The 108,643-nt window shown below is 39.2% G+C and overlaps 5 protein-coding genes across 10 annotated transcripts; 3 read left to right on the forward strand and 2 right to left on the reverse strand.

Annotated features, from left to right (window-relative positions):
- Positions 1-2,005: 2,005 nt before the first annotated feature.
- NRSN1 (neurensin 1) lies at positions 2,006-8,722 on the forward strand. Its single transcript, XM_015854779.2, has 3 exons — positions 2,006-2,202; positions 6,279-6,476; positions 7,174-8,722. Exons 2-3 carry the CDS (start codon positions 6,288-6,290, stop codon positions 7,570-7,572), a joined length of 588 nt encoding a protein of 195 aa, XP_015710265.1. The 5' UTR covers positions 2,006-2,202; positions 6,279-6,287; the 3' UTR covers positions 7,573-8,722.
- Positions 8,723-15,325: 6,603 nt separating this feature from the next.
- Positions 15,326-64,078, reverse strand: DCDC2 (doublecortin domain containing 2). Of its 4 annotated transcripts, XM_032442512.1 has the most exons (12): positions 63,014-64,078; positions 59,930-59,981; positions 48,682-48,699; positions 45,135-45,211; positions 44,887-45,018; positions 39,554-39,697; positions 38,474-38,522; positions 37,051-37,237; positions 27,338-27,438; positions 19,358-19,708; positions 18,352-18,383; positions 17,951-18,067 (listed from the first exon to the last, which is right to left on the reverse strand). In XM_032442512.1, exons 1-11 carry the CDS (start codon positions 63,304-63,306, stop codon positions 18,375-18,377), a joined length of 1,413 nt encoding a protein of 470 aa, XP_032298403.1. In that variant the 5' UTR covers positions 63,307-64,078; the 3' UTR covers positions 17,951-18,067; positions 18,352-18,374. The 4 variants fall into 4 exon arrangements, with proteins under 4 accessions (XP_032298401.1, XP_015710252.2, XP_032298402.1 ...); XM_032442510.1 differs by lacking the exon at positions 18,352-18,383 and having other exon boundaries at positions 15,326-18,067; positions 48,682-48,696; positions 63,014-64,074; XM_015854766.2 differs by lacking the exon at positions 18,352-18,383 and having other exon boundaries at positions 15,326-18,067; positions 63,014-64,074.
- Positions 64,079-65,588: 1,510 nt separating this feature from the next.
- MRS2 (magnesium transporter MRS2) lies at positions 65,589-75,681 on the forward strand. 2 transcript variants are annotated; one of them, XR_001553313.2, is made up of 12 exons: positions 65,589-65,768; positions 65,904-65,977; positions 66,459-66,495; positions 66,884-66,996; positions 67,336-67,509; positions 68,151-68,281; positions 68,961-69,077; positions 71,188-71,340; positions 72,205-72,322; positions 73,083-73,196; positions 73,438-73,620; positions 74,252-74,362. XR_001553313.2 is itself a non-coding variant. In XM_015854767.2 (11 exons), exons 1-11 carry the CDS (start codon positions 65,633-65,635, stop codon positions 74,360-74,362), a joined length of 1,278 nt encoding a protein of 425 aa, XP_015710253.1. In that variant the 5' UTR covers positions 65,593-65,632; the 3' UTR covers positions 74,363-75,681. The 2 variants fall into 2 exon arrangements, 1 of the variants encoding a protein (XP_015710253.1); XM_015854767.2 differs by lacking the exon at positions 73,438-73,620 and having other exon boundaries at positions 65,593-65,768; positions 74,252-75,681.
- Positions 75,509-97,448, reverse strand: GPLD1 (glycosylphosphatidylinositol specific phospholipase D1). Of its 2 annotated transcripts, none has more exons than XM_015854764.2 (25): positions 97,250-97,448; positions 95,273-95,328; positions 94,535-94,613; positions 93,781-93,878; positions 92,521-92,631; positions 92,201-92,249; positions 91,661-91,715; positions 90,573-90,680; positions 89,795-89,822; positions 89,506-89,645; positions 88,418-88,483; positions 86,873-86,993; positions 86,447-86,583; positions 85,159-85,345; positions 84,608-84,718; positions 83,554-83,628; positions 83,014-83,170; positions 80,540-80,681; positions 79,508-79,607; positions 79,326-79,419; positions 78,577-78,753; positions 78,087-78,247; positions 77,305-77,331; positions 77,171-77,221; positions 75,509-76,661 (listed from the first exon to the last, which is right to left on the reverse strand). In XM_015854764.2, exons 1-25 carry the CDS (start codon positions 97,344-97,346, stop codon positions 76,584-76,586), a joined length of 2,505 nt encoding a protein of 834 aa, XP_015710250.1. In that variant the 5' UTR covers positions 97,347-97,448; the 3' UTR covers positions 75,509-76,583. The 2 variants fall into 2 exon arrangements, with proteins under 2 accessions (XP_015710250.1, XP_015710251.1); XM_015854765.2 differs by lacking the exon at positions 97,250-97,448 and adding an exon at positions 96,036-96,141.
- Positions 97,449-99,386: 1,938 nt separating this feature from the next.
- On the forward strand, positions 99,387-108,039 carry ALDH5A1 (aldehyde dehydrogenase 5 family member A1). The gene is given in 11 exon segments (XM_015854768.1): positions 99,387-99,477; positions 99,480-99,793; positions 99,917-100,000; positions 100,667-100,837; positions 101,006-101,122; positions 101,403-101,546; positions 102,132-102,275; positions 103,028-103,186; positions 104,388-104,557; positions 105,043-105,101; positions 105,244-108,039. Coding segments are annotated over 11 exon segments (1,644 nt in total). The 5' UTR covers positions 99,387-99,401; the 3' UTR covers positions 105,450-108,039.
- Positions 108,040-108,643: the final 604 nt, after the last annotated feature.

The raw sequence follows: 108,643 nt of genomic DNA on the forward strand, positions 1-108,643 counted from the left end.
ATTACTTTTTCTATAGAAGAGATCTCGTTGATCTGGCATAAAGCAGCATTCAGTCTTAATAGTGATATTAACTTAGTAATATTCAGTCATAATAGTGATACTACAGGACAAACAAAAAAGAACTTTCTTCTAAGACTGGTGTTTTTCATCCACTTACAGCTTCATTGTATTTTCCTTTCCCCCCCCCCCCCCCCCCCACACACACAAAAATAATTCCCAGTTTACTGCTTTGTTAAATGCTTTGGGCTAGAGTATGCTAATACTCATTGAATAGCACACTGCTCTGGAAGTAGGTGTGCTCAGTTCAGGAATACCACTTTTGGAGTTACTCGTCATTTGAAATGAAAAAGACATACTAGCTTTCGAAGAAGACAGAGGAAACTGCCTGAATAAGCATTTTTTCCTTCAAATGTCCTCCCTTATTAGCTCTCTTTAATAGCTGTTTCTAACATCCTTTGTTTGCAATAGCCCAAATTTATTTTAATTAATAAATTTATTCTTTTTAATAACGTTATTAATTAAGGCACCACTACTTTCACATTCTTCTTCAAATGCTAAGGTGATTTTTTTACTTCAGCTAATATTACACCATTTTGCTTTAAATCACTTCCATAATTCTTGTATATTTTGGTCTGTACTTTAAATTGTATTTTAAATGACTCTTCAGAATGATGCTCCCATCATTATTTTCCCAGAGAAAGTGCATATTGCCCTTTTGTGGGAAACTTTATAGCAGCTTCACATCTAAGCATCTTGCCATGCCTTGTAGCTCATCCCTTGCCATCTTCCTTACTTCCTCAAACTTGCTTACTGGAAACCCTATCCTGATGAACAGCCAACCTGTTGATACCACCCTCAGTAAGTTTGCAGATGACACCAAGTTTTTAGAGGGTAGGAAAGCCCTACAAAGGGATCTGGATAGGCTGGATCAATGGGCTGAGGCCAATTGCATGAGCTTTAACATGACCAAGTGCCAGGTCCTGCACTTTGGCCACAACACTGTGCATCCCTACAGGCTTAGGACAGTGTGGCTAGTAAACTGCACAGAGGATCCATGGATTTTAGCTGACAGCCAGCTGAACAAGTGTAAATGAGTGCTGAGAAGACCAATGGCATCCTGGCTTGTATTGGAAATAGTGTGGCCAGCTGGACTAGGGAGGTGGTTACTCCCCTGTACTAATGCCTGGTGAGGCTGCATCTCAAGCACAGTGTTCAGTTTTGGGCCCCTCAATACAAGAAAGACATTGAGGATCTGGACTGTGTCCAGAGAAGGGCAACAAAGCAGGTGAGGGCTCCTATGAGGGGCAGCTGAGGGAACTGGGATTGTTTATTTTAGAGAAGAGGAGGCTCAGGAAAGGCCTTATCAGTTTCAATGACTGACTCAAAGGAGTTTGTAACAAGATAGGGGTCAACCTCTTCTCCTGTGTTACTAGTGATAAGGTGCAGAAGAACTTCTTTACAGTAAGGGTGATTGAGCACTGGAACAGGCTGCCCAGGGAGGTAGTGAAGTCTCCTTCTCTGGAGATATTCAAGACCCGCCTGGATGCCTACCTGTGATACCTGGTGTAGGGAACCTGCTTTGGCAGGGGGGGTGGACTCGATGATCTCTAGAGGTCCCTTCCAACCCCTACAATTCTGTGATTCTGTGAGAGGTAATGGCCTCAAGCTATGCCAGAAGAGGTTCAGGTTGGATGTTATGAAAAATTTCTTCTCAGAAAAGGGGTGAGGTATTGGAACCGGCTGCCCAGGGAGATGGTGGGTTTTACCCTCTGCCCCGGGAGCACAAAGCAGCAGCAGAGCTGACCTTCCTTCAGTGCCTGTCCCGGGCTGTGCGAGTCTTATAGCCACGCTCCCCCGCCCACCGGCACGGCGGGACTCCTCGCTGACCCCCCCAGACGGCTGGCAGGCCCCAAGATCCCCCTCACCGCGGAGCCGGGCTCTCGGCTCCCACCTCCCTCCCAACACCGCCTCGCCGCGCCGATCCCCTCAGGGGCGGAGGCGGCGGGGCCGGCCGGCCCGGCGGCGGCGGCGGCGGCGTCTCTCATTGCGCAGGCACGGTGCGAGCGGCGCTCCGGGCCGTGCTTAATACGTGGTGTTTGAGGCCGGCGCGGCGCAGAGCGGAGATGGGACCGGGCCGAGAGAGCCGCAGCTAGCGCCGCTGCGGTTGCTCAGCCGGCTGAGGGGGAGCGGCGAGAGGGACAGGTAACCCGCACGGCCCCGCGGACAACTTGGGCTCGGAGCTTCTCTCTGCGGAGCCCGCCGTCTAAGCGGGGTCCGCTCTTCGTCTCCCGGCCGGGACCGCTCCGGAGGGGCGGCTCTTGTAGAGCGGGGCCCGCTGGGCGCTGCCGCCGGTCGGGTCCTGCCGGGTGAGGGGGGTGCGGGGATGTCGGTGGGCGAGCGGGCGGTCCTCCGCCGGGCTCTGCGCGCTGCCGAGTTGTTTCGTCTCGCAGACTGAAAGTAGAAAGGAAACACCGTTAGTTTAATCCGCCGCTCTCCAGCGAGAGAGCCCCGCTCCGAGCAGCAGCCCGAGAGCGGGCCCGGCTGATGCTGGGGCAGGGCAGGGCGGGCGGGGCTGTGGGGACGGACCGTGCGGCTGATCCAGGCCCGGTCCGATGGATGGCCCGGGGCTGCGGTGTGTGCTGGTGTGCGACCTTCATATCGGTCTCCTGTCGCTAAATTGGGGGATCGAGGGTCGCGATGTGCGTGTACGTCTGGACAAGGCAGAGGCTGCGTGTCTGGGAACCCGCTGGAGTCATTGCGAATTACGTTTGCTGTTCACAGCGGTGCGGCTGTGTGATGTCAAATAGCGGTGGCTCATCTGAAATCCCTCCCGCTTTTCTCTTTAGTTTTTTTGTTGTTGATATTGGTTTTCTTCCTGTTTGTTTGTTTTTGTGGGGTTTTTGAAGCGTTTTCAGTAAGAAGTATTGCAAAGTAATTGGAGAAGTTATGGGGTAGTTTATCAAGGAGGGTGCTCATCTCTTTATCTGCCTGCTCACCGATCCGGTCTCATCTCTCAGGATCAGTGGAGAATAGTAAAGCACAAAGTAAACAGGACAGCGTTTGCCATGGAAACAAAAGTTGCTAGGGGATGAATTGCTACTACGCAGTGGCGGGCTTGGAGCTGCCACCATCTGCCCCACGTGTTCCCAGACGCTTCGGGTTTAGATGCAGAAAAAAGGTGTGAAGATAAATGGCTTCCTGTGGCCTGGATGCGCGCTCTAAGCCTATGCTTGATGTAGGTCTGCCTAGCAAGTTTCCCAACATCTCAGCATTTAGTTTCTCAGCCACGGAGGTGAGACATGCAAATAGACACCGACGCTCATGAGGATGTGGCTACTGCAGTATTTATTCATCCAATGTAAATAGCTGCAGACGTGTTTCCTCCATATTTAAGTAAAAGTGATTTTTCTCACCATGCTCTGTTCCAGTTCCTCTGCCTTGTCAGTACATAGCAAGAACCACAACATGATGTTTGCACTGCAGCCGAGAGGAGAGACCATCTCGCTGCTACAGTGAGTCATGTAGGGCTGGGAAGCCTTCTTCCCATCTCTCTAAGGGATTAGGTTTTCCAAAAGGTATGAGATCTCTTATTGTAAGTGGAAGAGTCTGAGCATAAAGAAAACATGAAGTAAAACTACAGTTCTGCATTGCTTAGGAAGAATTGATGATGTGGCTTGATCTAGTCCTTTTTAGTATTGTTTCTTTTCAATTTAAAAGGTCATACTACTTGATGCTATCGCAGGTCTTTCAACCAAAAGATCATCCTTTTGTTTTGCTTTGTATTCAGTCTTCCAAGCTCTTATTTATCATTTTGCACATTATACCTCTGACCAAAGCCACCAATTAGCATTTCAGATTGATAAAGAAGAAGAACCCGCATAATATAAGTGATTATGTGCTATGTGTTTCCTGCAGGTAATTCTTTATCAAGCCATTAGAAACACCAAACCGTCCTGTATGTCTCTTGACAAATAAACATACAGACAGTGCTGTGAGTCCAGGAGAAATATATTTGCCCAGATTTCTGTCACATTACACTGTATTTTCTTGAATTAATAGTAACAAACTGTGGTTGCTGGTTCCTTCCAGACTTTGAGAGGGGGGAAAAAGCTCTCCAATTGTCTCCTGATGGCAGCTGGAGCAAAACAGGAGAGCTTTGACTTATGCCTTATCTGGCCATACTGGGTTTGGTCCTTCCATGCCCTGATGTTACCAAATCAGCTGGACCTAGGAACGGTGCCTTCTCTCCTGTTATTGTGTGATGTCTCCTGCTATACTGGAGTACTGTATGTATAGATGATCTTGCCTCAGTTCTCCTTTAAGATGATGTTGTTCTGTTTTTGGTTCACATTTGCTTCTTTGAGAAACATATTTCTGTACTGGATAGGCAGAGCTCTCTCAGTTCTTATTCTGTAGAAGATGGCAGCTAGCTTGGTATTGAAGACTTAGTAGCAGTAAAAAAATAGAGGACTTTCTTCTTCCCTTTCTTTTTAGTCAGGAAACAAACAGCAGGAGAGACTCCCAAGGGACATTGAAAGGCCTCTTTGGCAAAAGAACAAGCAGCCTTGAAAAACAGAATAATTGCCAGAGTTTCCCTGTAAGGTTTCAGGGTATGTTCTTGCGGTGTCATGCCCTCAGCAGTGGTTGGGCAGCCTGTCTGCCAGCTGTCTGGGCAGCTTTGCGCATGTGGTAGCCTGGATGCAAAGCTGACAGCTGATGCCATGCAGGCGTAAGACCTTCCTGCAGTCCCAAGGTTTCCATGTACCTTGCCTGGCAAGAACAGTGCCCCGTGTGTGCTCCGGAGGGCAGTAGCACTGCATTGTTAGCAGGGAGCAAGCAAACCCTCAGGCTCAAAGGCATGGGGCCTCCTGTTTCTGAGGTCTTGCTTCTGAGAGAGCTTTGAAACCTCACCATGAGTCATAAAGGAGAAGCTTGCCTTTGAGATCATGAAATCTCAAGCTAAATTCATATTAAACGTACAAAGTAAATAATAGCTGAGGTTACTGCTTGCAATGAAGAGAAAACAGCAAAGCCCTCTGTCACTTGACCAAGAATGCAGCCAAATTCCATAAGTCTAGGAGATCATGGTCATACCAGCACTGGTTTCAGAACCAAGGGCTTTAGGTGACTGCCATTCCTCATTGGTACATGGTGGCTCCTGCTTAAATTGAATGCAAAAGTATATATATATATTTTTTTCTCACATAGTCAAGCATCTCATACTCTTCAAGGTCAACCATTCCTGAAAGGCAAAGGGACCTGAACCTGCAAAATTGGAAGGTCCTGGTTGCAGTGACCACATGAATCCTTCCTTCCAAGTAAAATTGCAGTGGCATTTGGATGGACCAGTTGCAACGGTGCAAAGGTTGTAAATTGAGCTGTGACACTCAGATTCAGGTATTCATTAGCAGTTCCCTTTGGGTTAGGATTTTTTGAACTCTTCAAAGAGAATCAAGTCAACTTAAATAACACTGACCTGCTGCTTGAGTTTTTTTTTATACCTGCTGGTATTACTGTAATGAATTCAGTAGCGTCACACTTGTGCAAGTTCAGATCTGGGACTTGCATAAGTAAACACAAATTTTCTGTGTTATGATAACTTCAGTGAAGTGGAAAGAGTAGGGAACATTGTCTGCTATGAAAACAGCTAATAACATTCAGTTTTTTATTAAAAGTCAGCATGAGCCTGGGCACTGAATTCTCTAAGGGAGCATCAATTTGCTGCAAATAGAGTATTTGCATTTCACCCTTTGGTGAGCAGATCAGTGGTATCGTGGCATTCCATCTTATTTTTAACTATTTATATTGAAATGCAGTTTGAATCTAGCTAGGACTTATTTTTGCCAGTGTTTCTCATGGCTGTGAATGTTATCTCAGTGCTTAGTCCTACATTTCAGCTCGGGCAAAGACATTAAAGAGCTCACTCAGCAGCTAGAATATCTGTGAGGTTGCAAACTCCACTTAACTGATAGAGCTGGAGTCTGCCTGAAAGGCAGTATGAGCCCTTGAAAGATGCTGTCTGCCTAGAAGTTTCTGTTTGTTCAGTCTCCAGAGAAACCATCACTAAGTGTGAAGGATTGGGACCAGGCATTCTGTGTATTGGAGGGATGCTTCTGCAGAAACCTTCAGGCTCCAATTCACCCAGGTTTGCTTGAGCTGAGTCACTGCTCGTTACCAAGGCTGCTTTTCTTCATGTCACCTGGAACATACGTAGCCAACTTTCCTCTCCTTACCATGTCAATTATTAGATCCACTTTGCATGAAATCTCTCATTGCAGGCAGGAAGGATGAGCTCCTATGCTGACATCTGCGGGTCCAAGCATGTGCAGGGCAGCAGCGAGGGAGGTTACCAACGCTATGGAGTTCGGTCCTACCTGCATCAGTTTTATGAGGACTGCACAGCTTCAATTTGGGAGTACGAGGATGATTTTCAGATCCAGAGATCGCCGAGCAGGTGGAGCTCTGCATTCTGGAAGGTACTGCCCATTGCTGGTTATTGGGGAGAGAAACCCTGATGGTTTTATGTCTGCATGTAACTAATGATTTTAGATATTCATCCAGAAAACCCTAATTGCTCAGTTTTCATTGTGATGACTGAATAACAGTCTTTCTTAGCACAGGACTTGTTTGTCTGTACCAAAATACACGAGCTTCCAAGGGACTTCTGGAGTTCTTGGATCCTCTGGTTTCTCTGTCACGAGGAGCTCTGTCACTGAAACATACAAGTCTTATTATGGGCAGGTTTCCCAAATTCCAAGCGTAATACTCCCATCAAGTCATTACAGATGGTCATGGTAGGTTAACGGAATAACCCAGCCTCTGTGTGACCAAGCATCAAAATAAAAGACAACAGAAACCCAAGCAACTATAAGCCCTCCATGAAGATCAGGTGAGAGAATCTGAGAGTGCCAGATTCAGGTGTGGAAGGGATCTGTGGGGATTATCTAATGCAGCCTTTCTGCTCTGATGGTAGGGCCATCCTATATGAATCAGGTTTTGTACTTACTGTTGAATTGTGCTGGAAAAATTATAAAGCCATAGCTGACAAGTTATGTTGGCTTAAGAACATGGAACTGTAACTGCAAGACACTTAGAATGTAAAGGCTCTCTAGAACCACTTAATAAATTAAACCCTAAAAGATCGTATTCACTGTTACATTTTCTGTTTTCCAGGTCGGACTCGTCTCTGGGACGGCTTTCATGCTGATTGGTTTAATGGTTCTTGTAGTGGGTTTTCTTGTGCCACCGAAAATCGAAGCTCTCGGCAAAGATGATTTTGTTGTAGTGGATACCCGTGCCATTCAGTTTAATGGGTCCCTTGATATATGCAAGCTGTCAGGAGCAATCTTGTTTTGCATTGGAGGAACCGCCATGGCAGCGTGTCTGCTGATGGCTGCTTTTGCTAAAAGTTACTCCAAAGAAGAAAAGTACCTCCAGCAAAGATTTAAGGAGAGGATAGCAGATATAAAAGCCCATGCAAACCCAGTCACAAAAGCGCCAGCACCAGGAGAATCAAAGATACCTGTCACTTTGTCCAAAGTTCAAAACGTCCAACCTTTATCTCAAACCTGACCCTTTGGTTTTGTTTCTCACTTGCAGATCACTTCACTGGAAAATATCAGCTGTTGTTGGCATATGTGCTAGTCAATTACAATATCAAATGCTCTGCTATACAAATGCACAGCTGATCGGGAAGCTGTTCCAGTATAAATTTAGGATTGGAAAAAGCGAAATTATGTTATTAGACCCGTAACCAATGTATTCAGTGTGTCCAAACATTTTAATCCATGTTGAAACAGTAAGACCTTGCAACAGAGATTGGGTATTTCGCTTACCAGATTGCATCCCTTAAAAAATAGAAGGTGCATTTATGACAGCTATGCCAGGAATACCCTCCATCCCGCTCCTTAACACTGGGATGAGTTGGTGTTCTATTTTGTTTTCTCTTTGTCTATGAAGTACTTTTACTGCCTAGTTCTGCTATCCAGGAAGCCAAGATTCTGCCCTTGTAATTTGCACTTGTCATCCTGTCACATGCTACTGTCTGTGTTGAAGTAATAATGCACAGGTAAAACATACATGGCATTGGAGTGCCCTTAGTTGGATACTGGCACACTTCCCAGTAACGTTACTTTCTGGGAAAGGCAAATGATATTTGATCCAGAGTTACAACTAGTGTGGGAGCGCTGCCACTTTTCTCTTAGTCATCGCCCTGTTAAGAAAAATACAGAATAAAGATGAGGAGTTTGTATGGGAGGAGGAGCGTCGTACTTGTGTTCCTTTGGATTGTATTGTTTGTTTCATTACATTGTATTGTTTGAAGCCCCTACAGCTTTTCAGTTGTGGCCAGGCATGGATTCCTAGGTGTGGTTTGACGTGTCCAGGCCCCGTTTTCTGTCAGGACATTAATGCCAGGTCAGATGACCTTAACATACCTAAAGACGTTTTAAAATGCTGTTTATATTTTTATAGATTATAGAAGAAGTTATGCTTATCAGATACGTTTGTGTAACTGCTTATCTGAAGACTTTGTTCTTTCCCCAGAGTCCCTTCATTATTTTCTCACCCAGGGCAATTATGTCACTGTCTTAATCTATGGATTTCAATTCAACTGTATAAAGAAAGATGTGACCTTTGTACTCTCTGACGATATGTGCCACCTTATAGTTCTGTCTATTTTTTTGAATGGATTGAATAAAACTCTAGGCCTGAGCCAATCACAGATCTTGTGAAGAGTCTCTTTCTGGTCCAACAAGTTGCTCTGGTTCAGTTAGAAAGGAGAAGCTGGTATTTGCAGCTCATCGGTCTGATAATACAGTCTGTGTTTTCAGAGTTAGGAGGGCACGAGGAATCAAAAAGCTCCTGCACAGTAACAAGTATGTTGTAATAGCTTTGCTCCTTTCCTTGATAAAACACTTTGTGGTTTGTGCCTCAGTTCAGACTTCCAAGATATAAATAAATGGGAATGTATTTGGAAGTTTCAGCTGAGTTTGCAACTATTGCTGTGGCTGACAGCAGCATCAGGAGTCAAGTTTTCTTCTGAAAGAAATGAGAACTGCCTATCTGAGCAATGCAGGTGCAGCATCCAAATGGCAGCACTGAAATGTCCAGTTAAGAGCTTGTAGCAAGCACATAAGTACATAGAACACAATGGAGCATGTTTTGGGATGCTTCTGTAATTCAGTGGCAGCTATATATGAGATGTGCAAAAGCATGTTGCACCTAATGGTTAAAAAATAAGGTTGTAATCTCAGGGGAGGAGCAGATTAAGAATAGCGTGGAAGGGGAAAAGGTGAAGAGAGCAATAAGAAGAGGAGCTGTGTATTGTTTAAATAAGAAAGCCAGCAAGAACTTGATGGAGAGGGATGAGGAGGGGTGTGGATTGCTCACAAGGTCAGGGATGTGGATTGGATTGGCTCACAAGGTCAGGATTGGAAGTCGCTGCTGCTCATTAGTTCTTCCAGGTAGATTGCTTAGCACTTTCTTCCCCAGCTGAGAGGAATTTTGTTTACTACTACTTGCTTTCATTGCTGCCAGGTTATCAGTGTGTGGGCAGCAGAGTCAAGCTGTCCTGACCTTTTCAGTGCAATTTTTAGTTTAAGATTCGTTCATGGAGATGTGACATTTTAACTTTCACAGTGAGGTTCGCTGAAGGGAGCTGAGAATGACACCTCCTGCAGATGTTATTGGGTCCTATCTCTGCACCTGCATTTTGTTAATGCAATAGTGAAAGTCTGACTGAAAATCCGTCTGGAAAAAAAACAAACATGACAGGTTTGGCTTATTTACCCCGAGTATAGGAGTACAGCTCTCCATATGCACCCCACACGTAGGTGCATGTATGCAAAATTTTATCCAGAGGACTAGTGACCTGACAGCAAACAGAGCTGCAACGAGCATTTGGTTACACTGTGCATCATTCCTGCAGAACTGAACGTGCTTTGACAGTACGAGAAAGGATGAGTCATGCATGGCATTACCCAGCCCTGGGAGAAAGAAAAACCCTCAAGGATTGTACTAATGCTTGTTGGGATAGGAAAAGGCACTGGAGATTTAGCAGCTGTGGCAAAGCTGGTAACACTGTCACGGAGAACATTGCCACATGTATTTCATCTTGTTAAACCCTTGTTTCAGTTATTTAGAGATTTTCCAGCCTTGAGAATTTGGAAGGCTGAGTCGTTCTGCAACAGAGGCTCTGTGCCACAAAGGGCTTTTCTGGAAATACTGAGCACCAGGTTATTCTGTTATTATTAACAAGTCACAGACCAGAAAGTGTAGGACTCATTAGAAACATTTTTTGGGCTTTGATTCCCTGTAATACTGTAACACCCTCAGCCTTTGGCACAGGAACTGAAGCATCAGAGGAGATGTGCTTTTTGCTGCTCCCATGGAAAATGCCAGTGATGCAGCCTCCAGCTGGGAGCAGTGAGGGACGGCCCAGCTCCCTGGAACCTTCCAGTGAGGCTGAGGACACCCTGTCCTTCATTTATCTTTTCCCTACCATTTATCTTTTCCCATCCCCCCCAAAATCACAGAGCATGTACACTAGGGCTGTCTGGGACTTTATGTACAGACAGTGGTTGCCATCACCTTTCCAAAGGATACATTAATGTATTAGTGCAAATAAAATACAGCTTGAACATCAGGGACTTTATTTCTCTCTTGTTGACCTCCCTGCTCAACAGCCTGATTGGTTTATTCACATTCACCCTATTTCTCCCACTTTTAGCCTTACATATCTTTAAATTTCAGTGAATCCCCATTTCTCCCAGCATTTTCTCTGCAATTGTAGCAAAAGAAATAGCACTTTTCAGTTTGACTGGTAATCAGTGAGTTAATTTTGATTAATGCATGCTCTCCTGCTGGTTAGGTCTGTATTCTCTATCATACTGTGCAGGTAAAGCTTCTCATCTGTTTGCTCCTCCTCCCTCCGGGCTTTCTTGACCCTTCTATTTTCAATTTGCCCAGTGAGTCACAGCCTAAGGCAGAGAAGCTGAAGCATCCTCAACTCCTGAGCTGCCTGATAAGCACATTTAGTTCCCAGTCTCTGCTGTGGCCTCAGCCTGCCATTTCCAACTATGAGCTTTCTAATCACGCACAAGTGCAAGCAAACAGCTCTTCATGAAAGCAGCAGAATGGGGAGGCTACAGCACCTTGACCAGCAGCCAGAGGAGAGAGTCTTGGCAGGCAGAGAGCAGCACAAAGCCTGCATGCTGGGGAGCCTGGTGATCAGCTCCGGAGGCTGTGAAAGCCTGTGATGACAGTGAAGACTGCAAGAAGCAAAGCTGGAGGTACTTTGCCAGTAGCCTTCTACCAAAGGGCTAAAATAAAAACATTAGCACATCCACTCACTCATTCCAACCCATCACACTGCCATTATACAACAGGCCGCTCTCTAAGCTCTCCTGGGCTAGCAATACAACATAACATGATGCTCTATACAGAAGCAACATCTGGGTTTTTTAAGTCATCCTCAGAGCACAGTATGTCCCTGAGGAGCATCATCACAAATGGGGAGACCCCTGTAGGATCCTATTTGCTGTACTTGCATTTTGTGTTCCTTGTGCGACCTTCTGATGTCCTGGCAAACAATCCACTCACACCCTTAATTTCCTCCACTCTTATCAGGACGCCAGGCAGACCACACAGTGCATGCTTCCTGTATTAGTTCACTTGATGTACATTAAGCAGGGCAAAGCTCAGCTTTGCTGTTAGATAATTTACAGAGGGACTGTTATGAAAATAAAGTCTGCATATTAACAGTAAGTCAGGCATTTCTCATGGCCACGCAAACAGAAGGGACAGCATGTAAGGAACCGGCTTTATTGTTTTGTCTAATCATTTGCAGCTGGTTTTTGAAGGTCCACTTTTTCCATCATTTACCACGTATGGGTTTTAGCAAATAAAGATGGAGGATCATTTTTAAATGCATCTAATAAGCCAGTCGATTTAATGATACACCAGATACGCCGCTCCGATAATCACTTATGCCTTCAAGCTGTTGCCTAGCTAAAAGCTGCCTCCAGCCGGAGGCCACACAGATGAGCCAGCCAAGTCCTTTCTGGAGGTCATTATTTCCCCGCCTCTGCTTTTCTACTAGCTGCAGCACTTGCTGCCCTTTCTCTCCCTGCCTCACCTAGCAACCTTGTGCCCTGACATTTCTCTCCTAAGCAACACGTGTTTGCTGACATCTTGCTCAAACTTATTCAGTTCTCACCTGACTCCTCACAAAGTGATTTCTTTTCAAACTGGAGCAAAAATGCCCTGAGACAAAATCCTTCTGCTGAGCACATCTCTGCTGTCTCCAAGAAGCGTAGATGGTCAGATTACCCTTGTACCAACCAGACAAGCTGGTGGGTGTTCTGCCCTGCTTTCTCTATAAGTGAAACAACCAAAACCAAGTGGGCTCACCTGCACCTGACCCTGCACAGCAAGCCAAAGCAAGTCAACACAAAGCAGAGCAGAGGAGGTCACTGTGACCCAGCAGTAGCTTCTTTCAGCTCTGTCCTGCAGCTGAGCTCTGAGGGCAGGTGAGTCTCCAGAAATATTCCAAAACTGCTTTAAGATCTGCACGCTTGCCCTGAGAGCCAAGACCTCCAGTTTCCCATCAGTAAGACATAACAGTCTCTTAGGCTACCTGTGACACGGTCTTTGTCCTTTGCTTTGAACATCCATTAATGGGAGGTGATTGCAGCTCATCCCCTCAAAAATCACAAAATGGACTGTGACCAGTTCATGCTCACTTTCAGGCAATCACGTAACTGTTGAAAGGGATGGATTATTTGGTCTAACTATGTCTCACCTTTAAACATGTCTATGTAAGCTGCAGTTAGATCTTTGTCCTGACAAGGCCCGTTCTCCAGGTGTCCTGCCACAGCCCTCCATCAGTAGGGGCACCCAGTGCTGCATTCTGAACCCAATCATCTTTTCTCCAGACACAAAGCATAGAAGTGTAGCCTGTGGTATAACCCTCCAGATCCCCACAGACATCCATATACCTGAAACAACCGTGCAGGCTTCTGTTTGAAGGTAGCTCCATAGTTGGCAGCCAGATCTCTCTCCACCAATGCATCATGGCACCACGTTGAGGGCTTCGCTCCTAGGGACACCTGTGTGCTGCCATGTATATCCATAGGGTTTTTCTGCAGGCAGCCCAGCATGCAGGCCTACACACACAGCGCAAGCACTGCTCAGAGCCCTCACACCCAGAACACCCAGCTGTGCATCAATGGATCTTTGTTTCGAGAAGATGCCTTGGTATGTCTAGATGCTCTCTGTAAGGGCATTGTCACCTACTTGTGTCATACCTGTGCTTACGCATTGCAAGGCCTTCAGGTCTTAGCAAAATGCAGAATCCTCAGACGTTAAATAATCTGCATCCTGCATAGCAGTATTGCATAGGTTGATGTTTGCATGCGTGGTGAGCAGTAAAGGGTTTAGAGAGGCTAAGTGGGACACATGCCAGGAAAATGAATAAATACAGTACCAATATATATGTGTTTCTAAAGGACATATTTCCTTATGGTATGAACGTTATGTGGATCTTCTTTGATGTGGGAGTGATATTCACACTTCATTTGCTGGTTGAAGTATCAGGCTTTCAGTGACAGAAGTACCCAAGAGATTTAGCTTCCCTACCTTCCTTTTTCTGTGATGTCATTTACAACCATGTGGTTCTTTAAGAAATGAACCCTTGAATCACCTTGAGCTAATCTCTGTGTTGCATGAAAAGAGAAATAGACTTCGTTCATTTCTCTTTCTTAGTGGACAGAGATACTTGTATCCAGCAGACACAAATCCCAGCCCTTGGTTTAACAAGTTAATTCCTGTTTACAGTAAGACACCAGTAAGGGAAAGCACAAAGGTTTTTCCCAGGATGTTCACTTTTCACTGACAGTCTCTAACCAAGAAATGATGTGGATTCCCATTCCCATCTATCGGAGCTGCAACAATACAAGTATCCAGCAGTCAGACTCTACCTTTTTTCCACAACCCTTAGTAGGCCTCATGTATCTTATGTTCCTTTACAAAGAGACTAAGGAGAAAACCAGAAATTACAAGTGCTGCTGTAGAGAAAAGCACTCAACTCTATATACCTACACGCTTCTTGTTAACAAAAGCACTTCGCCATTTTACCATAGAGATCTTCATTACAAGCCACCTTTACAAGTTATGCACTTGTTAAAAAACCAAAAAGGCACCTGACTGAGGTAAAGGGAGCTACCTGATGTTACTTAAAGCAGACTGCCTTTTGCAGGTGCCAGCTAAAGTTTTGCCTGCCTGTGAAGTCAGGTGCTTGAAATTGGAGTTTAGAAAAAGTAAATGCCTTTAAAATTGATTTTCCAGATAACACTTGGGTTAGGGGCTTGATTTCACCTGCTTCACTTGAATATCAGTGGGAATACAACAACAGGAATACAGAAAATGAGAATGAACAGGCGGGCAAACAATTCTTACAGAAGAATAGTACCTGAAAACCTGTGCCTTTGAAAGTTTGTTAACTACAGACATGAATTAACATGTTTTTGATGCGTAGAAATCTTTATGTATTATCAAATAGTTCTTTCAGTGTCCCTTTTGAATAATTAAGCAACTCTCCTTTTCTCAGTATTTTCAATTAATGCTTACATATTGGTGTTTTTTTTTTCTGCATGCAAGTTTATTTAGATGAGACTAAGGCAGAGAAAGGAATGCATTCTCTATTTTCACCCTTTTCTTTCAGGAAATTAATGTTATTTTGACTCTGATATGTGAGATCGCTGAAGCATTAAATAAAATTTGATGAAAACTGCATCTCTACAGGGTTTAAGTATATGCTTTAGAGCTTTGCTGAAATTAGGAATTAATACATTTATTTGTAGACTATAATAAGAGATGAATTATCAGCACGCTTTCTTCCATGGTTACAATACCATAACTACAAAATCTGACTTTTTTGAAGTTCTAGTGATAGAAGAATCCTAACGGCTGAAAAAATGGCTATGTTTGTAAATAACATCAGCCATCCAAAGCTAAAATTAAGGTCAAACTGGCCTCGATTTGAGACAAAAGCAGAAGTGCCTGTGTGCTACTTCTCATTTAATTGCTAATTTAAATTACATCAGCTAATTGTTTTTTAAAATAACGCCAAGAGAAAGAAAATACCTTAAAATAAAAATAATAATGTTGCATAGAAGCTTAAAGTAACACCATATAAGCTTAAGAAAAAGAAATATTTCTTATGTAAAACTGATTTAAGCCATCACAGCAAATTCACATACAGAAAAATATATTTAGCAAAGGCCACACATACGCTCCTCAATTAATTTCTGTTAACACCAGAACGGTTATGCATAAATTAATTTTCTCTGTACAAGAGAATCAGACACAAAGTAGATGTTTTCAGAGCTATAAGAGTGAATGATGAAATGGCTGTATCTCTCCCTAAAGTCCAGTTTGTTATTCTGTCTTTCTTACAAGACAAACAGCACAGAGGAAAACATTTTAAAGGCTGAGTAACTCTCACTGGGACTTTCATGTTCCCATGAAAGACAATTATCACATTGCAGTTCCCTATAATTTACTTTAAGTTTTTAAATAACTCTTAATGATATTCGTAGGTCTTTAAGCATCGAGGATACTGAACTTTGGCAGAAAAGGGAAGAAATGAGAGAAACAATCAGCAGACAGAAGTTGTGAATAGAAAACAGTCTCTACACAAAACTGTGCTTCCTCTAATTTTATATATGTATTTTTTTTAAGTACAACATTTTGAGGAAAAAGTTTTCCACATTAATTCTCTTTATCAGATTTGTTTGTTAGTCAATTTAGTTTTAAATTTCTGAGGATGAAGATCAATGTTAGATGCTGCTCAGGACTTTACCTACAATAAGATGACAACATGTAGAGTCTACAACATGTACAGTTTGGGTACACCGTTAACTTCAAGCCAACAACTCTTCATAGTAGTGTCAATAGAAGATCACTGTAATTTGTCTTAATTCTTAAGCATGCTGAGGACCACACTTACCACTGAGCTATTAAGCTCTAAATGAGTGAGGATGGAGTGCTAGCCATTTTCCCTTGGTGGGCTCTGCAAGAAGGTATGCTGACATAGAGCTTCTTGGTCTGGCTAGTTATGCATTGTTTGATGGCTTTTAATGCTGCTCCATATGCAATTCCACTGCAAGATTACCTATAAAAGTACCTAAAGGATTACAATGTATCGCTTTCCTCATTAGGGCTTGTAGTTATTTTATTCATACTGTTTTGGGTTTATTTTGTTGTTAGTCAGTTGGTTGTAGTTCTGCTTATCTTCAAGAATCATCTTAAAATGCATCAAATAAAAAGACCCTTGCTTAAAAGCTTGGCTAGATTAGGATCTTATTTTGAACAGAATACATAGGTAACATTCCTCTACTTTGTCAGACAGTTCAATAAAGGACATGTAAAACTCAGATATTTCACAGTTACAGCAGAGCAAACCATTCTAACCTTGTTCCTGTGTTTTTTAAGGTTATTTTAAATTCAAATTGCCTGTGCTCAGGAGCACACTCAAGGATCTCTAAGTATTTCTTCCCCATTGGAAAAGCATATTTAATAGTTGCTAGAAAAGTGCAGATATTTCTTTGAGTTTCAGTCACAATAATTTTTCTACACTTCCTTCAAACAGTGCTTCAAGTTCAATTTGTTCCTGGATGTAATTTTGGTCTTAATAGCATGAAATCAACAAAAATGACATTTAATTTCTCATTGTCATAATTTACCAGCAATAATGATAAGGAAACCCACTATATATTTTGTATAATTAATGAAGTTATGCTCATATGCTGTATTTCACGATCTACAAATAATTGCTATTTCTAACAGAGAAACTGTGAGAGTAATGGTGTTGATGTCATTAAGAGAGCTAATACTGAGGATCAATGGCTTATTTTCTAATGCAAATTAAGCCACAGCCTATCAGGAACCTGCTAACTCAAAAAGATGATAATACACTTTCAAGCATTAAGGCTATGTGAGGGATCCATAAACACAACAACAGCTGCTGAATTTTACAGTAGACTAGTAATCTTATATTAGTATGTTTCATAGTAAAATGTCTCCATTGATAACAATGATTTCATGCTAATTTCAGTCTGAATCTGGGCCTCTTCAGTTTGGGGTTCTTTTTGTTAATAAATTAGACTTCACTTGAACTGAAGTGCAATCAAACTGCTCTGCTCCATGCCTGACCTGCTGCATACCTATGCTTTATTCTTTTTTCATTATAATAACCAATCACCGCTTAGTGAACTGGTGCAGGACAACCAACAAAACCTACTGTTGTGAGTGTGAACAAGCTGCAGCATTGTAGGCTATCTTCACAATGATTAAAAGGTGCTATTTAGGAATGCAAAAATAAAAATGATACCAAATAGTATACTGAAAGCCACTATCCAGTAATATTAGGACTCATAGTACATCTTATTTCTTGTCCTTTAGGTGAGCAATGCATTCTATTTCTATCTTAAAGTTACGCCTGGAAATAAAGTACATAATATGGAATTTCAGTGGGAAAAAAACTACTTAAATTGTGTCCTTAAATGTCACAAATTATTTCTCTTTTCTCAACAAACCCACAAAGAAGTTTTGACATTTAACTTGTTCTTGACAGATGTCATTTGTATAGTTGACTGCTACTGATAACCATCCTATACCATAAAAGAGTTTATTTCTAATGTTTCTAATATTACTATACAGTAGCATTACATTTTTTCTCTCAAAATCCATCAGAAAGTTACATCTTGTGAAAATTATTAAAGGGTATTTAGTAGAGCTAAATGTTTATGTCCTATTATTCCATATGCTATTGTCATCTCAAGACTTAATGTGTGGGTACTCAATCTATCTCTCCATTTTAAGTTATGAATCACATAAAATAACATGCTTGTAAGTATTATAGTATTTACTTTCCCATTGATTTTATTTCCTTTATATCTATGCAACTGCACCATAGTCAATGCTCTGGTCCTTTTTTTTCACTTTCCTGTGGGCTAGTGATTGTCACTCTTGGATTTCTGGATGTTTTTTCATCATGAGAATCAACCTAGAAAAAAAAAGGATAGTTACTTGATGAAGTTAACAGATCTCACTTAATTTCAACTGTGTAATCATTTTGTACTAAAAATTCCACGAGGAATTCTTAACACACACACACACACACACACACACACACAAATGTTTTCTGATAGTGGTCAAATTAACATTTTTGTTTAGCATTAGATTATATGCCTTCCAAAGGAGAAAGCACTCAAATTAGAGGTTGAAAAACCCCTACATGGTCAAACATCCAGTTACCCATGTATCCTTTTAAAATGAATGTACACTCACTTTCTCCATTGACATAAATGACTTCAGCTTCTCTAAAAATAAAACAAAAAAAATCCATTACTGTGTCAAATATAGAATAAATCTGAGGCAAACAAAATAAAAATCCAACCCAATTTGTTACTCAGTTCTCCTAACTTCCTTGAGAAATGTTTCTGTATGTAATATAGGAACAGAAGAAAGCCTAATTGCAAGGAAGTGAGAAACCATTCCCAGTGACCCCAGAAATAGAGGAAGGGTCTTTTTTTCAGCAGTCTATGGGCAGAAAATATGCAGCAATTTGTTCAGCTCCTATAGGAGCTGAAAAATCAGAATGCAGGTCTTCTTAGATCTGGATTTTTTTCTATTAAGTAAAAGACTCCATTTCCTGTGTTCTGTGCATCTGACATTCAAGGCTTGGTTCTGGGCTGCATGCCTCCAACTAAGGTAACAGCATGTTACCAGCTCCACAGAATTAACAGGATATTTGATTTCAACCTGACTAAAGCACTTTGCCCTCAAGAACTTACTCATTTCCATTGTACCATCCTATTTCTTAGAAAAAGAAATGAAGCTTCAACATAGTAATAGCAAGTTCTGTTAATGAAATGCAACTTCTGTGAAAGTCAATTCAGCAAAAAATAAAAATAAATAAAAATAACAAGGCTCTGTGTCTTCATGAATACATCTTCTTGCACTGTCCTAAGGATAACATAGTGAGGAAGTGCAAAATGATTATGCTTTTCAGGAAACTGCAACATTTCTTTTTTTGAGAGCTCAGCATACTCGGGAATGTAGGATATGCCGGTTCATTGAATAGTGAGAAACATCTACTTTCTCAATTGGAGGGCATATAACGTAATTTACAATGTTACCAATCTAGGAAGAAATGACTTTTCCCACATATTCACTTCTATTACGGTCTCTCTTATCTAGAGTGAGACACCATCTAGCTGAGAAGAAGCCTAAAGCTGCAGCTGCCAAATAGAAGGAACAGTAAATTAAGACAAACAAATTGAATGATGCTTACCTGGTTCTGACTGCCAGCATAATCCTCTTCTACGTCCTCTTCATGCTGAAGATCATCATGGCTGTTCATCTGCTCCATCCCCCCACCATTTTTTTCATTTATCTTGCCATTTAAATGGGTGAGCTCCTCTTCCTCTGCCTGGTAAACATTCTCTGTTTCTTCTATTTTGTACTCATAATTCCCACTTAATTTAATCTCATCTTCTTCTCCTCTGTTACTTTTCATAACAGTTTCCCCACTGTCCTCTCCATTTACTTCTGGATGTTCTTCATTCTGTTTATGTGCTTCCTCCTCTCCTCTGTCAACTTCCTCTTCTGCATTTTCCTCTTCATCTACAGTTTCTGCTGGCCTCTGAAAGGAAAAGCAGCAATATTGTGAGGCACTTTTAAACAGAATCCTCCAAGGCAATTCTGAAACATAAAAGACATCAAAATCATGATTACTTCATTACTAGGGAGTAAGTATGCTAACGTGATCTTTATCTTCATTGAGAGAAAAATGATGCTCCTGTTGACACCTCATATTGCACTCTCATTCTACACAAACAGTGTATTAATGAAATTTAGATGCATCACACTGGGCTACACTATTTGACTGTACTAAAACAACTGGACTGAGCTGGAATTATCCCAGCAACAGATATTTTGCACCAGCTAATTCGATCTAATATTCTGGCATCTGGTACATATTTTTTTCTATGAAATAAAATACTAAAATAAAATAGTATCATTAGCCCACAAAGTGTTCTGAAGTTTTACCTACAAACCAGACAATACCATACCAACCAGTCTGGTCACAACTCATCTTCTATGCATCCACAGAAAAGCAGCAAGAGAGAGGAGATGGATAGATTGGATAGATGGATTTTGTGACAACCTGGAGAGACGCAAATGCTGTCTATTTTTTTTTGCATTTATCTTCTAGTTTCAACTTTCAAAGTTCACCTGACAACTCAGTGAACCAGTGCCCCTCCTGACAAGGTGTCTTAAGTACTTTTACCCTTTATTTTCATTCAAACTTGAGCACAAGTCCCAAGGGAATGAAATTGTATCTTCCTCCCACACTGCTTCATCAGACTAAATCTAAAGCAAGAAATCTGAGAGAAAAAGATAGATCCTCTTTTAATCAAACGTATTGGGAATTCTCCTATCATTAGCAGCTCCTTTAGGCAGGCAGGTTTATCCTACAGCATGTAAGTTCTGTCTCTTTCTCTCACTAACAGTTTTATTTCAAAAATAATTCTCTCATTATCTTTGGCATATTAGTAAGAGCCACTTCAAGAACACCAGCAATTGATTGAAGCCTTTGGATGAGACACCCTGCTTTTGCTTTGATATTCACGTAGCAATGTAAGATTATTTCACTATGCCTGTGCGAAATATTCCAACATCAAGAAGGACAAGTTATTTCACTGTAATAATCCATAGAATGAGAAATTACTAGAAATACTACATCATTGCCTGACAGTATAAATAATAGCTTCTTAAGCTCTCTGAAGGTTTCTGTATGATTTTTATTTAAGCCTTCCTAAATGTCTCTCAATATAAAACAAGCCTTGTTGATTCTGAAATGAAAAATTAAACAAGCCAGGTCTTTACAGACACTTTCAAAGAAGCTGCCAAGCAAAGGAGACTTGAGCCAACTCATAACTACCAGCACATAAGGAAAGAAAATGTAGATTTAGTCTACCCACTGATTCATCACCTGTGAGCTACTGATTTATTTTCAGTGCACAATGGAAATTAGCAGCTTTGAGCTCTGATTCAAGCAAAAGCGGGCTGGACAAATTAAATGCACCAGATACCTATATTTAAAAGCAAGCATTTTGATTAAAGACAGCTGCTTGCTATGACATTACAAATAATGGCTATATCTAATAGACTTCATCCTGTCTAAAATAGACATAGGTCTAAACTAAGTGAAACACAGAGTACTGAGCAATAGCCAGAACCCCACTGGAAGCTCATAGGCAAATTTTCAAACTGCAAAATGGACAAAAATCACAGAAGTCACATTTACAGGTAAGATCTGGAAAGGGAAATGCTTTCTTCATCTAATCTCATTTCAAGTTACACTGCATTATGGGTGTGGAAGAAATGACCTGCCTGGTCATCTAAAATACAGTATCACTCCTGTTGAACAAGAAAACCAAGATAGGTTTCAAAATGAGGATGACCACAGACCATGCATTTCAGAATGAGCTGCAGACTGAAGTCAGAACAGTTAGGAAAGAACTTAAGTCCAACCCATCCACCAAATCACACATTGCTCTTTACATAAAAAGCCTGACGCTTAGTACTGAAATCTTGCTGATCTAATAATTATGAATAATAAGTATGTTGTCTTCTCTGAGAAAGAGAAATACCTAGCGAAAGTTATTTTATTCTCATATTTATGGAGACAGAATCACAGAATCACAGAATGACCTGGGTTGGAAGGGATCTCAAGGATCATGAAGTTCCAGCCCCCCTGCCTGGCAGGGCCACCAAACTTCTGCAATTACTAGATCAGGCTGCCCAGGGCCCCATCCAACCTGGCCTTGAATTGTTTATGGTCTTATACATACATAGGGAAGAAAACAGAAAAGGGGGAAAAGATTTTTATGGTTCAAAGCTTATAAATACTGCAGATGCATTACTACCAGTTCCAGTGATTTTAGTGAACTTGAGGAAAGGAGGTAAAGAAAATATTAATAAATATGAATATCTTTTTGGAACAGGTCTCAGTTCAGGGTCCCCTGGTGTCAATAAGAACCTTTTCACTGAATCTGACAGCCTCTAGTAAACCAAACAGCTACTGCTACACAAAATGTCAATATGTTTATATCAAAGTTACTTCCAATTTTGTTCTCACAGTCAGGATAAAGCAGGATGGCCATACTGAAATCCAAACAGGTATGATGAGTCAGATACACATATCCTTACAGTAACTGTAAGACTCACTCCTAGAAGTCAGCAATGAGTTTATCATTATCATTCCACATCTTATTTTTTAGCTTCTCATAAGTCACCTTCCAAACAGCAAGAATATTCACAGTAAGAGCTTCTTCCATATGTAATGCATTGGCGGGATGGCTAAGAAAGATGTGAGGGGCTGCTCCTCTTTGCATCTGAGTCAGGCTTTGAGCCAATGTGCTTGCTCACAAGAAGTTATGCATTACATCTGGGATTCTTGTAGACATACAGGCCATTTCAAATACAGGAGGGCAGCTAGTTCTGGGTGACTGAGGCCTATGGTCCAAGTAAACAAACATGAATATCAAGTACATGTATCAACACACTGATGCACCAAACTCCAGGATCACAATAGCGAGCAAACAGCACATATAAAATTTACATTACAAGCATGCGGCCAGTTGTAGCACAAGACAACTAAATACGTACATACTGTAAGAGAGACTAAGTGTTCCCGTGTTACTTCAATGCTGTTGTTTTTTGTGTTATGGACACATGACAACTTGAACCTCACTGCATTAAATCTAGGACTGGAATAGTGTGAGGTGATTATCTGCTTATTCCTTGAGGAAATTTCCATAGAGAACTAAATGACTTACAGAAAAGGGTACTTTTTCAATGACTGTGATAGACTAACATCATTCTTCCAGCAACAAGAATTATTGATAATCAGACTTGTATTCTGCCTTATTTATGACAGCAAGAAAATAGGGAGTGCCACACTTTCTTGTACAGCTGGCTGCAACTTTTAAATGAAGAAGCCATTGCAGTCACTTATTTGAAATTACAGAATTAACTTCCTTTCACATCGTATTTTCATATTTCTAAGTATAATTCTTCACCTGCCATGGACAATCAATAAAAAGGCTAACTAAGAAAAGAATTGCATATTTTTATTCAAAGGTACAATCAATCAAAAGCATATAGAACAACTGAAGTAGTGCATCAAACTAACTGGAGCCAAATTTCACTTTATGTTTAAGTACAATTGTTCAATGATATTTTTAATCTCAGCAATACCAGAGCACTTAAAAAAGGATACGTATTCTAGTTACAATCATCATGCTATCATTCATTAGGAACTATACTACCAATTGCCATTGTCATTCAAAAGGAATAAGTTAGGAAACCTTTAGACATGGAAGCATTTGACTTCTTGTCCTCTAAGAACACTAATGCAGTCTCTCGGTAGGCTTGTACTTGATTGATACTAGAATACTAAAAAGTGCAGTATCACAAATCATTTAAGACAAAGTGTTTTATACTATTAAAGTAAAACATTATTTTCCTTTATTGAAACCATTTGGAAATATTTACTTGGCTAATAGTCACAACAGACAAACAATGAGATAGACAACAGAAAGCTTAATGGTCACAAATACCAGCATGAATACACCTCATGAATGCAGCATCAGGAATGCTCAAAGCTAATTGCACTGATCATCTCCAGAACAGATCTGCCCTTCTTCCAAGGGAGTCAAGAATGCTTTGGAACTGCACAGCATAGATTCCAAAATCAAAACATTTTGTTCCTGAACCAGGAACCAGGTTGCTAAGTGACAACAGTCCTCTTCCACATCATTTACAAAACTCAAGTACTTAAAAGCAAGCAAATGAATAGCTGAGGGTCTATCAGTCCTACATTTCACACATAACGAATGCGCTGTTGTTTCTGGGTGAAAAAAATACAATAAAGAGCCTTAAACTCCAACATCATTATGGTGCAGATACGCTACTTTAATGCTAGAAATGGAGACCTGAGTCCACAGAGTATAATTTCTCATAAGATCATAGCTCCCAAAAGTCTAACTGAAGTTAAGTGAATGAAAAACACCTATTTTTTTTCAGGACAGGTGCACAGAGAGAGAAAACTTTTATCAAAGCTCTATCAACACCAATTTTACAGTGGAATAGCACTTGCAGCCTTTCACTCCAAAAAACCCAGGCCCTCCAACAGTTGGTTTTTAATCAAGGAACATATCTTCAAGCAGTCAGTCTGTTTTAATGTTTAATCAATGCAAACTTTCACATTTTGCTTTCAGCAGGAATATGAGCATTTTGTTCTGTTCACTGAGGCAAATCTCGTGTCTCTAAAGCAAAAATGTATACCCCATAATAGAAATTGTAAATGAAAGGTGCAAATGTACTGCTACTGATGAACTGTCCCTAGAGAGAGAACACCAAAGGGAAATCCTCAATTTCACATCACTTCACAGCCCAGGAAATTAAGAATAATGAGTGGCATCAGGAATCAGTATACACATTTGGAATAATAGAAAGCAAATGTATAGTGAAAGAACCCGAAGTGTGAACATCTACAACAGCCCCCGAAGTCAGGGCTCATTAGACAAACTTAACGTTCAGTGATTTTTACAAATACACACAGAAAGAGAGTGGGAGGTTGGACGATGAGTCTAGAGGTGAAAATAGAATCAAAACAAAAACAGTTCAGATTCATTCAACATCACTTAGATCTTAATGGTTAGATTCACATCCCCCAAGGCAAAAAAGACTGGCACAGCAGCATGCCTGAATTCTTTGAAGGGATCATGCACTGGACAACTTTGTATCTCATTACTCACATATTTACAGCACCTCCAGAGGGCTTATTATTAGAGACCACATGGAAACTGATAAATCAATGGAAACTTCCAGCGTTGTTTCAATACTACTGCTACTAAATGCTGCTTCTGTATTTCACAACTTACGTAAATAAAGAAAAAGTAGTAGTTTGATCCAAAACTACATTAATTGGAAAAGTTTCTCTCAAAGAAAGCTACTTTGAGTATATCTATATTATGAACAGCAAACTCAAAGCAGCATATTTAATCAGCATTTTAAATACAAAACTTCTATTGTTTCCTCCCTCCTCACCAAATGTTGCGGTAGAACTACACTGATCCCTTACTATTTCCACAGTTGGTTTCAGAGTCTGTCATCAGTCTCCATGGATGCTGCTACCAGGATGTAAATAGCCAACCTAGAATGAGTTTGTATGTTAAAAGGTGAAACTATCCACTTTTTAATTCAGGGGCTGAAGTCTTGTACAGAGCACAGAACAGAAGGATGCGGTTTGGGTTTAGGCAAAAGATTCTTTTTTTTCCTCTCTTTGATGCTCAATTACAACTGTCAGCTTGTCTGGAACACAGCAACTCCTTCTAATGCATTCACAACTGGCAAACAGCCTTTCACAGAACAGGACATAAGCAGGTGTCTAGCCAGTCTTACACTGACTTTAGTTAATGGCTAATCTGGCATTTGTTCAACCACGTACTTTAAATGGCAAGATAGAGAAGGTGCATAGGAGAAAAAACACAACAACTAAGCTCTCTTTTCACCACCTAATTTATGTGGGGGATGGAAATGATAGCGTATCAGAACTGTCAGCATTGCAGTGAAAACTGGCATGTAAATATTTATGCATTAAGCAAGATAGTAGTGCCCTGGCTGACTGTCCTTTTCCATACTTCTAGCACATAACAAAAACTGCAGTCCAGATGAGAAAAAGCTATAAATCTTTTATATCACAGAGATGAAAAAATTTAAAGTGTTAATTAATAAGAACATGAACTTGCAAAGTGCTAAATGTTTTTAAAGGCTGAGTAATCACAGTTGTCGGGGGATAAAGACTACTCGATGTAATTAAGAAGGACCTGGCTTCTTGCCAGATTACCTTGGAAACATGAAGTTTTAAATCGTGAAATAAACTGTGACCTGAATTCTCAAACAATTGGGGAGCTTTGTTTTGCTTTTCTGAAAATAAATATATTTTAAAAAAACCACCAAACTCACCAAATTATTAATAGCATACATGCCTGAATTTTGCTTTTTTACCTCACATATGCACACTTCCTTGCAGAAGCAGCTCAGATAGCAAAAAATCAGCCAGTAGCAACTCAAAAATATTTCCATCTGTGGACTACACATGGGCCTCAGCAAATCTCCAGCACGGCAAGAATAACGGCACCAGGTATTGGCGACTGTGTGAATACAGCTGCTCTCACCAAATACAGAAGTGGCAGTGCACTATCAGCTGCTTTCCTCTCTCTAGTAACGGTCACCATTCTGTAGCTGTGGCAAACAGTCAAGAGCAGCTGCAGAGAGGACAGAGTTCTTACTCGTTCAATAGTATCCCTTTGGAGAAGTTCGGTTTTCATCTTGAATTTTGTAAGAATCACAGTCAACCTAAAATCTGATACCTAACAACCCAATGTACACTATCAAAAGTTTCATGCTACCCCCAAGGAAAGTTTTATGCACTTTCTGAGGCTGATGAACAGGCTAATTATTTCCTAATTTGATTATTGCACAGTCAGGACTAGGGCACAATGTACTAAGAAACATAAGAAATACAGATGGAGGTGACAGGAGATATGTTCACCCCCACTTTCAGTACTATAGGTACAACCCAACGCAACCTAATTATCACAGCACCTCATAAGGACGACCACGATTAACAGGGGTGATGTCCCAGTGGTGTTTAGCATACAACCCTCTGAAGTCTAGGCAGGTATTCTTTGTGAAAAGAGAGATCCAGCATTCCTTGTGTCAGGAACCAGAACAGTCTTGATGAAAAATCTTTCTAATTAAATGCCTGATTATTTCAAGAGAAGACTGTGCTGGTAGCTTGGAAAAAGATCTGACAAATCCAGGCACACTCTTGATTCAGGACCACAGGAATTCTGACCTTGTTTCTTATACTATTCCACCAATACAAAGGGACTACAATCTGGGTGAATCTGCTCAGTAAGCAGTTGAGATTCCCCGAGACCCTTTAAGTGTTCTCAGATCAGTTCTGAAGCCATTGTACAACAAAAAAGTAACTGAAAGAAAAAGTAAAATTTGCTGAAGTTCCCATAAATGAAGCTGCACATGTGATAACATAATATATAAAAATAATATTATATAATATGTCAAAATAGTATATAATCATTTGCAAAGAAATTTTGTGATCCTGAACAAAATTGAGTAAAGAACACAAATAACCTGTGAAGAATAAGTTGTTTCTTTAAAGTTTGAACAATACCTGGTCCAATGGAACTTCTACACGAGTGTCTTCATCTTCTTGAACTTCAGCTGCCCCCCACATTTCAGACTGCTTTTCACTAGCTCTGTAAATCCCTTCACCTACAATGGGAAAAGAGGAAATAAGTGAAGTCCAATTGCGACTCTGTGTGGCAGAACTACTGAAGTGCACTCAAATTTGCTTCTCAGTAGGTTTCTGAGCAGACTCACTATTCCTTTTAGGGAAGATTTCAACTTCCCATTATTCTCAATTAGTTTTCCTTTTTAATAATAAATAGCATGCTATACCACTGGGAGAAAGGAAAGGAAATAGAGAGCATGAACAAAATCCTAGATCCCAAGTTCCTTCAGCATAAGGAAAGGTTGGGAGCAATTAAAATAACATTCAATCACTTGTATTCCTATAGCCATTGACAGTACCCTCTTGGACTTCGCATAGTAACCCTTATGCATCTAGAAAAATCTCAGGCAACAAATCAGTAACACTTTGAACCAGGACATGAGCAAAACATAAACACAGTACACTGTGTAAGAGTAATTACAGATGAAATTGCACATCTGCATTTACAAAAGCACATAGTCCTGCAAAGAAAAGCTGACCATAATTAAAAGCTACTATATGAGTCCTACACAACCTTCTGTCACCTCTCCAGGAGACCAATATCTTGCATGCAAAGCACTCTAAACTCATTCCTGCTTTTCAACAGGGCCACTAGTGGAAGACGCTAAACCTAAACTGAAGGCTGCAATGGAAAAGAGCCACATCAGAGAAATCATAAGATCTTCAAGGACAGTCTTCAGGTGAAGTAAGAAATCATATCACTTTCAAAACAGCTGAGTTCTCTAAGGAAAACAAGTAGCTAAAAGAAGACCATATTTCATTCACAGAAGATACCCAGTAGTTAGTTTCAGAAAAGGAAAAAAGTCTGAGGATCTAAGAAAATCATAAATGGAAGAATTATTTAACTCTGTACAAACATTAGAGTACAGAAGACAAATGTCCAAAACATTTGTACCATCAATAACAAAGAAAGAAGAAAAAAAAAGTACTTAAGTCTGAAATGCGTCAAAGCAAGTGAAGAAAAATGACATTAGCTGAGAAACAGGAAAGTTGTAAGAGCATACAAAGTCCAAAATTCTAAAGAAAATGACAAGGAATTGAATTAGGCATACATTAGGACACATTTGTCTTGCATTTTGGTACTAGAAGTGAAAGTCAATAGAAATTTCCTAAATAATTTACAAATATTTAACCTGATGAAAGGCAGCATCAAGAAAATACCTTTGAAAAAGTAAACATTGTTAACACTGCTACTCTGTATCAGACAAATATTTACACTTTTTGCATGCAAATTAAAATATACATATATATTTACAAGTGGAAGCAGGCAGCTAATGAAAGGCCAACATATTTCCTGCTCATGTGTTCCTGTGCAAGATCTCATCAGCAGCAGTTTGCAGACCTCATTAATCACTATTACCCATGCCGTGAGTTATTCAGATCCACACAAGCAGATATGTTATGTCGGGTATTTCTTGCATCATTTTATAGGCAATAGTCCAAAAATGCATAGTGGTTTAAAAATAAAAAATAAGCAAAAAAATCTCACTGATGCAATATTTCATATCCCTGTCTCCAAATCATTAGTCAGTTTCTATACACTGCTCTAAGAGAAGGAAAAGCAAGACATTTTAGAAACCACTATAAATTGCAATAAATAGCATTTTTGTAAGTCTTCATTCTGAACTTATATTGCCATCTCTACTAACATAGAGTACATTACTAAAAAGAGAACTTCCCTTAGACTACACATTCATGTCAACCCAAAATAGTTCCTAAAACATTGTAGATTAAACACGCTCCTCATGCAAGAGCAAGTTCTGACCTCCTGTGCCCCAGAGTAACTAGAAATGTCAAAGACAGAGATGGTCACTGTCAGTGTCCTGGCCACACTGAAGCAAAAGAGCTCTAAAGAGCAAAAGGAACAGAAGGTAGGTTCAAACCTTACAGTCAAGTTTTGGTATACTCTATCGCTCTGCTGAGTAGGAGATGACAGCAGCAAAGGATTAAAGGGCACTCTAACGTCCAAAATGTCACTGTACTGCTTTGTGTGCTAGCAAGTACAAATCAGAGAGTGTTTATTTCCAGCTATGTTCTTGGTTCTCCAAGCCACACTAAACACTGTTTCACTAAAGAGATGGAGCAAAGTTTTACTGAGAGGCTCATTACCTTTTACAAGGATATTTTTCATTCTATCTGGACACGGCCATGGAAAACCTGCTCTACGTGTTCCTCATTGAGCAGGGGAGTTGGACCAGATGACTTCTAGAGGCTTCTATCAGCCTCAAGCATTCTGTAATTCTGTGTTCAGGCGACCAGAAGATATTAGAATTTTTAAGATTTTGCTACTGTGTAAAAACAGACCACCTTGAGTCATTAATCATCTCTGGTTTTATGTTTCATATAGAGTGAAGTATCCTACACATAGAACAGTGTCATCTCTTATTACCTGATTATTTTAAAGCAGGGTCATATTCAGCAATTCAGGATAGAAGGGGAAAGAGAAGGATCCGCAGAAGAGCACAGAATGGACTGCAAGAGGAAAAGCGAGGAACAGTCTAATGGAGAAAGGAAATACGCAGAGGCTAAAAGAAATTCTTCGAGCACTGTTTTTGGCTACAAGCTGAAGGAGTAAATGAAAACTTTAACTGCAAGTGCATTTCTATGGAGCTTCTTCAAGAGGGGCACTTTACCTCTTCTTCAGCTTCACAACTGTAAAGACAGACCTATGAAATCTTGAGAGAACCTAGACTGCTTCAAGCTCCGAATTCCCCAAAGCCTTGTGACCTTTACTGGAAAAGGGAGCACCTGGAGCCTGATAACAGCCTGATAAGAGGGGTGGCTAGTGTTTAAAAAAACAAAACAAACAGACAAAGCAGTGAACCATCTCAAGCTGCCCTAAGCAAAGTCAGATGATAGGACTGTTAGAATACTGGTGCCTACTGCATCTAATGTATTTATTATATCTATGGGGCCTCTTAAATGGAATAGATTGATATTAGGAGCAGAGAGGATTTATGCCTCCCTAAGTTTGCCTTCAAAATAATTTTTCTCTCTTCTTTTTTATTATTATTTTGAAGTATCACTGTCTCTAACAAAATACTGTAACTCTGGTGACAGGCTTGTATGCGTGTGCCTGTGACTTCTGTCATGGATACAATAGAATTTAAAAGAAACTGGAAGCAATATACACATGATACTTGCGAAACAATGAAAAACTATTTTTCTTCAGCTTATACTACTGCAGCAGGAAGTTTCAAAGAAAATACTCTATTTCTAAGGAAATACCCTATTTCTAAGGAGATTTCATGCTATTACAGATTGCCAGCATCTGAATATCACAACAGAGACTACAAAAGGTACTCCTAGAATTTTACTTCACAAAATGCAGTCCCATTTACTGATAGGAAGCATGAGAACAGTAAAGAAAAGGAAAAGCTGCCATAGTGTAATGCTATAATGGGATGGAAAGCATCTCAATAACAGCAAGATAGCAAAATCTTCAGGTACAGCCAATGAGAATGAGTCCAAATGCAGCAGCCTTCTAAATGAAGGAAAAGAGCTGTTTATCCTCAAAAGGCCTTATATATGCAAGGATCTCCAGCAAGAGACACCCTTGCCTCCACTGCCAACCCTTAAATGAGGTCTAGGAAGGGGTAGATCCTTGCTCCACTCCTTCCACTCTCTCAGGTACACTGCCTGCACCTGAGCTACCCTGGGTTGGCCCTGACTTCCCATCAGGTGCTCCATCACTGTTTCAGGTTGTGACTTAGCATTTCCACTACAGACAGCTTTAACAACTCATTCATCTTTATACATATACAGAAAATAAAGGAACTGTGTGTCATAATATAATGCTTTTTCTTCCTTCTCCCTACTTTGATTGTTAACCTCATCTATTCTCTTTGTTTCTAAGCACCTAATTTATTCATTTACTTAACTGACACATCATTGTGGTCCTTTGCATTTTGAAATTGACAAAGCAAGTACTTCTTAGCACCAGCCTTTTGAATTTTGACTCTAATCTTAAAGTCAGAATTCTACTGAGTATAGCTAGTTCCTAAGGTACAAAGAAAATGCAAAGCCCTGAAATGTCTATCCTATTCCAGTCACTCCAAGCAGTGCATCAGTAAACTTATATTCTACCCTTCAGTGAGTTAAGCAACATGGCTTACCTATTGTCTAGAACTATTTACCCACTTGATGTTTTTCAATGCATTCACCTTTCTAAAAGCAAACTCTAAGAAACACCATGTGCTCAGAGAAAGGGGCAAACAAGGTTTGCCATCACCTACATTCCCCACTGGTGTTAGCACATTCTGGCAACTGTGATTCATCAATGCGCAGTAACATCAACAAGGGTTCTCACTTCTTATTAGGGACTGCAATTTTATCTCCCGTTGTGCAAGTAATCAGCCTTTAGATCCTATAAAATCTCTGCAAATAAGAAACAGGACGACCTTTCTTTCCTCAGGACAGTTATTATGTGCGTTGACAGCAAAGCAACAATGATCAGATCTAGGAAGTTACTTTATAGAAGGAAGTTACTTTATAGAGAAATCTGGCATACAGCTGATGCAGCTGCTTGGAAAGACAAGTCTTCAAAATCACAGCACATGTCACTACCTATTGCAAAGCTACATAGTGTTGAGTAAAAAAAGGAGGAAAAAAAAGCCAAAAAAACAGCATGTCCTACTTTGCTCCTAGTCTGATTAAAGAAGGAAGACTTGTGATAACCAGATAGGTAAACTAGAAGAGGTTCTGTCTTTCTTTTCATCCCCAATTCAGCAGTTCCACTAGAGCCTTGGCAATATAAGCATTTCTACAGCTGTTTGGTGACATACTCTCAGCACCTACAAATGGAATTTCAGAGGTGGTAGTATCCACTTAAGAAGGCTGAACAAGCTACAGTTACACATCTCTGTCCTCCTTGCTCCGCAATGACAGCAAAATGTGTCTAGGCCCCAAAAACTGTCCAAAGTCAAACAGAAAAGCTGGGACAGAAATGAGAGTTGAACTCGTCTCCAGCATCCTGGTGAAGCAGTGTGTGACAGAAAGGACTACTAGGGGAAAGACTAAGAAACAAGATGGAAAGAAAACAAACAAGTCAGACAAAATGAAGGAAGGGCCACATAGACCCAAGAGAGAAGAAAAAGTGTCAGAAGAAAACTGGAAAAGAATGGAAAGTCTAGATGGAAGAACAATGAAAGGTGACAAGGAGCAAGAGGGGAAGGGAAGGGAACAAACCAAGGTAGATGGAGAATGCTGCAGAAGTCATCCTGATAAATAGAGAAGGAGTGGCAACAGTTCAATCACAAAAGCTGTCATGGGTGCCACAAGACATCTTGAAGTGATGTGGGGAGTCAGACTGTTTTCCCAGGTAAATAGCTGGGACAAGAGGTACTGACTTCAAGTTGCATCAGGAGAGGTTTAGTTGGATATTAGGAAAAAAAATTATTCTCAGAAAGAGTGGTGAGGTATTGGAACAGGCTGCCCAGGGAGGTGGTGTGGTCACCGTATCTGGAGGTTTTCAAAAAACAGTGGATGTCGCACTGAGTGACATGGTTTAGTGGGCGTGATGGCGATGGTGATGGTTGGACTACATGATCTTAGTGGTTCTTTCCAAACTTATCAATTCTATGTTTCTTCTCTGGCCTGACTCTGGAAGTTCAAATCTTTGACTTAGTAAACATTACAATGGAGCAGTCAGAGTTAATGTCCAGGTTCCAGGAAATCCAGAAGGAGGGTAAGAAAGAGTGTCTTCAATTTACCAGCATTTTCATTACTAAACACATAGTACACTTTAAGTTATCTTAAATTATTACCAGAACTTCCTGAAAATAATTTCCTATGATTTTATCCTTTGTAATAACATGAACAAGTTATTGTAAACATAAAATAAGATGAAAAGTCTGAACAGACAATAAGAATTCTTTTCCGGGGGAAACCAGACTGCCAGTGCATTCATATGGAAATAAAGTTATTTTACAGCAGACACTAAAAGCTTCACTACAGAGAGCTTGAAGGATTGAAAGGAAAGGAAAAAGACAACCCACATCCATCTGTGTCCTGTGCAAACTGTCATGTTTTACTTACAAAAATATAAAAGAATGCTTCAGACATGATCCCTTTTATCCAATTTTAAGCATCTGCTGATATTTATTTAAAGGGAAAATCTGATTTTCTAAGAAGAAAAGTCTAGGAGACTAACACTGTAGAAATTATTGTATCAGATCAGATCTGTGGTTCATCTACACAAGTATCCTACCTGACACTGTGATGGCAATGCTAGCAAGGGAAGATTTAGGAGGGGGAAAAAAATAAAAAGAGAGAAGAGGAGGGGAGGGGAGGGGAGGGGAGGGGAAGGAAGGGGAGGGAAGAAGAAGGGAGAAGAAGGGAGAGGAGTATTGATAATAGTACAATAATGGATTGACTCCTCTTTTGGATTCCTAGGATTCAACAGTAAGAAGAAAAAAGTATCTCTGCATGCATACAGCCTAAGAAAGTTATTATTTGAGAACTCACGATCTACACTCAAGAATAGATCTAATTTGTAAAATTCTCATTCTATTATTGTTTAGAAATGAAATGCTATATCCAGAGATTCTTAAAGAGAAGGATGTTGATAATTGTAGCTATAAACATAGATATTTCCTATCTTTCTGAATGATGTTATTGGATTTCATGGGAATGTGCTCTATACACATTAAAGTACTTGATTTCAAAGTAATTAGTGTTAGGAAGCTTTAACAATCTTATAGGTGCATTTTATTGCTTAATGTTAATGAAGAAATTGATTAGTTTTATTTCTAGTACATAACCTATTATCACTACAAAATAGTTTTCTTTATTTTTGTGCCTTTTTTCACAACATCAGCAAATAAAAAAGTTTTTGTGTGTGGTCATCTCAAGAATGCTGCCTATTACATTCCTCATTCATTTCTTTTTAGATTTTGCCACCAGGTAAGTTATGCAATCTACAATGCTTCAAAACACAACAGAAAGAAATTACACCAAGTGTCATGCTTTCAGGTTTGGCTGGGTTAACAGAGTGATAATGAAAAAGCATACAACTTGACACTGCTATCTTGTCTGCTCACTTCAGTAGAAATAGTAGCAGCTGCAAGCACTCTTCCTTAGTAATGATCAGCCTCAGCTCCAACAGCATATCTCAAACACCATTCTCTTCCAGAGGATCCCATCTGCTTCTCTTTAAGTGCCAAAATGCATCCCTCACTTCAGTGGGTCAAAAGAAACACGGGGCAAATAAATACATTCAAGCTGAACTAGAAGAATTAAATAATGAGGATGTACTTCTTAAAACACAAACAGAGCTGAAAATCACTTTAAGACATGAGCCATTTGATAAGAATCTTCAGGCATTTGCTTCCTGGAATGTTTTCCACTTGACTGGCTGAATGAATTCTGGGGAATTTAATTAGAGAAAGATAAAGTCTGTAAAAGTTCACAAGTTTGCAGCACTCACAGTGATTCACCTGAAGATTTATAGGACTAAATGCTTTGGGTTTTGTGCTTCAAAAGGAAAATAATTCTTACTGGCTTAGCATGCATCTCCTCATCAACAGAAATCATCTGACAGCGGGGATTGCACTCCATCAGAAACTCACTGCAAGGCTCTGGATTTCTCATTCCATATTGTCTGAATTCAAACTTAAGGCATCATCTTCCTCAGTAACTGCCTGCATGACCAGTTAGGTCCAGACCTGAACAGTACACACATCAAATTTCACATTCCCACATTTACTAGCAGGTCTCCATGCAAAAAGGATAAACATGAGAGAACAGAGAAAAATGAAAACTCTCAACACATTCTTCAGCTCAAACTAGAGAATTGGCTGCTTTTATAAGCTTTTAGTTACAGAAGACTCACAATCTAAAGTGGAAACAGCAAGCAATCACTTCTTTAATAAACTCAGAGGATCTCCAGATGTTTCTGTCTGGAGCAAGAGAAGTGTTAGAATTAAATATGGAGAGAAAAATAACTCGCTAAATTTGCTATCTACCAAAGTATGACTTGTTCCTCAGTCACTGCCTGCTACAAGGACAGAGAAACCTATTATTTCTTCTAGTACTCTGTCCACCATAGGGAAAATAGAAGAAGTAATCTGAAACCTTCTTACCGAATATAAGGTCCACAAAATACAGGTATTTCTCTTGCCTCAGCAAGAGGGATCTCCTTTTTTCCAGAAAACATCTGCTGAGTCTTTCTTTACAAAAATCCTCAGGATGGAAAAAAATATATTTGGAAAAACCAACAAATAATGGCACTACACTTATCAGAAAAATTTACCTCCTTTGGCTGCTCTTAATGTACGAGGTTTGAGTGAGATCTGCCTAACTATAGTCTAGATTGATGCTTGGACATGGTACCACACAACTTGCTTTAGGTGTCCCTTCCTGGGCAGGAGGTTGGACAAGATAGCTTCCAAAGGACCCTGCCAAACTCAGCCTTCTGTGTTTATACGTTAAGTCTCTACTTAGAGCAGTTCAATGCTCTGAACAGTAGACTAGATCTAGACATAAGGATTTTGAGCTTTGTATGAAGAATTTTCTACCAGCATTTCCCAGCCTAAGTCACTGCATCTATTTATTTGTAAACAAAAACCAAATAAATAATCAAAGATATCTGGAGTAGACAAACATTAAATACAATGTCCCAACCCTCAGCACCCAAAACTATCAAGCTGAGAGCACTCTCTGAAAGGCCAGATCAGACAGTCACTCCCTTAAATTTTTCTAGCATGCATCAACAAATCTGTAAAACTGAGGCTATATCATGATAATTTCAAGGAAAAGAAACCATTCAGCTGTTATAAAGGATGAACATTTCTAGTCACATTCCTACTAATGTGGTCATCATTCTTCAATAAGAAAAAAACTACTGAAAAACAGTTGGCTAAAATTATATCCACTTACCAACAGCAGGAGAAAATGAAATTTGACTCAAGACTGAACAAAATGACAATTCAACAAGCTTACTCTGAAAAAAAACCCTCTTATAATGCGAAAGATTATATTGCACTGTTCTTTTCAAACTCAAATTCACAAAATTTGACCAAGACAGCAAATTTACAACTCATGATTCTAGGCAAATGAAGACATAAATGCTGTGTTGGATGATGTATATTGAAATTTCAAACCACAGGTTATTATTGCACACTTAATTAAGAATACAAACAGCAGGTAAAAGCAGTGTCAAATGCTATGAAAAGTATAATTAAATTCTACTTAAAGATGTTAATTAGCAGTATTAATGACTTTCAGAACTTGTACTATTGAGAAGGAACAGCATTCCCAGTAGATCAGCAATATTTGTAGCAACAGAACAGCCTTCTAGACCTTAAAAAAAAAAAAACAAAAAACACACAAACAAAAAAAACCCAACAGGTGGTGGTGGGAAATAAAAGGCACACGACAACAGCATTTGCAGTGCATACCAAATATCATACAAAGTCTGCTATGCATAAGTGGAATTTAACACCTTGCATAGGTACATTTTCTAAGCAAAAATAACTTCAGTAAATTAAATCAGCCAAAGTGACAGTTCAAGTACTAGACTAGTTCTGTGTTTCACTGGCTTAGCAGAAGATAAAAAGTCACTATGCTACTACCGAGTTTATCTCAGTACTGACCATTATCTTGCAGGAATCCTGTGGAAGCTGTTTGTTTTTCTTTCACAGTTTTGTTAGAACTGTGCCTTCTGGACGTAGAATCCTCTGGATTATGGTATTTTTTGACCTCTTTTGGAGGCTGAGGTGAGGAACTATTCTCCCCAGGATCACTGGATCCAACAGTAGATTTAGACTGCCGATCATTTCCCTGAAAGAAAGTGATCATGATCATTACTAATGAATATGATGAAGTTTACTTTTTAATTTCAGCATTATTCCAGATTTTTAATATCAATGGAATTGTATCAGGTTTTAATGAAATGTATTAACTTACACTCAGTACAGTTAAATAATATCTAAAACAATCTGGAAAACTGTAACTATCTTATCAACTTGCTATATGATCTGACTGACTAAATGCTCCTCAGAAATTTGCAGAAGAAAACAAAACAATTACTACAAGAAAATAATGTTTCATCTGACGGAAAGAATAATTAGGCAAATTTATACATGCATATAAATAATGAATAGCTGTATTTCATTCATGTATATGTGTATCACTACAGTCCATACTGAACAACAGTGATTAGAGCTATTTTTTTCTATATGATTTTAGGCATTAGAAGATAAGAGTTAATAAATATCTCTTCTAAAAATGTTAGAATTGCAAAGTTCATTCACTCAATAACAAACATGACTTTGAAACTGTATTCTTTATGCTGCATTTCAAGAGAATGTGAGACTTGTATATTTTATTCCTAATTTTGTTTAGATGTTCCAGAGGTTTGGTTTTGTTTTTATTTGGGAACAGTGAGTAGATATGATCGACTAACACAATCAGAATGTCAGACTGCAAGTATGACACTCTGCTGTCTTATACAGTAAATTTCACTTGTGCATAATTGGTGCACACAAACATATTCTAATTTGGCACTAATTATGCTCATTTTTACACATGTAAATAGCTCCATACACAAAGCAATGGATGCTTAACCTCTGTATTGTAATGGTTAGCTAGGGACAAAACACATTAGGCAGGAAACTGTTTTAGGGCCTTATTCAGACTCAGCATGCAGAAACACCTTTTCCTGCAATATGCTGTGTAAATAGCCCTGTATTTTTCCTTTAGGAGCATAATTTGAATAAACAAACAAATACATAAAGATAGTTGAAAAGTATTATGGAAAAGACCACAACACAGCAGCTGTTCTTTGCTAGGGAAGAATTTTTTTTTAATAAGGCACCCATTTCTGAAAGAATATTTCTTGGAGTTTTATATCTAATCACCACTGCAAAACAGATTCATCAAGCATTAGTAAGCATACCAGCAGGTGGCTGTGGATTTTTCTCTATGGATTTAATTAAACTCAGAGGACAAGGAGTTTTCATCTGCTGGAATGAAGCAATATTAGAAACAAACTCCATTGTGGCATTTGATACTTACACTGCCTTTAGATTTTCGAGACCCTGCAATCGGAGGTAGTACTTTAGAACTGCAAAAATAAAACATGCCTTAGAGTTCTGTGCACTATCTCTTTCATAGATACTATCAGTCTATCACTAAGTAACACCAAGACAACTATAGCAACAGAGTTAACTGTTCCATCTACTGATCGCAGAATTTTGCTAAGAATCACTTATTTCTGCTCACTAGACTATATTTAAACACATAATCACTAACTTAGTCCAAAAAAAATGCATTACATTTCACCACAATGCACAGTTGAGCCCACTTCTAATCACCAGGGCAGTGGTCAGTGTATTAATGTAGGACAATCAGAACTAATATAATGAAACATTCCAGCAATTTCAATAAAATTCTGCATCATCAATTGGTCAAGACATCTTAAGCAACATTTTCCACTGTCCTTAAATTCATTTGTTTTGAATTCTGTTTCTCAAAATACTTTGTTATTCACGTTGTTCACTTACATAAATAAATACAGCAGTTTACATGCATAATGTGGGACAAATGCCCTAAACTCATTTGTGGGACAAATCTCCATTTATTTCCATTTCTTTAATTGCAATGACTCCCAAATTAGCTTCACATTCCAAAGATATTAAAATTTCCTTATTACAGAGACCCTGTCTAGGGTTCTATTATGTGATAATGCTTGTTTACAAAAATGACCCAAATATTAAGCACTCTTGAAGGAGTACGCATTCTATAAAGCATTACCATGCAAGTAGACCCTGATAAATGCAGCTACGCATAATCTCATTTAGCTCATAATTCATAATCTCACTTGTGATTTAAGAAAAAAAAATAAGCCAAAGCAAAATAAACCTTTGCTTAATAAGAATTTTGTGAAATATGATCAGTGGTTTATTTATGAGCCAAAATAATCCCTTGAATTTCCATTTTCTCTTCTATTACAGATTTCTACCTCTACTTCCTTAGTTTTCAATAAGATTTTGCATCCAATCAAACAAACCCATCCATCCATCTTTTATAAATGCTTTTGGAGTTAACATTTCTAATTTGTAAATGAACTGACACGCATATAAATACGGAACTTACCCCTGTGGCCTCATTGTAGATTTGCTGAACAGCAGCTCGCCATATGGTAGCTTCTTAAACTTTTCTCTACCCACTGCAACATAAAATTGCCCTTTCTCCAAGTCTGATCCATTCTGAACATGTTTTCCATCTAAAGTGTAAAGTCTGAAAGAACAGGTAAAGTCTTAATATAATAAACAATACCATTTTACAAAATGACATAAATGACAGAACAATCTCACTTAAAACTAACGAAATATGAAGCATTATGACAGATAACATTTTCTCACCATTTCTAAATAAATGTGAAGAGTATATTAATTCTGTATTTAACACCTTCCCCTTGATATCTTGGGTGGGATCTGTTCTATGGGTTCTTGACCCCTCTCATATCAGATTCCATCTCCTATTTGTGCTCTGAGCACCACTTAGCAATCTGGGAAGAACAGTGCGTTCATGACCCCACAGATAAAGACCTAAGACCACTCCACTTAACAAAGTCAATAGATTTATCCTTGTACTATTATATAGCATAGAACGAAGTGTTGAATCTTGGCTCTACCTTAGAGACAAGGTAGAAAACAGCAGGAAATGTAATGTAAAAATGTATTATAACATCTTAGGCACCAACAAAAATAATATTTAGTATGTCTATTACAACAGGTAGGTTTTTACCATAATAATTTATTTTCATACATGTTACTAAGAAGGAAGAAATGCATTAAGGATTTAGGATTGGGATGAGCATGCATGACAACACACTACTTCTATGCTATCCCAATCTCTTCATTGTCAACTCTACCACCTTATTTAAGGAAGACCAATACAATCAGGAAGGAGGAAATATTCTACAACAAGAAAGCTCTTCCCTGTGAAGCAAATTGCAAAACTTGGCATTATTCAATTTAAAACTCAATATTAAACTTCTGCACTTCAGTTTTTAAATTAAGAAATGCTGAATGGCCATCTTAAATTGCTTTCTCTAAGTCTTCCACAGGAACTACTTTATGTTATTCACAAATATCAACAGTGTAAGGAGACATAAAATGATACATGCACCTATGCAATGTACCTTCTAGGAAAAATAGCAACAGCCTGCCTTGAGAACATCCCTGGCTCATAAAGTGAAATATACATATATATTGGATTTAAATGAGAGGAAAAAAAAAGCCTCTGAAGTTCATAAAAGCAGGGGCACAACCTTGAATATATATATATATATATATATATATATATGTATGTATGTATGTATGTATAGCCAGTCACAGAACCACAAAATAGCTGAGGCTGGACAGAATTGCAGGAGACTGTTTTGCACAACTACCCTGTACAAACCAGGAGAAAATCCAGAAGGTTGTTCAGGGCTGCATCTAGCTCTGTTTTGAAAAATTTCAAGGATTGACACCCCAGAGATTTCTAGGCAGCCTATTCCAGTGCTTGATGACTCATATAGTAAACTTTCTTTCTTTTGCATTTCAGTGCTATTTTCTGTATTTCAGTTTGTGAACACTGTCTCATGTTCTGTCACTGGACACCACTGAGAAGAGTCTTACTCTGAATTCTTTACTCATTCCCATAAAATATTTACACATATTCATAAGATCCCCCTGGGGCCATCTTCGATATAACCAGTGCCAGCTCTCACAGACTTTTTTCACATAATACATACCTCCAAGGCACTCATCTTTATGGTACTTGGCGGCACTTCCTCCAGCATCTCCATGCCCTTCTTATACTCTCTGCAGTATAGTACACCTTGATTTCCCAGGCACAGTTTGGCTTACATGTGGGCTGCTCTGAAAGTAATGCCTCCTATTTTATTATATAATCCCACATCAGAGGTGGATGTCAGTGGTATGACAGTAGAGGTTGAACCTTTACACCAGTATTCCATTACATCTTGTTGTTGTGCAACAGATGACAACAGAATGATGGTCTCACAAACTGGTGTTTAACATAGAAGTACACATGAAGTAGCGTCACTGAATTCCTCCATTGACTCTGACTGCTCCATCCTGATGCTGACTAGGCTGAAATCTCAAACTACCAGAATCAGGCCAGGGAAGAAGACAGTCTTTCTCTTGCAATATGATATCACAAGGTCCTTTTCCAGGTTGAAGACCATGTAGCATGCTGTCAGTCTTGGCTGGACTGTCCTTGCACATCCACTGTATAGTCCAGACTTGGTGCCTTCTGACTTAATCTCTTTAGGCCACTTAAAGATGGACTGGGTGAGCAACATTTTCCTAGCAATTATACCATCATAGCAGCTGTGAAACAGTGAGTCACCTCTGCTGGTGCAAATTTTTATGAGTGTAGCATGCAGACTCTTGTTCATGGCTGATGAAAATGCATGCTTAAAAGTGGCAACTGTTGAAAAATGGTATTTTATAGCTGAGAAATTGCTCTTTCAAATGGTGTTATTCTGCTCTGTGTATCTGATGTAATTTCCATGAAAATAAATAGAAGGTATTATTTTCAGAGCAGCTTATGTAGAAACACTTTGCTTTTATATGTGCAAAGACCTAATGTTCTCAAAGTTGAAGCTGCTTCTTTTAAAAAATCTTTATCCACATTGCTGCTTCTTTCTGAGGTGGCATGCTAACACTGAGGCATCCCCTCTGTGCTACTCATCCTTCTTTATAGTGCAAAATTTTGGCATTCATCAACAATTCAAAGTGGAATTTATTTTTCACTGCCTTGCAGATAACATCATTTATACAGAAAAGATGATAATACAACAAGTAATCTAGAAATCATCAAGTAAGACATTTCTGAATTCACCTGTGTCTTGCTAGACTGCACTTTGCTTTGTGGAATTCACATGGAATAAGATAAAAGGCAGATTGGTGTACTGCAGTATAAGAACTGTTTTATCTATTTGTATGATTTTGCACATGCAGGTATACAGGAATACTTACAAACATGACAGTGGGTTTTTGTACCCAATCTTTCACTTTGCTTACATTTTAATATTAGATGTAATGCACACAAGTTTTGGTTTAATGTAATTCCCATAAAGTTTATGGACAAGCATCTGGCAGTTTCTTATTTTATTTTGCATCCAGAAAATAATGACGACAGCAACTGAAGGAAACCAAACCAGTCAGTGAAGAAGAAAGGGGAACTAAAAATGCATTTTTTCGAAGGGGAAATATATATGTAACTACTGGCATAACCAGCATCACGCACAAAATGTCTGTGACACTACTTATGCAGCTTGTTACCCACTCAACTGATCCAAACCATTTAAAAAAATCCTGGGTTCTCCTATACTCCTCTAGACAATATTATGCAGGAAACGTTCTTGCACTCATTTCTGCTCACTCACACTGGGTGATAATCAAAGGCTTGCCCTGTAAGATCATGGTGAACTCCCATTTTCCTTCCTGAGTCCCAGCCAAAAAGTGGCAGTCAAAACAAAGCAAACATATGCTGACAAAGTGGACAGCAAATTGAGGAGCTATTATTTTCAAATACTTGCCTGCCCACCAAATCCTTGATGATCAGTTTGCTGTATCCCACCCCAAAGCACAATCTGGTAAGTAGAAAGACTACTTTCTCATTGTCTACTCTCTCATACTTCTTACTTATAATTCTGTTCTTACGATCATGATCAATTATTGTTTTCAAAAGCCACATGTGAAACTACAAAAGTCTTGGCAGCTTTCGAAGGCATTTAATGACAAGGAAGAAAAACTGACATACACATAATGCAGGTTCTCATAACTCCAGTTAGCCTTCCTGGAATTAATGGTCTTATAGGACCTCTCCTAACAGTAATATGCTTTTGGCAATTCCTAGTAATTAAGGTATAACTTATTAAAGAATAATAATCACTCTACCAGTATATTCAATATGCATTCTTAACATTTTAAGAAAAAGCCAATGAAAACTGGATTAAAAGACCAGAAAAAGGAAAACATTAAATAATTCAAAGAACTGTGTGCATTATCTTGTTTTCAAAATATTACAACAGAATACTGAAAAGAATACTGAACAGAATATTTCTCAAAAGCAATTTTAAGTACACGCATAACTACATATGTTTTCCTTTATATCATTCAGATTCATCAAGGAGAGATAGGAAGAAACAAGGAAAAAAAGACAACAGGCTTCTAAATCCTTAATCAGCCTAGAAGTAGGAAAAAAAAAAAAAAAAGATTTTGTGAACAGCTGTTACTACATTCATTTTAGGTTTATAATAGCTGAGAATCAGATCCAGAAAACTGCAAAATGAATTTGCCTTTACTTTGAAGGAAGTAATAGTGGTAAGAAGCCAGACAACAAACAAAGCAAATGCAGGACTGAGGGAAAATGAGAGCAGATGAGAGCTAATACTCAAAAGACAGCACAATCTTCATCTTTTATGGTCTGTACCACCTCTGGAAAGGTAATCACAGGAACTGAGACAGATCATTGCAGTTTCACTGATTTGAGAAAGATTTTGCAGGCTTAGCCTCAGAGATTGCAAAGCCATGAAGAAAGATTTTCCAACCCTTTCCTATCTGAAGAATGGATTTCTGTAATGTGCTCTGCATGGGGTAACACTGGAATGACAGTCATTTACCACTACACATCTTTGGCAGCCTGCTTACGCAGTGAAGTTTATCATGGAGACCACATATCATTTTGCTCTAAAACCTGGGGCTACAACCAGATATTATTTTAAAGAGCTTACTTTACATTTCAAGGCCTTGAGGTGATTGAAATCTATCTACAAAGTACGCAAGGGATATTGTAACAACTAGAGTAGTGGAAAATACTGGAAAGCCCTGACTCTTACCAGGAGGTTGAGCTGACTAATTATAAAGCATACCTTTGTCAGGGAACAGATCTGCAAAGACCAAATGATATAAAACATTTTCCTTGAAATCATTTGCCCCAGTGAGTTAAAAAATAAAAAAATAAAAAAAAATAAAAAACCACAAACAAAAATCTATCAAAATTAAAGGCAAAAAGGACATTCCAGATATTTTGACAAGCTTTACAGAGGCCACTTGTGTCATTTTAACATGCTATTTCAGTATTTATATTACCTATGTTGGACTATTACCGTACTATTACATACCTGCTAATTAAGCATTTAGACAAGAAATATAATTTAGATAAGAAATTGAATAATACCAAGAGCTTTGGTGGAGTTTATTTTTCTTTTTAAAAAGCAGTTGAAATGAAACTGATCTGGAGTGAATGTAGTTCCAGGTTCCTAGAATCATAGAAGGGAGCTCTAAAGATAGTTCTTATAGAGGAAATTCCCATAAAGCAGGCATGATCAATTATCTACTTCTAGAATTTTAAAAACATATGTAAACATAGCAACTGTATCTCACAAATATTCAGCCTCCTGATACCTGTGCACAGCTCCACTTCTGAGGGAAACTTTTGCTGTAACCATTTCAAGAATGTGGTCCCAGTGATTCAGGGTCTTCCTTGGAATAAGGAGTCGTACTACAGGGCTAATAAGGTCTCCATTAGCAATCAGGCTGAAATAAAGCAAAGTAATACAATTTGAAGGACCATTTAAAGCAAAAATCATCTGAGTTAAGACGAGAGAAAGGGAGAGAAAGGGAACCTCTCAGTAACTGTAAATTCAACTTACAAAATTGTATAGGGCTCTTGGAGTGGTTTTCTAAACCGTGCTGACACAGCAATTCTACTGTGAGTAACTGGCTTGACCTGCAAGGACAAAGAGAAATAGAAATTGCTCAGTCTTCACAATGGAGTAGAGCTTTCCCTGACTACCAACAAGAAGAGTGGAGAACCTGGAGAAAAAAAAATCCTGTTTTTAAATATGCCTATTATTCCACCCCAGCTTCACCTTTTACAGAGCATAGACAGTTATTACTGCAGCTCCATAGGCTTGTTGAATGACAACCATAGCATAGTTGCATGGGAACTGTAGAGTCATGGCCTGAACCACTGACTGAAAATAGGATCAGGTCAGCCCTGGGAGCACAGGTGAAGGCAATTCAGCTGTTTGACCAGAACGAGTAGAGCGTGGCTACACCTCTCTTAGACCTCATTTAAGGTCTGACTGCTGCTGGGGAAGGATCTTCGGTTAGAGATCCATCGCTTGTGGAGTTTTTCCCTACAAGCCTAGACCTTCAGAGACGGGTGATTATTCCTTTCCTGTTTGTTGGCTTTGCCATTCCACTCCTGTATTGCCTTTCTACTGCACTAATCTTTCTGACAGTAACAAAAGTGCAGCATAGCATAGAGAAATTCTCATCTCTCACTGGAAACAGTATATGGGTGTCTTTGGAGGCTTCTCAGCCAACATTCTGAGGCACATGAGAAAGCAATTCCAAACACTGTTCTTACTTTCTTAGTTGTCACTGCTAATAACTATGGCTCAGGCAATTGAAAACAAATCACATTTTAATAATAAATGCTACCTCTAGTGTGATAAAGTGTTTGCTCATTAAGACCAGGATGTGGCAACAATGTTTGTAAAGCGCGTGAATTTACAGGTAGATTTTGCAAGTCTCAGCAAGTCTCAAGAAAGGACCAATCAACTAACGACACACTAGCCTAACGACCAAGGCCGACCAGTCGGATACCAGCACACCCGGGACCTGACAATACAAAAGAAGTTGCAAGGAACAGGAACACGCGGCAGTTGGAGGAACGATAATCCCCCTGTCGTCCAGCGCTGAATTGCCTTTTTGTTTTACCCGTTACAATTAATAAAATTTTCTGATTGGAATATCGTTGACTCATTGGCGTATTGCTTATAAATTGATGACATCTAGGTCTTACTGCTATAATGTAATAAGTTTTTTTTTTTTCACTCGTGTATGGGTTTTTCCATTCTTTTGGATCAGTAATTTATAAAAGTTGCTGAATACTATTCTCATTTTAGAGATGTGATTCAAGAAAATGGAGCTGCAAAATAAAGCATGGACATTTCTAACATTATTCCCTGTACTGAACAGATATCAGACATCAATCAGGATGTTCAACATTAATATTACTATACTGAAATGAAAGTTATGCAGTATTTCAAATATTTCAAATTGAAAAAGAAAACAATGTGATAGATAGATGGAAAGATGCAAAGACAGATAGACTCCAAACTCTGATGAGACCATAAAACCACACTTAGATCCTGTCTGCAATGCAATGCTCAGGTTTCTATGACCCACACTTTACCAGCACTAGTTAGAAAGCGTTCCCTAAATGCGCAGAAGCTCTTCAGGATAGTCCCAGGTGTGCCCAATTATTTACTTGTTCCTACAAGCTGATGAAACCATTAATTTTGAGGCAGGCCACTCAGAAGACCATGGTGTTATTGCATGCAGCCTAATCACTAGGCCCCTGAGAAAACACGTAACCTGACAAATGCTAAGGGCTCATTTATGATTCAAAGGATTGTATTTCTGCCAGTAATAGATACTGTGGTATCACCTTGCAAGTCTGGCTTTTAAATTGCTCTCTCAAGGAGTTATTAATATTTCTGGCAGCCTTTTGAAGCATAAAAGGCGGTCCTGTTCTCAGACAACGAAGCTGCAGGAAATGGTAAGATAGGGTCAGCGTGGACAGACACTCAGTATTTTTCGAAATGCAGCCTACAGCAGAACAAAATACAAATTTGTATGATTTTGTTAAATATGCCTAAATCAAACTTGTCTCCTGTATTAGAAGGTGGAAATAGAATGTTAATATAGTATTTAATTGCTTTGGCAGGGGGGTTGGACTCGATCTCTAGAGGTCCCTTTCAACACCTACAATTCTGTGATTCTGTGATTTGCTAATGTAAGGCCATAAGAAGCAGCAAATAGAAATGCTAAGATAATTGTGATAATATGGGTGTGCTTAAAACACTGGACAGGTGTGGGTTTTTTTGGCCACCACAATCTTCAAGTTTCTATCTCATATTGTTTAGAACAACTTCTGTGCCTAATGTTAAACTGCTTTTGGGTGTGAAAAGAGCTTTAATTTCTAAAGCAAGCCACAATGTTTAAATTTGTAGTGGCAGACATCAATAAAATACCAAGTATTTAGCTACTACAAATCAGTGCAGTTCCTTTGAAGTATGTAGAGTTATGCAAACTCACTCCAGAGGAAGACTAGATAGGGGATTTAATTAAAGAATACATGAGACTGCTGGTATTTCTCATGTAGGAGGTACCACAACATTGCACTGTCTGGAATAGCCTGACCCCTAAGGCACTACAGTTACACATTAATGAAGATGTGAAGGTTTGTGCTTACATTAACAGATCAACATCACTAGACCCCTAGATCCTTTTCTTCCCCATTTGCATCAGCATTTTTGAGCATATTTACATTAGTCAATGTTCTGGGCCATTATGATTTTATCTTTAAGTTTTGTTCATTTTCAGAGAGGTTTGGAGGGTCCATCAAAGAGCAGTTTCCACATCCTACTACCAAATGCTTGTTTCATAATTTGCCATAAGATATTCATGTGCAACATACAACAGTAACACAAAACATTTAAAACAGGAAGGAGAAAATATAATACTAATTGAAACTTAAGCAAACAAGATAAAACTAATCAGATGGGAATCTGCAATGCAAGAAGTGCCACCTAAGCTTGGAAATGCACTCACTATGGGACCTCTGACTCTTAAAAACACCAGAATTTTTACCCTACCATTCTATCAAGAATTTCCTCCTTCGTACAATCTCCCTTACAATAAGAGTACACTGGAACCTCCTCAATGCAGAGAACAGCTGCTACCTGCTCATAAACTTAGTGAAGTGCCTGGCAGAGCCTGAGAAAAGTAAAACAGCTGAATTCAACATCAGCGAGGCTCTAGGAGCAAAGATCTTTGTGGGGAAAAAAAATGAATTTCAGAATACTTTCTACAGAGTGTCTCTTAGAGCTAAGCACACATCTTCAGGCACAGCTCACTGAGGTTGAATATGCGCTGGTGAATGTTAGCTGCAGCTGAGTGCCTCTTAACACTCCTTTGAAAACACAAAGCCACTAGGCAGCTAAGCATTTAGCTGGTGCAATGTTAGAAAAAAAAACCAACAGAATAAAGTACAGTTACTTTATGACATTTTATACAACATTTATTGTTATAAAATATGCTAAATATTCACGAAATTTAACAATCATGTACAACACGCTTAGCAAACACACACAAGACATCACATAATCTACTATAAGTACTTACATCTTCCACTGTTGACTGCTGGCAAAACAAAAACAAAACAAAACAATCAACAGCCAACCTATCCACTCAGGCTTACTATCATAAATACTTATATTAAAAACAGTTTTTCTGTGGAAATCATTTTGAACAAGCATGCATACAGAGCTATATGTAACCACATACATTGTTTGTGTATGTGCGTACATTTACACATCAACTCAATACAGTTTTCATTCAAAATTTTCTATAATGCTTACATTCAGCTGACACTGTGAAAGACTGAAGATCAACTAAAAGAAGTCAACCTTTTTCAAATATTGTAGATGGTCCTGGCACTCAGTTCTAGAATACTTGCTATATTAAGAAGGACAGATTAGATGTACAGCACTAAAGGAAAAGTGCCGTAATTGAAAAACAGCTATTTAGGTAAGGTCTCTGAGCAGCCCACACTTTGGTTTGAACTAAAACCTTAGAAAGAATGTTTTTCATTTCTTCACAAATAGCCAGTAAAAAGAAAAAAATAATCACTAAAATGGAGATGCAGCAAATTATTACCTATTTCTTTCGGCTCATGTAAAATTATTGGTTTCTCCCTATGCGTAAAGATTTTTCTTTGTACCAGGAGAGGTTTAGACTAGACATAAGAGGGAATTTTTTTCTCTCAGAGAGTGGTCAGGCACTGGAATGGCTGCCCAAGGAGGTGGTGGAGTTGCCATCCCTGGCAGTGTTCAAGAGGCGTCTGGATGAGGAGCTATGAGATATGGTTTAGTGGCTTGCTGTAGCAACAGTAATGGAAGGATGGTTGAACTAGATGATCTTGTAGGTACTTTCCAACCTTGTGATTCTATGATTCTTCTACAAGTGCCGTGTTACATTTTTCACATATTCTATTCAACCAGAAGCTGGAAAGTAGGACAGATTTAGCAAACTGCTCAACGTTTGTTTCTGTTGGGTACCTGGGACTTGAGAAAGGTGTGTGACACTTCAGAGAATCAGTCCTATATCAGAAAAGTATACTGCTCACTAAGTAGTATTTTAATTGTCCTCTGAACTTACCATGCTGCATATTAAATTTCCAAAAATGAAGTGATGTTTATGCACTGGAGAATAGTTCAAAATAGGAATGGGACATTCTTAGCTTGACTTTTCCCTCCAGTGTAATAATTGTCTGATAGTAATTTCACAGGCAGCCATGAAGGACTGGGAAAGAAATGGTGTCACTGATTTATTTCCTTTTCTTACCAGAAGAGAGTCCTGTCCAGCAGTATTTATGGGTTTACAGAATTTATGAAGCCATGCTGGGTGGCAGAAAGACATCAGCCAAGAAACCTCACCTCTCTGAACCAGGTGCTCTGTGAGTTTGGTTTATACCAGTTTAAAAGTTTGCTTTTCTCAATGGTTTATTAATAATATCTTGGGCACTACTAACATTTCACTTATTACTCACGTCACTTTAAGCTTTGGAAGTTTTAATATTTCAACACAATGTCACATACCAACTTTATCAGCTCATGCAGTGAGCCGTGGCTTTACCAGTTTGTTACAATTGCCTGTTTGTTAATCAATGTGCACAGGAAAAAAAAAATGAGAACAAATATTTGCATTCCCTTAGGGTAGAACAGGGGTCAAAAGAACTAAAACCCCATTTATACATACAGTCACCATCCGATGATGTGAAACAAAGGAATGTTCAAGGTTGAGTGATCAAAAGCAAATCAGAAAGATAAAAGTTACTTTTTCTAAGGCTATTACAACATAAGAAATATTTTACCTACTTCATAGGAATGTGACATTTTAGGAATGGGCATCCTAGTACATTTTGACTAAATATGAATCAGATTCACAGAGGAGTTTTGTCAGCACAAAAATGTTTCATTTATCCTACACAGTAATAAATCTAGATAATTTACTTTTCCCTGGCCATGTTACATTGCTAGATGGTACACTGGATAGTAAAAACAGCCTTGAGCAAAAGACTAATGGCCTTCCTGCTGGCATAAGTACAACTGAATACGAATATTCAAATTCCTATTAACTGGCTGGATTTTCAGGTATATATAAAGTAGATCACAACATCACAGCTGTACACAAACTTTTTAGCCCATACAAAGCAGAGATGAGTCGGAAATGAGCTATATCAGACAGAACAGGCACATATAGACTCACTGTGTCTTCTAGATCACAAGGATCCTATAGAATTCCCAAAGTGTTTAAAGCCACTCTTTTCTGAAAGAAATAGCTGGGGTCACTATGCTTACTTCCAAGGTAAATCACCCTCCTTTTCACCCATGGTAAGAGAACTGGAGCATAAATGCCCCATGTATCTAGGGGAAGTTTTGCTTCATTTTGTTAAATCCTGAAAAGAAAAATATTTCATCCAGGATGTGTTATAGCTCAGGGGCACTTGATTAGGAGCCATACCTCCAGAGTTCCTAAATCAGATTATAGCATGGCTTTATCTGTCCAGGCATTTAGGCATTTAGTCTGTGCAGGGCTCCAAAATTACATCACATCCGTGTTGCTTTTGGATCCCAAGAATAACTCCTATTTCTTCTGAGCTGCATGATACTCCACCTACACTGCATTGCACATATACAACAATGGGATCAATAATGCAGATACTATCCAAGCAAAGCAAATTGTGATGTTGATTTATGTCACTAACATAATATTTTCAATTCTTACAATTTTTACGCCTCAGAGCTTGAGCATCTTTCCTAAATTCATTACACATTTAAACCAAAAAGAAGCCTCTGATCTTCATGGCTGACCAGAATGGCCTAAACCTGTGAACAGTGACGGCTGAAGAATAAAGATCAATCATAACAAGATCATTTTTTTCCTCATTTTTAATCAGAGTTAAAAGTTTTTAATGCTTTACAGTAAGCAAATTTAACATGCAGCAGCATTAAAAGCTTCAGCACTGGTATCTCTTCTTGCATAGTTCTTCATACAGGACTATGCTAACAGTAACTTTTACAAGGCAATTAGAGAAAAAAAGACACAGCTATATTTTAATGGGATATCTAGACAATTCTTCTTCAAATCCTCCTGGTATTAGATTATAAACACTCAGGAAGAGTATCTGTTTTGTACATCTTGTTTTCCTAATTATGTTACCAAGATACTAAATACCAAACAGTGTAATAGAAAGCTTAACTATTAAAGATATTGCTCAAGAGATTAAAGATGTATATCCTTTTTTTTTCTTTTATTTTCTTTAACATTTTCATACCTTTTTTTAGTTTATTTTACCTTTCCCATATCGCACCCACAGTATAACTCCTAATTACACTGCACCTCAGAGAAACTATAAGTTCCTTACTCAGACTTCTAACAGCAGTAGAAGCAATCGAGCTGTTCAGATGTAGAATTACAAAATAGTAGGGTTTTGTTTTGTTTTAATAATGGCATAGAATTATGAAGTGGACTTTTATCCATAATTTCTTCCCAGATATATAAATATTCTGTGTACAGTAATTTTGTTCACCACCATTTGTGTTTGTGTGTTACAAAACAACAACAAAAACACAGAAAACACACTTACTCCTGTGAGTTTACATTGTTTTGGTAGCAGATGACTGTAACTTTTGCATATTGGAATAATTTCTAAGATATTTACTAGGGAATATTCTACTCAGCTTTCGTGAGGCAACATCTGGAGTATCATGTCTAATTCTGGGCCACCCCCCAAGTGGAAGAGACCTGGGCATACTGGAGAGGGTTCAACAGAGTCCACTGAAGTAATGAAGGGGTGGGAGCAGCTCAGCTATGAGAAGGGGCTGAGAGAGCTGGAACTATTTGGCTGGAGAAGAGAAGGCTCAGGGGGGATCTCATCAATGTCTATAAATTCCCAATAGGAGCATGCAAAGAGGATAGAGCCAAGCTCTTTTCATTGGCACCCAGAGCCAGTACAAGAAGCAGTGGGCACAAACTGGAATATAAGAGACTCTCTCTTAACACCTGGAAGCACTTCTTTACTGTACAGTGATGGAGCACTGATGCAGATTGCCCAGAGAGACTGTGAAGTCTCCTCCTTGGAGATCTTCATCAGCTACCTGGACATGGATCTGGGTACCTTTCTCTGTCTGCCCCTGCTTGAGCAGAGGTTGAACCAGGTGGACTCAAAGGTCCCTTTCAACCTCAGCCATTATGTGACTGTGTGATTTTCAGGCAATTCCTAACCTTAAGATAATTGTATCCTGTACACAGAAAAAAGAGAAGTTCTTCCCTATGTTCATATGGAACTTGTGTTGCAGTTTTTGCCCGTTGCACCTTGCTCTTGCACACTGCTGAAGAGTCCGGCCCCATCAACTCAATTCCTACAATTTAGATGTGTATAATTTGGTAATTTTAGATATTTGTAATATTGTTCCATTCCTTGAACAACACAGTTTTCTCTAACAAATAGCTACCCCCAGAATCTGCAAATCCTAAAGCCCCATTCATTCTTCAGCAACTTACCCACAAACCTTACCCAACGACAAGTAAAATTAATCTTTCTGAGAGCACAGGGAGGGACCATTTAGATCAGAGAGAATGTCTGAAGAAATATGAATGTCCACACTGCACACATAATAATTGGAAAATAATCTTCAGTGCTTTTTAGCGAACAATTACTCTTACAATAAACAAATGGTAACTATGTTGGTCAGATTTCCTCTAGAGATTTGCTAGATTCCTCAGGCACATCATTTAAAACGTATTTATACTTGCAGATCACCTTCACCAGAACACAAATTTCTCTTTCAAAACATGAAACTCAGCTGCCAAAAGAAGTGAAGGACAGACACATGCCTGAGGAATATCTTGTATCAAAGCTTAAGCTTGGGCCAGGATGAAATGTTTTTGGTATGTTCTCTATAAGTAACTTAATTAAAGGTTTTGAGACATATTATTACAGCAGGAGGGCACCGCCAGGGGCTTCAAAACAATCAAGAGCCTGGATGCCATCTGAGCAGTGCACAGGTTTCACATGTTCCTTTCAGAAGTTCCTTTCCTTACCATTTTCTCTGGTTTAAAGAGGGAGAAGCCAGAAATTCAGATTTACTCTGTACCCCACTCTCCTCTCAGAAAGTCTAAACTGAGATAAATGTGACAGTTCTGGGGGATTAGCTGGCTGCAAAAGCCACCAAATGTGAATTAAAAACTTTTTAAAAGACTTTTTCTAAGAAGCTTGCTTCAGCCCTCCATGCATGTTAGCTACCACAGTGATACAGGGCAAAGACATTTTGTCACTTGCTTGCTGGGACAACAGCAAAACAGAAGGAAAAGAGTAGTGCTATATCAGTGAAAAACTTGAGTCAGATAAAAATTTACTCATACAATCTGTCTGTCTTCATCACTGGTGTTCACTGCCTTATTTCTAGTTTATCCTTCTCTTATATCTGAACAGTGCTGTGAAAATGAGCTGACTGGCACACTGTTCTGGTGCCACAGCTGCATGAGAACTATGGAACAGCTGGGGCTTTTCCAAAACTGCTGCGCTGCAGCTAATGTTAAATGAAGTGTAGTACAAATGGTCAAGGAAGCACTCGCACCCCTAGCAGTGGATGAAGAGAGATAATGAAGATGTGGTTTTTAATCCCACCTGCTCTAGCAGCTCACAGCAGTGGATAATTTGTGAAGATGTACTTGATAATTTCTCAAATGTTACTTATTCAAAGCTTATCTCAAAAATCGGGAAACTGAGAGGATATGCTAATGTAGTCCTTCTTCATTCGTTATCCTCTATTAATAGTGGTCTACACACAAAGCGTCACACAGAAATACAAGATCTTGCACTTCTGATCATCTTCAGGGTGATCAGAGAGCTGGAGCACTTCCCTTGTGGGGACAGGCTATGAGAGTAAGGGCTCTTTGGCCTACAGGAGAGAAGGCTCAGAGGAAACCTTATAGCGGCCTTCCAGTACCTGAAGGGGCCTACAGGAAAGCTGAAGAGGAACTTTATATAAGGGCATGTAGCAGCAGGATGAGAGGAAATGGCTTTAAAGTGGAAAAGGGTAGATTTAGACTAGATATTAGAAAGAAATTCTTCACTGTGAAGGTGGTGAGATGCTGCAACAGATTGTCCAGAGAGGGTGTGAATGCCACCTCTCTGGAAGGATTCAAGGCCAGTCTGGATGTGACTTTGAGCAACCTGGTCTAGAGAGAGGTGTCTCCACCTATAGCAGGAGGTTGGAACTAGATGATCTAAAAGGTCCCTTCCAATCCAAATTATTCTACAAAGAACAAGACCACAATTTCAAATCTATAGCTGGGATAGACGGATGTCTAAAAATAGCTATTTCCTATTATCTGTGTGTTTGACTTCCATACTTCAGTCATTTGGAAGTCTTAGACTGGTAGAATTAGATTTTAAGAAACCAGATAATAAGAAATTAGATTTTAAGAGACCAGACATGGATTAAAGAAATCTATCATTGATTTTATAGATTATAACATAATTTCATTGAAGAAAACAGTGAAACCTGATGCATTTCAGTAGACTGGATAAGGTCTTTTTTTAATAATGTTTTTAAAGACTCAACTATTACTAATAACTGTGTCTCAGAGACCAAGACAACAATTATTTTGCAAGATTATAACTGTTGTTATTTCTGTCATATTTAAAATATTTTTATATGTAATACATATTTTTAAAAGAAAAGCCCTAGAAAATAAAGTGTTATGTGCACTTGATGCACTACAAAAAAGGCTGAAACACAAGCTATCTTGACAATACTCTTCCTGTGCTACCGGAAGGGGTGAAGCCCAGCTCCACCTCTGCTAGATACCATTTAAGGGCTGACTATCACTGAGGAAGGATCTCTTTTGGAGATTGTTCCTTATGGAGTCTTTCAGTAAGCCCATGATAAGGGTATGCTCCATCCATTCTTCTTCAACATAACAACTTGTTAGCCTAGCTCTCCTGTGTATTTCTTAAATATAACATCAGTATATTCATTAATTACACGCAGTCAATCAGAACCATTGTATTTGAGATGCTTCAGCTAAAAAAAGAAATAAGTCATTCTAGGCAAAACTAATACTGCCCTTTTCAGAATCCTAGGGGTTAGAAGGGGCCTCTAGAAATCCATTCCCAGATGTTAAAGTTCATCATCTTATAAGAAAGGACACTAGGGGATTTCTTTAAGTAAGATATTGGAACACTTAAGGTAAAGAAGATTACTTAATTTACTGTTGCTGTTTTATTTCATTATTATTATTTTTCCTGAGGAGCACTTTCCTTAGAAGATCAGACTCACAGTTACAGACTTTTGTAGAGGGACTATTCCTGATATAGTACTTAATATATTTTGTCACTCCCTGAGAGAAGTGAGAAGACAGTTTAGTAATAAATTACTGCTTTGTATTTTTCATCTATTCTTCTTTATGAATTTGGGTCACAGTATTTATATTGCATCTTGAACAAGAATTCTTTCTTGTTTTATTCTATTTTGACACATTTTCTATTTCTATACTAATTTAAAGTAATTGAAATGCTTTGTTCAAAAAACGTTAAATATTTGCAAGAACAGATGTCAAACATTTGGCAGCTTAAATAATACAGATAAAGACTTACAGCTGCCTACAAATGCACAACATGCAGTATGCCTTTATTCCTTTTTCTTTCCTTTTTGCTAACCAGAATTGGAATTAAATATGTAATTGTTTGCTGGAGATCAACCTACAAAATCCTACTTAATAGGTAACAAGTGTCAAAGTGTGCTGTATGCAACCAGAATTAATTCCCTTGCACATAATCATAGTAATACCATCTTTAACCACGGACCCCAAATTTTCCAAACAGTGCTTCTCTGCCATCTTTTTTCATCTTACAAATCCTTGATAAACAGCACTATGTAGGTACAGAAATCTGACCGTCATCAACACCAGGCCAAGGTTGATATACTTCTAAAATCTGGTATAGAGAAAGCCACAGCATCACAGAGTCGTAGAAGTTGGAAAAGACCTCTGGAGATCATCTAGTCCAACCTCACTGCTAAAACAGATTCCCTAGGGTAGCCTGCACAGAAAAGTGTTCAGGCAGGTTCTGAATATCTCCGGAGGGGACTCAACAATCTCTCTGGGAAGCTTGTTCCAGTGTTCTGTTGCTCTCAAATAAGTTGTTTCTCATATTCAGATGGAACTTCTTTTGTTCCAGTTTGCTCCCATTGCTACTTGTCCTATCTCTAAGTGCTACAGAAAAAAAGTCTGGCCCCATCATCTGTTCTTTATAAGTTTAGGTCGAATAATAAAACCAGTGCTAATAGCTTTAAGACCAACTCTTCCTAGGGCAACAACATTAGCAAAGCTACTGCCTCAAATCTGGATGCACTATCAGCATTCATAGAATCATAGAATCACCAAGGTTGGAAAAGACCTAAGAGATCATCCAGCCCAACTGTTCACCCACCATCAATAGTTCGCACTAAACCATGTCCCTCAACACAACATCCAAGGAGTAACACAGAACAGGAGTAACACAGAACAAAGGCATTTATTTCGGTGGTTGCTCACCCTTGAGGTCATGTTCAGAGGAAGACCAGGCTTCTGTGGGACATGAACAGGTGTCAGGTGAGAAGGGTGGGAGGCGATCCCCAAGAGCAAGCTTTATGAGTAGTCATTGCAGTGTCAAGTCTCACAGTAAAAGCATTATTACTGAAATAGTGTGAATGGCCTATGGTCCAGAGCACTAATGCAAGAGCCCTGACAAATTCCATGTTCTAAAAATGTTTTGTTTTGGGTTTTGGGGGGGGGGGGGTTGGGGAAGTATAAAGAAATGAAATTAGAGAGAGAAGAGAAATAAGAGGTGGAGATGATGAAGGAGAATTGCTTAATATTTCTGCACTAGGACAAAGAGAACAGGAATAGTCCTGACAAAGACCGGCCTAAAAACACACCCTGATTTTAGCCTGGAGTTATGTATGAGACTGTCAGCAAACCTCCCTGATGTCCCCTCCTCTAAGTTCACGAGAACTCTACAACTCAGACCTGACCACAAATGTCTCCATTCATGCATACTTTCAAAGCACTCCTTCCTATTCCCCAAAATAATTATGTTATTCATAAGTCTAGATAAAAAAAAAATCTGTAAAATATTAACAGGTTTCATTTCATTTTTAGGACTCCTCAAATAAATCAATAACATAAAGTTAAACTTAACATGGAGAGTTAAACTCTCCACGGAGATCATGGAGACTGCAAAGTGAGCCAAGCAGGAAAAAAGAGAGTTGACATAACGGATGTTTTTTACTGGTTTTCCTCAAAGCCCTGAGATAGCTGGAAGTGCTCAGATAATAGACAGTGAGAACTGAGTACAGAAGTAAAAGAAGCCTCTCATCAAATGTTCAACGGTAAATAAAAGGAACGACTTCTGCAATAATTGCTCCAATATTTAGAATTCCTGTTATAATCAGAATCTGTTAAAGGTTTGCAGCAAATTCATGAGCTTTGGAAAAGACCTTTTCTCTCTGGAAAAAAGTATATATGTGATCTGTTACAACTAAAGTTGAGAATAATTATTTGATTTTGCCTGCCTTGCAGCAAGTAAATAGCTTGAGCAGGATTCACAAAGGCTGTTCAGAAGAGTCTAAAGACTGAAACAAGAAAATGAAGTAGGTGAAATACGGAATTCATGGACAAAAGAGACCAGAAAGCTTAGTGCAGATGTATAGATATGTTACTTATTTTCCTATACAGCTCGGCAACTGAGGTGTATGTATACCTGACTGACTCATCAGTGTTTAATTTTTTTTCCTTATTCTTTTTAATTGTTCTGTTTTCTTTGTTAAATACCTTAACAACGGGGAGACACAAACAATGACACAAAAGCAAAAGAGCTCTCTCTAGAATGTTCTAGTTAATTCCATACATAAACAGAGGAGCAAAAAATCCAGCTAAGAGCAAATTTATATGGTTCCTGTAAATCATACGTATGACCTCCTGTTGAATTTGACCTTCATAGAATCACAGAATCACAAGGTTGGAAAGGACAAACAAGATCATCTAGTCCAACCATCCTCCCTTTACCATACCTACAGAAAACCACTAAACCATGTCTCCTAGCTTCCTATACAGATGCCACTTGAACACTGCGAGGGATGGCGACTCCACCGCCTCCCTGGGCAGCCATTCCAGTGCCTGACCACTCTCTGAGAGAAAAAGTTCCTTCTTATGCCCAGTCTAAACCTCTTCTGATACAACTTGTGGACTTTTCCTTGGGTCCTGTTTGTTGCCTGGGAGAAGACGCCAAGCCCCTCATCATCACACGCTCCTTTCAGGAAGTTGTAGAATGCAATAAGGTCTCCCTTGAGCCTCCTCTTCTCCAGGCTAAACAATTCCAGCTCTCCGAGCTGCTCCTCATAAGACTTGTGCTCCAGACCCCTCTTGTTGACTGTGCTCACTTGGTGAAAAAATAAAAAAATAAAAAAGGAAAATCACAAGCAAAGATAGCTCATAAAGATACAAAATGCACGTGTCATATTTCACTGCCTCTGAACAAGATGTGTCAAAATATCACAGCAAATATAACTGTGGCAATACACCTTCTTTTCTGAATGTCTTCTAGCACGAGGCATCTCAAGACATGTGACTCAAATCATTAAACAGCTAGAAACTTGGCAAGACAGAAGAAATGGAAACATTTGTGAGTTGATGCTTCTCGTCAGTCAAAAGCTGAAATTCAGATGTTGTGAATCACTACTATCCATATACAGGATTAAAAAGTACAATACGAAATACAGTGCCACATGACTCAAAAACCCACATGTGAATTTTTTGGAAGCCTGCAGTTGTGTCCTTAGTTAATAGCATAACTGTTCAAAAGAAAAAGGTGAGATCAGAAGATACTGGGCTAGAACTCATTAGAAGTTTACAATTGTCACTGGCAGTGACTGGAAAAAGCATTTCAATTAATCATGATTTTTCAATCTGAAAAGTCTCTTTAGCAGAGAAGAAAATTTCCTTGTCCAAAACTCCTGAAGTTCACAGTACAATCACCTCTTTCTGAATGAAAAGAAAGATTGAAGAGCAAGAATGATACCACTCAGTTTTCTTTCTTAGTAGTTTAGGAGCAGATATGGCAATTCAGAAAGCTGAATGGAAGACCATCAGTTCAGTTCATCGTGTTCAGAGCAATCAGAGGAATTATCATTGAAATACTATGTTCTATCCAGAATGCTGGATAATCATATTATTTCTGAACATACTAAATATATATCAAAAACTCAGACATGTCACTGATACTAACTGCAGGTTTACATCTGAAATGTTTCAGACAACCTACCTCGTTATTGACTTCAGCAGGCTTTTTCTTTGTTTCTCCTATGTCCAGATAACTGTGGAAGAAAATCAGTTTTGATTATTTACAGCAGCATCTAGCTTAGAGGATACAGATATTTTATACTTTTTAACACTGAAGCTCTTAAAATTTACCACGCCTCACAGTAACATAAATGATAACTAATTCAAGATTTTAATGAAGGAGTCTTAATATAAATCTATAAGCTAGCCCTCTGAATGAATACAAAACGTAAGGGAGAACTATCCATTTAAATTCAAGTCAATCACTGGCACTTGGTAGAGACCACCAGTAATCTACTTGTTGGAAGGATGCATCTATAAATATCAGCACAATATTAGATTAGCAGAGTTTTCTAGGTTACCATATTTCCTCCTAGTTTTTCACAGTAAGTTTCTGATACATTTAAAGCCCCTCTTCATACTCAAGTTCAACCAGTGTGTTGGCTAATTCAAAAGGATCTACACAACCTGAGTTTCAGCCTTTCTCAGACATCCTCATCTCAGACACATCAAAACATCTTATCCTGGTTTATCATGACACAATAAGAGCATCTTCACAATTATTTTATGAATAAACAAAATCCAAGGACAAAACAAGCAAACGAACCCACAAACATTTGAACATCACAGCACTCCTCTAGAGTATTCCCTGCTGCATTAGCACAAAAACATCAATTGAAACACACAGTGGTAGACTAGGTGTATGTTGCCTTTCTAAAGAAAAGGAGTTAAATAAGTCTCCAAGCATAAGTAACCCTTAAACTGGATGAACAGGCAGCTATTCAGGTACCCAGACTGCACCAGCTCTAGTCCATTACCAGCAATGCAAAAGCCTCATGAGCTGGCCTTCTCATGAATGCAGCTCACAGTAGCTGCAGGACCTTGGTTTGTTTCTAGCTCTCTGTGTTGTCAACGGTGTAGAATGAGACACTCCAGAATAATATATCTCAAGATGTTACAATTCCAGGCTTGGAATGGCAGAAGTTCATGTGCTAAAGCTTAAAGTAATCAAGCTAATCACTGAAGATAGGGAAGAAAGATTTGGATCTAATTATGCCCTATTATTATAGGCATCTGTGGAGCAATAAATGTGCCACTTCAAGCTGAACACTGACACTTCCAGCTCCTGCTTTTCTTGGATACTTCCCCCTTCCATGATGTTCCCGCATGTGAGTGCCCCACAAGTCTTTACTTCAAAGTTCAGCCCTGCTTAGTCTATGGTAACATGAATCAAGCCAATAAGCATCACTTCAAATTAAAAAAATAAACAGCTAAAATTCTGTAAGACAAGAGTCTGATCCCTTATGACAGAAATACTGGTCTCCAACAGCTGCAACTGCTTTATCTTTGCTCATGAGACAAACACAAATATACTCTGTTCTCTAATTCTCTCAGTGTCTTCCAGAATATCACCCCTTCCAATTGTCTCCCCATTCCTCTGACCTGCCTGGCTAAGCAGTCACCCTAATTACCCTTCTGTCTACAGTTTAGTTAAGAACCAGACCCCCTGCCTTAAGTAATGCTGCCTACTTTCACAGCACTATATAAACACATAACAGTAGTGAACAAGGAAATTGAAAAGATCTCAAAGTCATCCAGACCATCCCTGCCAAAGGGAGCTCAACATACTCTCAAGGGATATATATATAGCACAGCTTGTTTTTACTGAGTGCCTGAGGTCACATTTTCTGGAAGTATTCTTTGCTGACCTCAAATATTTAGGCATCCTGTTGCAAGTTGCAACCACAAAACTCTAATCATGAAAAATTTAATAACAAAAATAAATGCTATTTCCACCAAAAATCAACCTGAGGCACCTAATTCTCTACACAGCACATACAAAGAAAACAGTTACTTACTTTTAGCCTGTGGAAAACACAACACATATGGGAAGGTGAAACAAGATGTGCTGACAATTAACAATGTTAAGGCCACTCATTCTGTTGTAAGACAACAGAAATTAATAACAAAAGACACGGTAGCTCTTTCTTGAGTATGCAGCAATGCATTCGACATGGAAAAGGGGCTTCTATTTGGCCTGTCATACATCTTCCTCTCTTGCTTTGCCACTGAAGTGCAAGAAACATCAATAAATCTCTGGAAGCAGACAGTGACAAAAGCAGTGAGCGTGCTGATAGGAACCCTGTTCATTAAGCACAGAGCTTCATTTTGAAACATACTGAGCTCTCCTGAAAAATGCAGATTCCTCAACGGTACCTGATCAAGACAAGCAAGAGTCCACGAGGCAGGTAGTTTATCATAGGAATTCCCAACCACTCACAGAAAAGGCACTGTTAATTTTGAGATATTTTTCAAGTCAGCTGTAGGATTAATGACCACAGAGACTGAACAGAGCATATAATTAGGCAGCTGAGGCAGCGAAATTCATTGCCAGAATTAAGAACCTCTACTGGTGGTTCCACTCAGAAAGTGCACATAAAAGCTCAAGTGTGCCCCACGATATTTTTCCAGTCAAAACCTGATAAAATGTCAGCTTAATTCTTGGTGTCCCAGCAGCAGAAAATAAATAAAAAATATATATATAAATAAATAAATAAATAGCAGTCATTTTTTAAATGGCAGCAGAGACTCTACTATTCTGGCCAGAAAAATGTTATATGCTTACCCCATACTAATAGAATGGATGGAGAGAAAGGAAATGCTGGTAATTAAATTCCCAACAAGGCTGTAACCACAGTACTGTCAACACTTTTCCTTTCTGGTGCTTCTTTCCTAATATCACCCAGCACGAACACAGGCACTTGCCCCTCAGCAAAGCACATCCATCACACCGTGCCAATGCAGCACATCCTTAGGGTTAAAGGACTGTCTCCTTGTTTCTATTGCTGTGGCAGGGAGATGCTACTGTGTGACTGATGAAAACTGCAGCTGTTCTATATCTTAGCTCTGAAGCTCTTTTGCAGTATTTTCAGTCACAAATACCTGACCTTCCTTTAGTCAGTTTTCGTACAATACCTAATAAGGGGTGGCAGGAGAAGGGGAGAGGGGTCTGAAATGCTGATATTCAGGTTCAGTATTAATGTTTAGTTACTTTGCAGCCACTCACTTCAGTTTCTTGAAGGCTTCCCTGCCACCAGCCACATACTGCTCTCCACTCTGCAGCTCCTCCAACTGCCGGACACGGTGCCCAGCCCGGGGCGTATAGATGTTACGCACAGCTCCAAAGGGTGCCTTCACCCCACCGGTCACCTCTTTCAGGAAGACCTCAAAGTTTGACACTTTCTTCTCATTGATGACAATGCGGCGTCCCGGGAAGAAAGGATCCCCATTGCGATAAACCAACACGCTCTTCACCATCGGCTGTGAGAGGAACGACCCCTTCGTGCTGGGGTTAGTCATGACCGCTGTTATCCTGCGTAGCCAAAGCCACCGGCTGCCACCTGTCTGTGCGGGGGAAGGTCGCTGTCTGAGCACCGTTCAGCTCCGCTCTGAGAACTGCCTACAGGGGGGAGCCCGCAGCAGGGCCCGGCAGCAGGGCCCACCTCCCACAGGCAACGGCGGCAACCGGTAGCGGCGGGGAGGGAGCACAGCCTCCCCTGGGCTCCCAGCAAGGCTCTGCTCAGCCTCCACAGGAGCGGCTCCTCCTTGGCAACCCGATCTTGTCGCACTGGTGTGCAGGGAGGTTCGTGCAGGTGTCGGTTAAGTGAACAACACACTCCAATCACATCTCATCGACTTATCTTGGGATTTTTTGTTTTGCCTTTGGAGGCATTTCTTTCCCTCTCAAATATAAATGAGAATTTTACTAAGCCTTCACAATCAAGTCACGAAAGTATCACTTAGTTGTGTTGGAAAACACAGACAGGCCCCAACAATCCAGAAAAGAAAAAGGCAACACGGTGGTTTCTTTATGGCATTTCACTGCTGATCATGCCTTTTTTTTGTTAGATTTGTTTGGTGCCTGACTTTTTTCCTTTGTTCATGATTGATATCCTTGGCAGAAAATAAACAGAAAATGCCTTCAATTCAATCTGAATTCCTTTAACATCATCTCCTTTTCCCCACTAATTTCTGCAAGATCAAAACTGCTTCAGACTTCCTGCCTGGAACTGCTAAGCGTACAGTGATGATCATTGTTTCAAGTAGATTTCAACACAGGTGCTGGCAAGAATTTTTCATTCTTTTTATCTTGACTCCTATGATGGGGAAATTACCCTCCTGCTGTGAAGTTACGACAGGGCGGTTAACCATTACAAACAGAGCAATTTCAGGGTGAGTGAAGTCAAATATGCTACTAATGTTATTGGTTAACATTTCTCCAGTCCCTGCTGGCTTTCTTCTAGTTAATAGAGGGGAGAACAAGGCCTATAGAATCCTTGGTTCGATACCATTTAACATTCTGCTCCCTGAAGTTAAAATGTGAATTAAAACGTGCTTTAGTTATGTGTAAAAAACAGAAGAGCTGATGATCTTCACACTGTTCTGCAACCACGTAGCAATGATATGCCCAACTGCATTTCTAAACACAGGCAATGAATGTCAGCTTGTTCTGTTGTACAGCATGCTAAGAATTACTTATAATAACTACAACTTTGTGCAGCTTATATAGAAACCAGACTAACCAATAGCAGCTGCTCTTTGTAATTCAAGAGTAACTGGGTTGTCTCCAGTGATGGCTTAAAACACATAAACACCAGGTGGTTCAACTCACATGCACACAATACACAGAATGATTAGAAGATTACAATTCAAGCTGCTTCTCTTGATGGCAGAAGTCTTTTCTAAGAGTGTTCCTGAGACAGCAGAGATGGAGAGGGGTTACACAGTGTAAAGGATTTGGAAGCCCTTAGAGTACACAAGGAAATAGTTTCTCTACAGAGGCAGTTTTAAATCTCCAGGAGGGATGTACAATTAGACACTGTGCTTCAGAATGTATCCTTGGCTGACAGCTCATGCCAACACATTGCCTCCATCTCTAAAAATAAGGGATGATATTTAGCTATTTTCCGCTCTTCTAGACAACAAGACCAGAACCTTTTGCAGATACCTTTTGCATTCTAAACATACCGAGTCTACAGAAGCTGCAAGTAGTTGCCAGCAAAGATGCGTGTCAGTTCCCTGCTCTCCTGCAGTATTTTCTGTGCTGTCCGATACTTCCAAGTTTTGCTTAGTTTGAGCATCTCTCCTATATAAGAGCATTAAATTAGTTTTGTGCACACTGCCACCTGCTGTGGTTAACCAAAACTTAAGTTGAAATACCAGTATTCCTTGTGGCAGATTTCAGTGCTTTTATGCAGCATGCAGGTCCCAGCATGTGCATTCAGGTATCCTTGCCTTAAAACTTAAATATTATATTAGCCTCAGTCTATGGTCTACACAAATATGCTAAATGTAACTGTAAGGCCTTCTCTGGGGCAGAGTTTTGCATTGCGTGCTGACTGCTCATCGCCAAGATACTCCTGCTCCAAGCCCGGCAAAGAATTTTATTAATGTACCATCAAAATGAACCTCGGACGACCGGCTGCCAGCCACTCTTTTACGAAGCCTTCCAGAAAGACAATTTCCAGCTTCCTTCCGTGCTCTCCCCTCCCTCAATCGCCAAACACAGCAGCAGATCTCACCACACCGCTGGGCCGCCGTAGAACACGCTCCGCCCAGAGCAGCTCCGCTGCGGCTGCGTGCAGGGAGCTGAGCCGGGCTGTGTTGTGGCGGGCGCCGTGCGCCCATGCTTCGTTCCATACTGCTGCCCCGCGCCCTACGCCGCCTCCGCGGCTGGCCGGGCGGCGGGCCCCTCCTCCGGGCCGCCCCGGGGCTGCTGCTGGGCCAGGGCCGGCCACCGGGTGTTCGGGGACTGTGCTGGGGTGAGCGGCGGCGGGCGGGCGGGGAGGGCTCGCTGCAGGCCGGGCGGGCGCTTCGGAAGGGAAGGATCAAACTGCGGCGGTATCGCGGGTGGTGCCGGGTTCCGGCAGTGCTGGAACATCTTTATCTTCCTTCAGGTGAACTTTACCGGCATTTCACTACAGAAGCCTCTCAAGCCACCTTGGCCAGCGTATCTCCTGTGTTTGCAGTGGTAAGTGCAGGCGGTCCAGAAGTGTTTGGACAAGACGCTGTGTGTGTCCCTTCCGAGTCAGGGGTTGAATGCAATGATCCCCTTCCAACTCAGTGTGTTCTGTGGTTCTATGATGTTTCTGTTGCTTCTGTTCTGATCTGGGGACCAGCTGTGGCACACGGGTCTCATCATGATGAATTTCCAAGATAAAGCATTTGCTGGAAGTTCTCTTACTGTATTTGTGAAGTCAAATAAGCCCTTATAAATGACTGCGGTTCGAAGTCAAGTTTGCTGAGGCTTACTTATGGCTTTCACAAATATTATTGCTGTGTCGTACCAGCTGTAAGCCTAAACAAAGGCATACACTGGTTTTGGTTGCTGTGTGCACAAACACAGCGCAATGCGTGGCTGCAAAATCTTAGTTGAGATGAAACAGTGTGGAAGGTATAAAAAGTTAGTTATTCTTCATAGCATATTTTCCACTTTTTTCCCACTCTTTTAGATGAAGCTTGACAAGGAGGGGAATGCTACCTTTTTTGGTGAGTTTTTGTCTTGTCTTGTCTTTTTTTTTGTTTTGTCTTGTCTTTTTTTCCTCTTCTTGTTTAAAACTCAGTTAAGTACCTGCATTGCGTATGATCCATCCTAGGAGGGGGGTTGTTCTTTGCTTTCTGCTTTTTAACCAGCATGTTACTTTCCTGCTCTGGTATTTTCCCTCCTGTGGAATTAGATGTGCTTTAACAAACCTACCGCTTTGCTTCTGACACTGTATTAATTATTGTGGCATTGAGGAGTCAGTGGGATGAAAATGGTTTTAAAGATTGCATGGCTTTTTTTTCTTCTGTGGGACTGAGAAACAGCCTAAAATGCAGTTTTAGGGCATACATGCTGTCTCATAAACATCTTCATATGAAAATATTTTTATGATAGAGAAAAAGAAAACAGAATTGTACCAGGAACTGGGTCTTCAAGCTCGAGATCTGAGATTTCAGCACCTTATGAGCATTGCAACTAGGAACAACAGGATCATCATGAGAATGGAGGTAATGACTTCCCTATAACCCAGCATAAACTTGAACCATCTTTGCTTTGCCTCACACGTCCTTATGCAACTCTTTTACTAGAAGCTTTCTGTGACATGTAATCCAACAGTAAATGTGTCTTTGGAGCTCTGCCTCCTTGACCATACCCCATTAGTGCAGGGTTGGATTTGAACAATCTGGAGTGCACTGGGAGCTCACGGTTAATGAGATTCTGTTATTTTCCTGCCTGTAAAGACATTTGAGGAGTGGCATTATCTAAGTCTAGTTTACATAATAACAAGGTTTGAAATCTTCAGAGGTTTCTTTTCCAGACTTTTACATGTATACTGTCTTTTCCAGTTCTTGAAGGCTGTCATAACACCGGAGTTTCTTCTGATATTAGATTATCGTAATTTAAATCTGGAACATTGGCTCTTCACTGAACTGACATCTCAGCTGTCTGGGGAAGGTCAACTAGTTACATATTCCCTGCCCTTTGAATTCCGAGCCATAGAAGCAATACTGCAGTACCGGGTGAGCTGTCTGCATTTTAAGTTGTGGCGAAGCTTTTGCTTCATAGGAAAGATGATGATTTTCTTCTTATGTTAATATTTATATCGTTTGTAATAATGTATGTATTCCGTGCTTGGTGTAGGAGGTTGCTGGGGTTGTTGTGTTTTTTAAGGTTTTTGTATTTCCATTTCTTCCCCTCAAAAGTGCTAATTGGAAATTTCATGGAGGGAACAACTTGCATATGGATGCAGTAGCTCCGTCATCACTTGGAAAAACAAATAACTAATTAGAGCACCTTTCTAAAGACGTGCTATAGTTGAAATAGAATGTTGTGCAGAGGCACTGAGGGCTACTTGGGCAGTGAGTTCTAGCTACCCTTAAAATCTATGCTAGCTAATAGTAATATGACATTCCTAGATAAATAGTGTTTTACTCATCATTGAGTTTCAGTCCAGTGCAAACCACTTTTATAAATGCTTAATTTTGCGCTGGTTTTACCTATCTGCAGGTAAATCCATGCAGCAAGAATTGCCTGGATGTTTGAAAATAGATTGTATTAACTGTGATTACTGTGAATTCTGTATTTAGACAGTCAAGCCAGTTGTCCAAGCCACTCTAAAAGGATTGTTTTAATTCTTATGAAGGATCGTGTTGTTATCTAGATCAGCAGACTGCAAGGGAGACTTAATACTTTGCAGCCTCAGATCCTTGAGACACTGGAAGCTCTAGTGGATCCCAAGCTTTTGTCTGTGGATAGGAGTAAACTCCACATTCTCCTGCAAAATGGCAAGAGGTAAATAAGCTGTGCAGAGACTAGAAAGTGACCATAGAAAATTATATGCGATGAAAATGTTAGAAAAATGATATCTCTTATGAATTTCATAGATCGCTGTAGTGCTGAGTTGTGCATCTTGTAAATGTGAAAAACAAAATATGAAATACCTAGTGATATGGGGAAATACAGACAATCCATTCTGGTTTGTCAGAAAAGCAGTTGAGCTTCTTAAGTAACACACCTAATGCAACAAAATAACATCTAAGAGAACAAAATAACACCTAGTTAAACAAAATAGCATTGTAAGAGTAATCCCTGTGCTGTAAAACCAGGCTAGCCCTTGGTTTTGTGCTTTATGGTTACTAATACTAGTTCACTGGTATCCTTAATGTATTAACCTGTCTTAATGGTTAGTGCAGATATGCACTTCCTACTTGCTCACAGAGTGCTTTTTTTTTCTTCTTTTTCCTGATTTTTAAATCTGATTTAAAGCTGAATCTTCCAGCTGTGTTAGTAGCTCTGGTGCTCAGATTGGTGCTACTGCTAAACGTATGGTACAAAAGAGGTTTTTTAGAGCAACTCTCAAAGCCTTCCCTGAGAATTCAGACTGTCAAGGGCGCTGTCAGACTTTTATGAAAACGACCTCTATATGATGGTGCCAGTGGGATTACTGACCTTCTGCCTGTTCTTTCTTCAGCTTATCAGAACTGGAAACTGACCTTAAGGTTTTCAAAGAAACAATTCTGGAGATCTTAGATGAAGAAGAATTAATAGAAGAGCTCTGTCTGTCTAAATGGACTGATCCGCAAGTATTGTATGTATATGATGAAACCACATACTTTTGAAAAAATGCCTTTTGCTTAAGGAGAACTTGATTAGTGACCTGAATGTTCCCCTCCAAGGAAAAAAAAAAAAAAAAAAGTCTTCTTTAATATTTAAAAAACTGGTATCCTGGAAATGGGATGTGATCTGCACTTGTGATGCATCTGCTGGAATGGTACTGGGGAACCTTTGAATTCCAGGCTGTTCCTAATTCTTTGTCTTGCCTTTTGCTAGCAGCCATTGTTTGGCCTTTATATGAGCTGCTAGCAGATCTCTTCTTCTTATAGTAAAATTATGTGGGGTACACTAAGAAGAGATACTAACGTCACTTTCCACTCTCATGTGAGGAGAAAGGTAAAGTAATTTCTGCAAGACATGGCCGCTGAATGAGTCCACAAGAGGTGATGTGAGGTTGTGAAGAGTGCTGGAGACATGCAGTGGGATGTTGTGAGGAGTCTTTGCAAGCACACTTGCATATACTGTCCAGAACAGTGTCTTTGTGTACAGGCTGGCAGTGTGTGGACAGCAATTTGGAGCCTAGGGCACAAAGTTTGTGTCATGTGATGAAATCAAAAGGCTTATCTGAGGAGGTCTGAAGGAACACATGTAGCAGGCATGTTGATGCTGTCAGAGATCAGTTGCAACAGGAAGAAGGAAAAGATGAAGCAAACATCCTATCATTTTGTGAGGAACAGTGGCGTGTCAAAGACTTATGAGACTGATGGAGGCTGATTTCTGAAAGGAAGTCAGGTGGCACTTGTTTTCAAGTTTTTGTGGCTACTGTCTTCCTTTTTGCAGATACAGATGAACCAATATAAAGATAGTCATCAAACAGGAGCTTGAAATGAATCTGTAGAGTAGCAGATAGTACTCTAGGGCTTTCAGATCCCCAGCCTAGCTCCTCTGCATGAGATAAGAAAAACCTCTAGATGTGTAAGACTCTGAAATCAGCCTGACTTTCTGCTTCTTAAGTGAGATATAAGAGGCCCTGTTAAAGGTCCCCAGGGAGCTTAAGTGTGTTGATTCTTAAGATATACCATTAACTTTCTTTGAAAAGCATTTCAGAGTGTCAGCAATGCCAGAAAGAGATTCTATAGAAAGTTTAATCTCTTTGGAGAAAATAAGCTATTCCATGAAAGAAAAAAGAAGGTGAAATACCTTCCTGGCTTTTCTGCTAATTTCTGATCTCTTCTGGATCTTGGGTATCTCAGCTTTTATCTTCATGGTAAAGAATCCAGCATACTGCCATACATATCTGTTCTAGAGAAGGCTGCTGCCTTGTCATTCTAGACCACATGTGCCCAGCTTGTTACTCTTACCTTTTTGTTGCCTTCTTTTTAAGTGTTTTAATAATAATAATAATAATAATAAAAGAAAAATGAAATGATATATTGTTACTTATATACCTTAGCTATATTATATATTTAGTATATGGCCTAAGACAGTTCCCTTTCACTCAGTGTGATCCAGGCAAGTCAACAGGGTGGACACCCATGTCCTAGACCATACAGTAACATCAAAGTCACTCAGACTTCATTTAAAAGAGCAGCAGCATCTGTATGACACTCACCTTTATAGGCAGCTTCATACTCACAAGTTTTGCGGTAATTACTATGTAATATGTATAGCTAAAACAGCTCACAATTAAATTGTTTGAATGCACACCCAAATCACATCCTTTACTGTGTGGTTGTGTGCTGACTTTGGTTTGTTAATCCTTGGAGTTTTTGACTGTGCCATTACCAGCTTCCACCACTTGAGGGCACCAAGAAATTACCTCCTTCCAAAATTGTCAGCTGTTCATAATTTAATATCAGAAAAAGTTATATTTCTGTTGTCATACATGCCTTGAGCACATCAAATGCTAACTCGAAACAACTGGCTGCCTGTACTGCCCAGCTGATGGGAGGTGGGGAAAGCATTTTATGCTATATGCATTAGTGGAGACTCCTTTCTCAATTTAAAAACTTGGATTATGAGGTCTAGTGTCAGTACTCCTGTCTGTTGCTTACAACTCTTTAACGGGCCTCATCTTAACGCATTGATAATGCACTCTGGTGCAACACATGCCTAACCAGAAAAATATCAATTGTTGTTCACAGTGAGGAGAGCATGTCTGGGATTGACCACGCAGAAGAAATGGAGCTGCTGCTGGAGAACTACTACAGACAGGCAGAAGATCTTGCGAATGAAGCTCGTGAGCTCAGAGTATTGATTGATGATTCAGAAAGTATAATATTTATCAACCTGGACAGGTTAGCTGTGCTGTCTTTTGGACTGACAAAAGCTGAACAGAACGCTACCAGTTCTTTCTCAAATCACTGCTGAAGAGTGGAGAATTCCATTGTTATGAGGGTTTGAATGGACTTGCAGTGAGCAGAACTGAAATTCATATTTAAATAAGAGTCTGTCTGGGCTACTTAGGTGTGCAGTCCAAGTTGCATTATCACCCTAACGAGTGATTTGAGAATGAATGTACTTCTTTCTCTGTGTTATTGTTTACTGCATATTAGTTTTTAACTGAAAGGTAATTGTAGCTTGCATTTGGAAGTGCACACCACATTGTATTTGAGGTTAGTTTTTAATGTCCTTCTCTTTACTGAGGAGTTATCTGTAGAAGTAATTGATGGATGCTGTATCAGGAAACCATAGAAAATTATTTATGGAAGGAGTTGAAAATGGAATTCCTCAAAACAGGCTTAATGTTATAGTGCAGCATTTACTTATTCTGCTTCCTTGTAAGTATATTAATTTTCAAAATAACAAACCTGTTGTTGACTATGAATACTCACATAAATTTTAGCCAACTGGTAGTGAGAAAGTAATGAGAAGAGAGAGAAAGTTCCTTGGAATTTTACTGTTATTCTGTGCATGTACCTGTAAGAAACAAAAGAAGGCAGAAAGTATGCTGACGGTTACACAGAACCTCCTGTGTTAGATTTATACTGACACAGCAATTTCAAAGTGAAAGCCGCCTTATACTTTCATTTCATCATTTGACACCATGCAGCCTAATTTCAGCATGTCTTTTTGTTGTTTTATTTTTGATACATGCTGTATGGAATTTATGCAGCAGATAATTTTTGGATTCCCCTTACAGATATTTCTTCCTTCTTTAGCCATCGTAATGTGATGATGAGACTGAATTTGCAGCTGACTATGGGGACTTTCTCTCTTTCACTCTTTGGACTCATAGGAGTTGCATTTGGTATGAACTTGGAATCATCTCTTGAAGAGGTAAGAAATGAGTGTTGCTTTTATCTATGACATAAAATTAATTCCCTGCTCCTATGGTGCGTTTTAAATTCAGTAAGACTCAATTTTTGCTGTAGGTAGAGCCCTAGATCTATGTTAGTGTGCAAAATAAGGTATTTTAAGAAAGTAATTCACATTAGTGCAGTCGTCTTTTTGAAAGCAAATTAGTTTGTGGCTTGTAGCACCGTATTACAGTCTTTTTTTGGTCTGCATCCAAGAAAAAAGAAACAATAGAAGTATGTTTAAATACGGATTGACTATAAAGCAACGTTCAGGTTTCTTTAACAATTGCTTATGCTTTTGAAGAGCCCAGCATAGTCTTCCAGATGCAAGCTGTCTGTCAAATAACCAAGCCATTCCCAGCACACCAGAGGGAAGGGCTCTACTGTCAGTTATGTGGTTATTCGTAGACTGGTGATAGTATTTGCTGTTTTAAGAGATGTTAAAAAAATCAACAGCCAAACCAGAAAGACCTCTTCTTTTCCAGATCCATTAAACAGAATGGTTGAATTTCCAGTCTCCTAATGAGGAAAGGAAAACCACATTGGACGTTAAGAAAATACCCAAATACCTTTGCTATAAAACAGCCCTTTTTCCATGGTGTGTTCTGAGCTATTAAGGATAGTTTACCACTTTCTTCCTGTAGAGGAGAAGAATGCTGCTGGGGAGTGAGAGGTTTTCTTTGGATAATTGCTTTTCTGAAGTGAGAATTATGTGACTAATGGCAGCGTTCTGCTTTCAGGACCCCAGGATCTTTTGGCTGGTAACTGGGATTATGTTTCTGGGAAGTGGCCTGATATGGCGGCGTTTGCTTTCCTTCCTTGGTCGGCACCTGGAACCTTCATTACCTCCTCATGTATGTATGGCTGTTTAGGATTTCTGCTTGTACAATTCATCTTTAAAAGAGGAAGCACACAGTTGTAGAGGGGTGGATCATAAAGCTTGTGAGGAATTAAGCTAGGTCTTTCTTCCTTGACTTGATGTAGAAGGTTCTCCCTGGTGGGAGCAGACAATATAGGAAGCCTAATACTGGCAAAGATATCTGAGCAGTAAGATATTGCAGGCTTTTGAGAGATGCCTTATTTACTTCTGTGTAGGAGCCAGAGGGAAGCTGAGGATTATGGGAGAAGCAGCCATAACCTGTCTTCTCAGCTGCTGCAGCAGTCTCTTCTTAGTGGGGCACCTAAGGGATGCTGCTCTCCTCCTCCCACCTGCATGCTAACACTGGATCTGTGATCCCTTTCTCATAAGAGATGAAGATAAAAGGAAGATGAGGACAGGTACTAGCTGCAACATCTTTCTGAAGAATGGTGCTGTGGTTGTGATGTCCCAATGCTTCAAAATTTGCTGTAGCTTCTCACATGCAAGGCAGCTGTCCTTGCCATTTATGCTAATGGCATCGTAGAGACATATTTCACCAAGATGTGTGAAAATTTCCAAGGAGGCAGTCATCAGGATAGAAAAACTTTGTATGAGTTATTTTACTTGTTCACTACTCTTTGCTGCCAAAAGTTAGTGGGCTATATTGTCTGTCTATGCTCTGCACGCTCACAGTTGTAACGAGAGTAGCAGTAGACTCAAAAGTTATGTTCCTGTAAGTGACCAAGAAAGGAGAGACCCAGATTAGGCTCCCTTTCTTCCCTCCCTTCCCTTGCCATTAAGAGGCAGATGGATGTAGTTCATTGTTGATTGTTAATTGTGGCTACAAGTAACACAATTATCCTCAAGCATTGCTTGAGAGCAACTGCAGCGTGTATTGACTGTCTTGGAGAATTGTTCTGAAAGAACAGTATCTGTCTCATCCCTACTGAAAATAAGAGGAGAAAAAGCAGGATTCAGGCCTCTCTTGATTCCCTTCTGTATATAGAGCAATTCCTCATGTAATCAGAGGCTGTTTTGTATCTTGCTTAGGTTCCTGCAGTTCTGAAGAAATCCCAACCAGCAGCTCAAAGAGTGGAGATAAAGAGCAGCCTTAAAACAGAAACGTTTGGACTGAGCAGAAGCACACTGGCAAACCAATAGGAAGAGCAGGAATGAAGAGATAATTACTGTTACAGGGTGAAGTTTGGACACTTTCATTTTTTTCCCCTCTTCCTTTCTGAAAATATTAAGAATTTATAAACTTGCTAATTTAATACACATTTTATGCCAAAAACTGGGGTGATATTTTAATGCTCACACACAAAAGGAGGGGAACTGAAGGGAGAACAGTGACATGCTTTCCACAGTAGCCTTGCCTCCACCTGATCTACGTTCAATTGGATTTATGTGTCTCATGCACATACTTGTTACAAGTTTCTTTCCAACATTTCTTCATGTAACGGGTTTTCTTAAAGAGCAGCATCCTCGGCTTAAGGATGACAGCAGTCAGCATTCATCAGTAATGGTTCTCTGATTCTGAGCTGCAGGTTTAGGAATCTGCCTTCAACTACCAAAGAAAAACCTACCCCTAACGTGTCCTCCTTATTTATTTTTAAAGCTCTGCTAAATGAAGATAAGACTTACTGGTGGCATTACTTAACAATTTAAGTTCAAACTATATGCACACTTAATAACTTGAAAAGCAGGTCTATTAATAATGTGGACTGTAGTTGTTACCTGCTGCTATTTCAGTATGCATTGACATAGCCTGTGTCCTGTGCTGGACTGAAACAGTAAAATCCTTACTGTCACATGTTCTTTCTTAGGGTTCATCTTCGAGTCCTCTGAGGGCATGGCTCTCTACTGGCTTGTTTCAGTCTGTAGAGGAATTAAAAATATCTTTCCAAATCAGGTTGCTAACTGTCTGGGTTTTTGTTTATGCTTTTTTAACCTCAGTAACGCACAGTGTTACATCAGCTCCCCAGGTGCCACCAGATTAATTGGTGTACTTGCAGGAGCTGGTAAGACAGCTGTAGCTGAGATCAGTCTGACTCAAAAGTAATGAGTCTATAATGGAAAGGGTATGTAAGTCAGCATTATGCAAGCCTGTGATTTTAGTTATGTTTAAATTGTACTTAATACTATTTAAGTATTATTAAGAGTTCTTTGTGTGTGACTTCAACTACATGTATAAAAAGCATAAGAAAGTGAGAAAAATTACTGGTCCTTATAATGCTTTTAAGGTTTGGGGTGATTATTTTTGCAGCAGGTAGAGATGCAAGAAGAAAAAACCCACAGCTCCTAAACTTAGTTTATTTTATTTTAGTAGAAATCTAGTTGTTTTATTTTTTTCTAGCAGAAAAAACAGTGGCTCTGATACCGTCACCGATAAATGCTGAGAAAGTGCAGCAGGCAATGGGATATGGATGCAGACAGTTCTGACAGAGTAATAAGTTGTATTAAACCAGAACTGAAATGCATTTGTGTGGCTGGTTGTAAGTTTAAGTGAAAACTTTCTATGCTATGTCCTCTGTGCAGAGAGAGTCTATTGAGTAATACGTTGACTCCTTTTCCTGTGCGTAACTACTTACAGCATAATCAAAGCACTGTCAGAAAGACAGTTCTCTGTCTGAGCTACAGGGGAGAAAAAGATATCAAGATGTATAGTTGGAATAATACAAATGTATAGTTGTAATTACAGAGTAAATGGATAGCCAGAGGGTATCTAAGAAAAGACTCACCAGTTCTGAGGCTTTCAGTCAAGATGGATGCTCACCAATGTTGCAGCTCTCCACAAAGGAGTGATCTCCAGAAAGAGATGCTACCTTAGTGGTGGTCAGCCCTTAAATGGGATCTAGGAGAGGTGGAGTCGAGCTCCACCCCTTCCGGAAGCACAGCTGAATTACCTTCACCTGTGCTCCTGCAGCTGACTCATCACTTGCCTCAGATGGTTAATCAGAGGTTCAGGCTGTGATCAACAGTTTCCCTTACATAAGGCATCAACTAGCAGTAATTTTGGGGAAGGAACATGATTTTGATGTATTTCAAGCTTGCTTAATTGTTAGCTCTGTAGTAAGCAGTAGGGTGTTTGCTGCTAAACACAGATTAATAAATTCTTTTGGTTAACCTCACAACAAAAAGTTGTTTTGGTAATTCACTTGTGAAAATTTGCCAGCATTTAAGACCAGTGAGCATCCCTCACTCCCTGGATACTATGTGAGGTGCTACCTAGCTGTCTGTAATACACACCTACTGAAGTTTGCTGTCTTGGTTTTTTTTTTTGTTGGCTTGTTAGAGGCTAAGGAAAGTATCACAGATAGATAGTGCAGTTTTTTCCTTAAAAGACCAGTTTTGCCCTAGTCTTAAAGACTACTGTGACTATTCAGAGTGAGTAGACAAAAAGCCTTCCACCAAGTCGAGCTTTCGCTGAACTTCTCTCTGCTGCCACTACAACTTCTTTCTGTGGAGACAGATACGGAAAAAAGGTCAAAAAGGTGCAACTACAGGTGAAAGATTGCTTCAAGCTTCCCTAATGGAAACTAGATTTTGTTTTAGTATCATATAAACATGATATGAGAAGAAATGGGAAAGCCACCCACCTCATTTGAACAGCATTTAACAAAACAATTTGATGAACAGACTTGATTTCATTTGGGAAATACTAGATCTGGTCAGATCTTTTGGCAACATAAACTCTCAGAAGCTGAAGTTTAGACTGACCTGATGCCATTGCAAAAGAGCACAAATGACTGGAAAAATTCCTCACCTGCACTCATGCAGAAACTAGCAGCAATGTCTGTGTCTGTTGCTGGATTATAAAGTTCTAACTTAACTTGATGTATTTGCATTTCCAGGTGTTTCTTCATTGCATGTTTAAAGAGCAATGAGTAAGACCTGAGATGTTCACCTATACACATAAGTGACGTAGACAGATGTAATGAAGCGACCAGAAGTAATTATTTTGCCCACCTTTTTTTCAGATTTCACAGTGACAACAGAACTTCCAAATCTTGATTGTTCCTGTAAGATAACGTTTCTCATTATAATGCTGCTTTTTAAAGTGGGACTTTTCCATTTTTCACAGCAGTTTGTTTTCCACTTACCTCAGGAGAAATGAGGACATACTGTGCCTGAAAGGGGAAAAAAAACAAAAACAAAGGCTTGTGAAGAGAACCACAGTAGGAGAGTAGAAGCCCAATGCAATAGCCCTGGCTCCTAAACAGTATAGAAACAGAATCACATAATCGTAGGGGTTGGAAGATACCTCTGGGGATCATCTACTCCAAACCCCATGCTAAATGCAAGTTCCCTAATGTAGGTTGAACAGGGAAGCATCCAGGCAAGTTCTGGATATCTCCAGAGAAGGAGACTCCACAACCTCTCTGGGCAACTCTTTTCAGTGTTCTGTTACCCTCACAGTAAAGTTATTTTTCATGTTCATAAGGAACTTCCTGTGTTCTCGTCTGTGCCAATTGCTTTTTCTTCTGTCACTGTGCAATCTTGAAAAGAGCCTGGAACCTTCCACTTGACTCCAATCCAGTAGATCTACAAGCATTGATAAGATCCCCTCTCAGTCTTCTCCAAACAGAGCAGTCCCAGGTCTCTCACCCGTTCCTAGTAAGGGAGATGCTTCAGGCCACTAATAATCTTTGTGGCCCTCTGGACTCTTTGGAAGTTCCCTGTCTTTCTTGAACTGAGGAGCCCAGAACTGGACCCAGTGCTCCCGAGTGCTTGAGAACAAACAGAAGCCAAATTACACAGATTCCAAAATAGAAATAACTCATTCTTTTCTGAAACCAAGTCCAGTATTTTTTTTTTCATGGGATGTAATTAATTAGCTATCATTATGATCTTACATCATGATTTCACTTTTATGTTTTCTTACCCAGTCCTCAGGACAGGGAGATATCCATGATTTGCAGTGGTCTGTCACATTCCCTGAAGATGTTTGATTTCCATTATAAATGTAAACACGGCCAGCTGCCCCACCCAACAGTACTGTGGTGATATCCTTAGTTCGCAGGGGGGATGTTACAATCATTTCATCTGCAAAAATTAGAATGACATAGCAGATCAAAAGTGAAATAATGCTATATCACAGCAAGAGAGTTTGAAATCAAAACATTTAAATTGGAATGTTGGTATTTAGAGGTGTGTCAGGGTTAAAATGTTTTAATTTCTGTCTAAATTAATTGGGATTTTAGAGATTTCTTCTCGGGAGGCATGATGGAATATTTGTACAAGTATTGTGCAAGTAACTGAGTAAGAAGACTGAGCAAGAAGGCTGCATTCACCACTTGTACATGTGTGACCAGTCTTCTTGCTGCAAAGTGTAAAGCATTTCAACTCTACAGTCTAGATTCATTTAGCTTTACCTAGACCATCATTATCCAGGTCACTTAAGTATATATCTCCTCCAAAGCGAGAAAACCTTCTGTCCCCACTGAAAGTACTGAGCAAGGAAGGCTTGGTGCCATCTTTCAGATCATATACCAGAGTTAGTCCAGCTTGGTGCAACACCGTGGACAAAAATGAAATCCTAGATAGGCTGTCTAGAAAACAAACACTAAGTTAATCATCAGACATAACAATTCATGTTTAGTACTTAAAACACCTTGACAGCAATAATAATGGCATTACCCAAAATGGACCTAATTAGAAAATGTATGAACCACCCATCAGACAATATATGGCAGTAACACTAGTTAACATAAAAACAATCTCTTAGCAATAAGAATAATAACAGGCAAAACTACATTCTAAGGGCAGATAATAGAGTTCCACGTTTTGATTCATGCATTTCCTTACTATCTAATCCCAGAGTAAACACAAAATGCTATGTTGTTTTAATTCCAAGGAACATGCAGTCTACTTGGAGATCACTGCTACATAAATAGTGCAACATAACAAATGCTATTAATAGAATTTAATCTTAAAGAGTTAAAAAACAAAACATCTTATTGAGGTCTAGTGATGACAGCAATTATTTCTAATTTAAAAAACATACTTTTACATTCTATTGGCAATTAAAATATCCCTTTTCTAACATTTGGTTTTGCCCTTCACTTCCACAGAAACAGATCTCTGAAAGCAGAAATTGGTTGCAGATTTCAGAATGACATACCTGTAGTAGGTGCACCCACCACCAAAACTGTCCTGGTGATCCCAGCCACAGCCATCACGCCACTGGCCAGGGACAAACCCATTCTGCCCATTGCCTGTCAGATTTTAAAAGCACTTATTTCCACAGAATGTCACTCTATTTCAAATTATTTATAAAGCACTATACCACGGAGAGAGCCCTACCTTCTTTCCAGCTATTGTAAACAAGTGCTTCGTGCTTGGTGGGTTATATCCATACACTTTCCCGACACTCTGTCTGACATCTGATGAGAAGGGACTGCACCTTGAATCAGAATATAAAGTGCTCAGATTCAGCTGTCTATTCATCTTAAAATATTTTCTACTTCTAGTTTGGAATAACAGGGCACCTAATCTATTTTAGGAATTCCCATTTAGAAATTTATTTTAGTAATTCTCATGCCTGTTCTAAGAAATTTTAAGATACTTTGGCTATGGACTTTGTCTTATCCTCCACTTATTCAACGCTCAATATATTTTTGTCTTTGATTTGGAGAATGTTACCTCAAAGTAGGTGCTATCTGTAGACACATCTACTTGTTGGCATTTTTTTGCCCTCTCCCTTCCCCTCCCACCAAAAAACTCTGTTTTGGTTTCAGCTGGGACAGAGTTGTTTTCTTTAGAGTGTCCGGTACGATGCTACATTATGGTTTTAGGAGAAAAAACCACGTTGATAACACATCCACATTTACAGTTGACACTAAGCAGTGTGCAAGAGTTTTGTAGGGGGTAGGAGTGCATCTAGCTCTCTTCTGCTCAAAGGACTAGCTGGGCATTGGTTGGAGGGTGGTGAGCAATTATGTGTGCATCGCTTGATATATACAGTTACATATATAAAAGCTTATATCTCATAACTGTTTTCCTTTATCTTAGTAAATAGTTTTATCTCAATCCATGAGTTCTACTTTGTTCTTTTTTTTTCTTCTCTCCCCCATCACACTGGGAAAGGGGAGAATGAATGAACAGCTCCAGTGCTGAGCCATCTGCTAGGTTGAACCACAATAAAACCCCACATATTTTTTGTCTCTAAAAACCAAAGTCCTTACTCTGTAAATACATGAAGAAGGGCAAAGGCATAAAATACAAACAAAAAGACTCTAAAGAAGATAAAGAGGAAACTTCCTGAAAAGCAGAAAGTCTGATCTATTACAAATGTTGACAGAATAGAGGAGAAATAAACAGTGGTTTATAACACACTCAACACAATTCTTCCATGTAGGGCTACCAATCAGCAGTAACGTTGCATTCTCCAGTTGGCAGCTATGAAGTGAAAATCCAAACCAAGCGTAGTTTTCTTCCCCATTTACCATCCAGTTGGCATCCTCTACAGACAGAAGTCCTGACGGACCAGGAAAACATGAATTAAATTTTGTAACCTGGCATACAAAATTCTATTAGCAAACACCCACTGATAAACTCATCCTATGGTGAGAAGTTTCTATTAGTATTCCTGCCATCTATGATATGGCAACAGTTATTGCTTATTTCATTGCAGAGCGATGCTAAATCCACAATGGTACTCTTTCATCAAAGCCTTTGTTTAATGCATCCTGCTTCTAAAGCATCACAATAGCCTACGTGAAGTACGTGACAGCTATCAGTCAAGTCTGCCCTGGAGTGATGAGTCCCTAGGGATAGGTGGATAAGAGGCAATAAATGAGACTAGTTATTGGAACTTATAATAGTTCAGTGTTGGTGGAGGAACATTAAATAATCCATGCCTTAATTTATCAAATCATTCAATCGATGCTTTGGTTAAAAGAAAAAAGTCACTGATGTTTTAAAATGTAAAATGTATTTCAGTTGTGGTTTTCAGTTTTAGATAAAATAGAATAAGCTAAAAAATCCTAGTAGAAATTATTGGAAAACTATGTGGTTCTGATGAAGCTTTGAAAACCTGCATATCTCACCACATCTTATCTTATACTAATTTTATTTAGTCATGTATGTGGTCTTTCCTTCTTCATTCACAGCAGCACCCAACACTCACTAGCTGTTTCACTTGTAGCACTCCCCTTTGTCCACACCAAGGAGCACAAATAAAGACAGAAAACCATCTTTCAAGATACCAGTCAGTCAGTCTTCCTCAGTATCACCAATATGCAACAGAATCCATTATTTCCACAAAATCATCCATTTATTTTTATCTCACAATACTGTTGTTTTGTCTGTGTGCAAACTAATGACTTTAGCAGGCCTGTCTGTCAAAGTAATTAAAATCCATGATTGCGTTCCCAGAAGGAGGATTTCATCTTCCTACGATGTATGTCTGTAAACTTCAAATTTTCACTGATCGGAATCAATTCTTATATTATCAGACAGCATACATGACAGATTGTCAGTACATAGGAAATAGGTACTGATGTAGTATAGGAAAAAAGTGCATGCTCACTAAAAAGAACTTTAGTATTTTTAATTATTTGTATTAGTTATCAAGCTAAATTTCTCAGAAACAGATGACATTTTACATTTAGGTTTTCTTCATCTGATCACCAGGCATTCTATTAAAGATTAATCTGTATGTGAAAATTCTTTGTTTCAAAAAACACTGAACCACTCAAGAAAATGAGACAACTGTTGAGTTCTTCATGACAGAGGACTAATATTGGAAAGGCACCAAGGAAGTCTTTCTATTACATAATTCAGTTCTTATAAAAGACTTGGTTCTTCCTTACATTTGCTGAAAGTGAAACATAGCACGATTCACACAGGCATGATTTCTAGAAGGTGTCAGGTGTGACTTCTAACAGATACTAGATGAACTAAGTAGGGGTGTCGCACAGCTTGATCTGCTATGCAGTAACAATATAGATCTGATCTTATAGTCATGGCCATGAAATAGGGGAGTTCAAGAGCCTGAATGGATTGCAAAAAACAAGTAGAAGGGTAGCAGAGCCTGAACTTCAGGCAAGCAGACTTTAGTTTACTCAACCAATTAGTAATTGGGAAGGTCTGAATCTTTGAATTATTCTTTGAATATAATTCAAATTATAAAAATTGAGTTATTATCAGAATTACTACATCTCAATAACCTTTGAATGATCATGGTGACTAGAAGTGCCAAAAGACTGGACAAAAACAAATGTCACTCCTATCTTTAAGGAGAATACCAGGGACCTTCAGATTAGTCAGCATCCTCTCAGTCCCTAGGGAAGCAATGAGGCACACAGAAAACAAGAAACTAACTAGGAATAGTTACGCATTTTCACTAAAGATCAAACCTGACTATTTTGATAAGCTTCTATAAACAAAACATTGTCTTTACATGTCAGGGGAGAGCAGGAAATATTGTCTTCCTGGACTTCACTAAGGCCTTTGACACTGTCCCTTATAAGATCCTCATAGAGAAGCTGATGAAGTATGGGCTGGATGAGCAGGCAGTGAGGTAGGAAAAAATCCAGCTGAATGACTGAGCTAGAGGGTATTGATCAGTGGTGCAAAGCCTCACTGGAGGCCAGTAAGTAGTTGTATTTCCCAGGGTTCTGTGCTGTTTATAATCTCCATTAACCACCTGGATGATGGGGCAAAGTGTACCCTTAGCAAGATTATGGATGACTCAAAACTGAGAGGAGTGGCTGATAATCTGAATTATCTTATAATTAAGTAGGAACAAATGAACAGTCACATAAAAAAAAAAAAATAGCAGGATTCATTTACCCAATAAATACTACCTTGGTTACTTCTGTTGAAATAAGAGTAAAATGCTGCCACAAATCCTCTCTGCTGCCCTTTACCAGGTGCGTATGGAGAGCCAACAACCAGATCAGCATTTTTATCTCCATCAATATCAGCTGCCAGGAGGGACCAACCAAGATTACAGTAGGAATACTGCAATAGACAGTTTGTTTAAGCCTGAAATGGAACTTAAACCACAAATTATTTAACAAAATAAAGAAGTTTACTTCTAAAGCACTAACTTTATCTGTTTATAATCAAATTACCTTCCAACTCCGTTACTTCAATCTTGTTTTCCTTTTTTGGAGGGCAGTGCTTTCCTGCAGCTCACCCTGCTCCCTCCCCTCTAGCACAAATGTATTTCCCACATACAGCCAACCTCAACAAACATCTGCTTGCATCATCCCCAGTTACATGTCTATATCTCCTTGCAAATAGAAGTTTGATTTCAACATTTTTTCTTTAATCTCACAGGTCCTTTTCCCTTTTACCTCACCTCCTGCTTGTGTAGTCCTGCCTCAGCCTGATCAGATTACCTGACAAGTTATGGTCATATTTGGTTGAGATGCCAAGCCTCTTCCCTTAGTTCCAAAATAGACATACACAGCACCCTGTAATAATAGGAAAAGCAAACACAATATGAAGATTTGCATGTCAGCCCCAATTATGAAACCCCAGGCAAAGATCAGAATGAAATAACTATAAGTACTATTAATACAACTTCATTTTTCTCATCAAAGCTTTTTCATGAATTTGTCTTTTCCACTCCAAGCCTAAAAATACCCATACTGTAATGGATATGGCTATAACCAAGTATGTTCTCGTCATACTGTAGTTTAGGAGCAAGGATGGTATAATGTATATTACATTAACTATATGGAAGTTCTTTTTACTCTAATTTTGTTTAAAATTACTTAAAGCAATGGGATGCGTGTTATTCATAACAAATGCTTACAATTTTACAAGGTTTTAGTCTACATAGAAGCACTGAAATTAGTACTGAGGCAGCTACGTTAGTATTTGAAATTCTGAAGAGCTTTAGACTTAGTAGATGTGCATTAACCTAATAAGTTATGCCTCTCAGTTCAGGTGGAAAGAAAACATTCAGTGACTCTTCACATGAGATAATTTTGTAAGCTTCAAGTTATTAAGCCACTGTAGTTCGATTACTCTAGCATATGTGTTTGTGTTCACATTGCATTTCAGATATTATCTGTTGTCTTGTGACAGCAGATGACAAGGCTTACTGATATGAGGTTCCTTCTATGCTTTTTGTTCGTAACAGAACTCTCAGATTTTACAGGTGGCTTCTAATGTTTCCAGCACATCAGTGCTTCAAAACTGGTATCTGATTTGCACAGAAAGTCCACCAAAAGAAGGACATACAGATAATTTTCATTGACCTAGTCAAAGTATCCACAAATGTTACAAACCTTTCTATTTATATTAAAAAGTAACCTTCAACAACAACAGGTATTCTTTGACTCAGTTCACTATTCTAAGACATAAGCATCAATAAAACTGATCTGTCTAAGAAGGAAAAACACACACACACAAAACAAACAAACACAAAACCTGCATATGACTTACTTTGTAAGTGAGAGAGTGAGATCCCACAGAAGGTGCTCCAATTGCCAGATCTGGCACTCCATCCTCATTGAAGTCCAGGACTGCCAATGCAGAACCAAATCTGCCTGAAGGCTAAAAGAAGAGGGAATGTTCTCATGAACATAACAAATGCTTTGAAGGCAAAACCACCAAAGCATAATGTACATTTGCAATTACAGCACGGGGAACAACTGGAAATAGATATTACAAAAATCCATCCCAAAAATTATGAAGATTTTCTTATCATCATTATTCTCTCAGATAATAACCATATTAGCAATACACTAACTGGGAGTGGTCTGTTCTCTTTGAGGATGTGCTGCTGTTAAAATATAAGCTAATTGAATATAATAATGCAATGCTGCACTATTTTTTTTTTTAAGTCTAGTGCATCACTGATATGCTTACAAATGACAAACTCTCTATTCTCTTCTGTGTGAATAAACATATTTTCTATAGAGGAACAACTTTATTGCTCAAAAAGACCATCTGATCCTGCCTCTCAGTGTCAAGTATCTGACTTGACCCCTCACCTGATGACCCTCTAGTACTTGGTCTGCTTTTCCATCTAGATCCATGTCTTCTTGTGGCAAACCTGAACGATTGCCGTAGACTATATATACCCTTCCTATCTGAATGTGGCCCAGTGTGCTGTACCCTGGTGCTCCAGCTACCAGATCTTCATATCCATCCTGGTTTAGGTCAGCTGAGATCATTGCCCTGTGCAAGGGAGGCAACAAAACCATAGCATTAGCTGCCAGACTACCTCTACATTATCAGAGAATAAATACTTTTAATTTCAAGTAAACTGAAATGTGTCTTTCCCCATCTTTTCAGTAAGGATCTAAATGGCATTTTTCAAACAATGTAATTTATTTTGTTTACTTGGACTAAATAAAGACAGGGTCATCTTCCACTAATGCAGCTGAGATCTGTATGGATTGCCTTTGAACTGACACAATGTATCTGAGAGCAGTCAGAACAAACACACAAAAAAGGGCCACTTGCATATGACACAGAACACAGAAGCTGAAATTAACTATTATTTTAACCAAATCTCTAATTTAATCAGCAGTTAACAGTAGACAAACAAATGGATCACAGGTCTCAGTAAGATAATGGAGGTTTAAAAGGAGAACATGGAGAGAAAGAACTACCATTCATTTGGCTGGTGTGGAGTGACCTCAAGAATTAAATCTTCAATTTTTGAATCAGAAGATGGCATGATGGGCAGCAATATAAATTTAGTTCATCTCACCTCTAATGCAGGTAAAGATATAACATCTCTGGAAAGGAGAAAGATACACATCTTTCTGTGGCATCTTTGAACTCTCTACTAATCTACAGGAGTTTCCAAGAACATTCAGTCAGACACCGTCAAGAAACAACTCAGGACAAACTACTAATCTGGTGTAATGACCAACCTATACCAGAAAATGGTAATAAATATTTCTATACTGTTCAGAACTATAAGTGATGATGGTGCTAATTTTTCTTGTCTCCAGTTTAAGCATGTTGACCTCTTTCACTATGAGAATAAATATATAATGACAGGATAAGGAAGACTTTGTCTGACTAAGGTTTACACACAAACCGAAAGCTTTATTTGGCCCTGACACAAGGAGTCTTGTGCTAACATTAATAACAAGAAAAAAGTGTCCTAAGTGTTGACTCATAGTTCTAGCCAGTCAGTGTAACCCCCTCAGACCATTTGTACCACTGACACCTCTAATGAGTACCCAAAGCATAAAAATCACTATTTTGGTAGGTAGTCAAATTTTTCAGAAATTAGGAGGGAGGCTTGAGAAAAAAGGTACAAACCATCCAAGTCTAGCATACGGTGAAGCAAGAAAATATGAAGATCCTGGCTTGGAGATGTACTTAGAGGATTTTTGATGTGTTGCTATCACTCTCCAGATACTTTTTGCGACAGCACGGTTTATGAATCGGAGGGAATTCTGAAATAAAAGTTACAAAGAGACACAAGAATTTGTAAACTGAAGATTGAAACAGTACAGACAGCCTCAAAAAATAAGTCATCATCAGTGGAGAAAAACTGATGAAAAGTGCAAAAAAAAAAATTAGTATTTACAATGTACTTATTATGTACATTATGTACCCATTTACAATGGCTGCTAGAATCTCCATGGAGTGAAGTGAGAGGCTATGGTTTACATCCAGAGACAGAAATTAAAATAGTTTTATACAGAGCTGAATTTTACCTAACGCATGTCACTTCTCACTTACTGTTGCCCAAGACTGTATGTTGAAGTGAACTCCTCTCTCTGTATATGTTATATTCTTTTCAAATGTTTTTGGAAGTAAAGAAGTAACATTCTTTTGATGTTCATTTTCTGTGTGTTTGCTTCTGTTAAAATAAAGAAGGCATTAATAACAATTAATGCAACTGAATTAATGACGTATTTTATAACAAAGTAAGGAGAGAGAATCATACTGCCTTTTGAATATAGAATTATCAAAGCTACATGCCTGTTTCTTGACTTCACACATAATTTTTTCTCTTTCCCCACAAAAGAAGTTATTTTTTTCCTGTACTGATATTTCGCCAGTTGTTTTCACTTATTTTAGATATTTCCAGTATTTCCCTGGAATTATTCTTCCTCAATACATAAGTTTATTACTATCTAGCCACTGGCCATATTTTTGTTCCAACTTACGGTTCTCACAACTACTGGTGAGGTGTTAGTTGAATCTGAGGATTCATCTGAGGACAAGAGCTCTTTTCTCAGCTAAGATCTAAGCCTGAAGATAAAAACTCCAAAAATAAGTACGCAATAAACTAAAGGTAATTATTATATCAACCTATAAGGTTTCCAGAAAACATTAATTTTCATAACCTTAAATACTGGTTTAGCTACAGTCACCGCTTCTCTTTTCATCTGTGCACAGGCATTAGTTTTTATAGTAAATAAAAGATAGACTTTAAAAGTAAACTCTTCACTTTCTTGTCCTCTTTTTACTCAGCATGGGTATTTTCAAGGATGCACTGGTGTCTTTGAGAATGTGTTTTCTATCACATCTTTTTGTTCTTTATTTTCTTTTCCACCATTATCTCGCTGTGGAGATCGTTCTGCTGTCCCAGTCTGACTGATGCTGTAAATTAAACCATTAATACTTACTGCAGGCAAGCCAAGAAAGTTCTGAGTTTCTGTTAACCAAAAAGAACTCAGGATTAAAGAGTTTAGAGTCGTCTTGAAGATTTATTATTATGTACCAAAAATTCCTGGCAAAAAATAACCTTTTTAAATTGTAGCCTCCAAATGGAGGAAAGTAATCCTTGTCAACAAAATACAACCTATCTTGCCCTTAGAAACTAAATACAACTCTCCATGGTTTTAGTTCAGTGAAAATTAAATTAACCAGTATCGGAAATGGAGATGCTTTCTCAAAGGGACAGTTAGTTAAGTTCCATACTGCTAAACATAAATCCAAAAAGAATTTGGCTGTGGCAAGGATACTGCAGATCATGAATCATTAATGCAATGACTAACAGAACACAGAATGACAACCTATTGAATTGTGAAGGCTTCTAACATCAAGTGCTAGGTTAAGTATTCTTTTCCTAAGGCTGGGAGGTGTAAAAGCTTGTCCTGGGCTCTGCACAGTTCCCCTACACAATGTTCATTCACATTAAGACAATCTAAAACACATACAGAAAAAGTAAAAAAAATAGACCATCTCTAATTTTCAATAAATCACTGTCCACATTAGTGAAAGACTGACTCTTCTGTCACCAGTAGCAAGTCTTTGAACCTTTAGAGTTATACTTACATGTAGTTATCCTTGTGGTTCTTTGTACAGTTAATAAACAGAGGGCTCTCAGGCAGGGTGCAGCCACTGAAAATACAAAAAAACATTCATGTGTTTTGAAGACTTTCTTGCATTGGAAGTGAAACTAAAGCTTCAACATTTATCCTTACTGATTCTTCTGTTAGAAAGTATCAGCTTTCTAAAGAAGCTCTCCTTAATGAATTTCAAGAAGGTATTACAAGCCATAGAAACTCCTTTGATGTATATTTTAATGACCTTGGTTATATTTAATGACTTAGGTTGCATATGAATCTTGCATGTCTTTACTTCACTCATTTAATGAAACTTATTAGAACACGTCCTGATAATTCTATTAATATTATTAATAGAATAAATAGAAAATAATTATTTTTCACAAGCTTTTGATGAAAATGATATTTTGGAATAAAGAACATAACTGATAATGCCATATCATATTCAAACATTATTTCCCAAAGTATCTGTGGTAACATTATTCATATAAATGTATGAATTAATTCCCACTGTTTGTCTTATGTTGTTCACAGTAAAGTTACACTTGTACCAATGCAATACAGGGCTGGATCTTCAATAAAAATATGATATTTCAAATATAAACCCAAACTTCCAACACAAGAACATACATTCTTACTGCTTATATTCCTATCTGCTTTCATTATATGATGTAGCATTTGGCCTCCTCTAGGAAGGATTGTCTCTGCCAGCTCATGAGAGAAGTCACATAGTACAAGCACTGCTCAGACGACCAGGCCAGGAAAGACCCCCATCTGGCTATGCTGCACTTGAGCATGCCATTGGATATGTCTTAAAGAATGCCCCAGAATTTCCCTGTTGAGTATCTGCTGGGCATGACCCAGCTTTGCATGGAGAAAAGAACGTGAATATGTTACAAATGCAAACTCAAGGTCTCTGTATTCCTCTGTGCATCGGGTCAAACAGTCATACCTCTTTTGGTCCACATGAGGATTTGAAGTTCAGTGCTTACTCTAGGAAATGACCTGCCTTCAGAAGGATTAAACTGTGTCAGAACTTGAATACTACATTTAATGTTGCAAGAAACACAATGTTACCTGACTCCATTCTCTAGCATTTGGCTCATCTGCTCAAATATATTGTTTGTCCAGAATGCCATGTCATCTACTCCTCCAAGGAAATACTCATGGAACTTTTCCACCAGAAATGGAGATTTACTAGCATATGTTGGAAAAAGCTAAAAGACAAGAAACATACTTAGTAAAATAGATTGCACTGTCTTTACATTACATATTCAAAAACAAACAAACAAACAAAAACAAACAAAAAACAACAACAAAAACAAACAAAAAACAACAACAAAACGACCAAAAAGAACAAACTAACCTTGGCAACAGCCAGCCTTTCTCCATGTCTGAAAAAAGAATAAATTACAATTCTTCAGAAATAAACAAATTTACCTTAAAAATATTTTATTATTTATAAGTTTCTTCTCAAGGTTTCTGTACTCCTGCACGTGGTAAGTACTACGTAAGTAAGTACATTTCCTTCTTATTTGTTAATATAATTTTAATGTGAAAAGTAATAACCTTAAAAATACTGTAGCTATTAATCTGGAGGGACTCACAGTGTTTTTAAACACTGTACATCTGCTAATAATTAACTGAAATACAGAATACAGATAGGTGGTTTAAGGTCTTCTAAGCAGACATTGTGAGTTATCAAAAACGCAGTAGTTCTTATCTCTATATATTGTTCTTGGATTGGTTAGTATATACATAAAAAGTCCATTTAAGTACATCTATTAAGCTTAATTAGATTAAAATTATATTGCTAACGTGCCACAATGCACCAAATACTTGAAGACTTGGCTGTTCTCAAGTAAACAGGCCTAAATATGTTAAATGCATAAATCCTTTTAATTGCTTAGACACAGAAGCTATGGTGTAATAACAAAACAGTCATTTAAGCAGCGCAAATTTGTATTTTAGCCTTAGGAAAAAAAAAAAATATATATATATATATATATATAGTGATTATATATATGATTTTGTATTCCTGGCCTGAAAGCATAATATCCTGAGCTAGCATTTCAAACAAGGTTATAATCTTTTCCCTATATATGTTTCACTAAGGAAAAACTACACAAAGCTATCCAACTTACAGTTCAAGAAACAGCAGGTAAGTACAGTCGGTAATTGTGTCTTCAGTTATGATCTCTCTTCCATAAAATTCCTTATAGATAGAGGCTAGGTCTTTGACAGGTACATACCTAAGAACAAGACAGAGGTATTGTAACAAAAGCTTTTCCACATCACCTGGTAAAAGATAATTCAGCTTCTGTAATAACAAAATAATGATAGACTGCTTCAGTATATTCTATATTTCAAAATACTCTGTAAGGTTATCAAGATTCACAAACGTCAGGAAGACCAGGTCTGCATCTACAGTTGCTTTCTGCACAGACATTCCTGCTGTTTGAGTTCAAAGAAAGAAACCTGTAGAAACATTGTAGAACCAGCAATCAGTAGCCTGACTGGCAATGACTGGTTAGTTTCCACCCTTCCTTTACTGGTTTCCTGTTGTGGTGATCACATAACTTTCAAACCTCCAGTGTTGCCAAACCTATTCCAATTCAACTCTATTCCTATCCAAATAGACATTGCTCATTTTTTTTCTGTCTCAACATTTCTCAGAGATATATCAGAACTGATGAAGTTGAGGAGATAATTGGCCTTCTTCTATACCTAGAGGAACCATCTTTCATGTAAATAAGACTCAAATGACCTACCACATCAGCAGAAAATGGGCATCTAGGTCTTTCATTTCATTTTAAAACTGCAAGAAATAAAGCATGCCTATTTAAAACTGCTGCTTCTCTTAATGCTTTTAAAACCTGTCTGAATTCCTCAGTATCCATATCCATAAACGTCCCCAGTGCCCTAAAATTAAAATGGAAATCTAAGTGAGACATAAACTGCAGGATATTTAAACGATTGGTAGGATATTCCAGCAAACATGTTTTGTTATCTATAATTACTTATAATTTCCATCAGAGTTAAAAAATAAATCTTTATTGTTGTATTGCAACGTCTAAAACACTTTTTTTCTGTCTTTCCAGTTTTTAATGTCAGAGAACATTAAATATGCATATGAGGAATATTCCAGTAGCAAAGGTCTTGAAAGAAAAATACAGAATAAACTAAAATAATCATTAAAGAAGTTAACTGCTGCTGAAGGTCATTCTCTTACCAATTTGGTGTCAGATAACTGAAGTCCAGCTCAAACTGACTTAGTACATCTCCTCCTGTAGATGGGGCAATAAAAGGCAAACAAACAAAACACAAAACCCAACAAACCAAACGCATAAATATCTGTCAAGGATAAGCGTGAATGGATCTATCTATGGCTATGCTGTATATTTTTATATGGCACCCAAGAGTATAACTCTTTGTCATTTAAAATACACAAAAGGTTCACCTGAAAGTATACTGCACATTTTGTACGTCCAGACAGTAGCAAAAATGGTGTCAAATTTAAAACCCAAGTGGTGACTCAATTTAACCTTTAGCATACTTCAGCCTGTGTTTTGGCTTTAAATATCTATATGCCCTATTGCATCTCCTGAAACACAAAACATGCAGACAGGGATAGCAGGATCTTGCAAGTTACAGGGAGAGATTTATGGCTTCCATCACACAGGGTAAGAGCAGAATCACCAGTAGTGCTTTTTCAAGTGGACTGGGTATATTCCAACAAGAAGGATCTATGTTCAGTAAACAGAAATATTACCAAAATCTCCAACACTGTGAGCTTCTGAATACGAACCATGAAAATCAACCTGGAGGAAGAAAAAACAACTTTCTGACCATGTTACTTATCCTTCCATATAAGCACAAGAGCAGAATGAAACCATCCAAGCAGCTCTGAAGCTTGCAGGTCCCAAACCTGACTTACGTTTTTTAATTTGTACAGAGTTTGTGACATTATTTCTCTCTCAAAATTTTCCTGAATCAGTAGTACAGCTTTTGTCTTCTCTCTGTACCAGTCTCTGGAGCTGAACTATCAATATCAGCAGTCCCAGTCATGTTAAAAGAATAATCCAAACTTACTTCTCCCATGGCTTTTAAAAATCCTTGGTCAATGCCCAGGCTGTGCCAGCTAACATCTGCCACCATATGCGAGGCAATTCCAAACAGGAAAGCCACCAGCTTCTCCGTAGCCTACACAATAACAATACACATGCAGTATCATAAATGATTTATTCCTGTCTTTAAGAAGAGGTGAACATTTTACATTGCATTACAACAATGCAATGGATAATCTATTGCAGTCCAAGAATTTAGCACAACAAAACAGTGAGCACTCATTCCTTGATACTGGACAATTGCTTTTATATCTTGACAATCCCTCATGCACTTCATGCAATTCAAGGTCATAGAGGTAAATGGCTGATGTCAGAACACAGTCCCTATGCTTCCAGTCAGATATGTGTTTTGGGACTTGGGATAAACTCTTCCACTCCCAAGGAGCGAAATTCCTCTGCCACTTGAAATACTGTCCAAATACACACAGAGGAGAGAAAGATGCTCCTGTGCAAATGCTATTCATTATAAAAGCACTTGACTAAGGCCCAGGGAAGAAGTTACTAATTTTATTCCTACAAACAGAAAAGTTACCCAGAATAAACTTATGAGCAACAGAAATTTCATTTCACTTCTTCAGAAAAAAAAAACAAAAAACCAAAAAAACAAAAACCCAAAAAAAACAATGCTCTATATCAAATCCCTGTTAGTTCCAGAGGCCTTTAAAAAGACCTGTAGTCAAGTCACAATTTTTGGATGAATTTATTGTTCCTGGAGGTTAGCAGTTCACATTTTAGTATCACAAAGGGCCAGTCAAAAAGCAGGCAGATTTTTTTGTATTTTTAGATAGTGAATTCTCTCAGGTGCGGCTCTGGTTGTACAGTTCTGTTGTGCAGTGAGAGAATGGCAAATACTCCAACAAGGAAAAGAAAGCAGTATGACCTTTAAAATCATTCTCACTTTTAACAATCTGTTCTTCCTCTCCTTTTATGTAGCTCACATAGTATAAAAAAGAGCAAATCAGGACTAAGTCCAAGTGTGAATTTTAAACCAGGGCTGGTTTTAATTTTAAAACATTATATATATATATATATATATATATGCATATATATACACACACACACACATATATATACATATATATACATATATATATATATATATACACAAATTTACATTTCTCAAAGGATAAAGCTGCAAAACCATGGGAAGCTGAAGAAGGCTGCAACAAGTGCAGTCACATAGAACAGGAGAAAGTCTATTCAAAAGTTAAAGAACTTTTCTTACCTCTTCCCAAGGCTGAGGATAATTTCTTCTGATGTAGTGAATACTTGCATTAAGAAATGGTGACCAGTGAGTATCTTCAGACACATCATGGTATATCCCTATTGCAACAGAATTATATCAGTATTTATTAATATTTGTTTTAAAATAATAATAATAATAATAACAATGGTTTTCTCCTTGAAAATAAACAGATCTTTGCTCAATTCCATATTGCACAGGTGATATATTTTGCAATCTGTTTATATAGCAAGAGCCAAATTAGCTCTTTTTTTTTGTATGATTTATAAGGACAAAAGAGATTCTAGATTTACCTTACATGACTGTGTGTGATACATCTGAAAATTTTGTGCCTGCTCCTTTTCTCTGTATGTATAATACAAAGAAATACTGCCTTCCAAGTGGAGAGGAGAGAGGGAAGCTGCCGAGTAAATAGAGGCACCAAACTGCATAGCAGAAAAGATGATGGGCTTAGCAGCCAACTCAATACCACAGGGCTAAAGAGGGCTATCATCAGCTGTCCCTTTGCAGATATCAAGACTTAGAAAAAATGATCTTATAATCCTCTCAATTTCTCCCCAGATCATTACTCTGTAATCTAACGTATTTCAGTCAAACAGCACCCTTACATCAAGGAAGGTTTTTTTTGCCCATATTTGATTTCTTCCAGCATACGTACATTCAGCCCTATTAAATTCTGCTGTTTTCACATGACAACACAGCTGTTACAATACTGGACTCAAAAATTTTTCCTTACCACGTTTGCAGATTGGAGGATAAAAGGCATCAGGATAAACGCTCCCAGCCTGAAATGCATCTTGGTGGTTTAGCAACAACTGAGAAAAGGATAGGAGTTGGAAAAGAAATCAGGATGCTATTACACAGACTGTGTAATATGTAACACTCTTAAAAACCTATCAAAGATAAATACTGCCAGCAACATACGACATTATTTCGGTGCCATCATCTTCCCTCCCACCATTCCAGACCCTGTAAGTGAAATTAAACTGATCAGTATACACTATAATGTGAAAGGTCATTAAGGAAGGGACAAATATGATATAACTTAGGTATTGGTGAAGTCACCTTCAGAAGGTGCCCTCCTCCTCTTGTCTACACTCAAAGCCTGGGCTGCTGACTACTGTCCTCTGAATCACATCTTGGTTGTATAAAGCAGACTATGTCAATACTTTCTTTGAATGTTCTCCTACTTTCATGAGAGATCACCTGATGGAAAATGGTGTTCTTTAGATTGTCATAAATGATATTAAAAATGTTTTTAACACAAAACAAATACATTTTGTTTATGCATATGCGTTTACGAAAACTATGTATTTAAAGTGGTCTGCTAAATTGTTTAACAAAAAAGGGAAAAAAAAAACCAGTCCAGGCACAATAATTACACACATATTACTGAGAACACGTAATAAAGAATGGTAAGAAAACAGAAGACTCAGAGGAAAGGTACAAAATTGAGAAGTAATATGCTTCCTACCTGTCTATAATCAACATTCCCTTCACGTTTGGTGAAAAATTCCAGAGCTCTATGTGCTGAAAATCAAAATATGGAAGTATTTTACAGATCTTATAACCCATCCAATGGTTGTTAGACACATTATCAAAAATAGATTGTACTCCATTATCATAACTAAGCCAAGTAGCACAGGCATATGAAGTATTATTTCTCAACAAATTCTGTATACATGAATAGACCTCTCTTCTTATCTAGGGATCTAATGCAGAAATGCTGTTTATGCGGCACATCCAGGCATAGAGGTCTTATCAGTCACTCTCTCACTTCAGCTCACAAGCTGACAGAGATAACAGTGCCTAATAACAAGGAAAAAGGAAAACTATATGCAGAATTGAGTATTGATACTGACCACAGCCAGAATGTACAGAATAGGTACCATAAAATTCTAACTGCAAAGGACAGATATGAACCACGTTTAAGTTTGTTTCCTCAGGAATAAACAAGAATACTAAACAGTTTAATTGATTTCTAACAAGTATGAAAAACAACATAAATTGAAGTCAGCAAAGTAAATAACTCTATTTATTCACTGAAAAGGCAGCGCCGAACTTACTGCCAAACTGATCATTCAGCAAGTATAACAAAAGAATGAATCAAAATTATCACTTTCTTTGAATAAAATCTCATTCTAATCAATTTCCCAGGGACAGTCTACTAGCACTTTCCTAAAAATACCCAGCACTGCCTCTAAAATTAACCAGTTAAAACTACATACATACATTACCTTCTTTCCCTTCCCACACACCAGTTTTACTATTCATTCATGATACTGTCCCTGTCTTCCCTTACTCCTTACACAGGTTCACCCTGACCACGGGTCTGCAGACAGAGCCCCATAGCTCTGTCGAGTCTCCACCAAAGGCAGCGCCTGCCCACTCAGCCTGTGTCCAAAAACACAGCAAGTAGGGCACAGCGCCGCACTGCTCAGCACTCCAAATGAGATCCACGTTTTGAACAGGAAGAACTTTTCACCATTTAAAGCCCTCGTGGGAATGTGTCCAGGATAGACTTCAGTTTGAGATTTGAAGCAGAAGGGCTCTTTTCTGCTGAATTTCTTTGCCTGGAATACTCCATGTTTGGATTTGGAAATAACTTCCAGTATCTTGTTGTAACAGAACTTCTATTTGCACATTAATAGAAGCATAGATTTTAGCAATGTCAGAACTGAGCCCAGACAAGATGGTCAAAGTCTTTTGTAAATACTGACCTGATAGCTAAGAGTACACATTATTGTCAGACAACCAAGATCTTTAAAACATGTAAACACAGGTTTTCTCTCAAGTGTTCTCTCAAGAATTACTACAGAGGTCAGAATTTCATTATCACACATGCAAAAAAGGAAATTCAAGCCAGAAACATTTTCTTCTTTTGATGCTTTCCCCTTGATTCTCTACAAACATACATTACAGGCCTCCCAGGAAAAGACAGAGATCCAGGTTTTCATTACGTTAACTCACAGACACAAATACAATATGCAGCTATGGCAAAATAAATACACTGTTATTTGAAAACAGAGCTACCAAAAGTGATTTCTATAGTTCTCTAGTTTATACTTCTGTACAAAAATACGTTAATTTAAACAAAGAGGACTATTTATTTTCTTTCTTCAAGCTAGAGGCACTTATGTCAGGCTCACAGGCACAAAGATTTCAGTTACATAATGCCCGTGTTTCAGAAAACAGAAAAATATACAACCAAGCTGCTTCAAGCTGTCTAGTGACAAAAACAGCACAGTTAAGGTTCAAATGACAAAAAATGAACAACTCAACCAATCCATGTATTATTACTGTTGTTACTAATTATTATTACTTAAAGGAAACAAAGTGGAATGCTCATTACTTTCACCTCATTCCCTCCCTTTGCTTTTTAGCCATCTGAGTTTACTTTTCTTCCCAAACAATTCAAAACACGTGAAAATTCATTCTGAATATGCCTTACCTATTTCAACATGCGTTGAAATTCCACTTGGAATACATTTTGGACAGAAATGGTACAGTATAATCATCAAAACAGACCAGCTCTTCAGACCAGCCATGATGCTGTGACGCTTGCTCAGACTGTGTTTTCAGAAGCCTGCAGCAGTAGCAGTGACCTTTGAAATGTGGGTTATGGCACTCGTTTTGCCTTTCAGACCTACTGCTGACACAGCAAGCTAATTATTTTGGTATTTGCAGTGCCATTTATAACTTCACCTCAAATTCAATATATTTTTCTAAATTAATGATTTATAGGTGTTCCTCCCTCTCTCTCTCTGGGGTTTTGGCAGTGTAATTGCCAATACTGCACGAGAGCAGAGGTTTCTTTTAACCCATAGCACAAAGGAGAAGGGCAACCTCCCAGAAGATACCCACCTCACTGCACACCTGACTTACAGAACCACAAAATTTCCCTCAATCCTCCCCAAAAGAGAAAAAAGTAAGCCAGTTGCCGAAGCAGTATTAATAGGACCACACCAGTTCCAGAACATAATACAAACTCATGCCCGTGTAATACAAACTCATGGGATTCAGCCAGGCAAAAAGTTTAGAGCTTTCCACTCATTACACAAGTACATCTAGGTCTTGTAATCCAGAGAGTGCATAGGAAATTGGTAATCACAGCCTGAACCTCTGATTAATCAGCTGAGGCAAGTATTGGGTCGGCTGTGTGAGCACAGGTGAGAGTAATTTAGCTGTGCTCCCAGAAGGGGTGGAGATTGACTCTACCTCCTCTAGACCTCATTTAAGGGCTGACCACCACTAAGGCAGCATCTCTTGGAGATTGCTCCTTGGTGGGGATTGCCTGAGTGGTTCTCAGCAGACTGAAGGCTTCCATATGGGTAAGTTTTTCCTGTAAATAACCCTTTGGATGTTTACTGCCATCTTTATGTGAAAGTAGAGGGATGGCAGCTTCCTGCAATCAAGTGACTGACCTCAAGTAATCTACCTAGGCTTTAGTAAAGCCCTTGGCTATGTCTTCTACTGTATTCTTCTCAAGAAACTGGTTGCCTATGGCTTGGACTGGTATACTCTTCACCAGGTAAAAATCTGGCTGGATGGCTGGGATCAGAGAGTGGCCATGAATGGAGTTAAATCCTGCTGGTAACTCATCAATAGTGGTGCTCACAAGGGGTTGGTATTAGGGCCTGTTCTGTTTAATACATTTATTGATGATCTGGACAAGGGGATTGAATGCACCCTCAATAAGTTTGCAGATGACACCAAGTTGGTAGGAAGTGTTGATCTGCTTGAGGATTGGGAGGTCCTACAGAGTGATCCGGACAGGCAGGATCAATGTGTAGAGGCCAACTGTATCTGCTTTAACAAGATCAAGTGGTGGGTTTTGAGCATTAGTTACAACAACTGCATTCATTCTTACAGGCTTGAGGCAGAGTGGCTGGCAAGCTGCATGGAGGAAAGTGATCTGTGGGTGTTAGTTGACAGGCAGTTGAACTGGAGCCAGCAGTATGCCCAGGTGGCCAAGAAGCATCCTGGCTTATATCAGAAATAGCATAGTCAGCAGGAGCAGGGAAGCAGTCATCCCTTTGTACTCTGTGAGGCCACACCTCAAGTACTGTGTTCACTTTTTTTTAATCTGTCATTACAAGACACCGAGGCTTTGGAGTAAGTCCAAAGGACAACAAAATTGGAGAAGGTTCTGGGACACAAGTCTTACAAGGTGCAGTCTGGAGAAGAGAATGGCCAGAGGAGATCTCTAGAACTACCTGACAGGAGGTTTTGTAGAGGTAGGGATCAGCCTCTTCTCCCAGGTAACCAGGAGAGGTAACAGCCTTAAATTGCACCAGGTGAGGTTCAGGTTGGACTCTTCACATAACAGCGGTGAGGTATTGGAACAGGCTGCCCAGGGAGGTGGTGGAACTGCTATCCCTGGAAGCTTTCAAGAAGAGGGTAGATGCGGCAATGAAGGATGTGAAGGGCATGAGTGATGGGCTGACGGTTGAACGAGATGACCATTATTATGTCCTTTCCAACCTTAATGATTCAAAGTCTCCTCTCCCGAAGGACAGAAGTCACGATGTATCGCAGGTAGCCAGGCCCTAGAGAGGGTCGCACACCCACGCACTCTCACTACCGAGCCGTTCCCCGGCAAGATGCGGCTTCTGACCCGGCCCCTCCGCAGCTCCTCCTCCGGGGCGGTGCGGGTAGGCTCGGCACGGGTCCCGCAGGCGTTATCCGGCGCTCGGCCATGGCGAGCCTTCTGCGGCGGCGGGTGGCTGCTGCCCGCCGCCTCATCCTCCTGCCGTCTCCGCCTCCGGGGCCGGCGGCGGCGCGACGCAGCAGCTGGGCTCTGCCCGCCGCCTTGGTGCGCCGCGGCGCGTTGGTGGGCGGCCGCTGGGTAGAGACGCCGGCCGCGTTCCCTGTGCGGGACCCGGCCAGCGGCGACGAGCTGGGCCGGGTGGCCGACTGCGGAGAAGCCGAGGCGAGGGCGGCCGTGCGGGCCGCGCACGAAGCCGGAGCAACATGGGGCCGCCTCCCTGCCAAGGTGAGCGGCGGCGGAAGATGGCGCCGGCGGGGCGCAGGGCGGCCGGGCTGAGCGGGGAGAGACGGAGCGGGAGGTGGGAGCCGTCCTGTGTGTGAGAATGACGGCAGGCTTCTGTCCTTGTAGGAGAGGAGCAAGCTTATTCGCAGATGGTACGAGCTGATGATTGAAAGGAAAAAAGATCTGGCTACGATCATTACGGCGGAAAACGTGAGTATAGCGGCAGGTGGAGTGCCGCCCTTGAAGTGAGCACCTCTAAGCTCCAGGTCTGTCCAGATCACAGCTCGCTGTGGAAACGTCTCTTTTTCTTAGAGCCATAATGTATGCTAATGTTAAAACTGAAACAACTCCCAGTTGTGCCCACTTAATGTAATTGAGTTTATATTGCGGACCAGTCAGGGTGTCTGTCACCTGTCACAGACAGGTGGTGTCCTTTTGAGTAAAGCCATTGTGGAAGATACCACAGCAGCTTTTCTGCTGTGTTCCAACAGCTAATGGCTGTCAGTCTAAAAGGCCAGGTCTGAAGGTCTGCAGAGTAATGCATCCAAATACAGTGGTCCCTGACAGGAGCCTGTAAATGTTTTGCCTCCATTTGTATCTGCTTCAGAATGGCAGTAGCAGCTAACTGCGGAGTTTGTGAATAAACACAGGCTACATCTGCTTTTCCATCTCACAATCAAAGTGTGAGTGTAGGATGACTGTGTGTTGAAACTTCATAGTGATTGCTGGTGAAATAATACGAAGTCCTTTCTGGAGACAGTAATGTATGTAATATAGGATTATAAAGCACTGTGAAAATAATTCTGAAATTGTCATTTTCTTTGTATTGCTTCATACCGCCACTGACAATGTATTTTCAATTTGATGTAACCAAAGGGAAAACCTCTGAAAGAAGCAGAAGGGGAAGTCCTATATTCTGCCTCGTTTCTGGAGTGGTTTGCAGAAGAAGCTCGCCGAGTTTATGGTGATGTCATTCCAGCATCTGCAAAAGACAGAAGAATCCTGGTGCTGAAACAGCCGGTAGGAGTGGCAGCAATTATAACCCCAGTAAGTACAGCTGAGTGTTTGAAATGGTATGAAATCAGTGTAGCTTACAGCATGGGGCCTAATGGCTCCTCTTGCCTCAGGAAACACCTCTGTAAAGTTTCATTTCTACCCTGTACTTTCTTCATTGATCAGAAGCATTTCTTTGATAGTTCTTTTCTCTCATCCTAGTGGAATTTCCCCAGTGCTATGATTACCCGGAAGGTTGGTGCAGCTTTGGCAGCTGGCTGTACAGTAGTGGTGAAACCTGCAGAGGACACACCTTTATCAGCATTAGCTCTTGGAGAGGTGAGCTTTTACGCTAAGCTGTAGGTTAGTGATGGACTGAAGCTATAAATTAGAACTTACAAATGGGATTTGTGGATAACTTGAGCCAATTTCATACATTAAGACAAATTGGCTGAATTGATACAGAAGTTTAATTTATATTATGGGATCTGTGAGTTGTGGTGTGTGCCCTGAGCTTCTCTTCTGACTTCAAACCAATTTCTTTAATACAGTAAACATTAAATGTCTATTCCTCATACATATTGCACTGATACTGTAATTTCTCTTTCCTTTGTTACAGCTTGCAAACCAGGCTGGAATTCCAGCAGGAGTTTATAATGTTGTTCCTTGTTCAAGACAGCAGGCACCAGCTGTAGGGGAAGTTCTGTGCACTGATCCATTGGTAGCCAAAATATCTTTTACGGGCTCCACTGCAACAGGAAAGGTACATAAGTGCACAGAATATCCTTGAAGATTATAACTGTGGTTATACCAGAAAGGTAGGGGGAAATGTGTGCTTTCATATAGAGCCTTCTTCTTTACTGGCTACTGTATTGTACAGAGATTGTACAAATAAGTGTAGACCTGTTGAGGTTCTGCCTAATTACTTCAGTGTCAGTACTTCACATAAGGATGCCTGTGTGCAGCTTCTGGATAATACCTAAAGCAAATCTTAATACCAAGTTCTGGCGCATATTAGAAAACTGCTGTGAGTTGTCAAGTTTTTTGTTGCAAAAAAAGAAATGAGCAAGCAAAGAAGTGACAGTGTCAGCGTATAATGTCAGCCTGACCCAAATGTGATGGAAATACTTTCCTTTGTTATTTTTTCAGCAGAGTGTAATCTCTAAAGACTTTAATGAAGGAAATTGTTCCTTGTATTTGTGGTGGGAGAAAACAGATGGTGTAGTGTAACACAGAAGATGCAGATTAACTCCCTGCCTGAGTTAAGTTTCTCAGTGCCTTCCATCTGTAAGCTTTGTGGTTCCTCAGTTTGCATCTAATAGAAGTAGAAATTTCTGTGTTTCCTCAGATACTGCTGAAACACGCAGCTGGCACTGTGAAGCGAGTTTCCATGGAGCTTGGAGGGCATGCTCCTTTTATAGTGTTTGACAGTGCTGATGTGGACCGTGCTGTTGCAGGAGCCCTTGCTTCTAAGTATAGAAACTCAGGTCAGGTAAGAGTAATTATTTTGTCCTCGTTTTTTGGGATCAGGAGAGCTGTAAACAGAACATCTCACTGTGGAGAGAAAGATGTTGGGGCCACACATGGCTGTGGACACTTATGCCAGCTATCATGCAGCAACTTTGAATAACAACAGTGTAAGATTGTACTTCACTATATATATAGAAGATAGCTGTTACTTTTGAGAGGCTGTAGTAATTAAAGTAGGATTCAATCAGAGCATAGGGGTTAGCATATATGGGTGTGTTAGTAGGCAGCTGAAAGCAAACAAACTCCAGGAGGAAGGAAAACTCCAGTTAATGAAGGAGTGAGGAGGAGGAGGAAGGAGAAAAATAAGGGGAAAAATAAGACTCCACAGCACCAAGTGTGAACTGAAATTCTTTTGCTCAATTCAGCATTCTCTGGTGTGTGTAATTAGACTGTAATACTTCTTGCAGCTTCTGAACCCTGCTTGATCCATGTACCAGTATCCACTGAAACCACAAAGCCTTTTCCCAGCATTAGCAACTTAAATGTAACAATATGGAGTATTTTACATGGTTGTTTACAGCTTGTTGGAGTTGTATTAAGTGAGTAGGATGGCAAAAGAAGTGGTAAAATTAGGTAAAAGCTTAGGATGCTGGATAATAGGCAGAGCACAGATCACTGTAGTATCCTGTCATTGTGGCATGAAGGGCAGAATGAATTCAGAATGAAATACAGCGTAAGCCACTGTTTGCTTTTCCTTTTCGTGTTTGCTTTCAGACGTGTGTTTGCTCAAACCGTTTCCTGGTGCAAAAGGGAATCCATGACAGATTTGTAGAAAAGTTTGCTAAAGCCATAGAGAGCGAACTGCGTGTTGGAAGTGGATTTGATGCAAAAACTACCCAAGGGCCGTTAATTAATGAAAAAGCAGTGGAGAAGGTATGAAGAATATATATACAAATTGATTTTTTGACACCTTAAATTCCTTTTTATGGTCCGTAAAGTAACTTTGAATTCTGTTTAACTTTGTAATGCTTCTTTGATAGAGAATATTAAGTGTGGCTGGAAGTTTGCTATCTCCTCCAAGCTTGTGTGTGTATTGAGACGTGACCAGTTAATGTACCACTCTCTTATTTCCATTTTTAAAGAAGAAAGAGGTTTCTCCTTCATGAGAAAATAAATCTTCCTAATTATTTCTCAGCTGTTCTCAAGGACATCTACTGAAATTGGGTATGACGTGAGAATGATGTGGTGATTCCACAGTCACTGTGGATTGAGCACTGTGATTGAGAACTTACTTTGGTAAGACGTTACTTTGCCTTTGGCAGAAAATAAGCAAAGTAACACTGAGGTTAAAGGTAGCAGAGCCCTGGATGCTGTAATCATTTGCTATCTGACATGCATAGTTCAGGTCTTCTATTTTGAATTACTTGTGACTCCAGGAATTTTATTTTTAAATTGTAGAAAGTCACATTTTCTGTAATATTTCATCCTTTCTGAGGTTAAAGATTATGAATTATTCTTACAAATTCTGAAAATACTCAGAATCAGCTGGGAGACAATAATACTTGAATTTCTTTCAAGTGTACAGATGTAATTGAATTCCTTCCCTTTGTGTACCACTGAAGTATTGTGTATATCAAAGGCCGTACACACAAGTGTGCCAGCACTGTATAATCACATAACTGCCCTTCTATCATTTCAAGGGAGTATATTCTAGGTTGAGACTTCTTTGGTTTTCTTGTTACTTTCGTGTCTTTAGATGAACTGTAGATACAGGTAGAAAATGTCTTTGCCAGTCCAGCCTTGAGAACTTCCTTCTGTTGCCCGTTTTTCTTTAAATCTCTTTATATATGATAGTTTCTGTTTTCACAGTGCCCGATCATGAATATCAGGTGTACCATTCAGTCCTTTTCTCCCATTAGATGTTCTCCTTCCATACAAAAGTTGAATGCCTGTTAGATGGGGAATATACTCATAATTAAACTCGAAAGATTGAGTAACTTTGCAAATAGTTTGTGAAATATAAACGTCTCTTCAAAATCTTTTTAATTCTGGAGACTATTATTCCTTCAGTGAAAAATTCATAGATGTTCACTTTTAAATGCTAGCTTTGAGATTTCTGTTTTGTAAACCTTAGGTAGAGAGGCACATTAACGATGCAGTTTCACAAGGAGCATCCGTTGTGATTGGAGGGAAACGGCACAGCCTGGGGAGGAATTTCTTCGAACCAACATTACTGAGCAATGTTACGACAAAAATGCTTTGCACTCAAGAGGAGACCTTTGGCCCTTTAGCACCAGTTATCAAGTAAGATTCTTGGAGATTAAAACACAGCAATAAGAAATAATGAGATACTGTTTTGAATAAATAAGATTTGACTGACTGACTGCCAGAAGCTTTTGGAGGGCAATTTGTTATGTGACTTGATAGCCCTGAGTTTTTCTTCTCTGCCTTTGTCCACAGTGATTGGACAGAAGAACCTGCAGCCATCTGTCGTAGCTGAGAGTGCCTGTATGGCTATGTAGATGTTTAACTACTGGCATCTAGGGCAGATAAAACAATCCTAACTACTTAATTGTAGTTTTAATTGAAGTAAGTGGTAGAAACTTCTCCATTGCTTTGAATTTAAAATTAAATTAATTTTGAAAATTCCTTATGAAGCAGACAAAAAACCTGTGTACTGGCTTATTCTTGATAAAGCTGCTTCTTGGCAGTAAGTCAGCAAAATGGTAGATCAGTGGCAGGCCTCATTTGCCTCATTTTTATCTTTTTTTTTCTCCTTGTATTGACAGATTTGACACTGAAGCAGAAGCAATTGCTATAGCAAATGCAGCTGATGTAGGTTTAGCAGGTATGCTTCTCTTATCTCTCATACACTTTCTGTAAGCTTCAGTGCTAATGAAGTAACAAGCATTGTATCAGTAAGTATCAGTCTTCTGCTATTGTTCCTCCTGACTTTATTTTCATTTTGCATGTCTGTGTTTGTGTGGCAGGGTATTTCTACTCCCAAGATCCAGCACAGATCTGGAGAGTTGCAGAGCAGCTGGAAGTCGGAATGGTTGGTGTAAATGAAGGCATTGTCTCCTCAGTTGAGAGCCCTTTTGGTGGAATAAAGCAGTCTGGCATAGGGCGAGAAGGTTCCAAGTACGGCATTGATGAATACTTAGAAATAAAGTACGTCTGCTTTGGAGGCTTGTAGGAATCTTCTGAAAGCACAATCCCAGCATCTTGGAAAAGAGTGCTGTAGTTTTAAGAGCTTTTTGAACAAGAAATATGTAATTAATACAACTTTTACTTTCTCTAAAAATAAGCAACCCTGTCCTGTATGTAAGACATATTGACAACATTACGTGCCACATGTTTTTATGTGTTCATACCATATGAATACATTGTTTTTCAGCAATGTGATCATGGTGACCATTACCTCTAAAAAGGGAGTAAGGAAGAAGGCACACTTATTATCCTTAGGTCACCCTCATTAGTGGGGGGACTTGGAAATTTCAGCATCATGAAAATAGATCATAATCTGTGTCAAGGGGAAAACAGACCACCTTTTTCTGCTGCCTCTATCTGAATGCGTGTAGGATGGGAGAAGTGTTGGTTATGGCAGACTGCCTTTAAACTTTTGTGTAAACACTGACACTTTCTAATGCAGTTCTGTAACTTTCTGGCATGTCTTTTTTTTAAAAAAAAACTGTGGGATAATCTGATGCTTATGAAAGATAAGTAAGTGCTTGGCTACAACTAGGAATCCATGCAGGTGAATGAACAGCTTTGCAAGTGCACTTGCACTTGCAAGTAATACTGGCTGCAGAGCTGTCACCTGTTCATCCTTTGGGCTTCTGAGCAAAGAGCTGTAGTTTGTGCCTAACTGCTTGCAAGTTTGGGGTCAGGTACGGCTCTTGTTTGGTATGTATGCGAGTCTCAGTTGTTCAGAGAGGATGGCAGTGCAGGACAAAGAGTTGCTGGCTCAGTAAGGAGCAGGAGGAAGATGGGATGCATAGCTGCAGAACTAAGCTACAGAACTTTTAGGGGGACACTGAAAAGCCTATATGAAGGAATCCCAAATGCTGACATGAGAACATGTACAAACTCTTCTGTGAAAAGAATGTAACTGTCCTTTGGTAGAAGGAAGGTCACTGATGTCAGTGTTGCTCAGTGTCTATAGTTTTCCTCAGCACCTCCCAAGAACATGAGCAGGCGGTTCATTTCCTTTGGAATCTGCCTTGGATGAATCTGCCTTGGATTTATGTTCACACAAAGCAAATATCCATTATTAAGAAAGGTATACACATTTTTTATCTTAGGTAACTTGCAGTCTAATAACGATTGGAAATAAAAATAATTGTAGGCAAGACTTTTAGCCATAATTCCACTACTTTCATTGACAAAACATTTCAATGGAAAATGGAGGAAACCCTTTCTTTAAAAAGAAGCAATATTAATTTGGCAAATAGATTAGTGCTGTAGAGGCTAAGGAGAAGAAACTTTGTTTCCTCTGGTTAACTTATTAGGTGGGGTTATACCCGTTAATTATTACAAATAAAGGCAGGTAGCACATCTCTCCTTCATATATCTGTATTTATACACTAATGAATGTAAGAAATGGGCTATTTTAAGAAACTTGATGCAATTAGGCAGAAAGGTACCAGGTAACAAACTAGCTTAAAAAAAAAGCAGAGCTAAGTATCACAGGGTTTTTGGTTTTAACAGTTGCGTGTAAGGTAGCGTTAACTGTTACTTCTTATTTCTAAATTTTTTTTAATGGTTGCATTTGTATAACACCTGAGAACAGGTGCCTGTAGAGTGTGTGTGTGTACATCCTGCCAGCCGAAGGACAAGTAAAAGACAAGTGCACATTGTTATTAATTTTCAAAGCACCAAGAATGTGCATTTACAGTGATAATGACTGGATACTCTTATCAGTTGTAGCACATTTGCTTTCTCTGAAGAACAAAGAGAGATAACTTAATCCTACCCACATAAATGGCAAGAAAATTTCTTGGTCTAGACAGCTTCTGAGTGCTCAGCTTTACTGAGTGCACAAGCTGCCTGAATTTGGGGAACAAGACCTTGTGGAACAGGGAGCCTTCTGGCAGCTCTGGCTGCTGTTATGTTTTTACTCCTTGCACAATGTAGCCCAGCAGAAAAAAAGCAGTAACCCAGTGCCTGGGTACCAGCAGTACAGTAATGAAGGCGCACTCACAGACATCGCACACAGGTTGGAATATCTGCCACATCAATTGCACAGACTTACAATATGCTTGCACTATCACATAAAAGTTAAACTCATTTAATTTATCGCTGTATTACGGTGCAGTCTTGAATGTAGATGTACTTCTTGGGACACTGCAGTTAGAGAAATAATTGTTTAGCCTGCTGCTCTCTTCATTGCTAAATTAGCGATCTGATGCCTTGGTGAATTTAAAATCATTTCATGTCATTTCTAAGAATAGCACTGTTACAGTTAATGAGTAAATGTTTACTTTTTTGTAGTGTGTTTTTTTTGTATTTGATAATGAGCACAAACCATAATTAAGTTGTACAATGAAGTTGAAAAATAACTTTGTCCAGATAGATTGGAGTGTGGTTGGATTCCAACATGGTATCTTTGTGTCATTAAATAAGCACAGAATAATCTTAACGTTGTTTTCATAGCAAAAGCTGTGATTCTTTAACAAAAGATGTACTTGAATCCTCACATTTATGTTTGTGATGTTCAGAGATTTCTGGATTTAAAACCGTGATGGAAGAACATTTTCAATTAATAAATAACTTATGTGAAAGCATTGGATTCTGTGCTTTATTACAAAATTCACTGTCGAACTCACAAGCTGGCAGCAGCAAAAGTAAGTTCCGTCCCTCAGATTTCCACAGATATTTTGTTGTGCCAGGCTTAGCACTGGAAAGAAAGATATTTCTCTGTGCATGTATTCTGTAGGTGCAAGGTTAACTATCCAATTACAATGCCTTGAATATAAGTCAAGTAGGTGAAATCACTTTGACCTATTTGTTATGCCACAAGTTATTCCATATGCAAATGTTTTTTGCTGAATCAAACATTTTACCACAAGAGATGGGCTTTGTGGACCAGAATGCAATTTCCTGCTTTCAGGATGCGATAACCTGTACATTCTCGAATTATTTAAAATAGGATTTTAAGAACCTTACTATTATCATCATTTCTAATTTCCAGTTCAACTTACTGAAGGCCAAATTCCATCTCATTTTCTTATGTTAGCCTTTAAAATGCTGTTGTTTGACCCCTGCTCTCTGTCCTATAAGCGTAATGAATTCTTAAGAAACTGCATGTACCTGTTCTACTTGAGATAAACGTTTTTAGCTTAAGGGGCATAAATTCTCTCCAGCTGTAGTGAAAAGATGTTTGTTTTT

This window comes from Coturnix japonica, chromosome 2 (assembly GCF_001577835.2).
Source record: "Coturnix japonica isolate 7356 chromosome 2, Coturnix japonica 2.1, whole genome shotgun sequence".
NCBI lineage: Eukaryota > Metazoa > Chordata > Aves > Galliformes > Phasianidae > Coturnix > Coturnix japonica.

What these genes read in the sequence shown, in the direction of transcription:
- NRSN1 (XM_015854779.2), top strand. Translation starts at nt 6,288, where the DNA reads ATGAGCTCCTATGCTGACATCTGCGGGTCCAAGCATGTGCAGGGCAGC. An exon ending in GGAGCTCTGCATTCTGGAAG is followed by an intron (nt 6,477 to 7,173) that starts GTACTGCCCATT and finishes TCTGTTTTCCAG; the next exon opens with GTCGGACTCGTCTCTGGGAC.
- DCDC2 (XM_015854766.2), bottom strand. Translation starts at nt 63,306, where the DNA reads ATGACTAACCCCAGCACGAAGGGGTCGTTCCTCTCACAGCCGATGGTG. An exon ending in CTCGAAAATCTAAAGGCAGT is followed by an intron (nt 37,238 to 38,473) that starts GTAAGTATCAAA and finishes ACTTTCTTTCAG; the next exon opens with GGAAATGATCGGCAGTCTAA. An exon ending in ATGCTGGCAGTCAGAACCAG is followed by an intron (nt 18,068 to 19,357) that starts GTAAGCATCATT and finishes TTTTTTTTCTAG; the next exon opens with GTTGATTCTCATGATGAAAA.
- MRS2 (XM_015854767.2), top strand. Translation starts at nt 65,633, where the DNA reads ATGCTTCGTTCCATACTGCTGCCCCGCGCCCTACGCCGCCTCCGCGGC. An exon ending in AAGCAATACTGCAGTACCGG is followed by an intron (nt 67,510 to 68,150) that starts GTGAGCTGTCTG and finishes GTTGTTATCTAG; the next exon opens with ATCAGCAGACTGCAAGGGAG. An exon ending in TGGAATCATCTCTTGAAGAG is followed by an intron (nt 72,323 to 73,082) that starts GTAAGAAATGAG and finishes TTCTGCTTTCAG; the next exon opens with GACCCCAGGATCTTTTGGCT.
- GPLD1 (XM_015854764.2), bottom strand. Translation starts at nt 97,346, where the DNA reads ATGGCTGGTCTGAAGAGCTGGTCTGTTTTGATGATTATACTGTACCAT. An exon ending in ATGCTAGAGAATGGAGTCAG is followed by an intron (nt 88,484 to 89,505) that starts GTAACATTGTGT and finishes TTGTATTTTCAG; the next exon opens with TGGCTGCACCCTGCCTGAGA. An exon ending in TTTCAACAGAAGTAACCAAG is followed by an intron (nt 80,682 to 83,013) that starts GTAGTATTTATT and finishes CTGGTCCGTCAG; the next exon opens with GACTTCTGTCTGTAGAGGAT.